Source organism: Peromyscus californicus, unplaced genomic scaffold (genome assembly GCF_007827085.1).
Source record: "Peromyscus californicus insignis strain IS unplaced genomic scaffold, ASM782708v3 Scaffold_10__1_contigs__length_136768540, whole genome shotgun sequence".
NCBI classification, from domain to species: Eukaryota; Metazoa; Chordata; class Mammalia; order Rodentia; family Cricetidae; genus Peromyscus; species Peromyscus californicus.
This window is the reverse complement of record NW_026294391.1, coordinates 134,503,845-134,642,508: the sequence shown is the minus strand read 5'-3', so window position 1 is coordinate 134,642,508 and position 138,664 is coordinate 134,503,845. Positions and strand designations below refer to the sequence as shown.

The 138,664-nt window shown below is 48.2% G+C and overlaps 6 protein-coding genes across 23 annotated transcripts; 5 read left to right on the top strand and 1 right to left on the bottom strand.

Moving 5' to 3' along the window:
- The first annotated feature begins 26,665 nt into the window (after nt 1-26,665).
- Hcfc1 (host cell factor C1) lies at nt 26,666-51,589 on the top strand. Of its 5 annotated transcripts, none has more exons than XM_052742243.1 (26): nt 26,666-28,090; nt 34,059-34,207; nt 34,527-34,687; nt 35,507-35,715; nt 36,502-36,586; nt 37,107-37,213; nt 38,222-38,401; nt 38,482-38,841; nt 39,134-39,294; nt 40,621-40,818; nt 41,126-41,350; nt 41,512-41,616; nt 41,840-42,059; nt 42,164-42,306; nt 42,440-42,578; nt 42,805-43,025; nt 43,575-45,078; nt 45,215-45,378; nt 45,819-46,395; nt 46,744-47,067; nt 47,214-47,332; nt 47,422-47,559; nt 47,996-48,181; nt 48,859-49,159; nt 49,651-49,714; nt 49,877-51,589. In XM_052742243.1, exons 1-26 carry the CDS (start codon nt 27,898-27,900, stop codon nt 49,914-49,916), a joined length of 6,273 nt encoding a protein of 2,090 aa, XP_052598203.1. In that variant the 5' UTR covers nt 26,666-27,897; the 3' UTR covers nt 49,917-51,589. The 5 variants fall into 5 exon arrangements, with proteins under 5 accessions (XP_052598203.1, XP_052598194.1, XP_052598217.1 ...); XM_052742234.1 differs by having other exon boundaries at nt 46,741-47,067; XM_052742257.1 differs by having other exon boundaries at nt 26,667-28,090; nt 45,951-46,395.
- Nucleotides 51,590-55,339: 3,750 nt separating this feature from the next.
- Renbp (renin binding protein) lies at nt 55,340-62,690 on the top strand. 3 transcript variants are annotated; one of them, XM_052742180.1, is made up of 11 exons: nt 55,340-55,466; nt 55,657-55,766; nt 55,926-56,001; nt 56,103-56,178; nt 56,331-56,503; nt 56,932-57,156; nt 57,954-58,035; nt 58,359-58,534; nt 59,444-59,575; nt 62,378-62,465; nt 62,550-62,690. In XM_052742180.1, exons 2-11 carry the CDS (start codon nt 55,660-55,662, stop codon nt 62,672-62,674), a joined length of 1,260 nt encoding a protein of 419 aa, XP_052598140.1. In that variant the 5' UTR covers nt 55,340-55,466; nt 55,657-55,659; the 3' UTR covers nt 62,675-62,690. The 3 variants fall into 3 exon arrangements, with proteins under 3 accessions (XP_052598140.1, XP_052598134.1, XP_052598125.1); XM_052742174.1 differs by having other exon boundaries at nt 55,341-55,441; XM_052742165.1 differs by having other exon boundaries at nt 55,382-55,558.
- A 185-nt stretch (nt 62,691-62,875) lies between these two features.
- On the top strand, nt 62,876-68,276 carry Naa10 (N-alpha-acetyltransferase 10, NatA catalytic subunit). 6 transcript variants are annotated; one of them, XM_052742192.1, is made up of 8 exons: nt 62,876-63,057; nt 63,457-63,555; nt 63,945-64,003; nt 65,024-65,069; nt 65,134-65,276; nt 65,487-65,531; nt 67,203-67,287; nt 67,963-68,276. In XM_052742192.1, exons 1-8 carry the CDS (start codon nt 63,037-63,039, stop codon nt 68,194-68,196), a joined length of 732 nt encoding a protein of 243 aa, XP_052598152.1. In that variant the 5' UTR covers nt 62,876-63,036; the 3' UTR covers nt 68,197-68,276. The 6 variants fall into 6 exon arrangements, with proteins under 6 accessions (XP_052598152.1, XP_052598164.1, XP_052598162.1 ...); XM_052742204.1 differs by having other exon boundaries at nt 62,877-63,057; nt 67,875-68,276; XM_052742202.1 differs by having other exon boundaries at nt 62,878-63,057; nt 65,161-65,276.
- A 119-nt stretch (nt 68,277-68,395) lies between these two features.
- Nucleotides 68,396-88,552, top strand: Arhgap4 (Rho GTPase activating protein 4). 5 transcript variants are annotated; one of them, XM_052742126.1, is made up of 22 exons: nt 68,396-74,255; nt 78,719-78,926; nt 79,004-79,166; nt 79,367-79,429; nt 79,714-79,926; nt 80,837-80,965; nt 81,074-81,295; nt 82,611-82,712; nt 82,884-83,075; nt 83,173-83,257; nt 83,510-83,537; nt 83,701-83,803; nt 84,970-85,030; nt 85,116-85,193; nt 85,274-85,408; nt 85,504-85,609; nt 85,700-85,933; nt 86,009-86,076; nt 86,164-86,347; nt 86,673-86,759; nt 87,072-87,171; nt 88,121-88,552. In XM_052742126.1, exons 1-22 carry the CDS (start codon nt 74,189-74,191, stop codon nt 88,352-88,354), a joined length of 2,862 nt encoding a protein of 953 aa, XP_052598086.1. In that variant the 5' UTR covers nt 68,396-74,188; the 3' UTR covers nt 88,355-88,552. The 5 variants fall into 5 exon arrangements, with proteins under 5 accessions (XP_052598086.1, XP_052598109.1, XP_052598101.1 ...); XM_052742149.1 differs by lacking the exon at nt 88,121-88,552 and adding an exon at nt 87,916-88,087; XM_052742141.1 differs by lacking the exon at nt 82,611-82,712.
- A 331-nt stretch (nt 88,553-88,883) lies between these two features.
- Avpr2 (arginine vasopressin receptor 2) lies at nt 88,884-106,393 on the bottom strand. Its single transcript, XM_052750309.1, has 4 exons — nt 106,350-106,393; nt 105,763-105,874; nt 89,646-90,561; nt 88,884-89,464 (listed from the first exon to the last, which is right to left on the bottom strand). Exons 1-4 carry the CDS (start codon nt 106,391-106,393, stop codon nt 89,259-89,261), a joined length of 1,278 nt encoding a protein of 425 aa, XP_052606269.1. The 3' UTR covers nt 88,884-89,258.
- L1cam (L1 cell adhesion molecule) lies at nt 106,320-132,906 on the top strand. Of its 3 annotated transcripts, XM_052742115.1 has the most exons (29): nt 106,320-106,464; nt 116,715-116,908; nt 119,809-119,823; nt 120,843-120,948; nt 121,180-121,379; nt 122,427-122,549; nt 122,653-122,823; nt 123,384-123,495; nt 123,619-123,803; nt 123,956-124,087; nt 124,226-124,369; nt 124,971-125,082; nt 125,192-125,358; nt 125,465-125,621; nt 125,831-125,955; nt 126,122-126,232; nt 126,460-126,657; nt 126,917-126,987; nt 127,164-127,386; nt 128,517-128,632; nt 128,831-129,032; nt 129,123-129,245; nt 129,331-129,504; nt 129,650-129,769; nt 129,881-130,042; nt 130,402-130,539; nt 130,863-130,935; nt 131,034-131,045; nt 131,399-132,906. In XM_052742115.1, exons 2-29 carry the CDS (start codon nt 116,833-116,835, stop codon nt 131,628-131,630), a joined length of 3,780 nt encoding a protein of 1,259 aa, XP_052598075.1. In that variant the 5' UTR covers nt 106,320-106,464; nt 116,715-116,832; the 3' UTR covers nt 131,631-132,906. The 3 variants fall into 3 exon arrangements, 1 of the variants encoding a protein (XP_052598075.1); XR_008219157.1 differs by lacking the exon at nt 130,402-130,539 and having other exon boundaries at nt 106,321-106,464; nt 130,863-131,045; XR_008219156.1 differs by lacking the exon at nt 119,809-119,823 and having other exon boundaries at nt 106,322-106,464; nt 130,863-131,045.
- Nucleotides 132,907-138,664: the final 5,758 nt, after the last annotated feature.

Genomic DNA, 138,664 nt, shown 5'->3' with positions numbered 1-138,664 from the left:
TTTATGTAAAGGTTTGTTGCTTTTGTTTATGCTGCATTTGTTTAACTATATAAAGATGTGTTGCTGTTTCACCTTGCCTTCCTAAGGCACCTTATTGGTCTAATAAAAAGCTGAATGGCCAATAGCCAGGCAGAGAAGGGATAGGTGGAGCTGGTGGGAAGAGAGGAAAAAGGGATCCAGCCAGCCAGCTAGGGTCCAGTGAGTCAGGCAGTCGCCAGCCAGCCAGACACAGAATAAGACATACAGAATGAAAGAAAGGTAAAAGGCCCTAAGGCAAAATGTAGATGAAGAGAAATGGGTTATAAGAGCTAGTGAGACAAGCATAAAATAAGGCCGAGCATTCATAATTAATAAAAAGTGTTCATATCATGACTTGGGAGCTGGTTGGTGGCCCAAAAGAAAGCCTGCTACACACACCAGACTTCTTCCACCTTTTATTATTGTTTTTGTGTTCATGATGTGTGGCATGTGAATAAGGGTGTTCAAGTACCAAGTGCCATGGTGAGCTGAGGACAACTTTCAGGAATCAGTTCTTTCTTTCCACTATGTTAAGTTTCTCTCTCTGTCTCTGTCTCTGTCTCTGTCTCTGTCTCTGTCTGTCTCTCTCTCTCTGTCTCTCTGTCTCTCTGTCTCTCTCTCTGTCTCTGTCTCTCTCTCTGTCTCTGTCTCTCTCTCTCTCTCTCTCTCTCTCTCTCTCTCTCTGTGTGTGTGTGTGTGTGTGTGTGTGTGTGTGTGTGTGTGTGTGTGTGTGTGTATTTGCTTGTATACCTGGTGCCCAAAGACCAGAAAAGGGCGTGGAATCCCTTGGAACTGAAGTTACATACAGTTGTGAGCCACCATGTGGGTGCTGGGACCTGAACTTGAATCCTCTGCAAAAATAGCAGGTGTTCTTAAATGAGCCATCCCTCTAGTCCTCTTGATGTTTTGTGGCCCGCAAGCTTCCAGGAGATTATCCTGTCTCTTCCTCCCATCTCACCATAGGAGTGCTGGGATTACAGATACACACTACCTCATCTGGCCTCTAAAAAGTATTTGTAAATCTGGGGATGGTGGCACACACCAGTAATCCCAGCACTAGGGAAGCAGAAGCAGGCAAATCTCTAAATTTGAGGCCAGCCTGGTCTAGATAACAAGTCCCAGACCAGCTAGGGCTACATAGTGAGACCCTGTCTCTAGATAATTATTATGTAATTAATTAATTAAATCATCCCTCTTTTAAGCTGTCTTTTTTCCCCAATATTTTGTCACAGAGATAAAAATAAACTGAATAATACAATGTCTACTGCTGCTATGAACAGGCTATACGAAAATCATGATTTAGTCCTGCTTTCAACTCTTACACATTTATATCTAGAAGTGCAGTGGCTTCAGATATCATTGACAATCTACTGATATCATTTTCCTCCTTTTTGACATTAATATTGTTGTTTACAATAATGACTTTACTAGCTGAGCCATCTGCATTCTTTCTTGGTGCACATTTGGAGGTCAAAGAACAACTTTGGGGAGGCTAGAGAGGTGGCTCAGAGGTTAAGAAGTACTTGTTACTCTTCAGAGAATCTGGGTTTGGCTCCCAACATTCACATGGCAGCTCATAATCATTTCTAACTCCAGTACTAGGGGGTCTCATACCCTCTTCTGTTCTCCACAGGCACTAAGCACACATGTGATACTTATACATGCAAACACTCATCACACAAAATAAAAATTAATCCTTTTTTTTTAAGCAAAAGATGTGGCGGACCAGCCCCCACACTTATTTACCCCAGGAACTCCTGAGGAATGAGGGATAAGAGACTTAGTTAGAAATAGAAGAAAAACAGAGAGAAAACACAGAATAGACTCGGGTGGGCCTGGATCCTTATCCACCGGCCCAGAACTTTATTCCAAAGGTCTATTTATAACAATGCCAAGGGGTGGAGCAGAAGACCTCCCCCTTGCTAGTTAGACCCTTACAAACACCTGGTACCCAGGCCTGTGGTCCATTCAACCTCTTATGCAGTCCTACTAGGTACAGCCACTAGGAAACCTGATAAAGTTTAAGCAACTTTCAGGAGTCGTTTCTTTCCACAATGTGGATCCCAGGGATCAAGCTCAAGCCATTAGGTTTGAAAGCAAGCACCTTTATCCACTAATCCATCTTATCAGCTCTGTTTTTGATGCAGGATCTTCTGCAGCCCAGGCTAGTCTTGAACTTGCTGTGTAATTTACACTAGCCTTGAACTCCTGATCCTTCTGCCTCCATCTCTCATGTGCTGGGAATATAAGTGTACACTGCTGTACCCAAGACCTCATGCTTACAAGCACTCTAACCATGAGATCTACACCTAACATTTTTATGAACTTTTGAGACAGGGTCTCATTAAATTTCTGTCTGGTCTTGAATGCATTCTGTAGTCCCAGGTGGCCTGGTACCTGTGACTTCCTGCTTTACACTTCTAGGTAGCTGTGATTACAGTACTATGCCATTAGGTCATACTTTACCTGTCACTTTATTTTTTTCAAGACAGTTTCTCTGTGTAGCCTTGGCTATCCTGGCAACCAGGCTGGCCTCAAACTCACAGAGGTTCACCTGCCTGTGCCTCCCAAGGGCTGGCATTAGAGGTATGTGCCACTACCCAGCTATCTGTCACTTTAAAGTCTGAAAATAATTCATATGAGAATTTACTTGGCCTGTCTTTTGCCACTTTTGTCTCCCCCTCACTATGGGAACAAGTATATTACTTAAGTCCCAAAGTTCATGGTGGTATACTCTTAACAGCCACACCTGGTCTGCAGTCCCTTCTTCATTCTTTGTTTCCTCTCTGCCATGAGATGAGCAGCAGCAGCCTTCCTTGCTCTCACCACTTCGACAGAATCAACAAAGCCAAGGACTACTCAGACTGAAATAAGCTAAAATAATATTCTCTTCTTAAAATTCTTCTCATAGCTATGCAAAGGTACTAACACAAGCCAGGAACTAGAAACAGACTGTGGTGGTTTGAATGAGATGTCCCCTACATTCTTGGGCATTTGAATCTTGGTTCCCAGTTTGGGGAGGCTTAGAATGTGTAGACTTGCTGGAGGAAGTATGTCACTAAGGGTGGGCTTTGATGTGTGATATTTTGATCACATTCTGACAACAAAGTTTGCTTTGAGTTCAGAGGGCAGAGCTAGCCACCAGCTGACCAAAAAATTAACCATAGAGATCTTGTAGGACTGAGGATAGAAGACAAAAAGTACTAAGGCAGGGCTGAGAGAGGATCTCAACCCTTTTGGATTGAGGAATGGAAGAGATAGGAGGTCACTGGTGGCTTTTCTGTTACTTCTCCTATCATTCAAGTTCTTACCCCAATATCTGACTCCCGATTTTTTTATTGCCAAAGAATAATTAGATAAACACTTCACCTTGAGGTTTCAAAGCAACACACCATTTCTGGTTCACTCTCTGCTTGGTACTTGCAGTTCAACAGGTGCTCCTGCCACCATACCTGGTGCTTGTTGCCACACTTCCCCACCATAAATGGTAATGTATTCTTATCCATATGGAAGCATAAGCCCAAATAAAACCTTCGATAAGTTGCCTTGATCATAATATTTTATTACAATAGACACAGACTGAATGGCTGGCAACAAAGGAACTGAAGCCAGGAATGATAGCACATGGAAACCAGATACACACACACCTGCAATTCCAGCACTCAGGAGGCAGAAGCAGGTGGTTCTCTGTATGAGTTCCAGCTTAGCTACATAGTGAAACCTTGTCTCAAAAAAGAACAAATAAGCAAAAATATGACTCCTTAATACATGGGATATTGCTCAGACATGAAAAAAAATATGAGCATGAGCTGAATCACAAAACAAGATAGTGAATGAGTGATATCAGACCTGAGAGATGCATGTCATACACAATGGTTTCTATGAAGTTCTACAACATGCAAAACCAATCTGCAGTGAAAGATCATTTGGGAAAGATTGTCTTAGCACTCATCTTTAGGGGCTGGGTTTGTACCACCATGTGTATATATGTAGCTCGAATGTTAAATGGTCTTTTAATAAAAAAAAAAAAAACAGAACCAGATATCAGGGTGAAAGCTGAAAGATCAGAGAAGCAGAACAAGCCATAGCCACCACCTCTTACCTCACCAACTTCTCAGCCTGAAAGAGCTTCAGCCAATAGGCCTTTAGCTGAATGAGTTTCCTCAGCTGAAAAGCCTTAGTTCTTGTCTCCTCACGCCTTATATACCTTTCTCCGCCCACCATATCACTTCCTTCTTACTGCTGGGATTAAAGGCATGTGTGCTTCCAAGCAAAGGCATGAGATCTCAAGTGCTGGGATTAAAGGTGTGTGACTCCCAAGTACTGGGATTAAAGATGTGTGCCACCACAGCCTGGCTCTGTTTCTCTCATAGACTGAATCAATCTCATGTACTCCAGGGTGGCCTTGAACTCACAGAGATCCAGACAGATCTTTGCCTCCCGAGTGCTAGGATTAAAGATGTGTGCCACCATTGTGTGACCTCTATGTTTAATCTAGTGGCTGTTCTGTTCTCTGATCTTCAGTCAAAGTTATTAGGGTACATAATATATCACCACATATATGGCAAATTTAAATTATATACTTAATATGTGAACACTTTGCTGGACCATATTTTATAAAAGAATAAAAATTTCATCTATGGAATTTTTTTAAAATATGAATTTCATTGAAAGACCTCTTTTTACTGTTATTCATATATTTTTCAAGTATATATTTTATTAATGTACTTCTGGGGTTTTTTAACTTGGGGAGGAAAGGGTTTATTTGGCTTACTTGTCCCCAGTCACAATCCATCGAGGGAAGCCAAAGCTGACATTCGAGCAGGGTAGGAACCTGGAGGCAGGAACTGAAGCAGACCTTGGAGGAGCGCTGCTTACTGAGTTTGTTTACTTGGTTAGTTTGTTTGTAGTATTGGGGGTTGAACCTAGGATGCTAGGTATGTCAGGCAAGACCTCTACCACTGAGCCCCAGCCCCTGAACCTGAGAGTATTTTAATTATTATTTTTTTATTTTTTTGTGATGTATGGAGAAGGTATTACAGACTCTAGCTGAGTGACCGTGTGCTTTCTGTTACCACACTCAGGAGGGAGGCTGGCCTTGAACTTCAGACCCTCCTGCATCCACCTTCCAAGTGCTGGGGTCACAGGAATATGCTCTCATGCCCTACAGTTGCAGGGGGTAGTCTTTTTTCACTTTGCAGCTTTAGATGCTGCCATTGTGTGTAGGCACAACCCATGGATGTGAGAGGTGAACTCTGTACCTGCCTGGCAGAAACCTCTAGTCAGAGCAGTTGTCTGCTTCACCAGATATTCTTGAAGGGAAGCTTGTAGCTAACATTCTGCTTCTACCAGGCCAGATTTGTCTCTTTCTTCCTGGCAGCCAGTCAGTTTTTGCTTGAGCTTTTCGTTTGTTTGTTTGGTTGGTTGGTTGGTTGGTTGGTTGGTTGGTTGGTTGGTTTGATTTTGGTTTTTCGATATAGGGTTTCTCTGTATAACAGTCCTAGCTGTCCTGGAACTCTTTTGTAGACCAAGATGGCCTTGAACTCACAGAGCTGCTTCTGTCTCCAAAGTGCTGGAATTAAAGACATACCACCACATCCAGCTTTGCTTGAGCTATTTTGAGTTTAACAATCCCTAAGACGGTTTTGTTTTGTCTCAGCATCCATTCTATCTGATGTTAATACAGATAGCTGAGCCAGGTTTCTTTCTTTGGTTACCTGTTGCCTATCATGTCTTTTTTTTTCTCCTTTTTTCCAGACAGCATCTCATGTATCCCAAGTTAGCCACAAACTCAAAAGCCAAGGATGACCTTGTACTTCTGATCCTCCTGTCTCCATCTCTCAAAAGTGGGAATTACATTACAGACAGCAACCACCATGTCGATTCTTCTCTTATTTTTCTGATGCATTTTGTCACAGTGATGAAGTTTTTGTTTTTGTTTTGTTTTGTATAGTTGGACTTTCTTTGGACTGCCAGCCCCCGAATAATGACATGGAGACTTATTATGAAAACTTGGCCTTTAGCTTAGGCTTGTTCCCAATTAGCTTTTTCTTTAAAGATTTATTTATTTATTATGTATACAGTATTCTGCCTGCATGTACACCTGCAGGCAAGAAGAGGGCACCAGATCTCATTATAGATGGTTGTGAGCCACCATATGGGTGCTGGAAATTGAACATGGGTCCTCTGTTGGAGCAGCCAATGCTCTTAACCTTTGAGCCATCACTCCAGTCCCCCAAGTAGCACTTATAACTTAAATTAACCTGTTTCTATTAATCTATGTTCTGCCACATGGCTCTTTACTTTTCCTCCATTCTGAATGTCCGACTTCCTCTGTGTCCCACTGGTGAAATTCCTTTCTTCCTCCCCAACGTTCTTCTCTCTACCCAGAAATCCCACCTATTCCCTCCTGCATAGCTATTGCCCATTCAGCTCTATATTAAACCAATCACAGTGACACATCTTTATACAATGTAAACAAATATCCCGAAACAGTTTTGTTTTGTTTTCTGAGACAGGGTCTCACTGTGCTGCCCTAGCTGTCCTGGAACTTGGCTCTGTAGACCAGGCTGGCCTTGAACACAAAGATCCATCTGCCTCTGCCTCCCAAGTGCTAGAATCAAAGGTGTGCACCACCACCACTCAGCTTTGAAGTTGTTTTATGTTTTTGTTTTGTTTTCTGTTTTGGTTTTTTTTTTTTTTTTCGAGACAGGGTTTCTCTGTTTAGTCCAGGTTGTCCTGAAACTCACTTTGCAGACCAGGCTGGCCTGGAACTCAGAGATTCACCTGCCTCTGCCTCCTAAATTCTGGGATTAAAGATGTGCGCCACCACCACCTGGCTAGCTTTGAAGTTTTATGTTGTGTGTATTTTATTTTGAAAATGTATTTTCTAGGCCTAGGGGTATAGCAATTACCTAACATTCATGAGGCACCAAGTTCAATTCCCAGCACTGAAAAAAAAATTTTCAAGTGAAATTTAAACCCAAGGATATTGTGACAAGCACTCTCTGGGATATAATGAAAAACAAAAGTGAAAGATGGAAGTCCAAAGCCCCAAGGTGAACCTCATTCTGGCCTCTTCCTACCTCTATGAACTTAAAGGTTACTCAGCTTCTCTAAACTTATTTTCTTTGATTTTTAAGTCCACAATCACTGTAAGCTGCTACCAGCATGACTTGGGTCCCCTCATCAGTCATATAGCCAACAAAAGTGGAATGGCCTTCCTTCTCACAAGAGGCAGAAGTGGGATAGGAAGGACTGCCTTAGTGTCAAATTTTGTTTGTTTGAGACAAGGTCTCACTATATAGGCCTGGCTGTTCTGGATCTCACTCTGTAGACCAGGGTAGCCTTGAACTCAGAGACCCACTTGCCTCTGCCTCCCGAATGCTGGAATTAAAGGTGTGTGCCACCCCACCCAGCTTAGTGTGCACTTTTATTAAACTATCTACACACTTCTAGATGGTACCCCACAAAAAGAGGAAAGTGAGGCTCTGAGTTCTCAGGAAGCTCACCTAACACCTCTTATTACTGAATAGCAGAGATTAGTCTCAATTGTTTCATTACATTTATTGGGCCGGGCGGTGGTGGCGCACGCCTTTAATCCCAGCACTCGGGAGGCAGAGCCAGGTGGATCTCTGTGAGTTCGAGGCCAGCCTGGGCTACCAAGTAAATTCCAGGAAAGGCGCAAAGCTACACAGAGAAACCCTGTCTCGAAAAACAAAAACAAAAACAAACAAACAAAAAAAACATTTATTGGAGTGGCACTTACATTCCATGGTACATTTGTGGAGGTCAGAAAACAAATTGGTGTCAGTTTTCTCCTACTGCATGAATCTCAGGGACTGAACTCATGTTGTCAGCCTTGGCAGTAAGCCCCTTTACCTACCAGGCCACCTCACTAGCCCAAATCTCAACTTCTGTAAAAAGATAGTTAATGGGACTAGGGATGTTAACTCAGTGATAGAATGTGTTTAGCATTCGAAACCTCCTAGGTTCAACATCCAGTGCTGTGGCTAAATACACATAGCATGAATTTGCCATCCTAACCCTTGGAAGTATGCATATAGTTTGATGGCATGAATTATATTCACAGTATTGTGCAGTTATCACCACCATCTAGAGAGCTTTTTCATCTTCCTTTTCTTTTTTTAGGTTTTTGAGACAGGACCTTACTCTGTAGTTCAGTTTGGCCTCAAACTCACTATGAAATCCAGTCTGGCCTTAAACTCATGGCAATCCTCCTATCTCAGCCTCCTGAGGACTGAGATGTTACAGAATATTATTTTAAGATGTGTTACATTAGTGTATGCTGTGGAACATTTGTTAATGATATAAAGATGTGTTGTATTCTTTTATGTTGCATTTGTTTAACTCTGTGAAGCTGTGTTACTTTGTCTCCCTAAAACACTGATTTGTCTAATGAAGAGCTGAATGGCCAATAGCTAGGTAGGAAAGGGGGATAGGTGAGGCTGCCAGGCAGAGAGAATAAAATAGGAGGAGAACTCTGGGGAGAGGGAGATCAAGATGCAAGAGAAGGAGGAGGACTCCAGGGGCCAGCCACCCAGCTACACAGCAAGCCATAGAGTAAGAAGTAAAGAAAGGTATACAGAAATAAAGATAAAAGCCCAGAGGCAAAAGATAGATGGGATTGTAGCAGGAGTCTTAAAAGTTCTTATTAATAAAATCAAACCTGAGGCCAGTTACTGGGGTGAATGCTGGAAGATCAGAGAGACAGAACAAGCCACAGCTATCTCACCTTGCCAGTTCCTCAGTTGGTCCTGTTTCCTCAGACTGGAAGCTTCTGTGTCCTGCTGAGACCCTGCTGGAAGTCAGGTGCACCATAGAAAGAAGCAGCAAAGTAAAACTTGAAGTCAGGTGCAGGCAGAGATTTCCTGTCTCACAGATGCTCTTAAATAATCACTCAGATTCTTAATATTAATTATGAATGTTTGGTCAACAGCTCAGGCTTGTTACTAACTAACTCTTTTACTTAAATTAACCTATATTTCTATTTATGCTTTGCCAAGTGGCTCATGGCTTGTTGTCTCATTTTCTACACATCCTACTTTCTCGGTGACTGGCTGGCATCTCCCCTGACTCCACCCTTCTTCTTCCCAGAGTCCTCTGTGTCTGGCTGTCCTGCCTATACTTCCTGCCTGGCTACTGGCCTGTCAGCTTTTTATTAACCAATGAGAGTAATATATATTCACAGTGTACAGAAGGGTTATTCCACAGCAGTCAGGCTCTGGAGAGAAACAGAGAGCAAAAATCAAAAGAGAAGGTGGCAATAGAAGAAACTACCAGAAAAATACAAGAAGATTAAAAAGACTAGCCATGTCAGGTGGTTGTGGCACAAACCTTTAATCTCAGCACTTTGAAGGCATAGGCAGAGGCAGGCAGATTTCTGAGTCTGAGGCCAGCCTGGTCTACAGAGCAAGTTCCAGGACAGCCAGGGCTACACAGGGAAAACCTATCTCAAATTTAAAAAAAAATGACTAGGCTTGCCACCACACCCACCAGGCCCCTGATTCTTCAGACCTACAGAGGTCTAGTACTGGCATCAAGATGGCCACAAGCATACTAGCTACAGAGTCACTTAGCAGAGACATGCCACCCAGAATAGAGGATGCTTACCAGCACAGAATGCCAGGAATGTAAAAATAGATCAAGGCTGAGGAGACACCTGGGCTGAAACCTGTGGTGACAGGAAAGAAGTGTTCCCCAAACACACAACTATTTAGAGACTTGCTTGAGGGCAGAAACTGCCTTGTTTATATTATCTGGGGTTTCTACCATTAGAGACCTTCAAAGGGAGGGCAAGGCCTTACATACCTGGTTGATGTGCCTGGCTTTAAGGGCAGAAACACCTCCCTTGTCCTCTCAGGCTGTGATGTAGTGTGTACCTATCTCCTTTTTCCTGTGAAACACGATCTCAAGATGACAGTGACTCCTTTGGAACAATTACTGTTTGAGAAAAATTGTTTCAGTGCTGAGATGGAACACAGGGCCTCCTGAGGAGTATACTCGAACAGAGCTCAGCCCTGAGAATAACTATATTTTTAAAAAGATTTATTTCTACTATTATCTTTAGATTTCTTTATTTACTTACTTATTTTTGTTTTTCGAGACAGGGTTTTTCTGTGTAACAGCCCTGGCTGTCCTGGAACTTGCTTTGTAGACCAGGCTGGCCTCGAACTCACAGAGATCCACTTGCCTCTGCCTCCCAAGTGCTGAGATTAAAGGCATGCACTACCACTGCCTGGTGGGTTTATTTTCACTTAATGTGTATGAGTGTTTTGTCTACATGTATGTATGTGTAACATGTGTGTGCCTGGCACCCAAAGAGGTCAGAAGGTGGCATTGGGTCTTATGGAACTGGAGTTATAGATGGTTGTGAGCTATCATATGGGTGCTGGAAACTAAACCCAGGTCCTCTGGAATAGCAGCAAGTATTCTTAACTACTGAAAATTCTCTCTAGCCCTCTGTTTTTATTATTTTAAATTATGTGTAGGGATGTGTGATGTGGTGATATTTTATCTGTGTCCCCCAATAAAGTTTATCTGAGGATCAGAGGAAAAAGCCAGCCACTATATTAGACGTAGAAGTCAGGCAGTAGTAGCACATGCCCTTAATCCTATCACTTGGCAGTGATCTGTCTGGATCTTTGTGAGTTCAAGGCCACACTGGGAACAAAGCCAGGTGTGGTCCACATGCCTTAAATTCCAACACTAGTTAACCATAAAGGTCTGGAGGTCTGAACATACAGGAAGTGATGTAGCTGGGCAGAACAGAAAGGCATATAGGCGTGGGTATACAGGAAGTAGGTCTCTTTGGAGACTGAAGGTCGGTGAGGTGAGGCTGACTTGTGGCTTCTACTATTTCTCTGATCTCTCAGCTTTAACCCCAATTTCTGGCTCCGTGTTTTTATTAAGACCATTTAGCAATTTGTCCACAGTGTGACTATATGTAGGTATGTACACATGAGTGCAGGTGCCCTTGGATGTTAGAGGCCTCTGATCCCCTAAAGCTAGAGTTACATGTTTGAGAGCTACCTGATAGGGGTGAACCAAACTCTGGTCCTCTGGAAGAGCAGAAAATACTTTCCAACTCCTGAGGCATCTCACCAGCCCCAAGAATAACTTTATACTTAACACTTATGCTGAAAAGTATTAGGCAACTGGTAGAGGACATGCTGATTTTAACAAAAGTAGCTGAGGTGTAGGCAAGTACCACCTAACCACCCAACAAACTAAACCAAGGCTGGTGCACACCTTTAATCCCAGCACTTGGGAGGCAGAGGCAGGTGGATCTCAGTGAGTTTGAGGCCAGCCTGGTCTACAAAGCAAGTTCCAGGACAGCCAGGACTGTTACAAAGAGAAACCCTGTCTCAAAAAACAAAAAGAAAGAAAGAAAGAAAGAAAGAAAGAAAGAAAGAAAGAAAGAAAGAAAGAAAGAAAGAAAGAAAGAAAGAAAGAAGGAAGGAAGGAAGGAAACTAAGCAAGGCTAGTCACCTACAAATTATAATGAAAAAGGTAAACATGAGGATGTAAAGTTTCAACCACTTTGCTTTAAGATACTCACAGCTGAACATGATGTCACACACCTGTAATCAGTCAGGAAGCTGATCCAGAAAGATCAGTAGTTCAAGGCCTGCTAGTGCCTCACAGTGAGCTCCAGGCCAGCATGGGTAACTTAGTGAGACCGTATCTCAAAAACAAACAGAGATGCCTACAAAGCCAAATAACAAGCAATAGATTTTTAAAACACATTTGGGCTGGAAAGATGGCTCCAAAGTTAAGAGCACATACTGCTCTTCCAGAGGACCCAAGTTCAAATCCCCAGCATCTATGTTGGTGGTTCAACTACCTATAACTACACTCCAGAGAATCTAAAACTTCTTGCCTCTGTGGGCCAACACTCATGTGCACATACCCACACAGTCTCATACACATAATTAAAATTAAAATAGATATTATCATATAGGAGATAAGAGCTTAATGTCTATAATATAAAAAGAGTTCCTGGGGCTCAGAACATACATCAGTTGGTAGGAAAGGGATAGGAAAGGATTCATCATGAGTGGTTTGCCCAGCATGCATGGAGTCCTGTGTTCCATTCCCAGCACCAAAAGACAGAGGTGTGGTGGACACCCATAATCTCAGCATACAAGAAATGGAGGCAAGAAGACAAGAAGTCCAAGGTCATCCTCAGCTATATACTGAGTTCTGTGCCAGCCTGGATTACATGGGACCCTGCCTCAATACAAACAAAAAGAATGCCTGCAAATTGATAACAGAAGAAAAACAAAAACAAACAAACAAAAACTCCCCACTAAGAACTTTTCCAGAAAAACAAACTGGAAACAGGCAAATGTACACACACCAGTGTAAATGGATTTTTCTTTGGGCCACCAGCTCACAAAAAAAAAAATATGACACAGAGACTTATGATTAACTATAAAAGCTCAGATAATAGTTTAGGCTTGTCCCACTAGCTCTTATAACTTACTTAAATTAACCCATATCTTTTAATCTATGATCTTTTATATGGCTCAGTTACCTTTACTCTGTATTGCCCATCCTGCTTACTCAACGTCTGGCTGGGGACTCCCCCTTTTTTCTTCCCAGAGCTCTCTCCATCCAGAAGTCCTGCCTATACCTCCTGCCTAGCTATTGACTGCCTAGCTTTTTATTGAACCAATCATAGTGACACATTGTAAAGGCATATTCCACAACATTCATGTGTGGGCTATTAGTCACAATCAAATCAAACTCCCTGAGATTGGCATAGCATGAAAAGAGCCTCAAACCTTTGCGATTGGGTAAGAGCCAGAAGTAGTGCCTGAAGTTGCTGGTAGAAATGTGAATTGTGAAAGTCCCTGGGAAAAGTGATACATGGATCAGAAACATAATTACTTGTCCACCCACCTGCAATCTGCCTCCTTGTACTCAAGGAAGTGGTACTACATACAGAATACAGAGGTGATACACGCAGTTTCTAGCACCATGTGTCTTTAAGGCAAATTGAGATTAGAGGCACAGTTGCAAGGCAATGTGGGATCCTTTGAGTGACAAAGACCCTGTATGCTCCTTAAGACTGCATGCATACCAGTCAACTGTGAATGATGTGTGTGAAGAAGTGGCCAGAATCCTGGAAGTAATTTTAGGTGGTTGTGGGTAATGTTTAAATTCTATGTTGTTCACTTCCTTGCCCTATGAGCCTGTATCACCTGGCCCCTAGCATCCCCATCTCCTTGTTCTCATGCTCTTTTTTCTTTTCCTCCCAGATTTCTCCTTCTATCAATTCTCTCTGCCTTCCAGCCCCACCTATCCTTTCTCCTGCCTCTCTATTGGCCATTCAGCTCTGCATTAGACCATCAGGTGTTTTAGACAGACACAGTAACACAGCTTCATAGAGTTAAACAAATGCAACATAAAGGAATGCAACACATCTTTGCATCATTAAATAAACGTTCCACAGCATAAACAAATGTAACACATCTTAAAATAATATACTACAACAATCATCCACACAATTAGAGCAGAAACAATACAATTTGGTTTGTTTTTCTTAAGACAGGGTTTTGCTATGTGGTCCTGACTGGATTCAAATCCTCTAGCCTCAGCCTCCTGAGGGCTAGGATTCCAAGCATGTGTGCCACCATGCCTAGTCAAGAAAACATTTCTTTCCACTAGGGAGAAAATATTCAGCAATAACACAAAAGCACTTTTTCAGGCAGAGATTGTTGGCCCTGATGGTAGACACCTGGCCTTCGGATAGTCTGGGCTGTGTTTTTCAAGCACTCCAGTTTCAGTTTCTTATTCTGTGAAGTAAGAAATTTTTGCAGATGTCTTCTGAGATGTCCCCCCACTAGCTTAGGAACCTCTATACTGTCAGGTCAAAGATGGGAGAGGCCCTATCTGGCAACCAACCATTGGCTCCCCAGCTGTATAGGGGGCACATGAAACAGCAAGACTGAAATCAATAGTCACGAGGACTCAGCAACAGCCCCTTCCTACAGCAAAGATGAGCCCGGTGGAGGTACTATGGATGGAGGGCTGAAGACAGGCCAAGGGAGGCTTAGTCAGAAGCTCTCTTTCTCCAGCTCTTTGGGACCTACTGGTCCCAGGCCAGGGCAAGAGAACCTAAGTCTTTGTGAATTAAGTAAGCTCTTCCTCTAGGATCTAGGAACACCCGCCCCCCCAATCAGAAGCTGTCAGGGGGTGAGTCTGCTGAGAACTGTGAGGCCTTATTCATTCCACACCTTTGAGCTGCAAGGATGAAGAACAAGTACCACTATTTCATTCTAGTTTTCATTGTTACTAATATATATTCAATAATTCTGAGAAACTTCTGGTTTTCATTTAGCTCCTGTGTCAGGCAGAGTCCTCATCAGAAACAGGTGGCATGCTGAGATTTGGATGACTCAAGGCAGGCAGTTCCACAGAGAACTACTGGGTAGACACACACATACACATATGGGAACCACATGGGGCCTTAACTACTCTAGGACCCTAAGGGGTGTGTAGCCACAAAAGGAGGGAAGGTCTGAGATGGGGTGATTTCCTGGGGGTGCCCACAAGCCTTCTTTTTCTAGGGCACGACTTTTTTAAAACTGTGGGTCATGACCCCATATGGAATTAATTAACCAAATGTGGCGGTCTCAAAAATTTGGCAACAGTAAAAGGTTTCTCAATATTCAGTGACCAAGCACAGTGGCATACATCCATAATCCCAGTACTTGGAAGGTGGAAGAAGAAGATCAGAAGTTTAATGTCATCCTCAGCTACATAGTACATTTGAGACCAGCCTGGGATACATGAGGCCCTGTCTCAAAAAATCAAAAGAAAAAGAAGGGAGGCTAGGGAGATAGTTCAGTCAGTAAAGTACTTACTGTGAGAGCATGGAGGACCCGAGTAAAAGGCCAGGTGTGGTGCTGTGCACTTGTAATCCCAGGGCTGGGGAGGCAGAGACAGGAGGATTCCTTCAGTTTGCTGGACAGCCAGCCTAGCCCAATCAGCATGCCCCAGGCCAGTTTGAGACTCTGTCTCAAAAAACAAGGTAAGGGCTTGTGGGCAAATGAAATGAGAACATGACTGCTCCAAGATATGGTTGAGGAGTTTTGGGGGTTGGGGGGAGTTGTTTGTTTGTTTGTTTTGTTTTTTAGATATGAGGGAAGAGTACAGCCAAAGACATCTGGAAGAGTCCAGAGCCAGGAGAGAGGAGAATAGTAGACTAAACATGATCAGTAGACTATAACATGAATCTTAATTGGTCTTAATAGTAAAAACCCGGAGCCAGATATCAGGGTAAATGCTGAAAGATCAGAGAAGCAGAGCAGCCAGCCACTAGAAAGATTTCTTCCTGCCAGGCGTTGGTGGCGCATGCCTTTAATCCCAGCACTCGGGAGGCAGAGCCAGGCGGATCTCTGTGAGTTCGAGGTCAGCCTGGACTACCAAGCGAGCTCCAGGAAAGGCGCAAAAGAAAGACTTCTTCCCTCTAGGAATCCTCAGACTGAAAGGGGGCTGACTCCAGTCTCTGCCCGCCTCATCACTTCCTGTTTCCTCCTCCCAAGTGCTGGGATTAAAGATGTGTGCCACCACTGCCTGGCCTCTATGGCTAACTAGTGGCTTGCGCCATACTCTGATCTCCAGGCAAGCTTTATTTGTTAGAGCACAAAATATCACCACAAATAATCATCTATATGATTGGTTATACATAATCTCTAACGACAAAGAGAATCACAACTGATGACACTTCCACTTTAACCAAGAGAAACAATTGGAGGAAGAGGAGTCAAACTCTCATCAATCTGGAATATTCTCTATGAATTCATGAATAAATCTTAGAAATAAACAATAGCGATAAAAATCCTGACACTTGCATACTCTAGGTCTCTACAATGGTGACAGACTCATGACCCTTAGGTGGCCTAAGCCTCTAAGGACATTAAACCACACCTGATGGTAGACCTACATGCAACTTTCCATTAAGAATATAGCTTTTGAGTCCAGTGGTAGTAGTGCCTTTAATCCCAGCATCCCAAGTGCTGGGATTAAAGGCATTGTGCCACTGCTGCCCTGCATGTTGCATTTTTGTTGTTGTTGTTTCAAGACAGGGTTTCTCTGTGTAGCTTTGCGCCTTTCCTGGATCTCGCTCTGTAGACCAGACTGGCCTCGAACTCACAGAGATCCACCTGCCTCTGCATCCCAAGTGCTGGGATTAAAGGTGTGTGCCACCACCGCCCAGCCGCGTGTTGCATTCTTTCATGCTGCATTTGTTTAACTCTGAAGCTGTGTTACTTTGCCTATCTAAAACACCTGATAGTCTAATAAAGAACTGAACGGCCGATAGCTGAGCACAGAAAGGATTGACGGGACTGGCAGGCAGAGAGAATAATAGGAGAAAAAGAGGAGTCAGGAAGCAAGAGAGATCAAGGAACAAGAAAAGGAGAGGAGGATGCTAGGGGCCAACCACCCAGCCACACAGCCAGACATGGAATAAAAAGGAGAGCAAAAATATACAGAAATAGAGAAAGGTAAAAACCTAGAGGCATAATAAAGGTAATAACTCAGATGGAATAATTTGTGAAAAGCTGACTAGAAACAAGACAAGCTGTAGCACGAATCTTAAAAGTTCTTATTAATAAAATCAAACCTGAAGCCAGGTGTTGGGTTAATGCTGGAAGATCAGAGAAGCAGAATAAGCCACAGCCTCCTCACCTCGCCAGTTCCTCAGGTGATCCTGTTTCCTCAGACTGGAAGTCTCTGAGTCCTCATCCAAATAAATCTCAGCTGAACTGCTGCTAAAAGCCTAAAAGCTTAACCAGGCTAGTTCCTGGTCCTCACATCTTATATACCTTTCTGCTTTTTGCCATCACTTCCTGGGATTAAAGGCGTGAGTCACCATGGCTGGCTGTTTCCAGTGTGGCTTTAAACTCACAGAGATCTGGATGGATCTCTGCCTCCCAAGTGATAGGATTAAAGGTGTGAGTGCCACCATTTTCTGGCCTCTCTGTCTATCTAGTGGCTGTTCTGTCCTTTGACCCCAGATAAGTTTATTAGGATGCACAACATATTGGGGGACACAATATATCACCACACCAAGCTAAAGTCAGGCATTCATAAGAAAGAATAAGTCTCTGTGTGTGATTTATTTAGGAGCTGGGTGGCAGGCCCCCAAAGAACCAAAAGAGTAAGAAAAAAAACCAACAACAATGGGGTCTTTCAATAGATCCCCGAACAGAGAACCCTCAGACTGTCAATGTATCTCCCCTGAGAAAGCACAGCAGGTGAACTGGAGCAGAGCAGGGGGAACTGGTGGTATTTGGAACCTCTAGTTTATAGACAAGCAAAGAGGTTAGAGCAATTGAATGTCACAGATTCTAAGCCAGCACCCTTTCCAGATGATAGACTCCAAACCAGGCAGAGCACTGACAAAGGTGGGTAAGGACTAGCCAGGCCCAGGCAGCAGTCAAGGAGGGGGACCAGAGCCTCTAGCAATGACACCAGAGCAGCCTGTCCTTCCTGCCTGAAAGTAGTAGAACAGGATTCATAAAGAGATTAGCAAGAGAAAGGTAGCAAAAGTGAACTCCCAGGCAAAAAGTTTGTAAGGAAAACAGGGAAGGAAACAATTGAGTTGGATGGGGTCAGGAAAGCTGGACTTCTTCAAATCTATCTTGTATTCTAGATTTTCCTTTGGAACATTATTATTATTTTGGTTTTTTGAGACAGATCTATAGAGCCCTGGATGGTGATGGAACTTGCTACACAGACCAGGCTGGCCTCACACTCACAGAGATCCACTGTTGCACGAATCCTAAATGGTCTTATAATGAAAACCTGGAGCCAGATATCAGGGTGAAAGCTGAAAGACCAGAGAAGCAGAGCAAGCCACAACCACCACCTCTTACCTCACCAACTCCTCAACCTGAAAGAGCCTTAGTTCCCGCCTCCTCCCACCTTATATTCCTTTCTCTGCCCAGCCATATCACTTCCTGTCTCAACTTTCCTAGTGCTGGGATTAAAGTCGTGTGTGCCACCACTGCCTGGCTCTGTTTCTCTTTTAGACTGGATTAATCTCGTGTAGCCCAATGGGGCCTTGAACTCACAGAATTACAGACGGATCTCTGCCTCTGCCTCCTGAACACTAGGATTAAAGGTGTGTGCCACCACTGCCTGACCTCTATGGCTAACTCTGTGTCGAGCTCTGCCCTCTGATCTTCAGGTAAGTTTTATTACAAGCAATATGTCACCACAATCCTCCTGCCTCTGACTTCTGAGAACTGGGATCAAAGGCATGCACCACCACACTCAGCAAAGGCATACTTTTTTAATTTAAAAAAAATATTAAATTTACATGTGTGTTTATATTATCATGTATACACACACACATTTAGAGCCAGAGAATCAACATGCAAAAGTCAGTTTTCTCCTTCCATTGAGTGGGTCTCATAGAGCTACTTAATTCAGGTCATCAGGCTTGGTGGCAAGCGCTTGTTGTTAGTTTTTTTTTTTTTGGGGGGGGGGTGTTGTTTACTTTTTATACTTACTGTTTTGGCTCTTTGCTCTTTGATGGGGGGGCTGCCTCCCAGCTCCCAAATAAACACATGGAGGCTTATTCTATCTTATGAATGCCCTGCCTTGGCTTAGCTTATTTCTAGCCAGCTTTTCTTAAATTAAATTATCCCATCTATCTTTTGCCTTTGGGCTTTTATCTTTCTCTGTTCTATATACCTTTCTTTCTTTCTTTCTTACTTTGTTGCTGGTTGTGTAGCTGGGTGACTGGTCCCTGAGGTCCTCCTCTCCTCCTTTTCTTGCTCCTCAATCTTTTTTCCCTGATTCTCCAACTATTTATTTTCTCTGCCTTCCAGCTCCACCTATCCTTTCTCCTGCCTAGCTATTGGCTATTCAGCTCTTTATTAGACCATCAGGTGTACTAGGCAGGCAAAGTAACACAGCTTCACAGAGTTAAACAAAAGCAACATAAAGGAATGCAACATATCTTTGCATCATTAAACAAATGTTCCACAGCATAAACGAATGTAACACATCTCAAAATAATATTCCACAACAAGCACTTTTACTTCCTAATCATAAATTATCTCATGAGTCTTTTTTTTTTGTGATAAGATTTCACTGTGTATCCTTGATTGTCCTGAAACTAGCTATGTAGACCAGACTGGCCTCAAAGTCACAGAAGTCCACCTGCCTTTCCTTCAGAGAGCTGAGATTAAAGAGGTATACCATCACACCCTGATAGATCCTTGTTTGTAAACAGACGTTTCCTGTCCCGATTGTCTGGTCCCAAATTACCACACAGAGGCTTAATATTACTTATAAATGCTTGGTCAATAGCTCAGGCTCATTACTAGCTAATGCTTACACTTAAATTATCCCATATTTCTATTTATGCTTGCTACGTGGCTCATGGTTTGTTACTTCATTTTTTTTTTACACATCCTGCTTGCTCAGCACCTGACTGGGTGGCATCTCTCCTAACTCTGCCCTCCTTCTTCCCATCATTCTCAGTTTGGCTTTCCCACCTAACTTCCTGCCCAGCTACCTACCTGTCAGCTTATTAACCAATAAGAGTAATATATATTCATAGTGTAGAAAAGGATTGTTCCACAGCACTTGGGTTTTTTTTAATCTTTTATTATTCTTTGATACTTTCAATATATGTATACAGTTACAGTATATCTCAATCAAATCCACAGGTCCTTGCTTTCTTGGGGGGGGGGGCAGGAGGGGACAGTCTCACATTATAGCCCAGGCTGACTTAATAAACTTACTCCTGCCTCTACCTGTCAAGTGCTGGGATTAGAGGCATGTCCCACCACTCCCCGTGAGAAATGCTCTGAAAGTGACACACAGCCAATCACAGCCAAGAGATGGTAGAGATGAGGGAGAAAACACAAGGAGAGGCCTCAAGCTCTCTGTACTCTAATGCCAAGCTATGTGCCTCCCAGCCCTGGCTTTTCCTCAGCAATATGACCTTGGACCAGAACCAGTTTGCTTACCCATAAAATGTGGAAATTGGCAGCTCTTTCTTGAAGCCTGCACCCATGTCTTCGGTGCATAGTATTCTCTTTTTCTCTTGAAATAGGGCTTCTTTCTATAGTCCAGGCTGCTCTAGAACTCAATTTATAATCCAGGCTGGCCTCAAACAGGTGATAATCTGCCTGCTCCATCCTCTGGCCTCCTGCAATTACAGGCATAAGTCACCACACCCAGGTTTTTGAATTTTTAAAAAATATATGTTTATCCGGGTGGCAGTAACACACTCCTTCAATCCCAGCGCTCGGGAGGCAGAGGCAGGTGGATCTCTCTGAGTTTGAGACCAGCCTGGTCTACAGAGTGAGATCCAGGACAGGCACCAAAACTACACGGAGAAACCTTGTCTCGAAAAACCTTTATACTTATTTTCTTTGAGACAGAATCTCACTACATAGCCCAGGCTGCTGGCTTCAAACTCGCAGCAGTCCTCCTCCTCTCTCAGCTTCCTGAGTGCTGGAATTCACTTATGCTATACTCAGTTTATTACTGTCCTTTTCCTAACAGTTACAAGTGTAACCTCCTCTGCCCTGGCCCTCAACTCTGCAATTCAGGGCTATGTCTTATCTATTTAACAAACTCTCAACTTAGGCTGGAGAGATGCCTCAGCAGTTAAGAGCACTGACTGCTCTTCCAGAGGATCGGAGTTTGAGTCTCAGCATCCACAAAGCAGCTCACAACCAGCTATAACCACAATTCCAGGGGATCCGATGCCCTCTTCTGGCCTCCATGTGTGCCATGCACAGGCATACATGCAGGTTAAACAGCCATACATATAAATTAAAAATAAATGTTTTAAAACAAACAAAAACTCTCAACTTGAAGAAAAAATGTTGTGGAATATTACTTTAACTATATAAAGATGTGTTCCATTTGTTAATGTTGCGGGATATTACTTTAACTGTGTAAAGGTATGTTGCACTTGTTTAACTATGTAGCGATGTGTTACATTTGTTTATGGTGTGGAATATTACTTTAACTGTGTAAAGATGTGTTGCATTTGTTCAATTATGTAAAGATGTGTTGCTGTTTTACCTTGTCTGCCTAAAGCACGTTATTGGTCTAATAAAAAGCAGAATTGCCAATAGTTAGGCAGATGAGAGGATGGGCAGGGCTGGTGGGCAGAGAAAATAAGTAAGAGGAGGAAGATGGGGAAAGGGGGAGATGCCAGGGGCCAGCCATCCAGGCAGCCGCCAGCCAGCCAGACACAGAGGAAATAGGAAAGTAGAACACACAGAATGAAAGAAAGGTAAAAGGCCCCAAGGCAAAACAGAGATGAAGAGAAATGGGATAATTGAAAAAGGTAGCTAGAAACAAGCTAAGCTAAGGCTGAGCATTCATAACTAATAATAAGTCTCCATGTCATGATTTGGGGCTAGCAGTCTGAAAAAGCCTGCTACCAAAAAAAAAAAAGTGTGGCTTCATGGCTCATATCTGTAATCCTAGCTGATAGGGAGGCTGAGGCAGGAGGATTAAAAGTTTAAGGGAAACCTGCTTGAATGAAATCCTGACTCAAAAAAGTTAAAAATGGATGAGGATATAGCTCACTGATAGGATACTTGCCTAGAATATATGAGGCCCTGGATAATATCCCCAGTGGTATAAAAATAAAAATAAACAATAAAACGTGGAAGCCACAGAATTATTTATATAGAACTGGTTCTGTTTCTGCTTCTCCTGCTGTTTTGGGGTGTGGTTTTTTTTGGGGGGGGGTTTTGTTTGTTTGTTTGTTTTTTGTTTTTGTTTTGTACTACTGAGGATGAAACCCAGGGCCTTATGCATGACTGCTAGGTAAGCAAGGGCTCTACAACAGAACTTCACTTTCAGCCCAAGAATGGGCTGTTGTACACCAGACTACTTACCAACATTATATATTTGTTGTTTGTTTCTACAACAGACTCTCCTACTGTAGTTCAGCCTGTCTTGCTTACCATTCCCATCCTCTTGCCTCAACCACCCAAGTCCTGGAATTACAGGCACGAGAAAGTATTGTTTAGTTTCAAGGCCAAATATCCAACTCCCTTCCTGAAGTTTAATGTAGGGCACAGTTGGCTTCTACTCTCTTCCCTTACCCTCTCACCAGACCCATTTCCTCTTTGTCTTCTCAGATATGCCCTGGAGTCACCTGGATTCTGGGCTGCTGGGCTTAATTATGAGGCTTGCTTGCCTTCAGTATCTGTTGCTAAGAAGGACCACCAGGTCTAGTATGTGGGTCCCACTGTTCTCCCAAACTCATTACCACCACCAGGGAACTGAAGCTTTCATCTTGAATTTGTCTCCATGTCTGGGGGCCACCTCTGCTCTGGGATTCTTACCTCCAAGCCAGGGTTAACATGGTCTGTATTCTAAGGCCCTGAATCTTCCTTAAGTACACTTGGATCTCATTGTATTCCTTCTAGCCAACCTTTTGGCTGGACTCAAAGTGCCGTCCACATGTATCCCTGAAAAGGCTTCAGCTGGGACACAAGCTGAAGCCCTACCTGGTGTCTCTGCATCCTTCCCTGTACTCATATGGAGCTCAATGACACCCATATTAGACTGACTCTTCTTTTTTTTTTTTTTTTTTTTTTTTTTTTGGTTTTTCGAGACAGGGTTTCTCTGTAGCTTTGGAGCCTGTCCTGGATCTCTCTCTGTAGCCCAGGCTGGCCTCAAACTCACAGAGATCCACCTGCCTCTGCCTCATGAGTGCTGGGATTACAGGCATGCACCACAACCGCCCAGCTTAGACTGACTCTTCTATCTTCCAGCAAGCATAATGGTGAACTTGGGACATGAGTCAGATTCTATCAACGGAATAAAGGGGATGGGGAGTAGGTGGGTATGGTGATATATTGTGTACCCTAATAAAATTTGCCTGAAGATCAATGAAGCAGAGCCAGCCACAGCCACCACCTCTTACCTCACCAACTCCTCAGCCTGAAAAAGCCTCATACAATGAAACCAATTGTCCAAGTTTGCCAGGAAAACCAGGCTGGTTACATTGTAGCTTAACTCCCCTCTACTCTTGAACTGCTATGACCCTTGTTCCAGGATCTTAAACAGTCTTATAATAAAAAACCCAGAGCCAGATATCAGGGTGAAAGCTGAAAGATCAGAGAAGCAGAACAGCCAGCAACTAGTTCTTACCTCTACAAAATCCTCAGCCTAAAGAGAGTGAGTTCCTGTTTCTTCACACCATATATACCTTTATTTGCCCTATCATATTACTTCCTGGGATTAAAGGTGTGTGCCACCACTGCCTGACCTCTGTGTCTAATCTAGTGGCTGGCTCTGTCCTCTGATCCTCAGGCAAGTTTATTAGGTTACACAATATATCACCACAGTCGACATCCAGGAAGGGTATAGATAAAGCAACTCTTCCTGCAATGGGATCAAAGTCTACCTGGGTCTAATATGAAAGTCACATACAATGAAACCAATTGTCCAAGTTTGCCAGGAAAACCAGGCTGGTTACATTGTAGCTTAACTCCCCTCTACTCTTGAACTGCTATGACCCTTGTTCCAGGTCGAATAGATCTTCAGAGCTTGCCCCTAGCAACTGACAGGGAAGGCTCACAGCATTGGCTCTTAGGTCTTGGGTCTTTTGGAGACATCCTGCAAAGCATGACAATGTATTTTGCCTCTCCCTCCCTCTACTTTTCTACAGAACTATCTATGTAGCAGGCATTAGCTTCATATTTCCACCACTATGTCCATATAAGTGTAACAATTTCCAAGCTAAGGAGCTTCCTTCAAAAATTCATGTTCCTACCATTAAGGAGGAGGGGATGGGGAGTAGGTGGGTATGGTGATATATTGTGTACCCTAATAAAATTTGCCTGAAGATCAACGAAGCAGAGCCAGCCACAGCCACCACCTCTTACCTCACCAACTCCTCAGCCTGAAAAAGCCTCAGCTAATAGGCCTCTAGCCGAATGAGCTTCCTAAGCCAAAAATCCTTAGTTCCTGTCTCCTCATGCCTTATATACCTTTCTCTACCCAGACATCACTTCCTTCCTAGTGCTGGGATTAATTGCGTGTGTGCCTCCCAAATACTGGGATTAAAGGTATGAATCTCAAGTACTGGGATTAAAGATGTGTGCCACCACTGCCTGGCTCTGTTTCTCTCCTAGACTGAGTCAGTCTCATGTAGTCCAGGTGGCTTTGAACTCACAGTGATCCAGATGGATCTCTGTTTCCTGAGTGCTAGGATTAAAGGTGTGTGCCATCACTGCCTGGCTTCTGTGTTTAATCTAGTGGCTTGTTCTGTTCTCTGATCTTCAGTCAAATTTTATTAGGGTACACAATATATCACCACAGGTTGGGGGCATGGGGAAGCAGGAGGAGGGATGAGAGGGGGATGTGTGGTTGGTATGTAAAATGAATTTAAAAATTTTTTAAATAAAAAAAGAAAGAAAAAAAACTTGTTTTCCTTACACTTGCTTTTTTCCTGTGGCTGTATGGATTTAAGCAGCAGCCACTGTCACCTCCAGACAGTGGAACAGAGGTGGTATTTTGGCCTGCAGCATTAATGAGAACATTCTGTTGGGCCCCAGGACTGTCATCTGTGATCTTTCTGCAGATATGAAGGCATAGCATGAGACACTTACCAAATATTTGAATGACCTTAGCCACTCATAAGCCCACAAACCCCAGAGGAACCAAATAGTTTCTGAATTTGAGAGCAAAACGTGCTAAATTCAGTCAAGCCCCTGGGAGACCAGCAGGTCAGCTCCCTTATTTTACAGGGAGGACCTGGGGCTATAAAAGAGATTGGTCAAGGTCACATAGCTATCGGTGGTACAGCCATATAAGCAGGGGCTCATCTCTGGCCTTTGCCAAATGAGTACTTGCAACTGGATAACTTAAAACCGAGAATTAATAAATATTTAATACATGAAAACAGGATTATTACACACATTGTTTATAAAGTGACAAGGTAATTTGCATGCTTTATTGCTAACAAATTACAAGATCTACTGGCAGGCTCAATACAGTAACATCAAAGTTAAAATTATTCAGTGTGGTGATATATGTCCCCCAATATATTTTGCATACTAATAAACTTATCTGGGGTCAGAGGACAGAACAACCACTAGATAGACATAGAGGCCAGAAAATGGTGGCACACACGCCTTTTATCCTATCATTTAATCCTATCATTAGGATCTCTGTGAGTTCAAAGCCACACTGGAAACAGCCAGCCATGGTGACTCACGCCTTTAATCCCAGGAAGTGATGGCAAAAAGCAGAAAGGTATATAAGGTGTGAAAACCAGGAACTAGGCCTGGTTAAGCTTTTAGGCTTTTAGCAGCAGTTCAGCTGAGATTCATTTGGATGAGGACTCAGAGGCTTCCAGTCTGAGGAAACAGGATCAGCTGAGGAATTGGTGAGGTGAGGAGGCTGTGGCTTGTTCTGCTTCTCTGATCTTCCAGCGTTGACCCCAGTACCTGACTCCAGGTTTGTTTTTATTAATAAGACCCTTTAGAGATTCGTGCCACAATTCAGACTGCCGGTAGAGCTTGTAATTTAATTTTTAGATCTGTACAAAGCAGCTACAGGACTTGTAATGATCTGTACATGTCCTTTGATGACAAAGTCACAGGTGTGTGATACTCTATGTTCTGCTTTGTATATTTGTAATTACTGGAAGTGCCAAATATCCACCATAAGATAGTTAAAATAAGGATGAAATTAAGGGAGACTAACGTGGAGAAATAATCTGTTCTTGGTCTAGGCTCTGGGACATCAGCTTAGGACCATTGTGCTTGCCTATGATAATGATGACATTGCAGTGCCTAACTGGCCTGCTGGGAGACTTAGAACGTAGAAATAAAGAGGTAACGCTCCCTTGTCAAAGTTGTTGTGTGAATTTACTATATTGGCGCGAAAAGGACGAGCTCACATCCGGGTATTTTGCTTCTCTGGGTTTGCTAGGGAAAATTCAAATCTCGAAAAAGGGCGGACCCGTAAAGCTGCTATACGCCTGCGCAAGGGCGGGGCGAGGAGCCCTGGGAAGCAGGCGGGGCGGATGACGCGAAGTGACGCGAGTGGCGCGCTGCACCCGCGCTGGCTTGACTCCGGTGCTGTGCCGTTGGGCCGCTGTGGGAGGGTGGCCTGGCGCGTTGCGAATCGGAGCGCGCACCTGGGCTCGTTCCGGAGGCCCGGCGGAGGCGGCAACGCCCCGGGGTGGTGCTGGCGGGCCTGGGAGCGGGCAGTAGCTCCGCCCCTGTGCGCTCATGGCGTCACCTTCGGCTTCGCCCCGCCTCCAGCTCCCCACTGTGGCGGGGCTCTGGCTGTCTGCTGAGTATTCGGGGCGGGAAAACAGCTGCTTCTCACCCAGGGGTGCAATCTCAGTGTCTCCTCTCTACCACCCTTAACTACCATGTGCCCTATCTCCACAGCTAGTTTAAGGCCATTTTTCGGGTTTCAGTCCCTTCAGCGACCCGGGAGACCGTTCCCAGGGGGGCGTGGCCAAACGAGTCTAGGGAGAGTTACATATTCATCCGGGCATTCCCAGATGCTGCGGCCATCTTTGTTTTGTGCTGAAAGTCGCTATTGACGCCTGCAGACAGCCGGCGTGGGGAAGTGGCAAGATGGCGGCTCCCAGGGAGGAGGCGTGGAGGAGAGCTAAGGGGGGACGCAGGGCGGGGCGCTACTGCACCTGACCCGAGTTCTGCTCTTTCTTTAGACTACTGCGCAGCAGCACCAACTCGCCCGCAGCCAGACAGCACATTGCACTTTTAAGAAGCTTTAATTCTTTATGAGCCTTGGGTCATTTAAGAGGCTTGGGCCCAGAGGTGAAGACGTGCGAGAGCTGTGGAGCGGTGACGTCTCCTGACTCCGCCCCCTCGCCCGACCGCCGCCATGTTTAGTTGTTACTTCTTCACACAAGATGGCGGCTCCCAGGGAGGAGGCATGAGCGCCCTGCCGTTACCCGCTTCTTCTGCCGTACAGTTGTCACTTCAGGGCCTAACTCCTGCTCTTTCGAGCAGCTCCTGTGGGAAAGTCATAAGAAAGGAAGCGAGGATTGGACGCTGCCTTGCTTTTGGTTTGCTGTGGAAGAACTGTCCAGGAAGAAGAGAGTAGGGGGGAAGGGGAAGCTAGTCTCAAGATGGCGGCTCCCAGAGCGGCAGGCACAGCCTGAACAGCAGAGGCGGACTCAAGGGAGAGGTGCGAAACCTCACGAGCGGTCCGGCGCGGGGCCCCCAACAGTTCGAGCCGGTTTTGCTAGCCTTTGACGCGCCTTTTTAAGGAACGTTGGGGTTGTTCTGCGATCGGCTGCTGTACTAAGTGCTGGGTGGTGAAGCAGGACGGGCTCAAGATGGCGGCTTCCACATTTGTGGTCTGACTGCCGACGGGGTTGAGACAACCGCGGCATTTGTGGCTCTTTTCCACCCGCCCCGGAAGCCAGCCAGTGCTGAGGACTGGGGGGTGTGGGAACCGGGCCGGGTCTCCGCCATTTCCGGCGGGGGAGGGCTACGACTGAGGAAGGGAGGAGAGAGAGGCGTCTCAAGATGGCGGCTCCCAGAGCCTCCTGCCCGAGGTTCTAAGCGGGAGCACCCGGGCAAATAGTTAGAGCGGCAGCGCTCAGTGGCCTCCAGCTTCTCGGGAGTAAGTGCTCTACAGTTTTGAGAAGCTTTAAAGGAGACGAGCCGAGTGAGAAGGGGGGAAGAGCCAAAGGGAAGGAGGATAGTTAAGATGGCGGCCTCCATGGAGTCGTCCACCGCTGTGTAAGGAGCCGCTTCTCCGTGAGAGCTGCCTTAGACGAAAAGGGGTGTGTGAAGAATTAAGGGTCTCCCTCCCGCTCAGTGACTTCTTCCCACTGCATCCTTAACCGGAACTATGGCTTCGGCTGTGTCCCCTGCCAACTTGCCAGCGGTGCTTTTGCAGCCCCGCTGGAAGCGAGTGGTGGGTTGGTCGGGTCCCGTGCCCCGACCCCGCCACGGCCACCGTGCCGTGGCTATCAAGGAGCTCATAGTGGTGTTTGGCGGCGGCAACGAAGGGATAGTGGACGAACTACACGTGTACAACACTGGTGAGTGTAAGCCCGCTGGGTTCTCAAAGCCTTCGCTTCATCTTCTCTTACTCTCCTTCACTCTTCACAATCTTCTCCCCTCTTTCCATCCCTTTCTCACTCCCCTGGTGTCCTTTCCTCCTTCCTTGCTCTGTTTGCCATCTTTGCTTTTCCCTGGTTTTTCAACCCCCGTTCTACACCCCCGGACTCTCCTCTGTTTAAAGGTTGCATTTGGTACTTAGAGGAAACCCTCTAGTCTGACTTGTGAGGGGGAGGGGATGTCGCCTGCGATGGTGACTTCAGACGTACACCGTTACCCGGCGGGCTGGGGCTGGCGCGGCAGCGGATGTGTTCTTTTGGCGCAGGCGGAATCCTCCCCCATTCTGCGCTCGTCCTCATCTCCAGCGCCCATGCTTGTTCAGGAGAAAAGACAATTTCTAGATCACAGATCCGTTCTATGCACCCAGAAAGAGGGAAGCACCCTTAAGGGGCAGACTTTTAATAGTTTAATGCGACCCTGTGGCAAGTGCCGATGGCAGGATGGCTATGCTGTCTCCCCCTCACCCCCGCCCCACACACACAGTTGGAGGTATTTACTTGTACGAGTTGTGGATTTTTGTGGGTTTTTTTTCCTTCAAATTGTTTCTTTTCCTAATGTGGTGCCTTAACAGCTGAGGTTCTTCTAACCCCCCCCCCCCTCTCCGCCATAGCACAGGCCGGAGAGCTCAGTGCCTCCTTTCCTGTGAAGTTGAAGGGGTTAACCAGTCCCTTCTAATGCCTCCCTCCCCAAAACCTTTGCAAATTGGGAGGAGCCTCTCTGTCTACAGGTATGGCTGATCTGCAGGCTGGCCTCTGCCCCCTCCCTTATGGAAGCCACATGTTGTTCCTTGCTTGGTTCCCTTGCTCTGCCTCTAGGGCAAAAAGCTTTGTCGAATCCTTCCCCTGTGGTAGCACTTTCTGCACATCTAGTACAGGGGATTGTCCTGAGTTGTCGGTTGACTGCCCAAAGGCCTCTAAGACCTTTGCCTTGCCCTAAGGGAGAGTACTGGGACTTGGTAAGGCCAGAAATATGTACCATTTATGTCTAGGTGAGAGCCTGGAATACTAGTGTAGCCAGACAGAGCCAGCCCCCTTGCCTGTGGTAGACTGGAAGCTTCCCTCTTTTGCAGGAGGTGCAGCCTGCAATGCTTCCTCCCTTGTCAGCTCCTTAGCCTCTTCCATATACCTTCATCTTTTCTGGGCCCCTGCCATCCCAGGCATCTTCTCTTCATGTGAGGGCGGGACCAAGTGTGCAGCAAGGCCATTCTATTGACAACCCATCCCTACCCCCTTGCCTCCTTGGTCTGATAAGGTAGGAAGCAGGAGGAGATCGTGGTCTGGGGTAGTTCATGGAGTGGGGGTTGAAGCCAGACTCTTCTGGCAGCTCCCCAGCTCCTCCCCCACCAGGCTGTGTGTGCAGGCCTGCCTCAGCACCTCTGAATTATTCCCCCTTCCAAGTTGATGGGTGAGTGGTTCATGACGCTGCGAGTTCCTTGCCTCTCTGCACCTGTTGCCTCTAGGGAGCAGGGCTTTTCTCAGGGCCCCCTCAGAAAGGGGGGGGGGGATTGGTGATGTTTGTGCCAGCCCAGACAGCTGTGGTAGCAAGAATTAGCCCAGTAAGGTAAGGACAAGGGCAGAGATGCAACTTGTGGAGCTGTTTTTAGAGATGCCCTCTACAGGAGCAGCAGCACCTTCTCCCTACCCTGGAACGCCTTTCTTCTACTAAGGCCTGGAGCAGACTTTCTGGCAGGAAAATACAATTTTAGAAAGTAGGGCAGGGGCCTAATTACAGTCAGCACCAAAGTCCATTGCGGGCCTCTGTCATGGCTTCCTGGGATCTCTACATATTCATTAGTTTATTGAAACCAATTGACTACTTTGGTATTAATTTGTTACCATTTTGCAAAGAGGTTGGATGTTAGGAGGTAACCAGCCTTCTAAAAGTCAGCTTACAGCAAAGGCCTGGAATCCTCCAAGAGTAACAGTTTTCAAATTGTCCTGATCATTTTTAGGTGACTTGAGAAAGCATCTAGCTGACCCCGCTACCCTGTTCTTCACCTTAAGAGGTGTACCCCTTGTTTTGATGGGCTCTGGGTGTGTCATGTATTTGGCAAGCTCCCAAGTTCTAGCAGTCCTGATGCTACCCTTGCTGCTCATCCTTCCCAACAGATGCCTCTTCTTACCGTGGTTTTGTTTCCAAAGAGGCCTGAGTTCATAATGTGTTCATGCCTCTGCCTGTATCCCTTTGCTTTTGTGGGATTGGTCTTTACCCCTTTATAGAGTAGGCTGATCTGGAAACATTTCTCTTTTCCATGGTGTATGTGTACTTGGCTGTCTTGTTCAACTTCAGTTTGCGGGGGATGGAGTATAATTCACCCAGGGATTACCCAGTGGAATAATCGGGTTTGTGTGTTCTAGAGAGTGCACTCATGCATGGGTTTCCCCATTTAGTGGCAGTCACCACAGGCTGAGAGACCCTTTACTGTCTTTTTGGTTTTTCGAGACAGGGTTTCTCTGTGTAGCTTTGTGCCTTTCCTGGAACTCGTTTGGTAGCCCAGGCTGGCCTCGAACTCACAGAGATCCGCCTGCCTCTGCCTCCCGAGTGCTAGGATTAAAGGCGTGTGCCACCACCGCCCGGTCCTCCTTTACTGTCTTTTGATAGGTCTTATGGTTGCAATTGTCCATGGAGGAATTTTATTTCCATGAGGCAATTCAGATTATTCAAGAAGCCTCAAGCTCAAGGATCCAGGGTCTGGGGTGGATTGTGTTGTGCTGAAGCTGGGTGTGTGATTGTTCCCTCTCCCAGGCTGCTTTTGCCTCAGTGGATATTGGATGTCACTAACCTTCCCCCCACCCCCCCAAGGTTGAGTGTGGAACATTGCTTTGAGCAAGTGCTATACCACTGAGCCACATCTCCAGTCCTACAATAGACTCTTGAGAGTTAGTGGTAGAAAATATTTAAAGGGACTTCCTACACATAAGGAAATTAGAATCCAAGAGGGGAAGTGTCAAATCCAGGGGCACTGCACTAACTAGTGGTAGAAGTGGGCCAGAGTGTGAACCTTTATGGGGACTGCTGTACCACTTATTTCTTTTCTCGTGTGTGTGTGTGTGTGTGTGTGTGTGTGTGTGTGTGTGTGTGTGTGTGTGTTTTCAAGACAAGGTTTCTCTGTGTAACCATCCTAGCTGTCCTGTGACTTGCTCTGTAGACCAGGCTGGCCTCGAACTTACAGAGATACAGCAGCCTCTGCCTCCTGAGTGCTGGGATTAAACATGTGCACCACCACCACCCGGCTGTACCACTTACTTCTTAATTCAGTTCATAGGCTGAAAACCATCATCTTAGAAACACATCCCTTTTTCCTCTGTCCCTATACCTAAATTTCACTAAGTCAGATGGGTATTATTTCTGTTCTCCCATCTTTTTCAGGCCCTCTTTACTTCTTAGCAGGCTCACTTCCTGATTGGCCTGTTAGTTTTTCTAATTAGGAAATAGCCAGGGACATGCCAGGGCATATCAAGAATGAGGGACCCGGGGATTAGGTTACATGATACCCCACTGGATGTTTGAGGGCAAGGGAGAACAGCTGTTAGATTTGTAAGATGGAGAGAGGAATTCACATATTTGCACACTAAAACAGGGATTCGTAGAAGAGATAAGGAGAGGCGATGTTAATCTTCATACCAGGAACTTTGCTCCCTGACATACTCCTGGTGGGAGTTGGGAAGGGCTTCTGCCTTGCCAAAAGAAACATTCTAGAACCAAATTAGTACCTCTTAGGTCTCAGGAGAAGCTGGTGATCTGGGAGGCCAGGAACATCCTAGCTAACATCTGCCTGGCCAGTTGGGTCACTGAATCAGCATGATGGGAAAGCTGTAGGTCAATCCCATTTGCCATTTAGCTTTCACCTAAGCCTTGTCTCATGACTCACTACCTATATGCCATCAACACAAGGGTTCTCAGCTAAGTGAGAGACATGAGACAGACAGTGAATCAGGTTCATGTCCCTGTTGGGTTTTACTCTGACTTCAGGTGAGTTTCCTTTCCTGGGCTCTGGAGTCTTTTGTTCGTGACTGTTCTTGTTTTGAGACAAGATCTCTTATAGCCCAGGCTAACCCTGACTGATCCTCCTACTTCCATCTTTGAAGTGCTGGAATTACAGGCATGCTCTGGGCTCTTTTCTTTAACTGAGAGCTGGATTGGTTCTTCCTCAAAGGTTCCTGTTGGCTTTACCTTTGTAACTTGGATGAAAAACTCCTTCCACAGATTGTTTAACGCTATCTCTTTCAATTTATGTAAGGTTGATTTGCCTCAGTATTGAAAACTCCTACATTTCTTGGTTCGTGTTTGCACTAGGAATGAGAAATGAGGTCAAGAGCCAACATTTGGGTATGTGGACACGTGAATGCATGTGCACAAGCAATTCATCGCTCCAGCAGGAAAATGGCAGAGAGGATGGGGCCTAGGCAACCTATTTCAGTGACTCATCTAAACCACCGAGGAGTCCAATAGCTATGCTGGGGGCACCTGGGAAGACTTCCCCCCTCTAAGGCAAAGCAGGGTGCAGTTGTTGCTTATAGAGCCTTAAAATTGAGAACACAGGAATTTATAAATGGGGGGGGGGGGCTTTTTCCCAAATGCATCTGAATAAAGGCTAAGGGAGCAAAATAAGCATTTTCCCTCTTTTTCTCAGACATTGGTCTCCAAATCAAACATCTATTTCTTAACTTGTATGCCTGCCTCCCTGTGTGAACAGTATGGCTAAGAAGCAGATGAACAGCCTAGACTGGTCCACAAATGCCTCCTGTGTCACCTCCTCCAAAACATAACCTGACCTCCCATCAGCTCCCAGGAGGGAGACTGGTCTTGACTTTGAAGTCCTTCCCTACAGCAGCTACAGCCCTCTCAGATCTCATCTGACTGACATGTACATGTGGCAGGTCTGCCTCTGGGTCCCCAGTCTTGGAGATTTTGGAGAGAAAGTGGCTTATCCTTTAAATATATGACATGGCAGAAAAACATACTTGCCTGTAACATTCCCAGAACCCTTGCCACTGCTGATGTGAAGGATACAGGAGCCTAGGTGAAAGAACAAACTGCCAGACAAGCTAGGGAAGGCTCTGTCCCAGCTGAAGGTTTAACCATCATCTTGTATCATCCTAAGGGAACAAGGAGGTGCCCTTTCTTGGTGACTTTCCCACCTCACCCCCTGTTAGAAGTATGAGGGGCTCCTGAGAAGTTTCTGTCACAGAAGCTCTACGGCAGTTGCCACCTCAGCCTTGAGAATATTCTGGACTTGTGTGGGCATGGGGGAGGGGGGACACTGCCATGGAGCCTGTAGACCATCACTTAGGAAACAAGCCAGTAGGGAAGTCAAAGCAGAGATAGTTAGGCCTGGGAGGTCAGCAGAGACTGATTCTTGCCTCATGCTCTTCTGAGCCAGTAAGCAATGGCCTCTGTTCCCTGTTAACTGCCTACATGGAGGGAAGGCATCAGCCCATAACAGTTGATGTTTCTAGGACCACCTAAAACTGCAGCTATGGGCTCTGAAGAGGAGAACATAAGCCCTAGAGGGCATTTGGGGTATAGAAGTTTGTGATAATCATGTGAGCAGTAGGGGAAGGAAGTCAACGACTAGATTCCCAGAGGCTGATGAATTATCTTGGTTGGTGACTTAACTGTCTTCTGAGGTGACCTTGATGAGAAGCATGCAGTGGTGCAGCAGTTTGAAAGCCAGGGCTCTGCAGATGACTTAGCTAGAGTGACTAGAGATTTGGGGTGATGGTGTTCTTAAGGGACAGTAAACCGGCCTAGCCTCTCCTCTCTTGGTTACATTTGAAGACTAGGAGTTGGAGAGTACAAGACTTAAAGAATAAGAAGAAGCGGGGAGGGGCTCAGGTTCTAGGAAGCTCCTGGATGTTTTGACTACTGTTTCCTTTTGTTCTTCAGCGACCAACCAGTGGTTTATCCCAGCTGTGAGAGGGGATATCCCTCCAGGGTGTGCAGCCTATGGCTTTGTGTGTGATGGTACTCGTCTACTGGTGTTTGGTGGGATGGTGGAGTATGGAAAATACAGCAACGACCTCTATGAACTTCAGGTAATAACATAGAGCCCCTTTGGGCCTGGGTTAATATACTACCTCAGCCCTCATGGGACTCTCCATAGTGTTCCTTATAGTGTTTGAGGGTTAAGACAGGAGAGGCAGTGGAAGGGATTATTTAAGAGTCTGCCAAGACTGTTCTCATCTTGAACAGTATCAGAGGAGAGAACAGGACCAAATTCCTTAGGACTTGCATGTTCCAGCAATATGCCCCCTCACTCAAGACCACCTTCTCCTTATGCCACAAATTGCCCTAGGCCCCCTACCAGTGGCCTTCTCATCTTGGGAGTCATTCTCTTAAGTCTTGATTTTGCAGGCCAGTCGCTGGGAATGGAAGAGACTGAAAGCAAAAACTCCCAAAAATGGACCTCCTCCATGTCCTCGACTTGGACACAGCTTCTCCCTTGTGGGCAACAAATGCTACCTATTTGGAGGTCTGGCCAATGATAGTGAGGACCCCAAGAACAACATTCCGAGGTGAGACTTTGTCCTTTTTTTGGAGAACATCACCAGGGTGGGTCTACTTGCTCCAGGTCCAGAGCCATGTTTCTCTCCTTTGCTGGGTTGTCAATGAGAGAATGCATTCAGTGCCCTTTTAAGAAGTTCCCAGCGTTGAATCTGAACCCCTGGGTAGGTCTTGTAGGAAAAAGCTAGGCAAGAGGTAGAAGCCTGCTTTACCTTGGACTGGTCCCTATCCCTCAGACCAAAATTAGACCTGGATGCTTCCTTTGCAGCTTCTGCTGCTTATACATTTCCTGTATGGGCATTTTCTAATGCCTTTAGCCAAAGGCCTTACTGTCTGGAGGTAGTTCTAAGCTTGACATCCTCTTGCTCTAGAGAGGCCCAGGTATAATGTCTGACATTGTATACATCCTGAAGGGACCTGCCACTGAGTCTGAACTTAAGGCTGCCATCATAGCTTCACACATACACTCCTTCCATTGCTCCAATTGTACTTACCTGGTAAGCTTCTGGTAGTCAGTCCCCTCTTCAGGAACAAAGGTTCCATGGTCTTTGCTCCATTTGTTTGTTTTGTTTTGTTTTTCAAGACAGGGTTTCTCTGTGTAACAGCTCTGGCTCTCCTGGAACTCACTTTGTAGACCAGGCTGGCCTCAAACTCAACAGAGTTCCACCTGCCTCTGCCTCCTGGGTGCTGGGATTAAAGGCGTGCACCACTTCCACGCCTGGTCCTGGCCTTTGCTCTTATGTTCTAACGAATATACTGCTTACTGAGATACCCAGTAAAAAAGCCTGTGGTGCATATGCTCAAGGCTTGCTATAAATTATCTTCCTCAGGTACCTGAATGACTTATATATCCTCGAACTACGGCCAGGCTCTGGAGTGGTAGCTTGGGACATCCCCATCACTTACGGAGTCCTGCCTCCACCTCGGGAGTCACATACTGCCGTGGTCTACACTGAAAAAGATAACAAGAAATCCAAGCTGGTGATCTATGGAGGGATGAGTGGCTGCAGGCTAGGGGACCTTTGGACTCTAGACATCGGTAAGAAGCTGCTACAGTTCCAGTAGCTTCAGAACAAAGCCAGTTTTCTGGGTAGCTGGCCTTGAGTGACTGGTGAGGTGGGGCTCATGGGGAGCTAGTGTCCTTCTTGACCTTGTCAGTTAATAGGAAACAGTAAGGCTCAGTTGGGCTTGTCTGGAGAATAGGGAGAGAGTACAATCTTTTTAGAATGGAATTCTCTCAATTTGGGCAGAGTCCCTACTAACTCTTCAGTGGACAGTCTGTTTGTGGATTGGGGTATTCTGATATGTCTAACACAGTAAAATTGGTTACCCATAGACCAATTAATTATACCTTTGTCTGTGAAGTGGGTGATGGATTGGGGGGGGGGGGGTTGATCTTGGTTATATTGTCCCGTGGATCAGAGCACCCAAGTATTTGAACATAAGCAAAACTTGAGTACCAATGTTTCCTAAAGTGTGGTCCTGTCCACTACTAAGATGGCATGGGGGTAAATGTGTTCTGCAGGGAGTAGAAGTGTAAAGGAGAAGCTGGGGTGAGCTTGACACCCCTGTGCCATCCCTGAGAGCTCTACTGCCTTATAGCAGGTGCCCAGTACATTTGGGAAGAAACCTTGCCCAAATCATACAAACAGCTTTAGAAATGCTGAAACCTATCTGTTAGGACAATAAATTGGAGGGCCTGCTGAGGGATTTAGGGCAACAGGAATGCAATTCTTACGTTGGCTTAGGCTCCATTTGGCCCAATGAACTATGAACTATGGTGTTTGATCCAGCATAGGTAATCCCTTTCTCTCCATCTCTGCAGAGACACTGACATGGAATAAGCCCAGCCTTAGTGGGGTGGCACCCCTTCCTCGAAGCCTCCATTCTGCAACCACTATAGGAAACAAGTAAGTATCTGCTCTTTTCTTCCCTGACCTGAACTGCCCCTGGCGTCTGAAGAGTTCTCAAGTCAGTTTTGTCAACTTTCCTTCAATCCCAAGGAGACTTCTTTCTGGCAGGTCTGGCATTCGGCTGCCCCATACCCACCTTATTATAACATAGAGAAGGCAGATTTAGGGTGGAAAGGACTGCATGTAACTCAACCTGAGGCCATTTCTTGGCCAGTAAGACTGCTGTAGCTCTTCGCACAAACAGCATTGTTTGTGAATGCCAAGGTCTAGGGTCCATAGAGATTCAGGTACACCTTAGATGAACCAAACAATACTCTCCTGCTATACAAATGACAGTTCTTTGTAAGAGTTGAACCATTAGGTAGGAAGTGCAATATTAAACTGCTTCATGAATCTTCAGGGACTCCTGGGGCCTTCTAGAGAACTGAGCATATTCAGAACTTTCTGGATAAAAGAGGTAGCCTCTAGCTTGGTACTTCTTCTTCAATCCTCTCTTGCTTTTCCTTCACCCTCCCAGAATGTATGTATTTGGTGGCTGGGTACCTCTTGTCATGGACGATGTCAAAGTGGCCACACACGAGAAGGAGTGGAAGTGTACCAACACGCTGGCTTGTCTCAACCTAGGTATGACCTCCTCTAGCTTAGAGTGGCCAGGGGTGGTGTGGGAGTGGTCCTGGGAGATTTTCACGGTGTATAGGAGCAAACCTGGGCTCATGAATCTTTCTAGAATTCACCCAGAAGTATCCGATAGGTAGAGAACTCTCAGGCAGCACTCCTTTTAGTTTGGATAGGTTCTTCATATGTGCCTGACATCCACAAGTGCAAAAGCACATACAGTGAAGAGGATATGTTTCTTGTACCCCATTGCAGGGACTCTTCTATACAGGCAGTAGCTCTAGGACCTTAGCCTACCATACACAGGGCCAAGTGGCCCTTTTCCCTTACTATATCTTGGAGATCATTTCATATCCCTGAACAATGAGTATCACATTTTTTTACTATGGCGTACGACTTTAATCCTAGCACTCATGAGGCAGAGGCAGATGGATCTCTTGAGTTTGAGACTAGTCAGGTCTTTCATAGTGAAACCCCCATATCAAAAACAAAAAACAAAAATTTTGAGTTGCTCTTATTTTAACTGAAGATGCATGCATTTTCTTAAGATCTTTACTTCATTTTTCCATATATTGTTTCTCTTTTCCTGTCTCTTAGGATTGTAATACTTTATGTGCAAGGAGTTAAACCTTTGGCTATATCTTCAGAATACTTTCCAAGTTTATGGCTTAATTTTTTCCTTCCTTACTTTCTTTTTTTTTTCTTCTCTCAAGACAGGGTTTCTCTGTGTAGCCCTGGCTGTCCTGGGACTCACTCTGTAGCCCATGCTGGCCTCGAACTCAGAGATCCATCTGCCTCTGCCTCCTAATTTTCCCACCATAATTTTTATGTTGTTTTTGCCTTATTTTTGTTTACTTTTAATTTGTTACTCCAATAACTTTACCATCCCCAACAGTGAAAGAAGAATAGAGGGAAAACTTGGGAATTGGGGGTGGGGGCATTTGTATGGGGATTGGGGGGGGTTGTTGGTTGGTTGGTTTTTGTCTTGTGTGACCTCCAGCACTTGTGTACCTCTAGATACCATGGCCTGGGAAACCATCCTAATGGATACACTGGAAGACAACATTCCTCGAGCTCGAGCCGGTCACTGTGCTGTTGCCATCAATACTCGCTTGTATATTTGGAGTGGCCGTGATGGCTACCGCAAGGCCTGGAACAACCAGGTCTGCTGCAAGGACCTGTGGTATCTGGAGACAGGTAAGTGCTAGGCCACTGCCAGTTCCACATGCTGAAGCCTTTTCACTCCCTATCTTAACAGTTGTATTATTGTATTACAGAAAAGCCACCACCCCCAGCCCGAGTACAACTAGTACGAGCCAACACCAATTCACTGGAGGTTAGCTGGGGTGCAGTGGCAACAGCCGACAGTTACCTTCTGCAGCTCCAGAAATATGACATTCCTGCCACGGCTGCTACGGCTACCTCCCCCACTCCCAATCCAGTCCCATCTGTGCCTGCCAACCCTCCCAAGAGCCCTGCGCCTGCAGCAGCTGCACCTGCTGTACAGCCACTGACCCAAGTAGGCATCACACTTGTGCCCCAGGCTGCCACTGCACCCCCAAGCACTACCACCATCCAGGTCTTGCCGACAGTGCCAGGCAGCTCCATTTCTGTGCCCACCGCAGCCAGGACTCAAGGTAAGCCACAAGGGCTAAAGGTATTTGGAGTAGGGCCTAGTCACTGGAGACAATCATTTCTTGAGTCTTAGCTGCTGCTTTGTTGATTGGTAGATTTTAGCTTTAGGCTTATTGAGGATTAGAGGATAAGAGTGCGCTCTCTTGCTGGCAGGGACTGTGTTGAGGACACAGAAGAGCCACACATAAAGAATAGGCAGGTCAAGGAGTATCTCAAGTCTGCCTTAAACTTGGCAGAGTGGCAGGATAACTGTGGAAGAGGACCTCCTGATGATCAACCTTCTTTTCTTATCAGGTGTTCCTGCTGTTCTCAAAGTGACTGGTCCTCAGGCTACAACAGGAACCCCACTGGTCACCATGAGACCTGCCAGCCAGTCTGGAAAAGCCCCTGTCACTGTGACCTCTCTGCCTGCTAGTGTGCGAATGGTTGTACCCACACAGAGTGCCCAGGGGACGGTGAGGATCTGTTACTGAGTGGGGTTTTGTGGTAACCCAGTAGCATAAACAGAGTTCTTGTTTGATCTTTAAAAAAAATATAACTGCTCTGGGACTAGGGATGTAACTTAGTTGATAGAATGCTTGACTAGCATGCATGAAGTCCACCATTTCCCACACTGTACATCATATGCCTTTGTTGTTTGTAAGGTGCTGTTGCATTGAAAATAATGCCTCAAGGGGGCCTAATGCTCCATGTATTCCTTGGCGTTTTCAGTGTGAACTTCCTGATTTGGAAGGCCAAGGGGAAAATCTGTTTAGCTGAGTTTGACCCAGGCCTATAAGAATGAGTTTTATCTAACTCAGGGGTTGTGTTTGTTTCGTTTTGGGTTTTGACAGAGTAATTCTGTAGCCCAAGCTATCTACCACTTAGAGAGATTATCATGCCTCAGCCTTCCAAGTGTTGGAGTTATAAGTATATGAACCATCACACCCAGCAGCGGCAGTGGTAGTATTGATGGGTGTTGTATGTGAAACTCATTACTGCCTGTGTGCTAAGCATGTGTTCTTGTACTGAGATACATCCACAGTTTTGGCTCTGGTCTTTATCTCTACAGTACTGGAGACAGAACCCTGTTAGGGAAGTATTTCAAATACTGACTACACTCTTACTTTTGAATCAGGTCTCACTAAGCTGTGATCTTTCTGCTTCAGCTTCCTGAGTAGCTGGTACTACAAGCATTATGCCCCAGGGCTAGCTTGACTATGCTGTTTGATTAAAAATTTTCTCTGGGGGGACTGGAGAGATGGCTCAGAGGTTAAGAGCACTGACTGCTCTTCCAGAGGTCCTGAGTTCAACTCCCAGCAACCACATGGTGGCTCACAACCATCTGTAATGAGATCTGGCACCCTCTTCTGTATACATAATAAATAAATCTTAAAAAAAAAATTTTCTCTGGGACTGTAGGGGTATAGCTCAATTGGTGGAGTGCTTGCCTAGTATGCACGAAGCTCTAGATTCAGTTACTGCATAAGCCAAGTGTGTGGTATTACATGTCAGTAATCCTAACATTTGAGAGGTGGAAGTAAGATAAGAAGTTGAAGGTCATCTTCATGAGTTTGGGAACAGTCTGAGCTACAATGAGACCCTTTCTCAAAAAAAAAAAAAGGCACTTGGCAAGCACCTGCCTACTTGTTGTTTGCACTAGGAGAGAGGATCCAACATTAGAAAAAACCAAGGGATGTTACTGAGGCCCCCCTCCCCCGCAGATTCTGAAAGGGTCATGGAGTTGGGAGGCAGGTAGCAGATAGAACCCTTGTAGCTCACATGCTCTGTGCCTACCACAGGTGATTGGCAGCAACCCGCAGATGAGTGGAATGGCTGCATTGGCTGCTGCTGCCGCTGCCACACAGAAAATCCCTCCTTCCTCAGCACCCACAGTGCTGAGTGTCCCAGCAGGCACCACCATTGTCAAGACAGTGGCTGTGACACCTGGCACAACCACTCTTCCAGCCACTGTGAAGGTGGCCTCCTCCCCTGTCATGGTGAGCATTTATCTTCTGGGTCTGGTTCTGAGCCTGTAGCCCTGAGGCTGGTGACTTCTGATTGAACAAGCAGTGGCCATGTGTTCCAGGCTTTGGACCAACCCTTCAGGCCGTTGGTTTATAATTGGTATTGGCGTGGGTTATGGAATATGTAGTTACTTTAATCGTGTGCAGCCTTGGGTTAGGCCTGTGGGGAGTTCAGGCTGCTCTTTTGCTGCTCAGCCAACCAAGTTAGGTAGACAGGTGGTCATCAGAGATATAGCCATTATGTTGCCACTATTCTCATCATTTATCTCTGCTTCTCCAGGTGAGCAACCCAGCCACTCGCATGCTAAAGACTGCAGCTGCCCAAGTGGGGACATCTGTGTCCTCTGCTGCCAACACATCTACCCGCCCTATCATCACGGTACACAAATCGGGCACTGTGACAGTGGCCCAGCAAGCCCAGGTGGTGACCACAGTGGTAGGCGGAGTCACCAAAACCATCACCCTAGTGAAGAGCCCCATCTCTGTCCCAGGAGGCAGTGCTCTGGTGAGTGACAGGCACCATCTGGCTTTGTTTGACAGCTGCCCTAGGCTATGGTGAATGCCACTGGTGACTTACTGTCGTGGGCTAACTCCAGTATAGTCCTAGCCCAGGCCATGCCCTTGTTTGGTTCCAGATCACTGCCTGCTCCATTCTTTCCTTTTTAGATTTCCAATCTGGGAAAAGTGATGTCAGTGGTCCAGACCAAACCAGTTCAGACTTCAGCAGTCACAGGCCAAGCCTCTACAGGCCCTGTGACTCAGATCATCCAGGTGAGCTCTCACTGTCTCCCCAGAAGTCATCTCTAAACTCCAGGCCTACAGGGATGAATGGGCACTGGGAAATAAGGACAGAAGGTCCCATAAGCACAAGTAGCTCCAAGGCCTGCTGATATCATAGCACCCATAGTAATCAGAATATTCTGAGTTAGAATAGCTACACCTATTGTTGCTTTTTGGCAGTAGTTCCTGTTCACTCACAGCTTTTCCCTTTCAGACCAAAGGGCCTCTGCCAGCGGGGACTATCCTGAAGCTGGTAACATCAGCAGATGGCAAGCCCACAACCATCATCACCACCACACAGGCTAGTGGAGCAGGGACCAAGCCTACGATCCTGGGCATCAGTAGTGTCTCTCCCAGCACCACCAAACCTGGCACGACTACCATTATCAAGACCATTCCCATGTCAGCCATTATCACTCAGGCAGGCGCCACAGGTAAACATACAGCTTTCAAAAGGCCCTTGCTGGTGAGTGTAATTCAGGAAGAAGATGGGAAGCTTTCACAGAGCTTATTTTCTCTGGACCCTTCCCCAATGCAGGTGTTACCAGCAGTCCTGGCATTAAGTCCCCCATCACAATTATCACCACCAAGGTGATGACTTCTGGAACAGGAGCACCTGCCAAAATCATCACTGCTGTCCCCAAGATTGCTACTGGCCATGGACAGCAAGGAGTGACCCAGGTGAGGCACAAGTGGCTCCTTTTCACCTCAGTCTAGTGCAGACCACATGTGTCCTCCTAACAGGCCTGAGAGGGGCAGCATAGTCCAGTCAGCCTGAAAGTGACATTGGTGGCACTTTGCTCTGGTGTTCCAGGTGGTGCTAAAGGGGGCCCCTGGACAGCCAGGCACCATCCTCCGCACAGTGCCCATGGGCGGCGTTCGCCTGGTCACCCCTGTCACCGTCTCCGCTGTCAAGCCAGCTGTCACCACATTGGTTGTGAAGGGCACCACAGGTGTGTAGCCCACAGGCCAGGTCCTTGGCAGTGACTGGGCTCTCCCTCCAGTCTTCTTCTGGACATAACCTCTAGTCTGGCTGGGGGAGGATGACAGGTGCTCTCTCCAGAGCCTTCTGTCCTTGGTGGCAAAGCTCCCATTCCCCAGCCCTTTCCAGAGACATGCTGCTATATAGAAAGTGGTAGCAATAAGCTTCATTCTACTTCTGCCTCTTCCTCCTGTTAGGTGTCACAACCCTAGGCACAGTGACAGGCACTGTCTCTACTAGCCTTGCAGGAGCTGGGGCCCATAGCACCAGTGCCTCCCTGGCCACACCTATCACCACCTTGGGCACCATTGCCACTCTCTCAAGCCAGGTGATCAACCCTACTGCCATCACAGTATCAGCTGCACAGACCACACTGACAGCTGCTGGTGGGCTTACTACACCCACAATCACAATGCAGGTAAGTGGGTTCCAAGGATGTACCACCATACAGCAGCACTCCCACATGAAAGTAGGGGGCATTTCGTCTTTTTGCCCCTTTCCAGGTGCTGTTCTGCAGCCCTGTGCAGCTGTGAGTTTTTCCACATGTGGTGTGTATGATCTCTGTTTTAGTCTTTTCCAGTGACATATCTTATTTGAGCTATTTAGTTTGCAGACACTAGGATCTCATACATAATGTATTGTGTGTGCATATAGTATTTGTCCTCCTGACGTTTTTTTTTTTTCCTCTCAAACTAGACAAGAAGTGCTAAGAGATCTAATGCTGGCCTTTGTACCAGCAAATAGACCAACCCCCTCTCCTGCCCCAGCTCTGCCTCATAGCCCCTCCATCTTAGTCTGAATAAGTCATTGTTTTGAGATCATGGGGCAAGTGAGTCTTAGATTTGCCTGGGCTCGTTAGCGGAGTTGGTGGTCCCAGCCAGCATGGACAAGCATAGACTAGTAGGACAGTCAAATGAAAAATCACATACTTCAGACACTAACTCCTCTGTTCTACTGTGTCCCCCAGCCTGTCTCCCAGCCTACCCAGGTTACTCTGATCACAGCACCCAGTGGGGTTGAGGCCCAGCCTGTACATGACCTTCCTGTGTCCATTTTGGCCTCACCTACTACAGAGCAGCCCACGGCAACAGTCACCATCGCTGACTCGGGCCAGGGCGATGTACAGCCTGGCACTGTGACACTGGTGTGCTCCAACCCACCCTGTGAAACCCATGAAACAGGCACCACCAACACAGCCACCACCACTGTTGTGGCTAACCTTGGGGGACATCCTCAGCCTACCCAGGTGCAGTTTGTTTGTGACAGACAGGAGGCAGCTGCTTCTCTTGTGTCCTCAGCTGTGGGACAACAGAATGGTAATGTGGTCCGTGTCTGTTCAAACCCCCCCTGTGAGACCCATGAGACAGGCACCACCAACACCGCCACAACAGCCACATCCAACATGGCTGGGCAGCATGGCTGCTCAAACCCCCCTTGTGAGACTCATGAGACAGGTACCACCAGCACTGCTACTACAGCAATGTCCAGCATAGGCACTGGGCAGCAGCGAGACACTCGTCATGCCTCTAGCACCCCCACTGTAGTGCGGATCACTGTGGCTCCTGGGGCATTGGAGAGAGCCCAGAGTACTATGAAGCCTCAGTGCCAAACACAGCAGACCAACATGACCAGCACCACCATGACTGTGCAGGCCACCGGAGCTCCATGCCCAGCTGACCCACTGCTCAGGCCAAGTGTGGCACTGGAGGCTGGGAGCCACAGCCCTGCCTTTGTGCAGCTAGCCCTTCCAAGTGTTAGAGTTGGGCTAAGTGGCCCTAGCAACAAGGACATGCCCACAGGGCACCAGCTGGAGACATATCATACTTATACAACCAATACCCCAACCACAGCCCTCTCTATCATGGGTGCTGGGGAGCTTGGTGCAACTCGGGTGGTCCCCACATCTACATATGAGAGCCTCCAGGCAAGCTCTCCCAGCAGCACCATGACTATGACAGCCCTAGAGGCACTATTGTGCCCTTCAGCTACCGTGACCCAAGTCTGCTCCAACCCACCGTGTGAGACCCACGAGACGGGCACCACCAACACTGCCACTACCTCTAATTCGGGCAGTGCCCAGAGGGTATGCTCCAACCCACCTTGTGAGACTCATGAGACTGGAACCACACACACAGCCACTACTGCCACATCAAATGGAAGTGCAGGCCAGCCTGAGGGTGGACAACAGCCTGCCGGTGGCCGTCCCTGTGAGACACACCAGACCACTTCCACTGGCACCACTATGTCAGTCAGTGTGGATGCCCTGCTTCCTGATGCTACTCCTGCTCGTGGAACCCTGGAGTCTGGCTTAGAGGTGGTAGCAGTGCCCACCGTCACCTCCCAGGCTGGTGCCACATTGCTGGCTTCTTTCTCAACACAGAGGGTATGCTCCAACCCTCCTTGCGAGACCCACGAGACAGGCACCACACATACAGCTACCACTGTCACCTCTAACATGAGCTCAAACCAAGGTGAGTGAAAAGTGTCCAATATAGTAGGGTACAGATATTCTGGCTATATTAGCTATAGTGGAGGGGGCAATTTCTAGGAAACCTGTGGTGGTAAAAGCAAGTGGAAGTCAACTGGTTCCCCCTTTGACACCCACAGACCCTCCACCAGCTGCCAGTGACCAGGGAGAGGTGGTGAGCACTCAAGGTGACAGCACAAACATCACCAGCGCCAGTGGTATCACAACAACAGTGTCCTCCACACTGCCACGAGCAGTGACCACTGTGACACAGTCTACACCAGTCCCAGGTCCCTCTGTGCCGGTAAGCTTCCCAGCGGGTCCCTTCTGTGGCCTTTTGCCCACTACGCCTTTTATTTGTGCTGTTCCGGAAATGGACACCAGATGTCGCTATTATACCAGACATGGCATTGCTCCTTGGTTCTTCCAGACCATAAAAGGGCAGTCTTGGTATCTGGGTACTTTGTCTCTGATGCTGATTTCCATCTTGGCTGTTTTCTATAATTTGTCTCTACAGTGAAACCTCTCTGAGCATGAGTTGAAACTTGACACCCTTCATGCTGCTCCTTGACCCACCTTCCCCATCTACATTTAGCATGGGGTTAAAGGTAGCCAGCCTGTCATGGTTGATACCATAGGCTTACAGGAAAAAATAAAGGCCATCTTGTTTTTCATCCCCACTGCCTAGTACTAGCCTCCGTCTCCTCCCCTCTTCCTCTGACGGGGGCTTCTCTCCCTTTCTAGAACATCTCATCACTGACTGAGACTACCCCAGGGGCTCTGACTTCCGAAGTCCCCATCCCAGCCACGATAACAGTGACCATAGCCAACACAGAAACTTCTGACATGCCCTTCTCTGCTGTTGACATCCTGCAGCCCCCAGAGGAACTCCAGGTCTCACCAGGGCCTCGCCAGCAGCTGCCACCACGGCAACTCCTTCAGTCTGCCTCTACCCCTCTGATGGGGGAGTCCACTGAGGTCCTGTCAGCCTCCCAGACCCCTGAACTCCAGGCCGCCGTGGATCTGAGCAGCACTGGGGACCCATCTTCAGTCCAGGAGCCTGCCAGCTCTGCTGTTGTGGCCACTGTAGTGGTCCAGCCACCTCCACCTGCACAGTCTGAAGTAGACCAGTTATCACTTCCCCAAGAACTGATGGCTGAAGCCCAGGCAGGCACCACCACCCTTATGGTAACAGGGCTCACCCCAGAGGAGCTAGCTGTGACTGCTGCTGCTGAAGCAGCTGCCCAAGCTGCAGCCACTGAAGAAGCTCAAGCCTTGGCCATCCAGGCTGTGCTTCAGGCTGCACAGCAAGCTGTCATGGGTAAGTATCAACTGAGAGCTTTGAGGGATAGGCACCTTAGGATGAGTGACAGCCTAATAGGGAGGGCTAAGGCACTATATGGGGACAACTTGAGATGAGAAGACATGCTTCCTATGAGAGTACATAGTGTGCTTCAAGGGAGGCCTGTGTAGGACAGGTGGTCCTAGAAAGGAGACACAGGGCCCAGTGGTGAGGGTATAGTAAGGTGTGAGCAGGATAAAAGCTAAGGAAAACAAGATCTCAGGAACACCATCGCTGTCTGTTGGGCCAGACACATTAGTATTCTTTTGAATAGTAGTTTTTTTTTTTGTTTTTTGTGTTTTTGTTTTTTTTTCGGTCCTGGAGCAGGCACTGGGGAGCCCATGGATACATCTGAAGCAGCAGCAGCAGTGACACAAGCAGAGCTGGGTCACCTTTCAGCTGAGGGCCAAGAAGGTCAGGCCACCACCATACCCATTGTGCTGACACAGCAGGAGCTTGCAGCCCTGGTGCAGCAGCAGCAGCAGCTCCAGGAGGCTCAAGCTCAAGCCCAGCAGCAGCACCATCTCCCTACTGAGGCTCTGGCCCCAGCTGACAGTCTCAATGATCCATCCATCGAGAGCAACTGCCTCAACGAGCTAGCTAGTGCCGTCCCTAGCACTGTGGCCTTGCTACCCTCAACAGCCACTGAGAGTAAGCTGGGCTGCTTTTTGTCAGGGGTAAATTGTTGATAGAGTTGAACTGGTGGGAGATGGACACTGTGACAAGGGTGGCATGAAGGTTCCGGGAGGTTCTGGCTCAACACAACTTGTCCCGACTTATACTTTCTTTCTTCCCAGGCCTGGCTCCATCCAACACATTTGTGGCTCCCCAGCCTGTTGTTGTAGCCAGCCCAGCAAAGATGCAGGCTGCAGCTACCCTAACTGAAGTGGCCAATGGCATCGAGTCACTGGGTGTGGTGAGTCCAGTGCAGTGGGCCCCAGGGGATAGGAACAGCACTGCCTTTGGGCCCCAAGGACTTGATGTCATCTCATTTCTGTTCTCCAGAAACCAGACTTGCCACCCCCACCCAGCAAAGCCCCTGTGAAAAAGGAGAACCAATGGTTTGATGTAGGGGTCATTAAGGGTACCAGTGTAATGGTGACACACTATTTTCTGCCACCAGATGATGCTGTTCAGTCAGATGTAAGTATACCCAGTAATTGGCACTTTTGGGTGGTGGGGTGGATCCTGCCCTGCCTGTGAGACAACTATCATAGAAATAAACTTAGCTTTACAACTTTGCAAGGGGGCTCACAGGAGAATCCCACCTTTGTGCCACTTTTGAACAATTAAGAAATGGGAGGACAGCCAGATGGAGACCTTCTTCTCGGAGAGTAAGAAAGTAAAAACTTGATTCTTTCCTGATAGCACCAAGTTAACCTCACCATGTCCCTAGGGCCTTGCTATAAGGACAACCATCACTGAACAAAAGTCTTGGTTCCATGGTCCCCCTAGGACATTGGCCATTCTAGACAAGCACTGTAGCCCGGAACTGCCCCTAGTTTCTATAGCATTCTTTTTGACTGCAGGCTTTGTGCCATTTTCTTCTTCTTTCCTGGTATTCCACTTCTTGCCCTAGGATGACTCAGGCATGGTCCCAGACTATAACCAGCTGAAGAAGCAGGAGCTACAGCCAGGCACTGCCTATAAATTTCGTGTTGCTGGAATCAATGCTTGTGGCCGGGGGCCCTTTAGTGAGATCTCAGCCTTTAAGACCTGTTTGCCTGGTTTCCCAGGGGCTCCTTGTGCCATTAAAATCAGCAAGGTGAGTCTTCTATAGGCTGCCTCTCTGTTCCCTATTGGTCTGCTGTCTCTGCTCTAAGGAGGTACATATGAACAGAGCCAGGGGGTGGCTGGACTGAGAGTGTACCAGATAAGTAAGGGCAAAGTAGCCACACTCACCCTTAGTAGACAGAGGTCATGTGCCAGGCTCTTCACTGATAAATCTTTTGTCTAATCCTGAAAATTTCAAGGAGGTCTGGGTTCTGTTAGTCGTATTCTCAAATGCTGAAACTGAAGCACCAAGAAGCTAAGTGACAGTTATGAGTTAGGTGATGAGTTAGGGGTGTTAAAAGGCTCTTTTAAAGTCCTTTGAAATTTGATGTGGACTATCTAGGTTGTTTTGGTTAATTTTGTATTAATTTTTTTTTTTTGTGTGTGTGTGTGTGTGTGTGTGTGTGTGTTGCTCATGTGAAGGTCAAAGGAGGTCATGTGGGTAGGGGAGATCAACTCAGTCATCAGGCTTGGCAGCAGGCACCTTTACCATACTGCTGAGCCATCTCACCGGCCCCTGGATTATCTATTGTGTTGGGGGAGGTTGTTTATGGGGGTAATTAGCAGTTCTTAGAAACTTCTAGCCCTCTTGCTCTGGGCACAGGCAGGGTGGGCTGAATCCACAGTGGCTGAAGAAGACAAGGCTTGACTTTATGTCCTGGATTCTAGAGCCCAGATGGTGCTCACCTCACCTGGGAGCCACCGTCTGTGACCTCCGGCAAGATCATCGAGTACTCTGTGTACCTGGCCATCCAGAGCTCACAGGCTGGTGGTGAGCCCAAGAGCTCCACCCCAGCCCAGCTAGCCTTCATGCGAGTGTACTGTGGGCCTAGCCCTTCTTGCCTCGTGCAGTCCTCCAGCCTCTCCAATGCCCACATTGACTACACCACCAAGCCTGCCATCATCTTCCGCATTGCTGCCCGCAATGAAAAAGGCTATGGCCCTGCTACACAAGTGAGGTGGTTGCAAGGTAAGTATTCATAAGCCTCTTGGGGCAATTTTTAGGGAAGGCACGGGAGAACAGAGATACCTAACCTAGCTAGACTAGGAGGGCTTCAGATGGGATATAAGGGTGTAGGATGCTATAGAGACAGGAGCCTCTTGTGCTCTTGGGTGCACAGAAGATACCCTGGGGTGTCTAAAAGCTCTTGGGTGCACAGAAGATACCCTGGGGTGTCTAAAAGTAAGAAAGAGGGCTAGAGAAAGGAAAAGCTGTTAGGCCCAAGCATATCCCAGGGCCATTAAGATGGGGAGCCTAAGCTGAGGCCAGCTTCTAGGAAGCATCTGTCTCAGGAGGGGCATTGAGGGCAGGAGCTGGGCCAAAAGGATTTCTGACTCCTATCCTGCAAAGATCAGAGACCTGAAGGATGACATGGGCAATCAGGACCATGACAAGTAGGGTAAACCCAAGTGTTCCCTGCCTTTTGTTGGGTTGCTCACCATCTATCCCATTCCTTTCAGAAACCAGTAAAGACAACTCGGGCACCAAGCCAGCCAGCAAGAGGCCCATGTCGTCTCCAGAAATGTAAGCAGCGAGTCTCTTTCAGGAATCTTCTGGGGGGTACTTAGAGTAGAAATAGGCTTCACCTCTCATCAGCTGCTTGGAACTATATTTACATAGGGTCCTGAATCAGTGTGATGCTCTTGGGATCCTCTGTAACTGTTCCTCCTCTCTTTCTTACATAAGGAAATCTGCTCCAAAGAAGTCTAAGGCTGATGGTCAGTGAGGAAGCTGGCCAGCATCTGGATCCTCCAGACCCCTCTGCTTCAGGAACGCCCTATAGGGCCCACCCTCCCACCCTGCCTACCCAGCCTTTGCACTTCACCCTCACCAGCCACTGGCTACCATTCAGTCTCCCCCTTTCCCTCTGTTTTTACAATAAAGAAAGCACACTTTACCATTGCTGTTGGGAGGAAGCAGAAGGCAGATTGGAAAGACCGGCGAGTAAACAAATGAGCACAAGTTGTGCTCTTTTCTTTTCCCTACCTGGTGACCTCCCTGAGCTGAGTACAACTGGACAGTTCAGAGACTTTGGGAAGAGAAATAAAAGCTAAAAACAAAGGAGATAGCACCCACACTTAAGCCTGCACTTGTTTGTAGTTCATCACCCTTGGCCTGAGAGGCAGCCAAGGGCTGGAGCAGGGAGGGGTGTCCCCCAAGTTCCTTCAGAGGCTTTCCCCAGCAGGTACCCCATCCTGGGTGTCTGTCTGGTTCTATTGTTTTGTTTCCAGCCACCTTTTATTTCCAGCCACCTCCCATCCCTTCTTCAGGCTTTGTAGAATCTGTCTCGTCCAGCAAACACACCGGAAGCAGAACACATCTCAGAGGCCTTTGTGCTACCACTTAACACCTCTCCCTTCCTCTTTACAAAAAAGATGAAGGAAAAGGAGCCTTGGGTGGTCTGAGCAGTGGCTGTGAAATCCTCCTATTGGGCACAGAGTGGCCCCCAGTGATCCTGGCTTTGGCCCACCTTGCTTGAGCCTGGGGGACACATCACCAACTGCTGCATTTGTTGTATTTTTTAAGTTGAAATTAATGAAGTATAACATTTTTATTGTAATTTTAGCCTTAGCGTGTGGGGGTTTATTCCTTTTTGTTAGCTGTGTACAGAATGTGTATCGTATTTTTTTTTCTTCCATTTTCCCCCCTCTTGGCTAATCATTGGCAAGGATCTTTCTGGGGAAAAGCTGAGAGAGCAGCTAGGGCAGGAGAGAGAGTGTCCTGGGTAGGACCTGATAGACACTGCCTATCTAATTTCCTGTTGCTAGCCCCTACCTGCTTTTGGAACAGTGTGAGACATTGACCTTTATTCCCTGTGGGTTAGCACTTAACATGTAGAGGTTTGGGCTTCTACATCTTCATTAGCATCACTTGCAGAGGACTGACCCTGAACAAAACAGCAGGGGCAGGGAACAGGTGGGACCTGGACACCTTGAAGGCAGCCCCAAGTGTGTGGTGTATGCTATATATCCCACAGAGGCTGGGAGTAGGTACATGACACAAACTCAGTAATTAATTTCATAGCATTGTCCCCAAGCTCTGGATTTTTGTCTCCGGGACCCAAGTTTTAAGCGGTGAGTAATACTTGCAAGAAAGTTACTGAAGGATTTAAAAATGGACAGCCAATGTGTTCAGCCGCTCAGGCCCATACCCCCTGGAGCCTCTAGTGTATTGTATCATATTTCTCTGTGGAAAACTGTCATGTTTAGTCAAGTTGGAGCCCACTCACGTGGTCCCTTTGTTTTCCCTATCCCTTCTCCCAAGCACCCTTTGATTTTTCTTCTGAGAACAGTACTACCCCGTTCATCTATTGTAGAGTAACCCTGTGACTCAATATTACCATAGTGCGATGTTGTTTTGTGCTATTTTGAACAATTAAAAGACTTTTTTTGAAATAACCATCTGGTGTGTCTACTCATGTCAAGAGTGTCTTGCGACCTTTGGAAAGGGGAAGCTGGGACCTGCCCAAGGTTCACTTGAGCCACTGGAGGCCTTTTGTTACCAGGAACCATAGGTGAGCGATTCTCAATTGCCCTTCTAAGGCTTCAGAGCAAGGTACACCACTGGGGCCTCTAGAGCCATGCTACCTTATAGGCCCAAGGCTGAGGGGCCTCTTGAGTACTTGCTGTTTGTTGATTCTGCATTTGGAAGCCAGATCACCTGTTCTCCCACTAAGGGACAGACCAAGCCTGGCTGGCCATTGGCAGACATGTGAGTAAACCACAGCCTCTATATTCTTCCCAACATAAGCTCAGGAGGCTCCAGGGTATCAGCTCAGGCAGGACAGGTGTGTCTGACATGTGATGGATACTCAATGTGGCAGGACCAAATCCTCTATCTTTGTGTACAAGCCAAGCCTCCAAACAGAGAGAGGCAGAATTACTGACCTTGGCAGTCTAACAGCCGGTTGAGTGGTACAGCTATGATTTGGTTGAGTAGTGCTATCTGGGCAGAAAGCTAAAGACATCCTAGATATAAGGCAGTCCTGGCCTATAGTCAGAGCTCAGTGATGGCAGGTCTAGGTGCCAGCAGGCTGAGAGTAGCAAGCATACCACCTCCATGCATCTCCAGGCCCCTGGTGCTTGAGCTAGAGAAAGAAGGGGTGTGGGTATGTGTTTCCTTAGCATCTCCTTTCTGACATCTCCGCTGCTACTACCTTTATTTAGATTTGTTTTTTGAGATAGTCTGTGTATCCCTGGTACTCACTGTGTAGACCAGGCAGGCCTCAAACTCAGAAATCTGCCTCTGCTTCCCAAGTGCTGCATTACAGGCTACCATACCCAACTTTTTATTATTTTTAATTATGTGTAGGTGGGTGGGTGGATAAGTATGTGCAGGCTCCCTCAGACACCAAAGACATGGTCCTCTGGAGCTGGAGTTAAAGGCAGCTGTGACCTGACCAACTTGGGTGCTCTGTAAGAGCAGTACACACTCTTAACCACTGGGCTATCTCTCCAGCCCCCTGTATTCCTCTCAGTCATTTTGGTACCAAAAGTGGCCTCCTATGAAGCCAGTGCTGATGTGCACCTAGATGTGTGCACTCAGTGCATGCTGATACCTGAGTGCAGGCCCAGTGTAGAGGGCCTCTGAGAAGCCATTTTCTTGGTGCTCACACCACCATTCGGCTCCAAAGCAGCACCTCCTAGCATGTGACATCCTTATGTCTTCCCACCCAGACTGTTCCCTGCCCCAGATGGAGCCCAGCCCAGGCCAGCTAAAGGACAACTTGGGACAGGGAGCACAGCCTCACTGGGTCCACAACCTCCAAGGCTTCTGGTTTGTTGAGGGTATCCTGTCAATAAAGAGAGCAAGTGAAAGTTCCACTAGCAGCCGGGCGGTGGTGGCACCCGTCTTTAATCCCAGCACTCGGGAGGCAGAAGCAGGCTGATCTCAGTGAGTTCAAGGCCAGCCTGGTCTACATAGTGAGTTCCAGGACAGCCAGGGCTACACAGAGAAACCCTGTCTCAAAAAAACAACAACAACAAAAAAAAACACTAGCATGCCTCAAGCCCAGGAGAGGAACAATAAATTGTCCTTCAGATAGCAGCTGTGGGAGCAATGTCCAGGGATAGGAAGACATGGATCAGCAGAGGTGAATTGTCCAGTGGAGAGGTTTGTGAAGATTTGTTAACATGTGGACACTTAGCCTGGCAGAAGTGCAAAGGTTCTTCCCACACTATTCTTACAGCCATTACCTATGGGGCTACCCTCCCTCCTCCCCTGTACTGAGCTTCTCATACCACTCTGGAACTCAAGGAATATACAGGGCTGGAAAAATAGCTCAGTGGTTAAGAGTATACTGCTCTTAGAAAGGACTAGAGTTTAGTTTCTAGCATCTTTGCTGAGCAGACTTCCATGGTCACCTCACTCACACAGACACACACATAATTAAAAGTTAATCCTTTTTTTTTTAAGGATTTATACCAGAAGTGCTTTGGCACAGATCTCAAAATACCGAGCTTGAGCTGGGTGGTGGTGGCATGTGCCTTTAATCCCAGCGCTGGGGAGGCAGAGGCAGGCAGATCTCTGTGAGTTCAAGGCCAGCCTGGTCTACAGAGTGAGTTCCAGGACAGTAGGAACTACACAGTGAAAACAAAAACAAACGAATACTGAGCTTGAAGCTGGGTGTGATACAACACACCTGTAGTCCCAGTTCTTGAAAAGTGGAGGCAATAAGATCAGGAGTTCAAAACCATTCTTGGCTACTAGTGAGAGTACAAGGCTAGCCTGGGATACATGAGACTCTGTTGCAAACAAGCAAACTGAGCTTGAGGGCAGAAAGAGGCATTACAGCCTTGCCTAACGTTCCTCCCATGAGATCCAGGGCCAGGGAATCACCTATAGTTTCATACCAAGGCTTGTCCTTGGCTGAGCTTGAGGGAGATGGTATGTGTGCAAGGGAGGCAGGGGAGAAGACGGACATGGATAAATACAGTTTAAATAATGGCACACAAGCCTTCCTGGATACAGGTCCAGGGTCCCCTGGGTATGAGCTAAGCTGAGGATAGATTTGAACACAGAGCAGCTGTAGTAGACACCTACCTAACATACATGGGGACAAGGCTTACTCCAAGCACCACAAAGGTGAAGTGTTTCAGGCTAAAAGAACCACTCCAACCTGCAGAGCTAGCCAGCAGCCATAGCCTGGAAGGTAGCAGTCATTGTGGAATCAAAGGTCAGAACACAGCTGGGGGATAGGGTGGTACAAGAACATCACCATGCCCAGGAACTGGATTCTTTTTACTAACCAACTCCCAGAGCAGCATTGATGGGGCAGAAGGTCTAGTTACTTTACACTCCTGGGTTGCAGTCTATCCTTAAGGACATGTTCAAAGAACTAGAGTGATGACTCAGCAGTTAAGTGCACTATCTTTTCTTCCAGAGGGTCCAGGTTCGATTTCCAGCACCCACATGGAGACTCACAACCATCTGTAACTCCAGTCCCAGAGGATCCCAGTGCCCTTTTCTGACCTCTGAGGATACTAAATGCATGTGGTGTACAGACATACACAGGCAAAAAACGCCAATACACATAAAATAAAATGGGGAAAAAAAGATTCAGAACATATTCAAGCTCCCAAAAGTACCTCAGAAATTCTGGCTGCAACTCTCCCTCCACAGAATTCTGCTGATCAATGAGGGTGCCCAGTGGGTAACAAGAATAGGGGGAACAGATCAACCAGCCTGTCCCAGAGCCAACCAATACTGGATAGCTAGAAGGCAGGCCCAGAGATCTAGAGGATGCCCACTCTGCTTTGCATGGTTACCACCTGTTTTCCCAGAAGCAGCCTTTGGTGTGAAGTATCCAGGAACTGGCAACCAAGGCCAGTGGTTGTAAATTACTGGATACTGACAGCTTACCAAATTGGCAGAGAAGACTTGCCCACTATATGGTCTCAGGATTCAGGCATTTCCAGGGGGGCACCCCAACCCCACACATCTGTTGGGATCACCAACCTCAGCTGCCAGACACAATTCAGTCTCCTCCCTACTCCCTCTCCATGTGACAAGACTGTCCTCACCCACTTCCCACCAGGAGAATCTAGAGCAAGAGTGCTCACCCTGGGCCTTGATGGGCAGGAGGTGGGGTTTCAAACCCCGCCTTCTGCCCCGCCTCCACCTCGGGGCCCATCGGAACCCTGAAGAGGATCAGGTGGGTGGGGCACTGCTCGGTCAGCTGAGTGACGGTCACGGGATTTGACCAACTCCGGTTTCCTGGAGGAGAGCTAATAAATGGACCGAGTGTTAAAAGTCAGTGGTCTCATTGGCAGGAGAGGTGCTGTTCTGGAGGGTCCCAGCAAAGGGTGGGGTCAGAAGCCCGTCGCAAAGGCGAGAGGGATCCTTGGCTCAAGGCCCTATGGGGATGAGGTGCGAACAAACAGCTCTGGGGCCCACTTGAGCTGGTTCAGGAAGTCCCTGTGAAGAGCTGTGCCTCCATGCATGCCCTGACCTGAATCACTTCACAGGATATGGAGAAGGAACGAGAGACACTGCAGATCTGGAAGGAACGTGTGGGACAGGAGCTCGATAACGTGGTCGCTTTCTGGATGGAGCATTCCCATGACCAGGAACACGGGTTAGCTACCCCTCGATGATCCTCCCAGGGCTTTTGCCCCTCCCAAACTCCTACTTCACTCTGTGGCGACTCACAGATCTACTGGCTTCAGGAGAATAGTGAAGCTATGGAGAAGGGTGCAAGTCTCCTCTTTTTCTAACAATACAACATGTCTCACAGGGGCTTCCTCACATGCCTTGGCCGCAATGGGCAGGTCTATGATCACCTCAAATATGTCTGGCTGCAGGGGAGGCAGGTCAGTTTGCACACTTAAGGCTGTCACACAATTGGATATACCCAGGGATACTTAAGATCCCCCCTACCCCAGCTGCTCCTCTTCAAACTCTTCCCTCACAGGTATGGATGTATTGTTACTTGTACCGCAGTTTTGAGCGCTTCCACCGTGCTGAGCTTCTGGATGCAGCAAAAGCAGGTACCCTCTCCTACCCCCATCTCCTCAGGAACTTCAGTGGGTCATTTATTCAGTGGATCTAAAGGGGTCTAGAAAAGAAAAGGGACTGGATATGTTCCAAGAGACAGTATATTACGAGCCCTTACCTAGCATGCATACTCCCTAACCACCAGGTGGTGAGTTTTTGCTGCATCATGCCCGTGTGGCACCACCTGCCAAGAAGTGTGCCTTTGTGCTGACTCGGGATGGCCATCCAGTGAAGGTGCAGCGGACCATTTTCAGCGAATGTTTCTACACCATGGCCATGAATGAGCTTTGGAAAGTAACAGGGGAAACACATTATCAGGTGTGTGGGAGGGATGGCCACAGGCTTTGGGTATGAATTCACTCTGAAGAGAGACCTGAGAGCCTGCCACAACTCCCATTCACTCCTGTCCTACCATTTTGTGACCACCTTCTCTCCTCAGCTCTCTCCCAATTCCTGTACCACCATAGGAACCCTGAGCAAACAGGGATCTATCAGTCAGTGCCCTGTGTCCATGTAGAAGAGGTCCTTTTTCCTCCCTGGGCCCTCCTTCCTGAATCTCAGAGCTTCCCCCTCACCCCACAAGCAATGTTGGGTGGATCCACTTGGCGTCTGGTACTTGGCTGTAGGGCTGGCCCTGGAGAGCTGCAGAAAGAGCAGGTATCCTTGGAGAACAAGCTGAATCCTAGGTCCTTCCTGGGGGAGAGAAATGGGACAAGGTATGCAGCCTCTGCCTGGTCTCCCCACAGAATGAAGCTGTGGAGATGATGGATCAGATCGTCCACTGGGTGCGGGTGGACTCATCTGAGCTAGGCCAGCCTCGGCTCTCAGGGACCCCTGCGGCAGAGGCCTTGGCAGTGCCCATGATGCTGCTCCACCTGGTGGAGCAGCTTGGAGAGGAAGATAAGGCACTGACCAGCAAGTATGCAGAACTAGGGGACTGGTGTGCCCACAGGATTCTGCAGCACGTCCAGGTAGGCACAGAGAGAGGAACAGAGTGAACCCTATTCTCCCACTCTGCAAGGGCCCCTCACCTGAAATATGTTCTTCAGCTTTCTAGACAGGTAGATCTAAGGAAGCACATTCATTTGAAATATAGCCCAGGGTCCTCAGGAAGGTGGAGCCTGGCATGCTGGGGCAGAGATGGGTGGGTCCTAAGGCAGAAAGAAGAGGCCAGAGCCCCAAGCATATCCTGAGACCTTGATCTATGTTCCTCCTCAGCCTCTGTGGACATCCAACTCTATCTTGCCTCCTCATTCAGTGTTTTACGCTCTCTGCTTGAGAGATCCAGATCTAAAACAAGGATCAGAACCTATAGGCCCATGGGAGACAATCAGCCATTCCAAAAATGTTCTTCTATAATTCCAGAACTCCAGAGGTAGAAGCAGGAAAATCTAGAGTTCAAGGTCAGCCTTGCATGTATACTAAGTTTGAGACTAGCCTGGGCTACCCAAGACTGTTTCAAAACACACAACAACCAAAAAAATGCCCCCTTTGGGCCTACTGAGTAGGTGGATGGCTGGTACCAAGGGTGGAGGAAGGAATTTTTTTTCCCGTTTTTTCAAGAAAGGTAACAGTCCTGGCTGTCCTGGAACTCACTATGTATACCAGGCTGGCCTTGAACTCACAGAGATCTGCCTGCCTCTGCCTCCCCAGTGCTGGGATTAAAGGCGTGAGCCACCATGCCCAGCAGGAGGGATTTTTGAAGTTAGATCTTTCTGGTTGGATGAGAGGGAATGGAAACATCTGTCTTTTGTTCCTTTCCTGGCAGAGGGATGGGAAAGCTGTGCTAGAGAATATATCAGAGGATGGCCAAGAAATTCCTGGTTGCCTTGGAAGACATCAGAACCCAGGTGTGCTGGGCCCATCAGGAAAAAGAACTCAGCTTTCAGTTTGGGGTCTCATATGGGAGGGGCTGCCCTCCTCCCTCCACCAAAGACCAGAGGAAGGGGAAAGTCTGCCCAGGACTGGGCATTGGCTGAAGGAACTTAAGTGTCTGTTTGGGGGGCCTCTGTTTTTTCAGGGAATGGAGTTCAGGCAGAAAGGCAGGGTATCCTGTGACAGAGTTCAAGCATCTTTCACCCTTGAGGAGGAAGGGAGGTTCCAGGAACTCAAGCCCTCAGATGCTTGGGAAGGGAATTAATTCCTGCCTTAACTTTCTTTCAACCCTCACTAGGCCACGCAATAGAAGCTGGCTGGTTCCTGCTCCAGTATGCCCGCAGGAAAGGTGACATCAAACTTCGAATGCATATCATTGACAAGTTTCTCTTGTTGCCTTTCTACTCTGGATGGGACCCTGAGCACGGAGGCCTCTTCTACTTCCAGGATGCTGATGGTTTCTGCCCCACCCAGGTGGGAATGCCCAGAGCAACTTGCTGGAAGCCTGGCATGTAATAGGGGAACTCAGAGCCAGGTGTAGTGGCACATGTCTTTAATCAGCACTTGGGGGCCAGATCAGAAGCATCTCTGTGAGCTCAAGGCCAGCCTGGTCTACATAGTGAAGTGCAGGACTGCCAGGACAAGTTAGAGAGACCCTGTCTCAAAATACAATAACAACAAAAACATTTGAACCCAGAGTCCAGTTTTCTCCATCATATATCCCGTGAAAGCCATTAGAGAAGAGTGGCATCAAATGCTGATACCAAGACACATGTCCCCTTCGTCTAGTGCCAGTGGCTTGAAGGGTTCTTGGGTGATTCTCACTTTCCCACTTGGTGGCAGACAGGAGTGAAATTGTTCTTCTGATGAGTTGTGTCCCTGATCCTGCTGGAGATCTGCTGAGGGTACTATACTAGCCATGGGTAACAGCAGTGTGCAAGAGGCTTAAAGATGACATGACAAGGCAGACAGCATTCCACCTTAAGGGATAAAGGGAGTCTGCCCCAGTACTTGTCCTTTTAAGGAGCTGCTTGGGGTACATTCAGGTCAGAAAGCTAGCCCTACTCTTTTTTTTTTTAAGATTTATTTATTGTGTATACAGTGTTCTGCCTGAATGCCAGAAGAGGGCACCAGATCTCATTGTGGATGGTTGTGAGCCACCATGTGGTTGCTAGGAATTGAAGTCAGGACCTCTGGAAGAACAGCCAGTGCTCTTAACCTCTGAGCCATCTCTCTAGCCCTACTCTTTAGGACTATTCTAACTCTATCCCCCATGTCTCATGATTGAGAACCAAGTCCTGAGCCAGACAGAGTCAGAACAGAGGATATGAGTGTCCTAAAGTCAACAAGGACCTTAGCTGCCTATCTCTGCTCTCTTCTCAGCTGGAGTGGGACATGAAGCTGTGGTGGCCACATTGTGAAGCCATGATTGCCTTCCTCATGGGTTACAGTGACACTGGGGACCCTACCTTGCTAAAGATCTTCAATCAGGTGGCTGAGTACACCTTCTGCCATGTAAGTGCTATCTCCTTATTTCCTGGAAGCCCAGTTCAGGTTTGAAGGATATGACAGACAGCGGGAAAGGAAGAAATGGGCTATATAAGAGGGTCCAGTAGGCTTTCCCTCAGCCACTCCTAGCCCATTCATCAGGTGTTACCCTCAGCTGCTCTGAGGGTACCAAGAGTGCCTTTTGTTTGGTAAACCAAGAAGCCCTGCCTCAATGAATTCACCTTTCTAGGTGGTCAGATTCTAATCAAGTAAACAAGCAGATGTAGAGACCAATGAGCTATGGGAAACAAAGCAGATGGCAAATGATATAGAACTTTCTTTTTTTTTTCACTTTGGTTTTTCAAGACAGAGTTTCTCTGTGGAAACAGTTCTGGCTGTCCTCTAACTCATTCTGTAGCTCAGGCTGGCCTCAAACTCACAGAGATCCACCTGCCTCTGCCTCCCACAAGTGCTGGGATTAAAGGCGTGCGCCATCACCGCCCGGCCAGAACTTTCTTATAGAGGGATCAGAGAAGACCTTGTGAGCAAGGATCCAAAGCAGTGGAGGGCAGGGTATGTCTGTTTCACAGAAGGGAAGCTAGGAGGGTCCAGCCAGGTGAGCTCCATGTAGCAGGAACATCCTTGATTTGCCAGGATCAGCAGCCTGAGCCTTGACAGGGAATCCAACAGGCTGGTGAATCAGCAGTTGGAACCTCCCGTGTGTGTGTGTGTGTGTGTGTGAGAGAGAGAGAGAGAGAGAGAGAGAGAGAGAGAGAGAGAGAGAGAGAGAGAGAGAGAGTATAGTATAGGTAGGTCAGAGGACAACTTTAGGTGGTGTTTCTCAGGTACTACATACCTTTTTGTTGAGACAGGGTCACTCACTAGCTATGTTAGCTAGTAGGCATACCCTTGGGATCATCTTATCTCTGTTTCTCCAGTGGTGGGAATACAAGCGTGCTATCCTTGTCTTTTTTTCATATGGGTTCTGGGACCAAACTCAGGCTCAGGTTCTCATGTTTGCAAGGCACTTTTTTTTTTTTTTTTTTTTGCTTTTTCAAGACAGGGCTTCTCTGTGTAGCAATGGTTGGGCTGTCCTGAAACTCACTCTGTAGATCAGGCTGGCTTCCAACTCAGAGATAAGCCTGCCTCTGCCTCCCGAGAGCTGGGCTTAAAGGTGTGCACCACCGCCAAACTAGTTTACAAGGTATTTTACTGACTCTTGGCCCAGCAGATGAGTTTCTGAGGCTGTTGTTGGTTGTTTTCGCGCTTTGCTCTTTTGGGGGCCTGCCACCCAGCTCCCAAATAAATCACATAGGTGCTTATTATTACACCTTTAATCCCAGCACTTGGGAAGCAGAGGGAAGTGAGTTCCAGGGCAGCCAAGGCTACACAGATAAATCTGTTTCAAAGAAACTTAAAAAAAAAAAAAAAGAATATGAGCCAGTTTTGGTGCATGCCTTTAGTTCCAGCACTGGGGAGGCAGAGGTAAGAAGATTTCAACTGAGTTCCAAGCCAGCCTGAGCCACATAGCAAGTTCTAGGGCAGTCAGGAATACAAGGTGAGACTCCTTCTCAAAAATAAATACATAATAAGGACAAGACTACTCAAAAGTTATGATTAGATACAGAACTGCTTATACCTCTCTTGAATACACCACCACCACTCTTTCTGAGACAGAATCTGGACTGGCTTTGAACTTGAGGTAATTCTCCTGCCTCAGCCTCCTGAGTGCTGGGATTACAGACATGAATCATTACACAGCTTAAAATTCACAACTCATATGTCACAATATTTTTTTTTGAGACAGGGTTTCTCAGTGTAGCCCTGCCTGTCCTGGAACTCACTCTGTAGACCAGGCTGGCCTCGATCTCAGAGATCCACCTGTCTCTGCCTCCCAAGTGCTGGGATCAAAGCCTTCGTCACCACTGCCTGGCTTCATATGTCACAATTTAAAGGGAGCATTTTGATGGTAAACTTGAATGCCTTCTAAGAAGGGGTTCTACTTAACTATTTTATCATTGAGAACAAAATAGGAAGGGCCTTGGATAAGGACCTGGGCTACATTTTGGGGAACTGAAAAAGCCTCAGTAAGACAGGTATGGGATGGGGTGTACAAAGGGTCTGTCCAGCAGCTCAGATGTTGTCCCCCATATCTTAAAGCATCAGATCCACTGGACAGGGTCAGAACCCATGATGAAGGCAGGCAGAAGACCAGGTTGGCCTGAAACTTACAGAAATGTGTCAGCCTCTACATCCTGAGGGCTGGGGCTAAAGGCATGCCCCACCACACAGGGTTAGAGGAAAGTCTGAGACCCTGTTATAAAAACCTCAGTATACAAGGACAGGAGTTATGTGTCTTCTGCTTGATAATCCAAAGATCTTTTGGACCAAATGCCTGTGAAGTAGAGACCATGAACTCCAGGGAAGTCACTTGTTGCAAAGTTTGCTGGCAAGATTCTTCCTTCCTTCCTTCCTTCCTTCCTTCCTTCCTTCCTTCCTTCCTTTCAACTTAAATGAGGTAAAATGTTTGTTTCTAAAGTAGTCAATTCAAAGTGTTAGGTAACACACCAATCAAATATAGAGCCCGTTCTCGCAGCGTTTCAGCACACCCCCCTGCAGCCCCTTCCCCACTGGGTTACAGGCTGAGAAGGCCTACTGCCTACCATCCTCAGCTTTCATCTTTTTCCAGGACGTGGTCCATTAAAAGTACTGAAATCATGCCATTTGAACTCTGACCACTGGTAGCACTGCAAAGGGGTGCCCCTTCCTCAGCCGGTGACATTCGGGTGGGTCCTGCCGATATTAGCTGTCATTGTATCCTTATTCTAGTTTCGTGATCCTGAGTTCGGGGAATGGTTTGGCTATCTGAACCGAGAGGGAAAGGTGGCCCTCACCATCAAGGGAGGTCCTTTTAAAGGTGAGCAGGGAACGGGCGAGACCAAGGGTTTGTGGCACTCGGCTCCCCGGACCTTCCCAACACCAGCATCCATTCTCCTCACAGGCTGCTTCCATGTGCCGCGGTGCCTGGCCATGTGTGAGCAGATTCTGGAAGCCCTGCTCCGCCGCCTCGGGCCCGCCCCCGTCGTGTGCTCGCCCTCCGTCCCCAGCCTTGGAGGCTCGAAATAAATCTGATCCTGCTCCACCTGCTTGTGTGCGCACCTCTGTGGGCCCTGTGGGAGGGAACAGCTATTCTCCACACTGTCCGGTTTGCCGGGCCTTCATGGCGGCCTCGAAGGCGCCACCTCACCGCCGTTCCACCGAGCCCATTGGCTCTGTGAGTGCTCACTAACTCTGTGGTTTGGAGGCGGATCCTGTAGCCGCGCACTTCCGCTGCAGACTAGTCGGAGCGGCTGGTCTCTTCCGCCACCGCCTCCTGGGAGTTTGGCCCTTGTCCCAGCCCCGGCCCCTAACGTCCGTGCGGTGCTTCTGAGTGGCCGCTGAGCGCGCGCGTTCACAACCCACGAGGACTTGCGAGCTCCGCCGCTGTGATGAACATCCGCAATGCTAGGGTGAGGTGATGGGGAGACAGCCTGTCCGCACCGAGTGGGCTCCTTGCCGGGTGACCACGTGTGCATGCTATTGAGGGACCTGGTGCTGTGGCCCCCGCACGTCTGCGGCTGCTGGACCTTAAGGTTGCTGCAACCTGTTTTAGACATCTTGGGATTATAGTATCCCGCGTTTGCCTGATGTCAGGGCTCCGCAACTTCCAGGCGCTGCTACTTGGTCCTGGAACTGGCGCGTTTTGCACGGCGCATTGAAACCAGGCTTGTGCAAAGTCAGATAGTCACAACCCTGCCCTGCCTGGGGGAAGGGGAGGTCCAGAGATAACAGAGAACAGAGGTCTCGCGTGCGTGAGGCCTTCTTAGTCACTGAAGTCCTGCACTAATCGTGTCCCCACTGTCACGCAGCCCGAGGACCTGATGAACATGCAGCACTGCAACCTGCTCTGCCTGCCGGAGAACTACCAGATGAAGTACTACTTCTACCACGGCCTGTCGTGGCCCCAGGTAGGCAGCTTTTGCGTTTTGTAGGGGTGTAAGGGACAACAGGAGGGAAACATGGATCTGAGTGGGCTAAAAGCAGTGGGCAGTGAGGTACAGTGCCTTGGTACAGTGAGGCCCGGGCTGATGGGGAAGCCTGGCAAATTGAAAAGTTGTATGTAGGAACTGTAAGCTAGACACAGGTTGGAGATGGGATTCCCACCTGTGCCTGTGCTCTTCCAAGAGGGGGCACAAGTGTGGAGTAGGGAAACTGGGCCCCTTGCATTCCAGGTCACCAGTTGTCACAACTCAACAATTTTTGCAGCTTCCTACTATCTTACACAAAACAGGAGGCTGGCAATGAGCTCTAGCCTGTTGCCTGCTCTACCTGACTTCCTTTTCTTGTCTGTTACCAGCTCTCTTACATCGCTGAGGATGAGAATGGGAAGATTGTGGGGTATGTCTTGGCCAAAATGTGAGTCACCAAGGAGGAAGAAAGGAGCCTAATGCTAAGACTGGGTGTTGAGGAGCTGGGGGAAAAGCTTTGGAGAAGGGATTGGGAAACCAATACCTCCCATGTCTGGTGAATGCTGCTATGGATTAGTTTTAAGAGGGGTTCTCATTCTTTTGTCCAGATTTGCCTCAAATTTACAGCAGACTTTGTGCTGAGCTTCCTGAATGCTGGGATTAACTATGCCCAGTTTGCTGTGGATTTTTTTTAAATTTTATTTTATTTTATTTTACAATACAATTCAGTTCTACATATCAGCCACGGATTCCTTTGTTCTCCCCCCTCCCGTCCCCCTCCTCTTCCCCCCAGCCTACCCCCTATTCCCACCTCCTCCAGGGCAAAGGATTTTTTTTTTAATTAACAGGTTGTTTGTAGGGTAGCTCTAAGTTGACAGAAAAATTGAGCAGAAGGTACTGAGTATTTCCATACACCCCTCCTCCATATCTGTTCCCTCACTACCATATATGGTGCACTTATTAGAAGTGAGAAACCAGCACAGATTTTGTTTAGACTCATGTTCTCATTGTTGTGCTTCTGTCTGTGTTGCATGCCCTCTGAGTCGGACAGTTGAAGAGTGTCTGTCCACCTTTAGGGTATTCCATACTTCCTACAACCTCTAACAACAAGGTCACTTTTTCAGAATGTTGCAGAGTTGGAATAGGAACTGATAGCTCTTTCAAACTGGATCCCTTCATTTAGTGCTTTGCATCATTCAGTACTACTCTTTTTGTGGCTTAACAGCTGACTTTTTTTCTTTTGGTCAATCATAGAGCAATGTTCTGTTGACACTGCACATATCTGGTGGGTGTATCATGGGGCTTTGAGGAGGGCGTGATTGGTTATTCTGATTCAGAATTTCCTAGTTCTCCTCTGCCTGGGTCTGGGGTGCTATAGGGTCCACCACAAAGTCTACACACTTGCTATGCACAGGTGTCCTAGATAGACTGCACCTGTACCAGGCTCCTTTCTAGCTTTCTCCTCTAGGGAAGAGGATCCAGATGATGTACCCCATGGACATATCACCTCACTGGTGAGTAGAGCTACTGAGGGTTTGGCAGAGGTGGACTGGAGGTAATTGAAGGTAGTCTCCCAAGGTTCTACTCTACCCATTCTTCTCTCAGGCTGTGAAGCGTTCCCACCGGCGCCTTGGCCTTGCTCAGAAGCTGATGGACCAGGCCTCTCGAGCCATGATAGAGAACTTCAACGCCAAATATGTCTCCCTGCATGTCAGAAAGAGGTGGAAGCCAAGCTGGGGGAAAGGGCAATGCTGGGGAGTGGGGAGGAAGAGGTACCCAATTGATAGGGGCTCTGGGGTTTACTACCTTTAGAGGAAGATGGGAAGTAGCATTAATGGGAAAGGAGGACTGGGAAAGGTAGGACCTGGATATGGCCTGCCAACCTGCCTGGCCAAGTTTGTGAAGCTCAGAAGTGCCTTATTCCCCTGCAGTAACCGGGCTGCCCTGCATCTCTATTCCAACACTCTCAACTTTCAGTAAGTAGATCAAGATTTTTTTTTTTAATTGGCATGATCCATCCATTTGACTGAGGTGGGCTGAGAAAGGAGTGGAGGGACTCCAGACATTGCTAGGAAGCCTTCTGTATACTCAGTGGCTGTTCACTGGCAAGCTGACATGGAGAAGGCACCTGCTTTCTGTGTGTGTGGTAGAGCAGGGGTCCAACACATCTTACTGGGTGGAGGAAAGATGGCTGGTGAAGGGCAGTGTGGTAAAGAACACACAAGGCTTCTTAGTGCTGGTCTAGGAGTAAAGAGAGATAGGCTAGGGGGCATGAGCAAAGGCTGAGAAGTGACTAGCACCAGGAAGCATCAGGTGAGAGCAGATGAAAGGGGATGGCAGAGAAAAGGGGCCTTGAGCAAAAGCAATGAGGGACCTATAGCTCTGGATGTCCTAATGGCAGGTCTACTCAAGACATGGGCATCTCCATGAGACTAGCATTGAAGAGAGGACCTGGCAGTACCTACTGCCACATAAAAGGGGGCTGGAATGAACTGATTGGAGGACCCACTGAGTCACACTAGGCTTTGAGGGGGTAGAGTGAATATGAGACCATTGGGACAGGGCAGTGGCTTTCAGGCTTTTCTGGATTCAATACTCAGATTCAGGGAGGGATCTTTGACCTAGTTAAGGATGCCTCTGGTGGGAACTGCTTCACATGCTAAGTCAGCAATTCCCACCACTAGGTGTGGTAGTATATGACTCTCAATCTCTGTACTCAGAAGGTATAGGACTGTGGGTTAGGAGCCTGGCATAGGGAGTTCCAGCTCAGTCTCAGCCACACAGCAAACCCCTATCTCAAGAGGGGGTGCCAAGGAAATAGCTTATTTGTGAGGACCTGAGTTTGATCCCTGGCACCCATGTATAAAAGCCACAGTGTCCTGCACCTGTTATCCTAGTGCTGAGAAGGTTAAGACAAGAGAATCCTTGGGTACACTAACCAACCAGCCCAGTTGAATGGGCAAGGTCCAGATTCAGTGAGAGATCCTATTTTGAAAAAAATAAGGTGGGAAGCAATTGAGGAAGATACCCAACATATACCTCTGGCTTCCACATGCACACATGAGCATGTGTACACACACACACACACACACACACACACACACACACACACACACACCAATTCTCATCTTTAATGTCTTAGGCTGACAAAGACCTTTCTAGGCCATCAGATGGCTTCCCTTCAAGTGTCAGGGCTACTCAAGTGTTCACACACATCTCCCTTCAGCAGTAGCCAGGTTGTCTGTGATGGCCATCTACATGCAGGTACAGTGTCCCTCTTCCCTAGCAGAGGAATTAGCTATATGTTCAGTAAATGACAGGGAGCAGGTCAGAGAGAGGAAGGAAGAGGCAAAATTAAGGGCTTCAATTCAAAAGACACAAGTCCTTGCTAGTCAGGCTATGGGCAGAGTGGTGGCAAGTCCAGGGATGAAAAGCGTCCTGGATGCTACATGCTGCTTGGCTTCACTGGAGAGAGCAGAGAAAGGTATCATGGCTGTTGGAAGAGTCCACTCAAATGAAAAACAAAAAAGGAATCCATTCAGCCTGGCCTTTTGCCTCACCCCCTGCAGGGGGAGATGACACCCACCCCAGTAGCCTAAGAACCAGGAGAATTTGCCCCCAGGCGTGTGTCTTCATCCTACCCCCAGGATCAGTGAAGTGGAGCCCAAATACTATGCAGATGGGGAAGATGCATATGCAATGAAGCGGGACCTTACACAGATGGCTGATGAGGTAAGAGTTCAGCCAGGTCAGGGCAGCAATTCCAGCAGTAGAGAGGATTCTGCATTTGGGAAAGGTGGCTACTTAAGAGCTGCAAGTTGGGGCAGTGGTGGCTGGAAGTAAGACCAAGGTTGAATGGCAGCCCTTGTAGCTATAGAGCTAGGAGTCAGAGTTCCTCTTTCCCTCACTTCCTCAGCCGACAAGTATAGGCATGGCCTTGGTTGACTATAGAGGAGGCCATGGGATGTTCTCTGGGGAAGAAGCCTGGAGGTGGAATAGGAGAGACAGTAGGAAGAGAATTTTCTACAGAGGGATTGGGACTACTAGGGTTGGGGCAGTCATGGCCAGCCTGCTCAGATCTAGGACCAAACTGGGCTGGGGAGAAAGGGTCCCTGACCAAGCCTCCTGGGGTAGGGCAATTTATGGGGCACTACTGTGTCTTGGGAGCTCCCCAGAAGCCCATTTGAGTGCAGCAGGAGCCTTGTCATTTTACAGATGAGGAAACAGGTTTAAGGGCAGAGCTAGGATTGAACTATATCTCTACCCAGTTCTATTTCCTGCCTTGGCCCTACCACTTCTCACTGTGTCCCTTCCCCCAGCCAGCCCCAGGGCCTGGCTCTTGTCTCCTGTCTGGAGACTTAGGCCCTGTCTCTTTCCACCCGCTTCCCTCTGGGCTCCCGGCGGCAGCTGAGACGGCACCTGGAGCTGAAGGAAAAGGGCAGGCACATGGTGCTGGCGGCCATGGAGAACAAGGCGGAGAGCAAAGGCAACATGCTTCTGAGCTCGGGAGAGGCCTGTCGTGAGAAGGGCCTGGCTGCTGAGGATAGTGGTGGGGACAGCAAGGACCTCAGCGAGGTCAGTGAGACCACAGAGAGCACAGATGTCAAAGACAGCTCAGAGGCCTCTGACTCTGCCTCCTAGACCCTGCCCCACCTGGTTCAAGCCTCACCCCGTATGCTTTTACAATAAATGTCACCCTGTGGCCTTGGGGAATTTGTGAATGTGCATAGTGGGGGTGTGCTTCTTTCCAGCTCCTTTATGGCAGGGATATCATCTTCACAAACCAGAGCCTACTCAGCTCACAAGTCAAACGGATTTGGAGAATCTGGCCACCTTCAGCAACTGAGTTGGGGTTGGCAGATAAACTGACTTGGGTGCCCTATTCTGCTGCAACCTTCCTGGCCTGTAGGCCTCATTGACTTCCTTAATAATTTTCTAGGGCTGAACTAAATGACTTCTTGGTTCTAGTCAGCCTCGAATTTCAGAGGCAACTTTCCCATCATGATACTCTTTGCTGCACTGTTTTGCCCTCTTAATGTCCCACTTTTAGCCCTTTCTCCTGGTCATACTTGCTCTCATCTGCAACAGCTCCAGTTCATACCTCCTGGACCCCAAATGCCTAAGTCTAAGTCCAACTTCTTATTTCACTTATCTGGAGATGTCCTAGCCGGATCATGGCCTATTTAGCTACCAGTTGCTCAGGCTTTTCCTTCTTCATTATCCATAATTCTTTCCTCCATACCATCCCAACAGTCATTAGGTCCTGTGGGTTCAATCACATTAATACTTTTTTTTTTTTTAAATTTTAGCTAGGCTGGGTCTTTGTGCCACCACACTCAGTTCATACAGTGCTGGAGATCTAACTCGGGGCCTCTTGGATGTTAGACAAGCACTCTACCAACTGAACCGCATTCCTAGCACTAATTGTTGGCCTCAAAGTCCTGATCCTCTAAGGTGTTCTTTGCATACTGACATTCACCATTACCAGCTTCATTTCCTTTATTTTGTTTATTCATCTTTTTTTAAAAATAATTTATTTAACTTTATTTTATGTGCATGAAGGAGTTAGATACCCTGGAACTGGAGTTACAGACAGCTGTGAGCTGCCATGTGGGTGCTGGGAATTGAACCCAGGTCCTCTGGAAGAGTAGCCAGTGCTCTTAACCACTAAGCCATCTCTCCAGCCCTTATTCATCTTTTTGAGTCAGGATCTCCTTAGCCCAAACCGGCCTGGAACTTATGTAGCCCAACTGGCCTCAAACTTGTGGTAATTCTCCTGCCTCAGGCTCCAAAGTACTGGGATTACAAGTGTGAGCCATCCCAGCCAGCTCCCCCATGAATATTCTGTATTTGTTGCTATGCTGAGACAGTTCTGGTAAGTGCATAAGACAGGGTTTCTCTGTGTAACAGTCCTTACTGTCCTGGAACTCGCTTTGTAGACTAGGCTGACCTTAAACTCACAGAGATCCTTCTGCCTCTGCCTCTGTCTCCCCAGTGCTGGGATTAAAGGTGTGCACCACCACCTGGCTCTTCCCTTCTTTTACAGGGTCTCAAGTATTTCAGGGTGGTCATGAACTAATTTACTATGTAGCCAAGTCTGGCCTTACATCCTAATCCTCTTGTTTTAGTCTTCCAAGTGCTGAGGTTTCAGGTGTGAGTCACCATTCCCAGCTTTTTTTTTTTTTTTTTAAGCAAAAAAGGGAAAAAGTGAGTCAACCTCACTCCTAAATGTGCTTTCTGGCTTTTAAACCATCACTGGTGACCCAAGAGCACCTAACATCTGAGCTGTCACTATACTAACAATTTCCCTGCTCCCGCAAGTGACACAGCGGTCTGTCGCTAGGTTGAATAATTTGTCCTGGAGCTTAGTTCTCTTTTTGGCTGTATAAATGATCCTTCAGAAACTGAGAAAGCTGGAGGGCAGAGCCTGGGAAGAAAAGTTGCGCCTGTGCAAGGCTTCCCCCCTCCCCTTTTCTGATTGTACTTCCTTTGAAAGAGTCTGAGGCTCGTTCCTTTCCGGTTCATAAACCGGTGACGTTCTTAGTTCCCAGGCTCTGATTGGTTTTACAACGCCAAAATAAAGGCCCGTTGAAGAACATGTAGATATGCGGGCGGGCTCGGCGGCGCCCCAGAGTTGGTGGGAGGGAACGCGCGAATTTTCCTAAGGCCCTTGCGGAGGCCCACCCTCTGCCCTGGGTGTCATTGGCGGCGGGTTGAAGTTCTGCTGTCCGCTCCGCCCCTAGTTGGTTAGGTTTCCTGGGCGGAGGTAGGAGCGGTGGAGGGGGAAACCGCAGGCCTGCTAGGCCTTGGGGGCCCAGCACTTCCTTTGTTTCATCCGTCTCTTGGAAGCACCGGCTTTAGGTGCCTTTGTGAGCTGAGGCTGGAAGGCAGAGGGTAGGGTGGCTGGGATTGACTCTAGGGATGCTGCTCCAGAATATACTCTCACTGCCTAATCATTTTTTTTCTCTCCGGAGCCCCACTGTCCTTAGGGTTCGTGTCATCTCCCTCTGTCCACAGTAGCCAAGCAGTCTGATTACATCAGCCGTGTGGTCATCCCTCAGGACCAAATGTACATTCTTCCACGTATTTAAAAAGGTCTTTTTTTTTTTTTTTAAGGTCTTGCGGAGCTGGAGAAATGGGTCAGTGGTTAAGAACACTTGTTGCTCTTCTGGATGACCTAGGTTCGATTCCCAGCACCCACGTGGCTGCTCACAACTGTCTGTAACTCCAGTTACAGTGGATCTGACACCGTCACTCACACAGACACATATATGCAGGCAAAATATCAATGCACATAAGATAAAAATTAAAAAAACAAAACAAAACAGAAAGGGCTCCCAGCACTCCAGGAGACAGAGGCAGACAGCTCTGAGTGGTTTGTGTTTTTGGGTTCTTTGTGATTTTGTTGTGTTTTGTTTTTTGAGACAGAGTGTTCTCTCTCTCTCTCTCTCTCTCTCTCTCTCTCTCTCTCTCTCTCTCTCTCTCTCTCTCTCTCTCTCTCTCTCTCTCTCTCTCAGCTACCGCCTGGCAGCTCTGGGTATTTTATTTCTTCTATAGGTTCTGATAAGTTGCGTAAAGTCAAATACGTTGACCATTATGGTTTCATGTTGAATATAAACAGTTGGATTTCTGACTGGCCTGCATAGTGACACCCTGCCAGAAATAATCCTGTAGATCTAGCTTTTTAAAAAATATTTAAGAGCTCTCTTTTTAAATATTTATTTTTATTTTTGTGTCTATGTATGTTTGTGTGTGTGGGTTCTTTCAGAGTACAGAAGAGGGCATTAGACCTCCTAGAAGTGAAGTATTACATAGTTGTGAGCTGCCTCTGGAATCTAAGAACTCTGTCCTCTGGAAGAGCTCTTAACTACTTTGGAACCATCTCCATTGCCTATCTTTTGGGGTTTTATTTTTGTTTGTTTGTTTGTTTTGACAGAGTCTCCATATATAACCCTGATCTCTGCCTCTAGGTGAGCATCACCTCACCCAGCTTATCTGATTTTTGAGATAGGGTCTCACTCTGTAGCATATAAGGGCTGGCCTGGAAGTCACCCTGCAACCCTGGCTTGCCTCTGAACCACCACTCACCAACTCTCACCCTGCCCTGCAGGTTTTGGAGTCTTAAAACAGGAGCTAGCCAGGTGAGGTGGTGGTGCACGCCTTTAGTCTCAGCACGGGGAGGCAGAAGCAAGCAGATCTCTATGAATTCAAGGCCAGTCTGGTCTACATAGCAAGCTCCAGTCTGACCAGAGCAACTGAATGAGACCCTGTCTCAAAAAGCCAAAAAGAAGGGAGCTGAGGAGAAGGTTCAGTGGTTAAGAGCACTTGTTCTTTCAGAGGGTCAATTCCCAGCACCCACTTGGAGGTTCACAATCATCTGTAATTCCAGTATCTAGTATCTGAGACCTTCTTCTGGTCTCCATGGGCACCAAGCACACACACACACACACACACACACACACACACACACACACACACACACACATTGCACATATAAAAGCAAAACACATAAAATTAAGTGACTATAAATCTAATAAGATTTTTTTAAAGCCAAAAAGGAATAGTCCAGGTGTGCTGGCACATGCCTTTAATCCCAGCACTCAGGAGGCAGAGGCTGGCTAATTCCTGTGAGTTCAAAGCCAGCCCGGTCTACATGGTGAGTTCCAGGACAGCCAGGGCTACAGAGTGAGACCCTGTCTCAAAAAAAAAAAAGGAACATGAGCTAAAGATACAAAAAGCAGTTTCACTCATAGCTTCAGATGCCAAACAAGTGTCCTAAGAGCTAGGGCAATCACTCAGCTTTTCTGTTTTGCCTTTCATTCAGTTTCATGCCAAGGGACTGAATGGGGCACCATTCAGATTCCTGGAGTAAGGACTGAGAACATTTGAAGGCCAGTTCAGTGGCCATTTCTTGTGTGCCTGATTTCTGAATCCTGCCCTGGCTGGGCTCTGCTGGGTGGATGAAGGACTTTTAGGATTAGTCAAGGCTCAGATAGAATGGAAGGCAGGTAGGGTGGGTTGCTTTGACAAATAAAGGGACTTGTGTGAGGCACTGTTAGAATGTGTCTCCTGACAAAGGAGCTCACATGGATGCATGCCCATTCATGTGTTGTGAGAAGACATACAAGCTTGCTTTACTTGATGGAGGATTCCAACATTGCTACTTCTGATACCAGCTTCTGGAAGTCGAAGACTTGGGCCTGTCAACTTCTAGCTAGCTTCCAGGCCTTTTCTTCAAGTCTCTGTGAGCACCTGGCAGCATCTTAGAGAAAGGCTTTGGTACTAAGCAAGTAGAGACCAAGAACTAAGGGAGTAAGTATTCTTTCTGGCCAAGAAAGTTGATTGCATACAATTGAAGAGCCAGAATAGTCTCCCCCTCCTGCCAGAACTCCAGGTCAGTGTCATATGTGTTCACATGCACTTTGATATCCATTCGTGCATGTACAGGTCTGGACTCCTTTTGTATTTTAGCACCTAAGTTCCTTGCCTTTCTCTTACTATCTGTATACCCCAGGACCTTCTCCATCGAACTGAAGACAGGTGGATTGTCATCTGCCTCCTGCCTTCCCAACTGAGTAGAAAAGCCTAGTGTGGTTGTACATACCTGTAATTCTTGTACTTGGCAGAGGCAGAAAGATTGCCTCAAGTTTGAAGCCAGCCTGGATTGTGTAAGGAGTACCAGGCCAACCAAGGCTACAGAGTGAAACCCTATGAACGAGACCCTATCTCTAAACTTGTAATACAAAACATCACAAATTGACCGATGAGTAGGTCTTGCCCTCTGGCTTAGAGTTGGTGGGGGTGGAGCAAATCCCCTTTATCCCTAGATAAAAGAGGCAATAGGAGTTGCTCCCAGGCTGTCTCAGAGTATAGGTCCCTACAGGTGCAAGATGCAAGGGAAAAGAGACAAAAAGAGTCTCTTTCCGGCAGCAGGAAGTGGTAACTACCTATGGGGAAATGAGGCTAGTTCTTTCCTTTGGTGCTGAGTAGAAGGGGAACTGTAGCTGAACACTATTCCTCCCCCTCGGGGCCCAGAAGGGACACAGGCCTGCAGTTCTCTGGGGAACTTCCCATTAGCTGTCAGGGCTCCCTTAGGCCTCACTCAGGCCTGTGACTCCAGGAAGGAGGATGGCATCTGATGTCCAGGGAGGCTGGGGGGAGGGAGGTCGTCTAGGGACTGGAGCAGCTATGGCGCCAATGTCCACTAGTATTGAGGGCCAGTGGGCACAGGGGTGTGGTCTGACTTTGGGGACCACAGATAGCTTTCTGCAGATGGTGAGGAACAGCAGCAGGTGGTCCCAGGCATGTTGGGGCTCTCTTGCATTGGCTGCTTGATGCTGAATCTTAGGGCTCAAGGTGATCTAAGTAGAGGAGCAGAGCAAGACAGCTTGCCTCAAGAGCCGTGTGCTGGGAAGGGGCGCCTTGTCCTTAAGAAGCCCACCCAAGCAGCAGGCAGCGCTTGGTCCTGGTCGCCCCGCCCCTCCCGGGGACCGTGCTGGGGGCGGGGCGAGGCGGGGCAGGGCGGAGCTGGCGGACTGTGCTGGCCTTGGAGCCCCTGGTCCCTGTGCTCCGCGGTCTCGCTTTGCCGCCGCGTGGGAGCATCGGGACTCGAAGGCACGCTCAGCCCTCGACTATGGCGGCGCACGGGAAGCTGCGGCGGGAGCGGGGGCCGCAGGCTGAGTATGAGGCACAAGTCAAAGGTGAGAGGGCGCTTCAGGCCTGGTTTACTGCGGAGACCCCCGAGTGTCCGCTGCTGAACCTCAGATATCCCCGGAACGGGGTGGAGGAGGGAGCCCAGCCCCTGCTTCTTGGAGCCTTTGGCCTCAACTGCCTGCTCATGCCCTTCCTCTCCCCTCTGTACTCAACTTGGCTCGCCTGCTGCTCACTCAGGCAGCAATGACTCTGGTAGCCTGAGGGAAGGGCAGACCGAGAGGGTGGCTTTCTAGATGGATGTAATGGGCCACCTTGACTTTTCTGATGGCCTGACACCTCACTCTTAACACCACTAGAATCCATGAAGCCTTAGCACCTTCGCCTCCCTTTGGCACTCAAATAGCTTGCTTAGGGTTGTTGGCCCTGGGTCAAGTTGAAAGACTGAATGTGAGTTAGAGAAATTCAACTGGACTGACTTTACAGCCTTGGGATATTAGACCTCTGGATTCTGACAAACAGGTCGATGCAAATCACATGCAAATAAGCTTTGTAAGTTCTTAGCTGGCAGCTTCATTTCTTCAGGGTGTGGTAGGTAACTCTTGCACAGGAAAGGAGGCAGCATCTAACTGCCCCTCCCCCAGTTTCTTGTTGCCTCCAGATATCTTGACTCCCATTACCACTCTATTTTTTTTTTTAACCTGTTGTGGATACAAGCTCAGAGAAGCAGTGTCACATAGCACAACAGCTCCCAAGAAGAGGAATAAAATGACCTTTGGATTTTTCCAACCTGTAGATGCAATTCCAATGTTCTTATTTGGTGCAAGCAACTTATACCAAAGTGTGTCTTAGTGATGGTTGCTGCTATAGTGGTGAGCATAGCTGCCTTTGAAAGTTTGACCTAGTCCTCATCTTGGTGTCCAGAGCCAGCTTGAGGTGACTGCAGAGGGTGAGCCAGCAGGTGGAGACAAAGATCCTATCCTACTTCCTCAAAATGTTGAGAAGCAGCTGGGAGGTGGTGGTGCATGCCTTATAATCTCAGCACTCTGGGAGACAGAGGCAGGTGGATCTCTGAGTTCAAAGCCAGCCTGGTCTAAAGAGTGAGTTCCAGGACAGCCAGGGCTACAGAGAAACCTTGTATCAAAAAAAAAAAAAAAACACACAACACAAACAAAAAAACAACAAACATTGTCATGAAGCCCAAGGACCTTGAAAAGTCTTCAATCACTTCAATCAGCAAACACAGGTCAGTTCTCACCAAGAAACTGAAGTTTGGCACAAGACTGTCTTTAAGATAGCCCTTGCTCATTCAGGGTGTCTAGCTTTTGTGGCTTTTATTTCTCATGGCTCTCCCTCAAAAAAAGGAAAAAAGGTCTTCCGACTATGCTGGAACAGGGGCACTGTCTTCAGACTTTAAATTCTGAAAGGTCAGCATAGTCGTGGTTTGGAGGCCATCTATTCTACTCCACTGGTCAGCAGAAGTGAGAGTGAATGCCTGGCTCACAGGAAGTGCTGGAGGGGCCTGGGTCCCAGCTTTGCAATGCAAATATGCAGGATTTCTCACTCCTTTTTGTCAGCAGTTCTTTTGTTTGTTTGTTTGGGTGGGTGGGACTGGAGCTTGGTTTGTAATTCAGGCTAGTCTTGAACTCATTATTTTACTCAAGCTGGTCTGTAACTCGCAGCATCCTCTGCCTCAACCTTCCAGGGCTGGGATAGCAAGCCTGTGCCACCACACTCAGCTGCCAGACCTTTTTTTTTTTTAAATACATCTGTTTTGCTCTAGACTCTGGGAATACTTTATTGTATAAAAGAGAAGCAGTCCTTCTTGGTGGTTCATAGGCCTGAGGAGAGAAAAATTGCACACAGTTGATTTCATGTATGATGATAACTACTGCAAAGGACAGCCAAGGTGCCAAGAGCACATGGGGGCTAGACAAGGGCCAGAGCTAGTTTGGTAGAGTTCTCTTTGAGCTGAGATCTGAAAGCTCTGCCATGGCACAGCCTGGAGTCTTGGGGCAGCAGTTTCCTGCCTTCTGTGGACCTCAGATGCAATTGGCTTGCAATCTATAGCTCTGTGACACCGGCTGGTGTGCATGTTCAGACCCGAAATGCTATTGCTACTGGTGGAGAACCCATACAATACTGTGGTCTGAGGGTGCACTTAGCATTGTGCAGCTATAATAGGTCCCTCCTTGGCAGCACATCCTTTTTGGAGGGCAGGGCAACCTACAAGGAAGGGCATGCTGGGGACTCTTGAGACCCTGCTTGGAATGAACTTAAATTGCCATTCTTCAAAACCTTTAGTCTCATTTAATAGAGATTCCCCTAATTGAAGTCAGCAGCATTAACACTCATCCTAATGAGTGGCTGGCTGGCATACACCACTTCAGCCACAGGAGGCTGGTGACAGTGACACTTGGTATTGTGGGCTTTGCTTTGGCTTCAGTGTTGGGGGTTTGCACACACATACACACACACACACACACACACACACACACACACACACACACACACACACAAGCTCCCTTCTGCCTGACTTGTCCCCATGGTAGAAATTTAGCAATCCAGTGACCAGGTTAAGAAGCCCACCCCAAGAGAGTCCAGTGTGTAGGGTAGAAGGCTGATGAGTAGGCCATGCAGGCAGCTGGATCTGGAGCACCTGGACTCAGGAAAAGAAGTAAGTCCCACCATAGAGTGGAGTCTGAGAGCAGGCAGGGGACATACTGAGAAAGGAAATTAGAAGGGGAGATGGGGAGGTCTGGGCAGGAGATACCTAAGGAGGCCTTTCATCTCATAGCCCTAGGAAAGTCACTGTCAAGACAAAAGTCCACCCATTCTGATCTCTTCACAGTGGATTTCTATTGAACTCTGGGGCTTGCCTTTCAGACTGGCTCCCAGTACCCACCATATTTTCCTTAGACAAGTGTAGTAGCTGCCCCTTGGGCTCTACACAGTAGCCAGAGGGACCCTGAAAATGAAATGAGTCCATAGGGCTCTACCCCCTGGCTTGCCTTTCCCTGGGCATTCAGCTGGAATCCTAGACCACAAGCTTTTGGTCATCTGCCCCCCTCCCCTCCTTCCAAATTCCTCCCCCTTGCTTTTTTTGTTTGTTTGTTTGTTTTTGAGACAGGGTTTTTCTGTTGTAACAGTCCTGACTGTCCTGGAACTCACTCTGTAGACCAGGCTGGCCTCCCGAGTGCTGGGATTAGAGGTGTATGTCACCACTGCCTGGCTCCCCCTTGCTTTTTGTATACTTTTTTTAGAATATATTTTATTTTTTTATGTGCATTTGTGGTCTTGCCATGGGTGTCGGGGTCCCCTGAAACTGGAGTTACAGACAGGTGTGAGCTGCCATGTGGTTGCTGGGAATTGAACTCGGGTCCTCTGGAAGAAGAGTCAGTGCTCTTAACCCCTGAGCCATCTCTCCAGCCCTTGTATACTTTTTTTTAAGGCAGTGTCTCCTGTAGCCCAGGCAAGCCTCAAAGATGTAGCCAAAGATGATCTTGAATTTTGGATATTCCTGCTTGTACTTTTTAAGTATTGCTATTACAGATGTGCACCACCACACTTGGCCTGTGTGTGCATCTTATAACCAATCATTGCTCCTGGCCATTCTACCATAGCTCTCTTCCCAATCTACCATGGCTCTTTTCCCATGCTATCCCTCCCCCACTATGGTCCCAACTCCAGTGGAGCAGGCACTGTGTCTAGAATATGCCTGGAATGAAATAGATACGAAGTCACCATTCTACTAAATGAAGAAATCAATTAGTGTTCTGCTCTGAGGATATGGCTGAAGACCTATCTGTGGACATCCTGCTTTCTAGAAGCCAAGACAGTGTGTCTTTTTGCTTAATGTATTGATACGTGGGTTGTGGTGCTCATCTGGGTCTTTGGTCTGGGTATGTGGGGCATCATGTTGCTAGCAGCTTGCAAGACAGGCAGCTTTTGCTTGAGATATGGGTGAGGGAAGAAGTATTGCTAAATCAAGCCAGAGATAAGATGTCAAAAGGCCTGTGGTGGTGTGGGGCCCTCAGCTATGACTCCCCTGTAGGATAGAGGGAAAAACTCTGGGGTGGGTAACTGCCAGTAGAAAACAACAAACAGAAAACTTAGGCCAGCTCCTCCGTCCCTTCACTTATCAACCTTGACCAGAACACTATGGGACCAGTTTGACCTGGTCTGAAGTCCCTGAAGACTTGGCAGAGTGCCACAGCAGTCCTGCCCCTGAGCAGCTTCTTGTATCTGTTTAGAAGCCACAGCACAGAGTTTTCTGCCTCAGGGCCCTTCCCAAGTGCACAGGGGCTGCTGAGCCTGGGTACCTTGCTTCAGGGCACCCTTCTTTGTTCTGCACTTACTTCCAGTTTTTAGCTCAGTCAGGTGCCAAGGAACCTTTGGTGTGGACAGGATGCCTGTCTGTCTGTCTGTCTGTCTTTGCCTCCCTTACCTCTTACTGGCCTGGTTGGTTCACGCCATGCATGTCGGCCAGGCCTGAACCAAGGTCCCCTTGCAGAGATGCGCTCGCAGTTGAGTGAGCAGCTCCGTTGCCTGGAGCTTCAGGGAGAGCTGCGGCGAGATTTGCTGCAGGAACTAGCTGAGTTCATGCGGCGCCGGGCAGAGGTGGAGCTGGAGTACTCTCGGGGCCTGGACAAGTTGGCTGAACGCTTTGCCAGCCGCAGTGGTCGTCTGGGGGGCAGCAGCCGGGAGCAGCAAAGCTTCCGGTAGGTATCACACTGGCAGCAGTACCTTGTAGGGCCTAAGACCTAGGCTCCCTGGTCTGAGTATTCCTCTGCTACAGGAAGGAGCCGACTCTCTTGTCACCCTTGCACTGCTGGTCTGTGTTGCTGGAGCACACACGGCAGCAGAGTCGAGAAAGTGCCGCCCTCAGCGAGGTGCTGGCTGGGCCCCTGGCTCAGCGCCTGAGTCATATTGCTGAGGATGTGGGACGCATAGTCAAAAAGGTAGGGTAACACAAGTTGTGGAGGGCCTCAGGATCTAACAAAGCCAATGGGGATCTATCTGGAGGTACTGTGGTTAAGAGGCATGGGGGGCCAGGTGGAAGTTGCAACTCAAGGTTGGCTTGTACCAATCTCAGGTGGGATGGGTTGTCACAGGATGGTGGGAGGCAATGCTATGGTCACACATACCCCTTCATCTCTAGAGTAAGGACCTGGTGCAGCAGCTGCAGGATGAGCTCCTGGAGGTGGTCTCAGAACTCCAGACAGTAAGCAGGACCCACTGTGTGCTGATCAGGGGGAAGCAGGAACAGTCTCATGCCATTGCATCTCCCAGTGAGGCTCAAGAGAATGGGTGCTCAGGGATGACCTAAGGGTGGGGGCGGGAGGGAACAGCAGGCATGGGCCTCTATGCTCTGGGGACAGAGTGGTTAGATGACAACATACTTAGGTAAAATGGCCCAACCCTCAGATCTGAATCCCAGGGGCGCTGAGGGGTACTGTTCCTGGTCATGACCTTCAGCAGGGCTTCCTTTCCTGGGCTTCCCTGTAGACCAAGAAGACATATCACGTGTACCACTTGGAGAGCATGAATGCTGAGACCAAACTCCGGGAAGCTGAGCGGCAGGAGGAGAAGCGGTCAGGCCGGAATGCCCTGCCCACCAGCACTGCTGCCTCTGCCAGCACCACGACTACTGTTACCACCACTGAGACAGGGCCCCTCCGAAAGAGCTCTCTCAAGAAAGGAGGGCGGCTAGTGGAGAAGGTGGGCCTGGAAAGCTGTGGGCCCCCTCTCTGTCCAGCTCTGATGGCTCTGGCCTTTGTCCAGGGGGCCTTTCTTCCTATAAGCTCTTGGCTGTCCCTGGGGCAAAAGTGTGGGGGAAGAACCATAGGCCTCTAGCAAGTTTTTTTTCTTCCTGGTCAGACCTGATAGCTCTGAGATTTCAACAGACCTGAAAGATAGGGAAAGACACAGTGAAAGATTGGTTCTATCACATTATGCTCCAAGCATGTTGCCCTGCTAGAGCACAGAGCTGTAGTACTCTAAGCCTGGATGACTTTTCCCTAGCTAGCTTTTAGGAGTTTTTAGGAGCACAAGAACTCAGGATGAGTGAGACTCGGTGCCATTCTGGGAGAAGCATTCAAGGGGACCCCATGGAAAGAATGGACAGGCTCCAAGCTAAGTGGGGCTGAGAGCAATGGCTTTTGTTTTGTGCCACCCCCATGTGGAGCCTAAGTGGCTTTCTCATACATTTTCCTAGTTCATACCTCTGTCACAGGGTGTGAATATGAATGCCTTTTATTTAGCCATCTGTTTCTATGTGTCCTACTTCCACTTCTTTGGAGAATGACGGTGAGGCATGTTGGGGACTCAAACCAAGGTAAGAGCGGGGGTGAGGGGATTAGCCCTTGCCAAGAGATCAAAAGTAGCCAGTTAAGAGCTAGGGAGTCAAGACAGGTTGTGGGAGTCGAGTAGGAGACTCTGTTCACAGTAGCACTGAGCACTGAGGGTGCACCAAGGGTTGGTGTGTGGCAGCATAAAGAAGTTCATGTCAAGTTAAGTATGAGGGACTGTGGCACATTGGGCATGCTTGTTGGTAGAGGGAATGTGAAAAAGTAGAGATAAGAGTGGTCTCCACATGGGTGACCCTGGTGTGCCTTGGTGTCTTGAGCAGCGTCAGGCCAAGTTCTTGGAGCATAAACTTAAGTGCACTAAGGCCCGAAACGAGTACCTGCTCAGCCTGGCCAGTGTCAATGCCGCCGTCAGCAACTACTACTTGCATGATATTTTGGACCTCATGGATGTAAGTCCTGTGTGGGCAGGCAAGTGGACTATGGTATTGGAGCTTAAATGCTTGGAGCCATTGGCTCTGGCTTCAGGCCCACAACAGTGTCTGCTTGCTTCTTCCCAGTGCTGTGACACAGGTTTCCACTTGGCCCTGGGGCAGGCCCTCCGGAGCTACACAGCTGCAGAGAACCGCACCCACGCCTCTCAGATGCAGGGATTGGGCAGCCTGGAAGAGGCTCTGGAGGCCCTAGATCCTCCAGGGGACAAGGCCAAGGTGCTTGAGGTTCATGCCAGGGCCTTCTGTCCCGATCCACGCTTTGACTACCAGCCCCATGAAGGTGATGAGGTGAGGGTTAGTTTATTGCACCCCCTACTCCTGCTACCCTTAAAGCCCAAGCATGATTTCAAAGGGCTTCACATTCTCTGGATTTCATGCTAATGTGGGTCAGTCACATAATTTACACTTTGCTAAAACAAAACAAACAAATTCCAGGATGCTGAAGGTCCTTATTTCTCAGCTCTTTAATCCATGGCCTCTGGCCCATTAGAACAGTTTGCTGTGGCAGTTCACTTAGGGGGCTGCCATCAAACACAATGCAACCACAGCATGTCCAGATGGCTGACCATACAGTATACGTTGAAAACTCTTTGTAGCCATATATGGTAGTGCATGCCAGTCATCCTAGCACTGGGGAAATGAAGACAAAAGGATTACCCTAAGTTTAAGGCTAGCCTGGACTACATAATGAAACCCACAGCTTGGGCTTCAGTGTAAAAACCTGTCAACAAACAGACAAACTGACAACACCACCAACAAATTTCATAATAAATACTTGGGAGGAAATATAGCATGCAGAATAATTTCTTCTTTCTTTCCTTCCTTCGGGTTTTTTTTTTTTTTTTTTTTTTTTTTGGTTTTTCGAGACAGGGTTTCTCTGTGTAGCTTTGCGCCTTTCCTGGATCTCGCTGTGTAGACCAGGCTGGCCTCGAACTCACAAAGATCCACCTGCCTCTGCCTCCTGAGTGTTGGGATTAAAGGTGTGCACCACCACTGCCCAGCAGGGTTTCTTTACGTAACAGCCTGGCTGTCCTGGAACTTGCTTTGTAGCCCAGGCTGGCCTCGAACTCAGAAATCCACCTGCCTCTGCTTTCCCAGTGCTGGGGTTAAGGGCATGTACCACCACCACCTGGCATACGGCATCATTTCTTTCTTTCTCTTTCTTTCTTTCTTTCTTTTCTTTTCTTTCTTTCTTTTTTTTTTTTTTCCAAGACAGGGTTTCTCTGTGTAGCCCTGGCTGTTCTGGAACTCTCTCTGTAGATCAGGCTGGCCTTGAACTCACAGAGATCTGCCTGCATCTGCCTCCTGACTGCTGAGATTAAAGGTGTGCACCACCATATCAGGCATACAGCATCATTTCTAACCTGACATCTGTCCTCATCTCATAAACTTTTAGAGTAGAGTGCTTACCTAACATGCATGAAGAAGCCCTTGGTTCTATTCCCAGCACCCCATAAACCTGGCATGGTGGTGAATGCCTGTCATCCTAGCACTCAGGAGTTGGAGGCAAGCAACAGAGATGTACCATGTTTCCTCAGGCCTATCCTTAATGCCTTGTCTGAATTCTGTGCCCTGGCCTAGTCCCTGGTACTACCCTCTGCAGGTGGCTAAGATCCAGGTTGAGATGGAACTTCGGGATGAGATTTTGCCCAGAGCCCAAAACATCCAGAGTCGCCTGGACCAAAAGACCATCGAGACAGAAGAGGCATGAATGGCCAAGCCTGGGGTGGGAACAGGCCTTAGAGCTTTCTTCAGCTTCAGCTGCCCAGACAGTTCCTTCCTAGTTGGCAGTAGCTTTCCTTTCCTCTTTCTGCAGATTTAGGCTTCTTTGCTCCCACTCTGTCCTCTACTCACTGCCCTGGCACTGTCCCCTCAGGTGAATAAGACACTGAAGGCAACACTTCAGGCTCTGCTAGAGGTGGTGGCATCAGAGGATGGGGACATGCTGGACCCTTTGCAGGCCAGCCCCTCCACTGAGTCCCTCAAGTCCACAAACTCAGACCCAGGCACCCGACAGACAGGCCGAAGACGGAGCCAGCAGCAGGAGACAGAGACCTTCTACATTACGGTGGGGCTGGACTGGCGGAACAAGGCCACAAAGGGCAGCAGAGGGAAAGGAGGCTGAGTTGAGGTTCAAACTAGGGACTCTTCTTTGGGTTTTCCAGAAGCTGCAGGAGTATCTGAGTGGCCGGAGCATTCTTGCCAAGCTGCAGGCCAAGCATGAAAAGCTGCAGGAGGCCATACAACGAGGTGGGTCCTGCTCCAGGTACACCCTCTCTAGGGCCCAAAGCTGCCCCTGTCCTCCTCCCTCTGATCTGATCCATGCTCCTCCTTGACCAGAGAGGTTGTTTGGCATGCAGGGACTAACCGAGCATAGGTACTGACTTCTCTTCTACCCCTTGATCCTTTTACTATCCTGAGCTTTCAGTCCAAGCCTCCTCTCTCTGGGGTTAATTGAAGATCCCTAGCCTGAGAGACAGACCAATATTTTCTCCTTTCCAGGTAACAAGGAAGAGCGAAAAACATCTTGGTGAGTCCTTGATGAGGTACTGGCATATTTAGAGGTCCCCATCTCCCTATTCTTACTATCTAGCTCTAGCTCTACTGCCAGCACCCTGTGGCCTGGCTGGCTTAGGGATGGGAAGGCTTCTCCATGGCTTGTTCCCCTAAGAGGAAGTTCCCATTCTTTTCAGGACCCAGTGCACAGAGAGAAAATTCCACAAGAGCCACCATACCCTTCCTAACTCCCAGTGTAACCAGAGACTCTTTGGAGGTGACCTGGAGAAGTTTATCCGGGTATTTGCTTTGCCCCACACTCCAACTCATTGGAGGCCATCCCTGTCCCTTCTGGTCTTTCTCCAGCTTTGGTGGCCCAAGCAACTGCCTAATCCCAGTGCTCTCTAGTCCCAACCTTCCTGGGTGGAGCTCAAGTGCCTCTTCCTATGCAAGCCATTTGCCAGTGCTGCTGAGGTCTCCCTGGGCTTCCCAGTGTCCTGTACACAATTAAAGGGAACTATTTTTTTTGTTACTGTTGTTTGCTTTTTGTTTTTTGAGACAGATTCTCACTCTGTAGACCAGGCTGGCCCCAAACTCACAGAGACCTGCCTGCCTCTGCCTCCCAAGTGCTGGGAATAAAGACATGTGCCACCACCACCCAGCTTTAAAGGGAACTCTTAAACTCAGAAAACCTGGAGCTCCAGGAGCTGGGTTCAATTCCCAGTACTCACATGGCAGCTCATAACTGTCTGTACCTCCAGTTCCAGGGGATCCGACACCTTCACACAGACATGAATGCAGGCAAAACACCAATGCACATAAAATCTTTAAAAATTAATACTTGAAAAGAAAAAAGAAAAGAAAACCTGGGGCGGCAACATTTTTAGGGATAAGGTGTTCAGAGTTCCCCCCATGTGATTAGGATCAGCACAAGATGCTTATAGGCCATACTTCTAGCCCGTATGGCCTTGACAATTCTAAACAGCAAAAAAAGGAATGCAGTGGAGATCTGAAAGAGCCAGGTGTGGCGGTGTAGCCTTTAATCTAGCACTTAATGGTTGGAGGCAGGAGGATCAGGAGATCAAGGCTAGCCTCAGCTACATAGCAAGTTTTAGGCCAACCTGGGGTTAATGAGGTGCTGTCTCAGACAGAAGGGAGGAAAAAATAACAGTATCATTTGCAATTGTACCATTATGTACCTAGAGTATTCATAAGAATCAAACCATCCCTAAAAATGAGCAGATATAAGTTTTGCAGTGTTTTGACTGAAAGTCAACACCTGGATTTTGATTGCCTTGTTACAGTTGCAACAATTTACAAATAAAAGGTAAAGTGATGGCACCAGCAAATCAGTTTCTTCATGGAGATTCCAATAAACTACACTATAACACTATTAGGAGAAAAGCGATAGAATGACCAGAGGACATGCTGTGTCCTAGTGAAATAAATGTGTTCTCTGTCTCCAGAGCTCAGGCCAACCTGTGCCCCCTGTGGTGGAGAGCTGTATCCGTTTCATTAACCTCAATGGTAAGTGTAGCCTATTTTCTGCCACCCTGGCACTGGGTATTTGTGAGAGAAGGGATTCTGCCTATCAGCTCCTTGTCTTCCATAGGCCTGCAGCATGAAGGCATCTTCCGGGTATCAGGTGCCCAGGCCCGGATCTCTGAGATCCGAGATGCCTTTGAAAGAGGTGAGGACCAATGGATAAGTGTGGCAGTGGCTTCAGTAGGCACGGGTAACCTCTTCATTTTATCATGTTATCCTCCACAGGGGAGGATCCTCTGGTGGAAGGTTGTACTGCTCATGACCTAGACTCAGTGGCTGGGGTACTGAAGCTGTACTTCCGGAGCCTGGAGCCCCCACTCTTCCCCTTGGACATGTTTAATGAGCTGCTGGCCTCAGCAGGTGAGGCCCGAGGCCAGCTGGGTAGGAGGACCACCCACTAATGCTAGTGGTTACAACTTTACTCAGTCTGCTCTCTTGGGCTGCCTTGACCACAGAACTGGAGGCTGTGGGTGAGCGGGTGGAGCCTGTGAGCCATCTGCTGTCCAGACTACCCAGACCCGTGCTAGTAGTCCTGCGATATCTTTTCACCTTCCTCAACCAGTGAGTACTTTTGGGGAGCCAGTTGGCTGTTGGGGGTGAAGGGGTCACTAGTGCTGTAGCTCCCTGCCTGTGACTTGTGTATTTCTCCAGCCTGACCCAGTACAGCGATGAGAACATGATGGACTCCTACAACCTGGCTGTATGCTTCGGGCCCACACTGTTGCCTGTGCCTGCTGGGCAGGACCCTGTAGCCTTGCAGGGCCGGGTGAACCAGCTGGTGCAGACTCTTATCCTTCAACCAGCTCGAGTTTTCCCATCCCTGACTATGTTGCCAGGCCCCATCTATGAGAAATGCATGGCACCACCTTCTGCCAGCTGCCTGGGGTATGCTTTGGGGGCTTCTTGGGGGAGAGGGAATTTAGTGGAGGAAAGCTTGCCTTACTCTGCTTGAAACATCAGGGATGGCCAGTTGGAGAACCTTGTTGGGGAGCTGGAGTTGGAAGCTGGGACCACAGCTCAGGAGGATGGTGAGGAGGGATCAAGCAGGGAGGCTCTACCCCATCCTTTACCTGTGTACCCACTCTACCCTCAGCCTGACCCTCTTTTCCTGACAGACCAGGAAGGAGTTGTGGAGGCTGTGGCCTGCTTTGCCTACACTGGCCGGACAGCCCAGGAGCTGACATTCCAGCGAGGTGATGTGCTACGGCTGTATGCTCGGGCATCAAGTGACTGGTGGCGAGGGGAGCATGCTGGTGTGCAGGGACTCATTCCCCATAAGTACATCACACTGCCTGAGGGGTGAGTGAGCTGTAGCCCTGGGGAGGGTCCCATTGTATCTGCCTTGGATCCCCTGGCCTGTGATGTTCATGGTTGCTTTTTAGCCCATACTGAGCATAGAGTCTCCCGGCCTTCTTTCTGGAAGTAGCCACTGTCATTCTGACATGCTCAATAGGACTTGTTCTAACCAAGGTTGCTGCCCTCCCCAACCCTAAAACAGAGTCTATAGGCCTGGGTTGCACCCAAGAACAACTATTCCCAACTCCTTTGATCGAGGAAGGGGACATTGACCTCCAAGCTCCAGCCAGGAAGGATTCCAAAGCAAGCCAGTCTTTTTCCTTCCCAGGGATGAGAAGCAGACAGCTGGTCTGCAGGCCACAGCGGAATCTGTGAGCCATCCAGAGAGCTTCCTGACCTTGGAGTTTACCAATCGGTGAGCCAGGAGAAGACAGGCCTTTAGAAAGACCCCTCAGCCCATGGGTCAGAGGCTACCTGCACTGTTAAGCTTGAGGATGTGGGTGGGCTCAGGCTTTGGCCACATGTGATTGGGGGAGTTGTTGCATAAAGGACACTAAGTGTGGACAGAACAGAGTCATCCTTATTTGTGGCTGGGAGAGGTTCTAAAGGAATTTGGGGACCATGGAGGCTCACCTCTTTCCTTGGCCATACCTAAAAGATGGGCACTGCCAGCTTAGGTCAAGGATTTCCCAGGGCCATTGCCAATCTTCCTATTTATGCCTTGTAGGCTGGAACTAGGCACCCCACCTGAGGCTGTGAGCCCCTCTGGGCACAGACGACACTGTTTGGTCCCCACCTCCCCTGAGCAACATGTGGAGATGGATAAGGTAAGAGCCAGGACTGACTATGGGGCCAGGAAGGGGTGCCTCTTCTACATGGTCTCTGACCTCCCCAAGGTGAGGCTCATTGTTATTGTCCTTGGTCCCAGTCCAGGGGCACCTGGTGCCAGCAAGTCAAGTCACAATCTAGGGAGGGGCATGGGGACAAGGGGGAAGAGACAGAGTGGGTGGGACAGGGATAGGGGCACAGAAGCAGAGATGAGAGAGCAGTAGATCATCAGCCCAGCTGTGGTATGGGACTCACAACACTCTTGAGCTAGAGAGAAGCCAGACTGTTTAGGTTGGTGTGGGCTAGAGGCTCCAGGATAGACTTCAAGGCTGGCACTTAGAGCTAGGCTTAGTTGCTTAGCAAGCCAGGGAGAGTGAAAGAACAGCTGACTGAGGAAGGAAAATAGTCTCAGAACAAGGCTCTGATGAGTGCCACAACTTGGGGAGTCCCTTTTATACAGTGGATCCTTTGAGTCCCTATGAACTAAGCAGGGAATCCTTGAAGACAGTTGCTAAGTCTTAGGAAGAGTGTCCCCACTCCTAGGCCTAGGGAGCCTAGGGAAGGCTGGTAAACACACAGGAACTAAAGCCTGGCAGCTGGGAGACCCAGGGGAAGACACTGACCCAGGAGTCCCCAGCATGTTGACAGCCCCAGAGACCATGATGGAAGCTGTGATGTCAGCCAGAGAAAGAGTAGGGGTGAGAAGAGGGGGGACCCAGGGCTCAGAGGGGCCTCCTCTTCAGAGCCAGACTAAGAAGTTACTGTCTGACAAGCAACACTGAAAGTGACTGGAGGAAGATAGCTGGAATGGAGTCGGGGAGGTGGCCTGGAGGCTCAAGCAGTCTCCCATGTCCCCTGGAGAAGAGAGCCTGGCTGCTGCTGTGATGTGGTAACCAAGGTCTCGGGTTGGGGAAACTCACTGTGCCCTCCATTTTTCCTTTCTGCTAGGCTGTGGCCCAGAACATGGACTCTGTATTTAAGGAGCTCTTGGGAAAAGCTGCTGTCCGCCAGGGACATGGGCTAGCATCTACAGCCACCCCCAGTCTAGGAACCCGAAATCTGAAGCCCCTGGCCTGCAGCAGCTTCGGCAAAAACAAAGTTTTCTCCCGGGGACCAGGGGCTCCAGTTTCCCCCTCAGTCTCCCATCCCCAGGGTCCAGACTCAACTCGCAAGCCACTCTGAGGCAGCTTACCTCCAGCAGTCACCAGACCACATTCCCCCTAGGCCTGTTGCCTCTCCACAGCCCTGCTCTAGGCCTCTTTGAGAAGTAACAAAGGAAGGAGGCTAGAGTTAAGCCCTTCTGTGCCTTTGCTGGGAAATCTTAGGCTGTGGCTGTGGAAGATGGAAGTTGCAGCAATTCATAAAGACCCATGCACTGGTTGCTGTTGTAATAACCTACACTCTGTTTCGTGGGGCTAAACAGGTCAGGTGCAGTACAGCTCTGAGAGCCTACATTGCTATAGGCCAGATGCCAAGACAGAAGATTGAACAGCTTCAGCACCTTCTCTTGGGAAAGAGGGTCCTCTGACATGGCTCTGCCTGTTGTCATTTAGGGACTGCTCACAAAAGTGCAATCTTGGTTGCTCATATCACAGGTTTCTGACCATGTGTATATCTATAGTTGTAGGGGTCCTTGTCTTTATCCCAGCCTCTGTACCCACCATTTACCTGGTCTGAGGAAACCTTTTCCATGTGGAAAATGAATTGCAACTTTTATTAGGAAGATAGGCAGAAGGAAGGAATAACAGGAAGTTCTACTAGCCCCATCCTGGTCCTTCCTTCAGCTCCCTGGGACTCCTCTTCACCCGCAGGGTACTTGCCAGGGTAAGAAGCACAAGCACCTCTGTTACCTGTTCCCCTCCTAGATCTTGAGGCCTCTGCCCCAGTTGCTTCCCATGTCTGGCACAAAGGAGCCAACTTAAGGGTTTCCTTGCAGTCCTGGAACATTCCTTCTTGCATACCTGGGGACAATGAGACCTAGGGAGGACCAAGAATGGCCAAGGTACCCCTCTCTTGGTGCCCCCAGGGCCAACTCCAGTCAGGTGAGCTACAGGAAGCCTTTGGATGGAAAGAGCCCAGTGAATGCTCAGAAGGGTGTATCCTTGGTCAGAGAAGAGCTGGCAGTGGCACAGGACTCATCTTGAGGTCCCAGGCTGGGTGTGATGTGCCTCTGAGCACAGCAAAGCAGGCTACGTAGCTCTGAGGAGACGCTGCTACTGAAGGAAGCATAGATCCAGGGGTTGGTACAGCTGTTAAGGCTAGCCAGCAGCATGAGCAGCACAAAGGGAGGTCCTATGAAGGAGAGAAGAGTCCAGGTTGGAGCTCAGGGTGTCCCTTGCTCACGCTAGCAAGCCATGGGGGCACCACATGTGAACCCACTAGTTGGGCATAAAGGTAGCAAGTGGAGTACTTGGATGTGTATGGCCAAGCCCTTACCTCCCTCACCCCCAGCCTTAGCCACACCCACACCCACTTTCCAGTGGAGCCTCTGGGTCCCACGCTGCCCACAGCTGCACAAGGAAGAAGGGTGCCCAGCACAGCACGTAGACAATCACAATCACCAGTGTCATCCTCACAGTCTTGGCCATGGCTGCTGACACATGGGCTCCCTCGGTGGGACTGCCTGTCCGGTGCCCTCTGCGGCGCCTCCCTGCTCTCTCAGATGGCCCTGGCACCAGACTGGCATGAATCTCTCGGAAGATAAGAACCTGGCAGGCAGCAATGCCCAGGGCAGGTGCTATAAACACCATCAAGGCAATCCAGGTGACGTAGGCACGAAGGCCCCAGGGCTCTGCAAATCGGGCCCAGCAATCAAACACTCCACTGCCATTTCCCACATCTCGTTGAGCAAAAATGAAGAGCTGAGGCAGGCTGAGAAGGAGTGAGAAGGCCCAGGCCACCAGCACTGGCCGGTTCCAGCGAGCCCCACCTCCATGGCGATATGCCAGCATAGGGCGGCAGATGGCGCGGTGGCGGTCTAGCGTCATGGCCAGGATCATATAAGAGGAGGCATACATGCCTACCATCTGCAGGTACTTGACGGCCCGACACAGGGCATCAGGACCATGGAAGCGGTCAGTGGCATCCCAGGCCAGCTGGGGCAGCACTTGAAACAGAGCCACAGCCAGGTCAGCTAGGCACAAATGACTGATGAAGACATGCATGGGTGCCCAGCGTCCACGCCGGCCCCGTCGTATTAGGGCTCCCAGCACCAAGCCATTGCTCAAGGCCACAGCCACAAAGACAGTAGAAAGCAGGGCCAGTTCAGCCCGGACTAGCAGTGGGTCTCGGTCATCCAGTAGCTCCTCCTGGCTGCTGTTGCTGGGAGAGCTAGGGGTCGAAAGAGGCCCAGGCACAGCTAGGCAAGGGTGAGAGGGACAAGGGACAAATTAGTGGGGTGCTGTGTATGCTCCCTAGAATGAGGAAGTTCCAATGCTAGGGATGGTGGGCTGTGCAGCTGGTACCTTTAACCCCTTGTTGGTCTTATTGCCCATTTCCTGGCTCCCAGCAAAAGGGACTTCTAAGGAAGTGTGTGGTTTGGAAGACAGGTAGTGCTTGCCTTTCAACCCCTCCTGACAGCCTACCCATTCACAAGAAGGAAAAGAGGTTTTAGAAAAAGGGCCTTCTCGGCTTCATCAAACCCACCTAGCCCACCTGGCTCATCCAAGCAAGGGGTAGCAGAAACCCAGTGGCTGTAACCTTACCAGATATGGTGGACACGAGGAGCATGGTGGGGGTGGCTGTACACCTGTCCCGGGAGCCAACTCAGCCTCCACTCCAGGTGCCAGCCCCACTCTCCAGGGTCACTGTACAGGATAGAGGTGCCAGGAGGCAGGTACCTCTCTGAAGGTGCGTTCACAGGATGGAGATCCAGGCTGTATTTAGGCCTGGGCAGGGAATATAAAGAACAGTCAGACAGAACAATACACAAAACCCAGGTTCCATCTAGGCAGTTGTGAGCCTGTGGTGATTAGGCATCAGAGGTAAACACTAAGATCCCCCTGCCCAAACAGCAGCTTGGGTAGAACCACCATTGGAGGGCTAAGGACTGGACAAGAGAAACCAAGTGTGCTTCTCAGGACCCTTTTACAGCCCCTTACCTGCTTCAGCTCCTGGGCTTCTGGGCACCTGGGCAGCAGCGTGAAGGTGGCCCAGTGTTCACACTGCTCTCCATTGTTGGCCCCGCCCCAACCCAGCCTCAGGGAATGACCTGAACAGGAGACTTCCCCCTCCTCTCCCTCATGCGCCTCCCCTAGCCTCCCGCCTCCCCTGGCCTCCTTCCTCCATCTACCAGGAAGTAAGTTCCTGCCCTCCAATTTCCTTTTCTGCCCCAGGCTTCTTAGGTCAGTCCCCAGGACCACCCTTCTCAAGCCCAGTCCCCATCTTGGTTCAGCAGCAACCTCCATCCTGTCTGCCCCTACCCCACAGGTCCATCTTTCTAGAACATCTGGTATGGCAGTGCTGTGAGAAACTATTTAGTGCAGCACCTCATCTACTAAGTGGGAAACTGAGGCTGGAGATGGCTGGACCTGATCCAGAATCACTACTTTTTCATGGCAAATCCTTACCTTCTTTGCCTAAGCCAGACACCGTATTTTGTCTTCATTTCCTGGTGACAAAGGGCTAAAAGCCTGGGGATGGGAGAACCTCTAAGGACCATTCAAGCCCCTCCTCCTCAATTCGAGTTGGCTGCCCAGAGATGAGGGACAGAAAGGGAAGGGGTGGGGCTAGGGGTAAACCAGGGCTAAATGTGCCCCTATGTGATCCAGCTTCCTCCCCAGGGGCCTGTAGGAGCAACCACCCTCTTCCTCATGCCCCACCTGCAACCACCTGTCCCAGGAGGAAGGCCTTTCAGACTGATCTCCAGTATACTTACCCATTTCTCTCTCTCTTCATACACACACCCTCAAATACATGCTTCACACAACATGAAGACTCATACATTTGTGCACAAACAGCAGGCTCAGGGATCCAAGTTCCCATGTGAAAGAACCTGAGGAGAGAACTTAGGGACACAGATGTTTAGGGCCTTCTATCACCCACATACCTGACTCCTGCCACCTGTAACTCACCAGCTCCCCTCCTTCTATGGCTCCCTGTCTGTTCAAGTTAGCTTGGTTTAGTCCCAGGCTGTTGCCTGCTCACCCACCCAAGGCCAAGCTCCTTTTTTGCCTGTTTCTCGGTTTTCTTCCCTTGACCTACAAGGCTGGCAACCGAAACAGCAAGGCCCAGGGACCTTACCAATGGTCAAGGTTTCCTCTTCCTGCCCAGAGAGTCTGGTGGGGCTCTAGCACCTCCCTGCCCCTTGAGGTAGAGGAGACATGAAGTGGATGCCTTCCTAAGAGACAGAGATGCACACCCCACCTCCATTCCTTGTGCATACATGCTATGCAGTTCAGACTTCCACATTCCACATATACTACACAGGGACACACATCATCCAACACACACTGCACATATATACACTATCACACACATATATATTGAATGTTTATCATGCTTTTGGGGGTCCTTTGGGTTTTGCTATTTTGAGACAGGATCTTCTGGTAAGCCTGGAGCTCCCTAAGTAAATTAGGTGGGCCTGAAACTTGCATGGATCCTCTGTTCTCTGCTTCCTAAGTGCAGATTATAGACATACAGCACCATATTTTGCTTGTTTGTTCCTTTGTTTTTGGAGACAGGGTCGCTCTAAGTAGATTAGGCTGTCCTAGAACTTACTATATAGACCAGACTGACTTCAAACTCACAGAGATCCACCTGCCTCTGCCTCCCAAGTGCTGGGATTACAGGCATGTGACACCATTCTTTACATATTTTTGTTGTTGATTTGTTTGCTTTTTGTTTTTCGAGATAGAGTCTCTCTACATAGACCTGGCTGTCCTGAACTCAGAGATCCGTCTGTGTTTGTCTTCTGAGTGTGGGAATTAAAGATGTGCACTACCATGCCATGCTTCACTGTAGATTTCTTTTTAAATTTATTGTATTACATTTATTTATGTGAGGGGGGGTGTACACCACAGTGTGTATAGGTCAGAGGAAAACTTATGGGAGTCATTTTTCTCCTTCCACCATGTAGGTCCTGGGACTCAAACTCTGGTTACCAGGTTTGGTGATAGGCATCTTTACCCACTAAGCCATCTTGCCAGCCCATCATTATTACTCTTTAATTCACGTTAATGTTGAATTCTTTAATTCAACTTCACAGTGGAGAGATATCTACATCCATCCTTTGTACTTTATTGGTGTTTGTTGATGTTGCTGAATTTTTCATCTGCACTAAAGAAAAGTGGTTTATCCTGCTTGGAGATGTAGTGCTCTCTAAATATCAATTAGCTTAATTTGCTTGATAATACTGTTCAAATCTATATTCTGACATTTTTTTCTTTCTTATTTGAACAGTTCCTGAAAAACACATGTTATAGTGTCAAACTGTGTTGGGAGATTTGTTTATTTCTAGAGCCCTTTAGAGGGAACAATTTTTACTTTGTGTATTTGAGAGATTTGGTATTAAGTCTTGTTATTTGTCCCTTTTTCAGTGTCCCTCCTACGTCTGGTTACACTTTATGCTGAATTCTACTTTATCTGGTGTTTGTAAAGCCACACCAGCTTTCCTGTGCTCCATGCTTGCTTGGTATATCTTTTTCCATACTTTGACTTTCAACATGTATTTATGCTTAAAAGTGCTTCTTGGAAATACCATATAGCTACTTTGTTTAAGGTTGACATTCTCTGCCTTTTAACTGGTGTGTGGCAGATTGTGGCTTTCCAAGGTAGCCCCAACAATTTCTCCATCCCACATGTTCTCCTGGAGCCTTGCCACCTCCCATCAAGAGGTGAAATTTAACACTCACTGTACAATCCAAGTAGGTTTGCATGTTGAATGTGATTAAGATAATCTGCTAAAAGTGCTGCTTGCTTTCTGAGGCTGGGTCAGAAAATTCAAGACATGGCTTCTGCCTTATTAGCTGTGTACTCACCCATCACAACCATGTTAGCTGCCTAACTTCCCTACCACTCCATGAGAAGACCTGAGCAGTCATCATGGAGAGAGTACAGAGAAGGGCTCACAGAGAGCATAAAGGAGACAGGCCCAGGCAGCTTCAGCTTGCTTCATCTGCAGCCCTGGTTGGACAGCAAGCTCGTGAAAAACCCAGAACTAGAATGACTTGGGTGAACCTCTCCCAAATTCTTTTTTAAAATATTATGGTCTGCTGGGCAGTGGTTGGCACACACCTTTAATCCCAGCACTCAGGAGGCAGAGGCAGGCAGATCCCTGTGAGTTCAAGGCCAGCCTGGTCTACAGAGTGAGTTCCAGGACAGCCAGAGCTACACAGAGAGACTGTCTTGAAAAACTAGAAAAAAATTATGGTTTATCTATTTATTTACCTGGTATAATGAGGGTAATTACAGATATAGTTTGACATTTTAACTATTTAAAATGTTCAGTTCTGCAGTATTAATTGTTTTTGGCTTTGGGGTGTGTGTGTGTGTGTGTGTGTGTGTGTGTGTGTGTGTGTGTGTGTGTGTTTAAATGTTTTGCCTGCATGCCTACTTTTGCAGCATGTGCATATCTAGTTCCTACAAAAGTCAGAAGAGGGCATCTGATCCCCCTGAAACTGGAGGTACATATGGTTGTGAGCCACTGTGGGTGCTAGGAACTGAACCTGGGTCCTCTGCAAGAGAGTGCTTTTAACTGCTGAACCATTTTTCCAGCCTGCATTCACGGTGCTTACAGCCATCACTACTGTCATACTAGTCAGAAGCTGATGACCCCGAACTTCTAATCCCCCTGCCTCTACCTGAGATTATAGGAGTGCACTATCACACAGGGTTTGTGCAGTACTGGGAATGGAACTCAGGACTTTGTACATGATAGGCAAGTACTCCACCAACTGAGTTCCATCCCCAGCTGGCATTTTTATGGCTGAGTACTATTTTGTTGGATTTATCTACTTGGCTGCTGATAGCGGCTTAGTTGCTTCCACTTTTTGGCTGTTGACATTTGCTCTCAGGTGAGCTCTATCCCAGCACCTGATGCTGACTGTATAGCAAGTTCCTCTGAATTGAAACATTCCTTCTGGAGGAGGGATGTGGTGGTATTGTGTTCCCCAAAATACTGTGCACCCTAATAAACTTATCTGGGGTCAGAGACAGAACAGCCACTAGATACAAAGGCTAGAAAATGGTGGCACTCACACGTTTAATCCTAGCATTCCAGAGGCAGAAATCTGTCTGGATCTCTGTGAGTTTAAAGCCACATTGGAAGCAGCCAAGCATGGTGACTCACACCTTTAATCCCAGAAAGCGAGCCTTTAATCCCAGGGAGTGAGGCAGAAAGCAGAAAGGTATATAAGGCTTGAGGACCAGAAACTAGAAACATTTGGCTGGTTAAGCTTTCAGGCTTTGGAGCAGCACAGTTCAACTGAGATTCATTCTGGATGAGGACACAGAAGCTTCCAGTCTGAGGAAACAGGACCAGCTGAGGAACTGGCCAGGTGAGGTGGCTGTGGCTTGTTCTGTCTCTCTGATCTTCCAGCTTCACCCCAATACCTGGCTGCAGGTTTGATTTTATTAACAAGAACTTTTAAGATTCATGCTACAGAGGGATGCTCATAAGACAAAACTAAGTAAACTTAGGAGGTTTAGAGCTCAGACAGTGACAAGATTCACAAGACGCTCCTCCAGGATAATGGAAGCTGTAATCAAGTGATGGGGACATTTTTTTTCTTTTCTTAAGCTGCCTTGGAATTGTGCAGGAAGCCTCAGGGTTGCAGCTTTCCTTAATCTCACCCATGTTGAAGTGGGCTTTTCAGGTGCCTTCAAGTCACCCAAGCTCTCATAAATAAATAATTAAACTCATTGGTTCATCATGCTAGACTTGAATGGACTCATTGCTTTGGTTTGTCATTGGCACCCTATCTGGGGTGAATAAATGTTTGTTTACATCCCCCAGCAAAAGTCAAACAGTCTGATCTCTGTTTGCTCCATTTTTATCTCTCTTTTTCTCCTTTTTTGGCTTTTGGGGGGACACTTTGAGTCTTTAGGAGTGTTTTCTGTTTATTGAATTTCTGTTTATTTATTCATTTATTTATCTTGCAGTGCTGAGGATTGAACCCAGGTCTTTATGCACAGTAGGCAAATGCTCTATCTCTGAGCAACATCCTCAGCCCCTATTGACATTTTAGTTATCATTTGAATTTGTGTATGCTATGCAAATGTCCTATCACTAAGTCATAGTACCCCCCACCCAAGAAAATTTTTTTCTTTTCTTTTCTTTTTGAAACAGTCTCATGTAGCACTGGAGTGGTGGTTTGAATAAGATTGGCCCCCATAGGGTCATATATTTGAATGCTTGGTCCCTAGTAGGTGGAATTGTTTGGGAAGGATTAGAAGGTGTGGCCTTGTTGGAGAGGGTATGTCACTGGGAGTGGGCTTTGAGGTTTCAAAAGCTGGTGCCATTTCCTAGTTAGCATCTCTCTCTGCCTCTCTTTCTCTGTCTTGTGCTTGTGGATCAGATGTAAGTTCTCAGTTACTGCTTCAGGGCTATGCCTGTCTGTCTGCCTATTGCCATCCTCCCTGCCATGATGGCCATGAGCCCACCCTCTTAAACTGTAAGCCCCCATTAAACACTTTCTTCTATAAGTTGCCTTAGTCATAGTGTCTTGTCACAGCAATTGAAAAGAAACTGAGATATCAGGCTAACTTCAGACTTGCTAAGTAGCAGAGGCTAACCTTAAACACCTTATCTGCTTGCCTTCATGTCTTACTTTTCTATTGCTGTGATAAAATGCCATGACTATGGAAATTTTTAAAAGAAAGAGTGTAATTGGGTTTATGGTTCCAGAGGGATAGAATTTATTATGTCAGAGCAAGGTCACATAGGTATGTGGCTGGAGCAACAGCTAAAAGCTCATATCATGATCTGCAAGCAGGAGTCAGAGAGTATACTGGAAATCCCATGAATCTTTTGGAACCTCAGAGCCTGTCCCTAGAAACACATCTCCTTCAACTGGTCCAGACTTGTAGTGGTAACGGCCCATGCTACCACCACCCGTTCACCATGTCCAAGCGAGGGGCTGTGGATCAAAAAACAGGGACAAGAGACAGCGGGTCATTCGCCTCAGCAGAATGCCGAATGCCATTTATTGAAAGAGGGAGGAGGACCTTAAATACAGGCTTACAGCACAATGGAGGAACCCAGGAGGGCTGAAGTTCCCGTTCTACGTTCTTGCATCTAAGCTGTTTACACCAAATGCAGGATACTCGAACAAAGAACCTCTGGTGAGCCTTCAGTAAGACGGAAACCAGCAGGGAATCAGCATAGGGAGGACATCTGGTCAAGGTCAGCAAGCAAGGCAACAGCTACCCAAAATGGGGGACCAGGGCCCTACACAGACTCAGGAGTAGAAGGAATGGAAAGGAACAGCATGAGGCTAACGACAGAGGGTAAGCATTTGAGATGAACAGGTTAGAGCAATTGAAGCAGAAGGAGGAGGAAGCTGAGGTGAGGTTAGCATAGTTTGGGGATGCTGGGCATGGTGGGCACATCTGTAATCCCTATACTTGTGAGGCTGAGTCAGAAGAATGATGAGTTCAAGGCTAGTCTGGGCTACACGAGACCCTGCCTCAAAATGAAACAACAAGCAAGAGATAAAAGAAAACAAAAGAAAGATTGTGCCAACAGACAGACAGACACGGGGAGTGGGGGAGCTGGGCACAGACAGCAGGCAGAGGCAGGCAAATCTGTGAGTTTGAGCTCAGCCTAGTCTACATAGTAAGTTCCAAGCTAGCCAGGGCTATGTAGTGAAACCCTGTCTCAAAAACAAAACAAAACAAAAGCCAAAGAAAGGGGCTAGAGAGATTGCTTAGGGGTTAAGAGCATTGGCTGCTCTTGCAGAGGACCCATGTTCAATTCTCAGCATCCACAACCATCCTAATTCCAGTTCTAGGGGATTTGATGTCCTTTTCTGACTTATTCAGGAACTGCACACCATCACCTGGCTGGACTTATTCTTACTTATAAATGCCTGGCCTTAGCTTGGCTTGTTTCTAGCCAGTTTTTCTAACTTAAATGATCCTGTTTCTCTTTAACTACATTTTGCTTCTGGGCTTTTTACCTTTCCTTATTCTATATATCTTTCTTTCCTTACTCCATGGCTGGCTGTGTGGCTTGGTGGCTGGCCCCTGGAGTCCTCTCTCCTTTTCTCGATCCTTCCTCCCTTCCCTAGGTTTCTCCTCCTATTTATTCTGTCTGCCTGCCAGCCCTGCTTATCCTTTCTCCTTCCTTGCTATTGGCCATTCAGCTCTTTATTAGACCATCAGGTGTTTTAGACAGGCACAGTAACACAGCTTTACAGAGTTAAACAAATGCAACATAAAGGAATGCAACACATCTTTGCATCATTAAACTAATATTTCACAACAATCCCTGGCCCTGGAGAAGTGTTCAGGATAGTGGCTTCAGGCTTCACTTAACATTCCAAGGAAAGGTTGGATTTGTCTGAAGAACTTTGTGTAGAAGTTTGCAATGGTTGAAGCAGTAGTATTTAAGACCAAGGGCAGGGAAACCTAGCACAGTATGAAGGCAGGACAGAGGCTATGTACTGTGGGATGTTCTATATGTCAAATATGTTGCTGATTGGTTAATAAATAAAACACTGATTGGCCATTGGCTAGGCAGGAAGTATAGGCGGGACAAGGAGGAGAATAAAGCTGGGAAGTGAAAGGCTGAGTCAGAGAGACACTGCCCACCGCCATGATGAGAAACAGCATGTGAAGATGCCGGTAAGCCACGAGCCATGTGGCAAGGTATAGATTAATGGAAATGGATTAATTTAAGCTGTAAGAACAGTTAGCAAGAAGCCTGCCACGGCCATACAGTTTGTAACCAATATAAGTCTCTGTGTTTACTTGTTTGGGTCTGACGGCTGTGGGACTGGCAAGTGAGAGAGATTTGTCCTGACTGTGGGCCAGGCAGGAAAACTGTAGCTACAAATGGCGTCCAACGTGGTGGCAAGAGTTTTCACCTAAAAACTGAGAAAAAAAAGATTCTAAAACGGAGCTAAAAACAGCTTCCTAATAATTGTCTCTCTCAAATGAGCGGCAGCTGCCGGTTTGAGCTACTTGTGGGTTCCTAGAGTGCATGCTCAACCTGTAGTATGGCAGGAATGAGGCCTCTGCAAGTGGCACATTAAGCTGCGTGGTGGATTTAGCCTTTTCTAGTACAAAACAACAAAAAAAGAGGTTTCTGGGCTACACGCTGCTTGGATAAAAGCATAGACCCACGATAGCTCCCAGAGCTGGTGGTAAACCACCACCAATTTGGGAAGCTGAGGTGGGCAGAACCAGCAGCCATAGTGCCAGTTTCAGTCTTACAAATGCTGCAGTTTAAAGCAATAGATTCACAATAAGACAGATTCAGATATAATAGTTTAAATGTGTGTAAAATATACGTAGGCTTGAAAGAGACAAAAAAGGTGATATATACAGTTATAGAAACAAATACATAGTTTTAAAAAATAAAGTCTTTAAAGAGCCAGTAAAATTAATTTAAAAATAAGCCACGTAAAGATGAATATTACACAGAGAATCTGGATTGTGTTGTCTTTGGGATTTTTAACTGCAGAAAAACATTTGATTGTAAAAGCTGTTGAGTTATGCCAAAATGTATATTTTAAAGGTACCTTGACTTCAAAATTTGGATGTAAGGATGTGTTGCTTTGGAAAGGAGACTCTGCTTTTGTTCCCACAGAAAGCCAAAGGCTATGGATTTGTTCCAGATTAAGATACATCAGGTTTGACCAGCCAAGACCCCCTGAAAGGTCTCTGATGACACCATGGCCCAGATGATCCAACATCCAGAACGGTTTGAAGGCAACTGGCTCAGACATTACAGCCTCATGGACTATTCCATAATCCTAAAATTTTCTTTGCATCCCCATAAGATACAGCGCCCCCCTCCAGCAGGAAGTAGTAAGAGAAGCTATGCCCGAATTCCCAAATTATATGTAATTTTACTTTGTTAAGGTTAAAACCTTCCTTTTTGAAAAATTTAAAAAAAAGGGGGAAGTGCTGTGGGATGTTCTATATGTCAAATATGTTGCTGATTGGTTAATAAATAAAACACTGATTGGCCATTGGCTAGGCAGGAAGTATAGGCGGGACAAGGAGGAGAATAAAGCTGGGAAGTGAAAGGCTGAGTCAGAGAGACACTGCCCACCGCCATGATGAGAAACAGCATGTGAAGATGCCGGTAAGCCACGAGCCACGTGGCAAGGTATAGATTAATGGAAATGGATTAATTTAAGCTGTAAGAACAGTTAGCAAGAAGCCTGCCACGGCCATACAGTCTGTAACCAATATAAGTCTCTGTGTTTACTTGTTTGGGTCTGACGGCTGTGGGACTGGCAGGTGATAGAGATTTGTCCTGACTGTGGGCCAGGCAGGAAAACTCTAGCTACAGCTATGTGGAAGGCAATAACCAGGAACAGCTCTGAGGAGAGGTCAGGAAAGGGAGATTCTAAGATAGCAGAAGGGTTGACCAGCGCTTCATGATCCTCCTAGCTTTCTTTCTTTCTTTTTTTTTTTTTTTTTTTGGTTTTTCGAGACAGGGTTTCTCTGTGTAGCTTTGCACCTTTCCTGGAACTCACTTGGTAGCCCAGGCTGGCCTCAAACTCACAGAGATCCGCTGGCCTCTGCCTCCCGAGTGCTGGGATTAAAGGCGTGTGCCACCACCGCCCGGCTCCTCCTAGCTTTCTGACTGTGTAACAAATTAGAAACCTAGAAAGCCTTCTTCACACATCTATACAAAACAAGTCTCTAGAGATACATACTATGTATGTACACATGTACAAATGCATGCATGCACACACACACATTAATGCATAAACCTGCGCGTGCACACACACACACACACACACACACACACACACACACACACACACACCTCTTTCTTTGGTCTCTTTTGTCTTTTGAAAGAGTCTCGCCGGGCAGTGGTGGCACACGCCTTTAATCCCAGCACTCGGGAGGCAGAGCCAGGCGGATCTCTGTGAGTTCGAGGCCAGCCTGGGCTACAGAGTGAGTTCCAGGAAAGGCGCAAAGCTACACAGAAAAACCCTGTCTCGAAAAACCAAAAAAAAAAAAAAAAAAAAAAAAAAAGAGTCTCATATATCCAGTTGGCCTTGAACTTAACCTAGAACTTCTGATCCTCTTGTCTTCATACCCTGAGTTCTAGGATTATAAGCATGCCCCCACAATACCAGGTTCATGAAGTACTGGGGCTTGAACCTAGGGCTTTATGTAGAATAGGCAAGCACTCTACTAACAAAGCCACATCACCACTTCTCACATCACCACTTCTCTTTGTTTTTCCAGACAGGGTCTCCTTATGCAGCCTAAGCTGGCCTCAAATTTGTAATTTACCTGTCCCAGCCTCCAGAGTGCTGGAATTACAGGCATATGCTGCCACACTTGAGGTGCCACCTTGTGAGAGAAGAGTAACAAGGATTTTGTAGACCTACATTGTAACCACCAGAGCTGAGATATTGATTAACTTTACACTTTGTTAAGAGTGCATGCTACAAGCTGGAGAGCTGGCTCAGCAGTTAAGAGCACTGGCTACTCTTCCAGAGCACCCAGATTCTACCCCCAGCACCCACATGGCAGCTCACAACTATCTGTAACTCCAAGATCTGACACCTTCACACAGACATACATGCAGGCAAAACACCAATGCACATAAAATAAAAAAAAAAAATTTTTAAAAGAATGCATGTTTATAACAAGTCTTTCTCTGTCCCACCAGCCAGCTCCCAAATAATGACACAGAGACTTATTATTATTAACTATGAAAGCTCAGGCTCAGCTTAGGCTTGTCTCACTAGCTCTTATAAATTAAATTAACCCATATTTTTATTAATCTATGTTCTACCACGTGGTTTTTACCTCTCTTCCATTCTGTTTGTCCAACTTGTTCTGTGTCTCCATGGCATCTTATGCACCTAGATTTATCTCCTACTTCCTCTCTCTCTGTCCGAAGATCCCGTTGATACCTCCTGCATAGCTGTTGGCCATTCAGCTCTTTATTAAACCAATCACAGCAATATATCTTCACACAGTGTTCAAATATCTCATAATATATGTTATAAGCTGGGTTTTGGTGGTGCACACCTCTAATGCTAGCACTTGGAAGCCAGAGGTAAGTGGATCTCTGTGAGTTCAAGGTCAGCACATAATTAAAAATAATAAAAATAGCTGGGTGTTGGTGGTACACACTGTTGTGGAATATTCCTTTACACTGTGTGAAGATGTGTCACTGTGACTGGTTCAATAAAAAGCTAAATGGCCAATAGCTAGGAAAAAGAAAGGAAGAATCACAGGCCTTTTATGCAGGAGGAGAGGTAAAAGCCACGAGTCACATGGCAACAAGCAGATGAATAGAAATGGGTTAATTTAAATTACAAGAGCTAGTGAGACAAGCCAAAGCTATCGGCTGAGCTTTCATAATTAACAATAAGCTTCCATGTCATTTTTGTGAGCTGGTGGCCCAAAGAAAAATCTGTTTACAGCACACCTTTAATCTCAGCACTTGGGAGGCAGAGGCAGGCAGATCTCCTTGTGTTAGAGGCCAACCTGGTCTACAAAGCAAGTTCCAGGACAGCCAGAGCTGTTACACAGACAAACCCTGTCTTGAAAAACCATAAATAAATAAATAAATAAATGAAAGAGTGCATGGTAGTAGCTTCAGTAACTACTATAAAATTTATACAGTGCTTCAAAGCAAGGAGATAACAAATTTAATCCAAGATGACCAAGAAGGTGTACTTGGGTCTCCTCTTGGTCTTCATTCTCACCTCTTTATTTACTTATTTAAATATTTTATTTAAAATTTTAATTACGTGTGTGTGTGTGTGTGTGTGTGTGTTTGTGCGCGCGCATGCGCGCGTGTACGTATGTGTATGTATGATGTCAGTGTAGATGTCTGCAGAGACCAGAAGAAATTATATGGTCTCTTAGAGCTGATGTTACAGACAGTTGTGAGCTGCCTGATGTGTGGTGCAGGAAACTGAACTTATCCTTTGCAAGAGGAGTAAGTGCTCTTAACTGCTAAGCCATCTCTCTCTCAGCTTTGGTTTTAGACAAGGTCTCATCTAGGCCAGGCTGGGCTCAATCATTTTATGTACCTGAGACTGCCCTTGAATTCCTGAGTGCTGAGATTAAAGGCTAAAAATCTTTTTTAAAAGGTTAAAAATCCCAAGTGCTGGGATTAAAACTTTTTTTTAAAAAAATCAGAAAACAAACAACTCCTCCAAAAAAAAAAAGCCAGTCATGGTGGCGAATGCCTTTAAACCCAGCACTTGGGAAGCAGAGGTAAGCAGGTATCTGTGAATTCGAGAACAACTAAGGCTGTTACACAAAGAAACCCTGTCTCCAAAAAAAAAAAAAAAAAAAAAAAAAAAAAAAAAAAACACCACAACCAGCCAGGCAGCAGTGGTGGCACACACCTTTAATCCCAGCACTCGGGAGGCAGAGCCAGGAGGATCTCTGTGAGTTCGAGGCCAGCCTGGTCTACAGAGCAAGATCCAGGACAGGCACCAAAACTACACAGAGAAACCCTGTCTCAAAAAACCAACCAAACAAACAAAACAAACAAACAAAAAAACCCCACCACTACCACACACACACACACACACACACACACACACACACACACACACAAACCGGAATCAAAACAAAACAAAAAACAAAAACAATAAAAACCCCAAATAATCAAAAAACCTTCCTGAAACTATATGCCTCAAAAGGATCAACTTTACTATAAGTTATATTTTAACATGGCTAGTTTTTATGTTTTTTTTTCTTTCTGTTTTATGGAAGAACTGAGAAAAAAAAACTGAAGGCCTCACACATGTTAAGCAATTACTCTCCCAGTAAGCCACAGCCCTAGCCCTAAAGCTGATTTTTATTTAATGTAATTTTTGTTTTTTTAAGTGGAGTCTTGCAATCATCCCAGGCTGTCCTTGAACTCACTAAATAGCCCAATCTGCTATCAAATTTAAGATATTCCTGTTTCACCTCCCAGTGCCACGATTATAGGCATGTGCTATCATGTCTAGCAAGCAGATTTTTATTTTATTTTATTTTAATTAATTTTTTTGGGGGGTTTTTCAAGACAGGGTTTGGTGCCTGTCCTGGATCTTGCTCTGTAGACCAGGCTGGCCTCGAACTCACAGAGATCCGCCTGGCTCTGCCTCCCGAGTGCTGAGATTAAAGGCGTACGCCGCCGCCACCACCCAGCTAGATTTTTATTTTTTAATTGATTATTTTTTGAGACAGGCTCTCACCATATAGCATTGGTTGATCAGGAACTTGCTGTGTTAATCAGGCTGGCCTCAAACTCATAAGATACTTAACTGCCTCTGCCTCCCAAGTGCTGATATTTAAATGACAAAGTTTTTTGAGAGGTGAAACAAAACCAACGTCTAGGTTTTGCATGCAACCCTGGGTGTGGTGAACCACCACCTGTAATCCCAGCAGGCTGCGGCAGGGGGATGTAGGTTTAAAATGAACCTGGGCTATAGAGTGAGTTCCAGGACAGCATCAACCCTAGATTAGGTCGAGCTGGGACTTGGGTGCAGGCTAGGAGTAGGGCAGAGGAGGAAGCAGCTGGAGAGGAGTGGCCAATTTTGTGGCCTATCACTCTTATATCAGTGCAGTCAGGAAGCTGACTGATTTCAGCTCAGTGCCTCATGGAAAATACCCTTCTCTGCCCAGCTCAAGAGGCCTCTGGCTTCATGACCCAGGCAGGCTCAGTCTCTTCTGTCTCCTGAAGACTTAAACCAGTGGCACTTTGTGAGTACACTGGCAGCTTCATTGTGAATCTGTCTGAGCCAAGTGGCAGGTCTGTAGAAGGGGCGGTACCCTCTGAGCTCTCTGCCTAGGCATCCACCTTCACTCAGCTGCTTCTTCCTAAAGACTCAATCGATCGCGGCATCCAGACAGAGAGCTGGTGGGCACCCCCAAGTTTTTTTTTCTTTCATGAGAAAGGAAGCTGGCAGGAGGTGGTCCTATGAGGAAGGAGACCAGGCCAGAGTGCCAAAAGTGATTTCATGGGAACAGGGCACTGCACCACTAGGGGAGTGTTGGCAGGCTGAGCAGAGGGCCTAGGGAATGCTTCACTGAGTAACAGGCATGCCCATAAAAATACCGTAGCTACCAGGGCAGCTGCAATCTGCCATCTGGGCCCTAGGCCTTCCTTGCCCTGAGGCTTCAGCTAGCTGACTTAGTTTGGAATTCCAGCCCCCTCCACTTCGTCTCGCTTGGGAGGTCACAGCCGTGAGCCTGGGAGGGGGCACCATTGGGAAGAGCTCCTTCTTTCCAGAAGCTTTCCCCAAAGGGTTGTAAGTGGGAGTGAGGAGGGCAGGAAAGGTCAGGAAGCGGCCAATCCCGAGGACAAAGAAATTAGGCACTGAGCAGGGTGGAAGTGGGAGTAGGGGGTTGCAGGTCTAAGAACGCCCTCTCTGCGACCTTTTGCTTCTGAGCTAGGTTGGGTAGCAACTGTGGGGAGTGCAGGAGCCCATGTCCCGCCATACCTCCTTTACAGGCTGGGGACTCAGGTTCATGGGCACATCCTTGAAGGACTCTGGCCTAGCGTCCTGGATAGGCAGGGGTTCGAAGAGGAGCCCGAGGATATGGGGTTCTTCCCTGAGGGCACGGAGACGTTCAAATGCATGACAACGGCGCAGTACGGACCTAATTGTGTATGAGTACCCATTACTGGCCAGCGCCCTCGAAGGCCAAGTGGAGGTGGGGCAATCTGGTTCATAGCCTGGATCCTTTCCACACTGCCCAGCCGCGGGATCCCAAGAATACTCCTGCCAACGATTCCCAATCCAAGTCTCCAGGGCGGCGAGAATTCCCGATGGTGAGGTTGGGGTCACTCTGGACTTGGGGGTTCCAGGACTGCAGAGCTCCTGGAGAGGGCTCCCGAGGGGTCCCTATCACACGCGGGGCTCTGCGGCTGGGTTCCAATGAAACAAGGAGAGAGGGTGTGGCGAGGCGGGGCCTGCTGCGGGGGAGGTGATCTCACTCCCCCTCCTCCTTCTTCCTCCCCCCTCCCCCCCACGCACTCCTCTTCCCCAACCCTCCCTTCCACGCACGCCGCCCCGCCCGCCGCTGCCTCCGCAGCAGCAGCAGCAGCAGCAGCAGCATCGGCAGCGGCATCACGGAGGTGCTGGGTGTCGGGTCCGAGAAAGGCGTACATAGAGGCTAGGCTGGCAACCTGAGCAGCGAAGGTAAGGCCGGCTGATTTGTCCCCTTGGCCAAAGTAGCGACCATTCTGTGTTCCAGACCCAGCCCTGCCTCGGGCAGAGGGACGAGCAGCTTTCGTGCTGGCCTCGGTAGAGGGCAGGGAGACTGGAGCCCCACCCATACTAGGGCACTTGACTCTGAGCACTGCGGTCTGGAGTAGGATAGGGGAAAGTGGCTAGGTCCCAGAGCCCGACAGGTGAGGGGTAACTGGGTGGCACCCCAAAAGCACGCTTAGGGAGGGGCACAGGGGTGGTCAGACAGGTTCTGTGTGGGCAGGTGGGGCTGAAGTTGGCATATCCCTATGGGTGTGTGCGTGTGAGGAAAGAAATGTGAACCCAGCAGAATGTCCCTCTAACCTAGTCGACCGTCGTGGGGTGTGGCTCTGGGCGTGGCTGCTCCTCATCCCCATTCTAAGGTCCTATTTGCTGGAAAAACCCAGTGTCTAGAATGGTGTGGGAGAGATTGAGCAAAGCTCCTCCGGCAGTGGGGGAAGGATAGGGAACAGGGCGGGGCGCTGCCTGCCCCTCTGCCCCAAAGTGGGGAGGGGGCTTTGTTCTTCACCTCCTCCTTTCCAAATTCCTGCCGGGAATCCTCTCAAACGATCTGCAAAGCCAGTCTCCTCTCAGGCGCAGCAGGGAACCTCTTCCCTTAGGTTCTTTAGCCAATAAAGATTAGGAGAGACGTGCCTCTGGGTACACATGGGTGTTGACCATGGGTCCATCAGGTAGGAATAAGGGAAGAAGGGCCTCATTGGCTCAGGATCAGGGACTTCTAGAAGCAAAGTTCCTGGGACCCTTTCTGTAGAGACTGCAGCAGTTTTGGCCATTGCCATATCTTACAATCTCTGTTTAATTATAGAAGGGGAGGGCTTTCCATACCCTATTCCCTTCTGTCTGGTTCAGAGTTTTAGGGTATCGGTTGACAGGGATTGCAAAGAACAGCAGGTATAACCCACTGCCCCTGACTATGTAGAACCCCTGCCCATCACTGTCTGTCTCAGGGAGGCAGGACCACCATATGTCTGAGGGCCAACACCCCTTTTTCAGGTAGATGCCTTGATCCTGGTTAGTGCAACTCCAGTGGTAGGGTTTGCTGGCAGCCCAATGTTATCTCTGCTGACTCACATAGCCCTTATGGTGAATAAGATTCAACAGCCTTTCTTCCCTCCTTTATGGTCCTTTAGTAGGGTGGCTAGGGTGGAGCCTGCCCAGGGCCTCTCACCTCTGGTGGGTTCCTTGCTGCAGGTGGTGGGACTTGCCAAACCTAGCCTCTCACCTGCCTGGACATCTATGCAGCACTGTATACATGCTTACTGTTAGGCACCAAGCCTTCAGTCACCCTCAAGTATCTGTCATCTAGCACATGATGAGTTGATGCTAAGGCTGCAACTGGGAACTCCTCACCTCTCTGCTTCCTTGCCATATCTCAATGTCTCCCATTCTCTATTTATTTGTTTGTGCATACGATCCCCAAAGCAATACACCTTGTTACAGTATACTTGAAATATACAAGAACAACTTATTGAAATACATTTGAAATAGACAGAGAAGAACAAAAGAAATTAGGAATTGCTGGTGATCTGAGGAGAGGGAAACATTCAGTATTCAGCACAGCTCAGCCCTCCTGGATTGCTACTACCTACTCCCAAGATGCTCCTTCTCCAGTGCCCAGCCCCTAGCCTTCTTCAGAGTACCATGACACAAGGTAGCCAGGCATGGGGTTTATTTACAGAATGACTGCCCAGGAACTGAGCAACTATGGGTGGGTAGCCATTTGCTAGACAGATTCTCACTGCTGAGTGCCTGCTTGGGCCAGACTGAACGTGTAAGTAACCAGTCATCAATACCATCCTTGTCTCTATGAAATACAGGTTTACTTTCTTTTCTTTCCTTCTCTTCTATTTTCTTTTCTTTTCTTTTTGTTCCATGATAATTTGAAGAGAAAAAGGAAGACAATGTGAAGGAAAGCCAGCAGACAGGGGAGCCCTGCTATGCTCCCCATTTGGCCTCCCCCAAGTCTGTACTCTTTCTATCACTGAAGGATAGGCACTTTCCATGAGAAGCACTTGACCATGATTGACTAGGAATGGTGAAGGGGACAGATGAGTGTGCCATATTGACTGTTGCCCAGATCAACAACTTGAGACAATCAGGCCCTTACCTATTTTGAGCTTCAGCCCTCACCCCTTTCATTCTTTTAAATTTTTAAATTTTTATTTGTGTTTTGGGTTTTTGTTTGGTTTGGTTTGGTTTGGTTTTTGGTTTTTTGAGACAGGGTTTCTGTGTGTAACAGCCCTGGCTGTCCTGGAACTCTCTCTGTAGCCCAGGCTGGCCTCTAACTCAGAGATCTCCTTGCCTCTGTCACCTGATTTCTTTCTGATTTTTGAGACAGGATTTCACTCTGTAATTCTGGCTGATGTAGTACTCAATATGTAGCTAAGGCTGATCTCAAGCTCAAAGCAATCCTCCTACCTCAGCCTTCCTGAATGCTGGGATGATAGGCCTGTGCCACCACACTGAACTTGAGCTTCAGCTTTGTTGGCTATCATATGAGGGGGGGGGTTTACTGATATATTCAAGGTCTCTTTCAAGGCAAATGATCCCTAGTACCACCCAAAATGGCAACAACTAGGTGCTCCTCTGGACTGTGAGGATGACATGACCTTGCAGAATGACCTAGTCTAATGATCGTATCACTGCCAGTCGTTCCAAGACCACATGTGTCCAGGCTGTGAAATAGAATTGAGGTCCCATGCAGAGATCTGTCAGGCCTCCCTTTGTGGACAAGGTGTGAGGGGGTACCCTGTAGTTCAGGCACTGGGAATGGGTCTGAATTCCAGGACATATCAAGCTGGCAGCATCTTTGCCCTATCACCTGCTCTCATGATGGGGGAAGGCAGGGCTTGGGCCCCTGTGTGGGGTCAACTAGAATGGACCCTCAGTGGCCCCATCCCTTAGACCCTGTAACCTTTCTGTCTGTCACTTGCTCTAATCTGGTCATCTTTTCTGCTCTCCCAGGCTCCTTGCTGCCGCCTTGTCATCCTCTCACTAGGCCATTCTCTTTCTTCCTCATTTGCCCATGGAGGGTGGAGATGCAGGCCTCTCCTTCTCCCCTCTAATCTGTCTTCACTCCTCCCTGCTTCTGCCTGCCCACTTCCCCTTCCAGTTGGTTCCCCTTGCTCTATCTGATTGCCATTTTACTGATCTTTTATTTCTTTGCTTCACCTCCTACTTCCCCTAAAGTGTTGCCCTCTCTCAGGAGCTCCTGATGGCTGTGAGCTTGGCCCCAAGTTGCCAGTCCCAGTATTAGGGGTGACCCTTAGTGTACCTTAATTGTCTCCATGCCCCCGAATTGGGCCTAGACACCCCCTTATGACCTTGTCTGAACTGGAGGTTAGAGAGGAGCATCTGGTGGCCACCCTGCTTGCTTCCCTAATATCAACAGGGTCTTTGTGGCTTCCTGAAAGCTGTGGTTGGAGGGAGAAGGAGGAGTCAGAGGAGGGCGGGGAGTTCTTTCACCAGGAGAAGGATCTGCTCTGCTGGCCTTTCTGGAAGCTTTTCTTTGTCCACTATCCTCCATCCAAGGCCCCAGGAGCTTGCCACAGCTTTTCGAGGTTGAAAAGCTGCAAGGCCACTCAGTCTCCATTCAGCAGCTTGTGCTAGTCCCTGGCATACTATACCCAGCAGGGGCAGCTGCAGAAGCCAGGGATTGGGTGGGGCAGGAAGGCAGCAGAATATGTACTTGTCCATAGGGAACTTTGGAGCCAGTCTGTCTCAATTTTGGTCTGAAGATGGCCTTTGAAGGATAAGAACTGTCTCTTTAGGAGCCCCCTCCCTCCTCAGAACTCCAGTCTAAAGCATCCAGTGCCAGAGGGTGGGGGAAGGGTAGCCCTAGTGTGGAGGTTTGCATGGGAGAGTTTGGTTGCTGGGAAGCTTTGGGCCTGTGTGTACGTGTTCTAGTATTTTTATTTGCATTTGTGAGACTCATGTATCTGGTCACATGTGTGTATTTCTTGTTTGCCTACACTGGGCTCCTATTTGGCTATCTGTGCACATTTGTTTATTTGTATGTATGTTCTTCAGAGATAGTGTGCACACATACACATCCTCCTGTGTCTACCTGGGCCCCTTCAGTGTCCCTAACAAGGCTTACATTGGGAGGGTGGGATGGGGTGGTGGCTGACAGATGCAACACTGGTCCTTGTTTGGGGGTAAAGCCTCTGACCAGGCTAGGCTTTGGTCTCAGTGGAAGGGGCTATTCCCTTGGGCTCTTCCCCAGATGGCTTCGTTCATGCCTTAGGAATGCTCAGGCTATAGGGAGCACAGAAGCACCATTGTCCACTCCCAGGCTTCTTGTGCCTCTTCTGCCCTTTAACCCTTTGGGAATAGAAGCCCCAAGGGTCTGCTGGGGCCTGGTAATGTCTGAGCCATTTCCAGGAGTCATTTTGGAACTGGAGATAAGTCAGCTGTTGCTCTGTTCACACTTACTCACAACCTCCTCTACCTCACATGGATTGCCACTTGTTTGGTGGCCCCTCACCCAAGGAATGGATCCATATTGTCTCCTCTGGCCTAGCCCCTGAAGCCCCTCAGTGTGTCTCATCCTATCTGACCCATGAAACCCAGGGCCAGGAGAGCCTTGATACCTTCTGTTGCTTCATAGTTCTGCCTTTAGGGCTCTGGAAGGCTGGATCTTGGTCTCTATCACCCCTTAGTACAGAAACAGAGCCATTGCTATCTCTGAGCTCTGACTGGAGAGAGGGACCTTTGTGAGCCTTTGGTTGCAAGACAGGTAAAAGCAGGCTGAGATTCTGGCTATCAGGAAGAGGATAAGGAAACCCAGCCTGCCCTTGAGTCCAACAAGAAAAGCAGTTGGCCTTCTCTTAAATGGAGTACTTGGATGAAGGGTGTCATATGAGTTCCATGGGGCTTCAGGATGAGGGGAACCCAAGTAGAGGGACAGGTAGGTTGTTTGGGAGTCAGGCCTGCTCCATGAAGACATACTGTTGCTTTCATGGCACTTCCTCATGTCTACCCTCCCAAGACTCCACTCTCCACCTCTTACATTTGTCTAGCAAATAGGTCCTTCCCCATGAGACAGAATGTCTGGGAGGCCATCCTTGACTAGGCCTCTGGTTCTCTAGGAATCAAGCAGAAATAAATTAGGATGCTAGAAGAGCTTTTGACATCTTCAGGGGCCTCTACACTGTTTAAAACTCCACCCTTCCTGAGTACCTATGGCAGTTCTGCACACAGTTCAGCTCTGGGTCTGTTTTGTTGCATGTCAAATGGAGCTAATGAGGATGAAATGAGTCTGTAGAAAAGTACTTAGAAGAGTCCCTGATAGGTGGTAAGTGTTATGAGTTTACTTAAAATGGAGCTGATAGAGATCATGGTTGAGGGAATGTAGGGTGGGACCAGTCAATTATGATGACCCTCCCTCCCTTCCTCACAAAGGGTTAACCTCCATCTGCTCCCTTCCCATCATTTAAGGAGAATGGTCTTAACAGGTGAACCTTAGTTACCTTGGAGACAGGAGCCTCAGGCAGGATGAGGGGACTGGGATTAGGGAGGCTGAGGCTGGATGGGGTGTACTCTCTCCAGTCTCCCCTTAGGGAGGATATAGGGAAGAGTCTAAGACTTCTGGGCTTCTAGGTATCTGTGGAGGCTCCCTCAAGCAACCCTCTTTATGTATTATCTAAATAACCCAAAGGCTACAACAAGGCTTCCCCCATCTTTGCTGTCAGGCTCCATCACCATAGAAACCCACAGCCACAGCCTATGGGGTGGGGGAACTTAAAGGGGCATAGTGCATAGGGTTTAGGTGACACCTATACCCTCATGTCCATATTGACAAGGTACCAAAAAATCTCCTACTTACTCCCAGGACTGAGGGACAGGGACTTGCCACCCATTCTGACTCTGTCATAATACCCAGAGCACTGAGCCCCCAGTACTGCTCCCATTCTGGCCTGCTGCTATTCCTCTAGAAACTGAGTAGGAAGCTTGGAGATTATTTGCTCCACCTTTGAAGGACCCTCTTGTTTCTTCTCCTTTGGGAAAGACTGGCAATGACAGTCCAAGAGTGGTTAGGCATGTATTTCAAGTGCATTTGCAGGCATCCTTGGAGTGTGTGTGTGTGTGTGTGTGTGTGTGTGTGTGTGTGTGTGTGTGTGTGTGTGTGTTCAGGATTGAAGCAATGACCCCCAGGTTTCAGCCAGGTTCCATGACCTCACAGGTCCCTCCCTGGCAACTGGCTTTGCCAGCAGTACAGTACTGATGACAATGACTTGGTGTGATGTAGACAAGTGGACTCCCCATGGGACTCAGGGCACAGAGTGGCCAAGGTGAGGGCAGAGGTGAGGCTCCTCAGGAGCTGTTACTGGGCCCTGCCCTGTACACCTGTGGTCTTGACCCTCACCTCTTGGGCTTGCCCCTCCCAATGCTTGCCACATTCTTTCTCCTCCTTGCTCATGAGATTTGTCACAAGGTGGATAGGATGATTCAGGGCTGGCTTCACTTAGGAGCATACTCACCTTTGTCTTACACTTCACAACATGGTGGTATGTGTACATGGTGATAGATATATATGATTGGTACACACACACACACACAAACACACACACACACACACACACACACACACACACACACACACACACACACACACTGTTGTGCCTATGATTTTGTGTGCACCTTTCCCAGCCAGGTGGCTGCCTATTCTGCACTGGCGTGCACTCAGCGGCAATCTTGGAAGAATCTGCTGAGCTCCTCTGGGGGCTTCTCTCTCTCATATCCCTCCTCTCTGTTGGAACCTCCACCTGTTCTCTGGCACATGTGCATTAGCCAACAGTGGACCACTTATCTTGTCTTACAACTGTCCTCCTGCCCCAGTGCCACAAGTGGGCAGGGGCTTACCATTGTCACTGTGGTGCTTTGTTGTTTCTCTGGCCTCAGTGCTCAGCATCTCTACTCTCCCAGCCCTCCTCCTACACTCAGCTTGACCCCTAAGCAGAGAAGCCCCCCTCCACTGACCCAGACTTATTGTCATTCCTTCCCTGGCCCTTGACTGCCCCCCTACCCGCCAGGGACTGGGACTGCTGCAGAGGGGGGCAGCAGTGGCCTGCACACATGTACACACACCTATCCCTCTCCTCTCTCTGCCATTTCTCAGCAGTGATTTTTGTACCTGTCTGATACCCTTTGTATTCCTTTTTCCTCTTTTTTTCCTGTCCTCACTGCCCAGGTCTCTGTTTCTATATTTCTCTATCTTCTTATATCTTTTGGCTATCTAATCTTCTAACAGCTGTCTTTGTCATCTGTTCCCAGCCCCCTAACCTTGCTTCTCAGATTCTCCTGCTCCCTCCTGCCTGTTTCTCACTCTGTCTGTCACCCTTGGAAGACTGGGCCTTAGCTCCATCTGTGGAACACTTACCATTCCCTTTGCCCTCCATTGTGCTGATGGGGGATCAGGGCCTGCTGAGCTAACAACCTTAGCTCTCTCTGTAATTGCCTGAAGAATGGTGAGAGATCAGAGACCCGGCAGTAGTAGGAAGGGAGACAGGAGAGCCCCCTCCCATCTGTCAAGGGCTTCTCAATCTTCTGGCTCCTTCCTGCCTGTCTCTGAGTGCTCAGCACAGTGGCAAGAGAGATGACAAATACTAGGAGACATGAAAATAAATTGAATGTGTGGTTATTAAGATGAATCCAGGATGGGACACATGCAAGGGTAACACAATATTCCCACCCCTGCTTCTCATTTTGCAAGTATACCAAACTCCATTCTGGGATTATAGGTTTGGAAGAAAAATGAGGAAATGGTTTGGTAGAAATCACCAGTTCAACATACAGAGCATCAAAGCATCCTCCAAGACAGGACAATCCTTCTTTGAGCTTCCCTTGCTCCAGTCCCCAAGCCCCCCACCAACACACACACACACACGCACACACACACACACACACACACACACACACACACCCCTCAGACCAGGGCTTATAGCTCCCAAAGCTGTTGTTTGATCCCTTGCTCTCTGATCTGAGTCTCCTACTGCTTCCTACAGGCCTTGAAGTCAACACTAAGGCTTCCTGGGGCTGCCTAGCTCTGCTAGCACTGGCTTTGTTGGGGGAGGTGTTGGTAAAACAAAACCACTGTTCTCTTCCATTCTGGGCCCCAGCTCAGCTCTTTCAGGTTTGGACTGATAATCCATTTTCCACTTCCTAGTATTTAAGTCATTCCCTTGGCCTCCACGACAGTCATGTTAACCCACTCCGGTGCTCTGCCATCCTCACTAGCTTTGGAGGGCAAAGCTACAAGCTGACTGCTACTCTCAGATCACCCCCTTGTGTGAAATTGATTTGTGACTACTGCCTGTCCTGATGTAGTTCAGATGCCTTAACATGGCATTCCAGAACTCTTGACCTATCTTCTGGGTGTTCTAAATTTTCTTTTATGTTTATTAATTTATGTGTGTTTATGCCATGATGCTTACTTGAAAATCAGAGAACAGTTTGTTGGAATCAATACTCTCCTTCCACTATATGGGTTCTAGGGATCAAAATCATGTTATCAGGCTTTACCTGACAAGCATCTTTACTCACAGAACCATCTTATCAGCCCCACTTACTTGCTTGCTTTTTACATTTGGGTGTTCTAGATGAGGCTCTCTACTTTGACAAGATCCTGATTAGATGGATTTATTGAGGGCATCCAGATTGGGGTTCAGGGCCTCTAACTCAGTCATCCAACACCAGCTCTTCCTTTGTCTGCATGTTCATTTGTTCAACACCCTTGCCTCTTTCATGCCTTTTATTATGTCAGTCAAAGTGACCTGTTTTTTTGGAAGTTTATTTCCTCTCCTGATCCTTGTCTTGGACTCCCAGTCTCTGGGCCCCACTGCATCTAGGGAAACACACTTGGAATGACTTTGTCTTGAAGTGGATGCATCTAGCAGTTGAACTCTGAAGACTCAAAAAAAAAAAAAAACCCAACAACAACAAAAACAAAAACAACCAAAAAATAAAACAAAACAAAACAAAAAAACAACCTGATGCTGAGACTACCAGACATGAGAGATGTCAGAAACACTGTCTTAGAAATGTCCCAAAGCTTTCTATGACCCTGCCTTGACCCTGGCCTGGAGCATGTAGCAGTAGGGAGGCCATAGTCCCCATTATTGCCCTCTGGGGGCTGATGAGTAACAAGGTAGTTGTTTCTTCTCTTTCTCCAAGTTCTTGAAAGCGGGCTTCATCCCTCATCCTCTCTTCTTTTTCTTGAGTCTATTCTATGAAATACAGCTATCTTGGGCCCATTTCCTCTTCTCCTATCCTGTTCCCCAAGTCTCCAGCTTGTAGGTGCAAATAGCTCTTAGGGGTCAGTCAGCTCTTGTTTTGTTTTCTATAAAATGACATCAATAGGATAATACATGCACATCATCCTTTATAATATTTTTTACCATGAGGAGTTGACTTTATTATTATTTTGTTTGTTTTGGTTTGTTGGTTGGTTTTTCGAGACAGGGTTTCTCTGTGTAACCCTGGATGTCCTGGAACGTACTTGGTAGCCCAGGCTGGCCTCGAACTCACAGAGATCCAACTGCCTCTGCCTCCCGAGGGCTGGGATTAAAGGTGTGTGCCACCACTGGCCAGCTCAGTCAGCTCTTGGAAAGATAACAATGAAACTACAAGCAAAGTTCTTTACACACATGTGTGTGAGCTAGATAGGAGTCATGGGGATTCATCCTCCACAGGCACTTTCAGACACACAAAAAGCTAGTAGCTACACATGGATTCCTCCAGACACACACCAACAACATATGCTTGTGCATGCACATGCATAGCCACATAAATACTCCCCACATGCAGATCTGCATCCACACACATGCCCTTGGACACCTGTTCACAAGTATATTAAGACACACATGGCTGTGGTACCCACAGGGGAGTTAATTGGGGCAACAAGTTGGTGCTGGAGAGGCAGCTGGCAGGAAAGCACAGACCAAGAGAAAGAATGAGAGGGAATCTGGAGTCCCAACCGAGGTGGTTTCTTACAGATTTTTCCTTCCAAGGTGGACTTGCTTGTGTAAAGAGGGGAGAGGAGGAAAAATGGGGGAAGGTTGCCAGCTGGGGGCAGGACTGAGGATGGGGCCAAAATCTGGGCCTTGCCTAGACGTTAGTCACTAATGGCTGTTCCATGCACTCTCTTCCTCTCTCCCACCTTCCCTCCTCCCTTCTCTCAGTGACCCCCACTGTCAGCAGCTACCGCTGTAAGCCAACTACTAGCCCCCTTCCCTCCAGTGGGAGGGTGAGTGGAATCCGACCAGTTGTGCCGCACCGAGTCATTGTCCTACCAGGAAGATGGTTGTGGTGCTGTGGTACGTGTGGCCTCTCCTCTTCTGCAGCCCCTGCCTGCTCATACAGATTCCTGACGAATGTGAGTAGCTGGAGGGAGTTTCAGCACCTCCTACCACTGCTGTGCTGAGCCCTTCTTTATCTTCTGCCTCTTCACTTTCTCCCCATTTTTATCCCTCACTCTTAGCACAAGTTCCTTTAGAATGACCAGGAAGAAAGCGTGGGGCGTGTCAGTACCGTGGACAGGGATGTGCATGCTTTTAGCACCACGGACAGCAGACAGTGCAAAAGATCTTTCTATAACTTTAACCCTGCTGTCCTCTACCATGCACACCCCTTTCTAGCCTACTCTTTTCTCTCCTTCCATTCTCTCCAAACACACCCCAGGGATGCGGCAGCCAAGAGAGTGGGTAGGTAGTCCTAAGATCTCATCTCTTTCCCATCTTGAGCCCTGGGTAACCTTATCTCTTAACTGAGACAAGAAAAGACACCTTGAAAACAACAGGTCCCAACTCAACTGCCTTCTGGATTCTTTTTGGTGTGTAATTATTTGGAGGCAATGGGCAAGGGCTGGAACGTGTGTCTGTGATGCTTGGGGGACATCACAGGTAAGTGTGTGGCTATTATGGAGTGTAACTGTAGAGTGGGGCTAAGCTTTTGAGTTGGGTTGTGCGTTTGTGCGTGTATAATTTTGACTGACTAGATGACTGTTGCTGGATATGATTTTAATTTCCTATTTAAGTTTGTGAGTCACTCTAACTTATTTAGATGTCAAGTTTGTGGAAATGTGGAGGTATTTGCCTATAACGTTTCATTGTAGTGGGCTAGGTATACGGGTGTATGGGTGACTAGAGTATGTTTGCATATGAGGAGTATTTTTACTGTGATGGGATTTCCTCTAAAGTTTTAGCAAGAGTTGTGGGCACACTGCTCTAAGTAGTTGTCATCCTGTAGGAAAGAACATTTCAGAGAGTACCATATATGGCGGTGTTTATGCATATTGAGTTGCCAGGCTTTAATCCCTGTCCACTTTGTCATCTTTGTCTCTGAGTCTGGACATAAAGAGAGACAAGCTCCGGAGCAGGGGTAGGGAAGACTGTGCCAAGAATGGGATAGGAGCCAAGAGAGGTGAGCTTTGGAGGAAATGAAGAGAGACTGGTGGCACAGAGATTGAGGCTACTCCCTTAGACACTCACTTAGAGGTCCTTACACCCATTCCTTATCCACCAGAGTTGCTTAAGGACTTACAAGTGTAGTTGGAAATATGAGCCAGACACTTGTTCCAACTAGGCACAGAGATGTGAATGTAATGGGACATGTCAACAAAAACACACACAGGTGAAGATTTACACTTAAAGGAGCAGTTATCTACACAGACATAAAGGAACAGTCGTGTACACAGACATGGGGGCTATATACACAGCACTGTGAATTGAGATGTAAGCACACCAGACAAGTCTGCATGTGTGCTCTGTTAAGGCCTTAATACATACACCAGCAGACACTGGACATGCACATTCCAGGGCATCCATATATGTGCCAGACCCCAACTTCTGCACATTCACAGACATGTAGTGGTCCTTCTTCCCTCTCTGCCTTTCACTTGCTTTTCAAGGTCTGCCTCCTAATCTGAAATGCCAAGGCCTTATGCTGGATATCAGCCTTCTCTGCTGCCAGACAGGCTGGTCCTTCTTGCCTGGGTGTATCTCTGTGTGGTGGGGGCAGGGAGAATTTAGAAAAAAAAGGGAGGCAGTGAGGACAGATAACTAGGCTAGAGACCACAGCAGCTGTCCTGGGCTGTCCTGGGCAATGACCAGCCCTTGGTACTAACTCTGATATAACACAGCAGGCAGCCATATTGCCTCCCTATTGAGACCTGACCTCCATCTCTCCTTCCCCAGCCTCTCCAGCCCCTTTGTCTCTCTTCTTGTTTCTTCCACTTAGTTGATTCCCCTCATCCTGTCACTGCTGCCATTCTCTTGCTCTCAAAATGGCTCCTCCCCAGCTCATAGACCTCTGTGGTGTTCCTAGGGAGATCCTTTTTCTCTTCTGGTAGCTTTATACTGAAGCTGAAGTCTTTTGTAGAGACAAAGCTTTCAGAGACAACCCAGTGTTCCTGTTCCCTCCTCTCCCCTCCCTCCATCCCTCTTGTGCTTGGTTGAATCCTGGGGTTGGGGAAGTTCCTCTGCTCCAGCGAGCTTGGTGGCCTCCTGGGAGGAAGGAAGGAGAGAAAGAGGGTTGGCACAGGTCCTGCGGGCTATGGAGACTCAGATGCTGGCAGGGCCTTTGGGGAGGGCTTGAGAAGGAGGGGTGCCATGTTCTGAAGGCTGGGCCTTCCTAATTGAAAATACTGAGCTGCACTAATTGGATTAGGAGGGAAGTGGGCTGGAGTAGGGGAGGGTGCTAGTTTCCAGGCTGTCTGCCTCCAAACCTTCCAAGGCATCTTGGGAGAAGAGGTTAGTTGTGTGGGACTTACCCAACCTTGACAGAGATTAAAATATCACTCTCTTGTTTGTTTGTTTGTTTGGTTGGTTGGTTGGTGAGTGGGTGGGTGGGTTTTTTGAGATAGGGTTTGTTTGTATAACAGTCCTGGCTGGCCTGGAACTCACTTTGTAGACCAGGCTGGCCTCCTGAGTGCTGGAGTGCTGGGATTAAAGGCGTGTGCCACCACTGCCTGAGCACTCTTTACTAAAAGCAAAAGTTCTATATTTCTGGACCTACAAATACTGGGGCTCTATCTGGTGGACTCTTTCTTCTTAGACATTGTGCCATCCAGAGATTCTGTCCAGTGCCCCCTGAGTTTGACCTGCCATTGCTCAGTCCAGCATGTGCCCTCTTATTACCACCAACAACCATGTAACTCTTCCACTTCTCTTCTCCATGGGAGTCTGCTCCAGCTTGCTTCTCCTCCTGCCATCAGGCCCTATTGGGACTGCTCTCAGCATTTCTCTCCCTTCTCTCCCTTGCTGTCTGGATTCTCAGATAAAGGACACCATGGTAAGTTGGAGGAATGGGAGCATATGCTTAAAGGCCACAAACAGGGAGGAGGAGGGGCCTTGGGCTGAGCCAGCACATCTCTGTTCTGCATATTGGAGGACACTTAGCTTTCTTTTAGTGCTGTAAGTGGGTGTGGTTGGGGGCTTTTTGTAGCTCAGATCTCTTGCCCCTTAACTCAATCCAGAGGCTCCTCTTGGCTTCTCTCACCTGAGCTTAGCATCTTTGCTCTGTCTCTGCTTTTGCTGGAATTTGTGCCATTCTCACACTGCTTCTGTTTATTTGTTTATTGCTGTCTCTCTGGTGCCATGTCTTCCCACTAGGAATTGCTGGGTTTTTGTTTTGTGTGTGTGTGTGTGTGTGTGTGTGTGTGTGTGTGTGTGTGTGTGTGTGTGTGTGTTGGGAAGGTTAAAGACAGGGTTCCTCTGTGTAGCCCTGGCTGTCCTGGAATTCTCTCTGTAGACCAGACTGGGCTCAAACTCAGAGATCTGCCTGCTTCTTCCTCCTGAGTACTGGGATTAATTATTTGCACCACTACAGATGGACTGGAGTTGTCCTTAGTTGCTTGTATGCTTGCTTGCTTGCTTTCTCTCTCTCTCTCTCTCTCTCTCTCTCTCTCTCTCTCTCTCTCTCTCTCTCTCTCTCTGCCTCTCTTAACTTTTTGTTCTTTCTGTCTCCTCATCTAAGCACTAACCAGGCCTACTTAGCTTCCGAGAGCATTTGAGGTGACATGGTCATAGATTATTCTCTCTGTCTCTCTCTTTCTGTCTTTGTGTCTGTCTTTGTGTCTGTCTGTCTGTCTCTCAGTCTCTTCTTTCGCCGTTTCTCTAACTTCTGTTGCTATCTTTTCTCTGTCCCTCATGTGTGTATTTCTGACTCCTTGTGTCTCTTAGCTTCTTCTTATCCCCATATCCTCACTGGCCATGGGGTTTTTAAGGGACCTACTATCCTCAGAATGAGACGGATTGAGGCCATAGACCAACCAGACATAAATTTCCCCATTTTTCTTATTTTGTTTCCAGTGATGGAGCCACCTGTCATCACAGAACAGTCTCCACAGCGCCTGGTTGTCTTCCCAACAGATGACATAAGCCTCAAATGTGAGGCCAGAGGCAGACCCCAAGTGGAGTAAGTGGCCCTCACCCTCTGAGCCTCTGTTGCTGACTGCTGACATCAGCCTCTAGCCCACAGGCCTCCCTAACTTCCAAGTCTAGAAGCCTCAGATTTGAATTGTAACCCTGAGTCCCTGCCCACTCTGGCCCCACCCCCCTGGGGTTCCCTGGCTTCATGAACCTTCAGCCCTATCCTATTGCAGCATGTTTTGGGTGCCAGGACTTCTCATCCATGCTCTGCCCACAGGTTCCGCTGGACGAAAGATGGCATCCACTTCAAACCCAAGGAAGAACTGGGTGTGGTGGTGCATGAGGCACCCTATTCTGGCTCATTCACCATCGAAGGAAACAACAGCTTTGCCCAGAGGTTTCAGGGCATCTATCGCTGCTATGCCAGCAATAAGCTAGGAACTGCCATGTCCCATGAGATCCAGCTCGTGGCTGAGGGTGCGAGGCACTGCAGGGTCAGGGAGGGCTTGGGGTACCTGAGAGAAGGGCCATTAGATCCTGGGGGTTGGGTGGGGGCCTAGCAGGCAACCACTGTCATCTCAGCTGGTTGTGTGGTGATTGAAGTTCCTGTTACCCTGATAGCCCTCACCCCACCCCAGCTGTTCCTATTGCCCCTTCCTCTTTTCTCTAGTAGTCTACTCCATCTTCTCACTCTCTCTTTTTCTACTGAACTTTTGGTCACCTCACTGCCCCTCCCTTCTCTCAGTCTTTCTCAGTGCCTACCTTGTGATTGATGCTGGTGACTGGGGGCTGTGGACTAGTTGAATGAGTGTGTGGCTTAGCCTCAGGGTCTAGTTTGACCTTCTGTCTGCCCACCTGTCTCTGTCTGAGTCACTCCTTGGCTTGGCATTTGTGGCTGTTGTTTCTGCCTAGGTTCCCCTTCCACTTCTTAGCTTTCCCACTTTGGTCTCTGCTGCCATCCACTCCTTCTCTTCCACTGCATCTCTAACTCGCTTCTCCATCCGTCTCGTTCCTGATTCCTGCTCTAGGGCTTTGTCTTTATCTGTGTCGCCCTTTCCCTGGGGTTTTCTCTCTACATTCCATCCTCTCTGAGCTTTCTGCCTCCTGAGCACTTTCCTCTCTCTTCCCTGCCCCTTCAGTTACCTTGGGAACCGTTGCCATGGTTTCCCGTGTCAAGATGATGGAAGGGTCTGTGACTCCCGCATCCCTTCACAGCTCCCCTCCCCCACTGCTGCACCTCAGCCTCCCCTACCATTCTTGTCCTTTCTCAAGATGGGTGAGAGAGCTGAGAATTGTGGATTAACCATTCTTTGCCACTTGGCCTCCTGCTCACCATCTCTTTGTCGTGGGGTTCCTATCTCCACTGTGAGCCTCAGAGGCATCCAGAATTTTTACTTCCCTTTATGTGAACTTCCATCTGGCCCTTTCACACCCTGTGAATCACCAAGACAGTTCTCCCTCCTCCTTATTCCTGTCTTCAACTGTTTTGACAAGGATGAGAGTGCCAGCCTATGTCCTTTCTAGGTGCCCCCAAGTGGCCGAAGGAGACTGTAAAACCTGTGGAAGTAGAGGAAGGGGAGTCAGTAGTTCTGCCTTGCAACCCTCCACCCAGTGCAGCCCCACTTAGGATCTACTGGATGAACAGCAGTGCGTGCCAGAAGGAGCTGTTGCCTGGGACATGGGGGCTGGGGGCTGGGGAGTCTTCTCTGACAGATTCTCACCTCTTATGTCCTTGTCCCTTCTTCTGCAGAGATTTTGCACATCAAACAAGATGAGCGGGTGTCCATGGGCCAGAACGGAGACCTGTATTTTGCCAATGTGCTTACCTCAGACAATCACTCAGACTACATCTGCAATGCCCACTTCCCTGGGACCCGGACCATTATTCAGAAGGAACCTATTGATCTCCGAGTCAAGCCCAGTGAGTCCCAGAAGCTTTGACAACCCTATCCCACTCTTTTCTTGACTTCCAGCCTGGCCCCCAAGAAAAGGGTCACACAACCCCAAATATCATCAAAGGCAGCATGGCTCTCAACTTTATGCACTGAGACCCCCTTCCTAGGTGGTGAAGGCAGGGATGGACATGCTGGCCTGGAACTTGCTATGTCGATCAGAATGGCCTCATGGAAATCTGCCTGCTTCTGCTTCCCAGGTGCTGGGATTGCAGTCATGTGTTACCATATGCTGGTAAGACACACTTAAAAAAATAGTTTCACTCTATAGCCCAAGCTGGCCTTCAACTCATGATTCCTCTGCCTCAAATTCATGAATGATGTTGATATTACAGGTATGGCCACCACACCCATTGGGAATCCTTTTTTTTTTTCTGGAACCTAGGGCCTCTTGAACATTAGGCAAACTTTTTACCACTGAGCCATATTGCAGCCATTCTTTTTAACATAGGAGCAAACGAAGGCCTAGGGGCCCACTGAGATGTCCGAGTTCTCCAAGTCTGGTGACTCATTCCCTTTCTCCTGTTAGCCAACAGCATGATTGACCGGAAGCCACGCCTGCTGTTCCCCACAAACTCCAGCAGCCACCTAGTAGCCTTGCAGGGGCAACCATTGATCCTGGAGTGCATTGCTGAGGGATTGTGAGTGTGGGCTTCTAGGGTGGAGGGCTGGGGCTGGGTGGCCCCAGCAGACTTAGGCCTCAGGACTGAGTGGCTTGGTTGTCTTTCCCTTCTTTTCTCCTTTGGCATTGTGACCCTGGGCAGCCCTACACCCACCATCAAGTGGCTGCACCCTAGTGACCCTATGCCAACACATCGTGTTATCTACCAAAACCACAACAAGACCCTACAGCTACTCAATGTGGGTGAGGAGGATGATGGCGAGTATACCTGCCTTGCTGAGAACTCACTGGGCAGTGCACGGCATGCCTACTATGTCACTGTGGAAGGTACGGGCCTGGTACACCCTTTCCCAGCCACCACAGGCTCCCCAGCATGGCTTTCAGATGGCCTGCAATGTCTACTGTCACAGGAGAGGGCAGAGCCTGCACTTAGAGCCAGAGCAGGCTTCAGGCTCAGGCGGCTCTCTCCTTTCACTCAGCTGCCCCATACTGGCTGCAGAAGCCCCAGAGCCATTTGTATGGGCCAGGAGAGACTGCCCGCCTAGACTGCCAAGTCCAGGGCAGGCCCCAGCCAGAGGTCACCTGGAGTATCAACGGAATGTCTATGGAGAGTAAGCAGGGTCTCAGCAGTGGTCGGGTGTGTGGGGAGTACAGGAAAACATCAAGGGGAGGAAGAGGAGGGTGACAAGGGGTCTCAGCACAGCTCAATGTTCTGACCTGGGCCTGTGGGCCCTGCCTGTTGCATATAGAGGTGAACAAGGACCAGAAGTACCGGATTGAGCAGGGGTCTCTGATCCTGAGTAACGTGCAACCAAGTGACACAATGGTGACCCAGTGTGAGGCCCGCAACCAGCACGGGCTCCTGCTAGCCAATGCCTACATCTATGTTGTCCGTGAGTGCAGTGCCAGCAGGCTGTGTAGCCTATCTTCTGCCTGCCTTTCCTCCCTCTGTCCCTTCTTCCCTCCCACCCACCTGCCTATCTTTGTCTCATAGCTCCCAGTCTGTCCCTTCAGTCCACCAAAACTACTCAGCTAGCAACTGATGGGGCCATCGCTTCTTGGGGCTGCCTTGCTCCTTGATAAGGCCTTTGCCCCATTTCTCCTCCATCCTCACAATAGTTGGGAGTGGGAGTTGTAGTATGGACAGGGTCTTGTCATCATGACTGAGCAGAGATGTACCCTGGACAAGATGTAACCCAGGATAGTCTGATGACTTCTGTCACAGAGACTCAGAGAGATTGTGGGCTGATTAGGGATGCTTTGGACAAGACACTGACTTCTCTGAGTCTCCAATAATTGATAGAATCCTAGTGGCTGGAGTGCATGCAAGGATAAAGAGACCATGTACCCAAGGCTGAGAGGGATACCCTGGAATGGGGAAGCCAATGAGCATGGCTCCCAAGGGTCTGTGTGTGTCATCTGGGGAGTCACTGGCTTCTCCCATACTTGGGACCTCTAGACCTACCCTGTCTCCTGAGACTATTCTTCTCCTAGAGCTGCCAGCCAGGATCCTAACAAAAGACAATCAGACATACATGGCAGTTGAGGGCAGCACTGCTTACTTGCTGTGCAAGGCCTTTGGAGCTCCTGTTCCCAGTGTCCAATGGTGAGTACCCATCCTATAGAAGCTTCTAAGCTATCTTCTCATCTAAGGATCCCAGGAGGGCATGGAGGCCAGGCTGGTTAGTTCAAGACAGGCCCTCTGCTTATTCTAGGCTGGATGAGGAAGGAACCACAGTGCTTCAGGACGAACGGTTTTTCCCCTATGCCAATGGAACCCTGGGTATCAGAGACCTCCAGACCAATGACACTGGACGCTATTTCTGCCAGGCTGCCAATGACCAGAACAATGTGACCATTTTAGCTAACCTTCAGGTTAAAGGTTAGATGATGCCCACACATGACTGTTAGACCTCCTGAGAGGTAAGGTCAAAACAAAGTCTGTGGAGAACATCAAAGTGACCTCCCCTCACTTTTGTTCCCTTCAGAAGCAACCCAGATCACACAGAGGCCCAGGAGTGCAATTGAGAAGAAAGGAGCAAGGGTGATGTTCACGTGTCAGGCCTCCTTTGACCCCTCTTTGCAGGCCAGCATCACTTGGCGTGGAGATGGGAGAGACCTCCAGGAACATGGGGACAGTGACAAGTGAGGGCCCCAGCCCCAAACTGGGCTAGGTAGAAGGGAGCAGAATGAGAAAAACTAGGAGTCGGAGATCCTGGCCTTGTCCAGGCAGGAGGCACTCCTGCTCAGACGGAGAACATGGTGGGAGATGGTGGGACAGGAAAAGGGTCAGGAATGACAGGAAAAGTGGTGTATTTGCCACTAACCAAGGGGCATGTGTGCCCCCTCTGCAGGTATTTCATAGAAGATGGGCAACTGGTCATCCAGAGCCTGGACTACAGTGACCAGGGAAACTATAGCTGTGTGGTCAGCACTGAACTGGACGAGGTAGAGAGCAAGGCACAGCTCTTAGTGGTGGGTAAGTCCTAATACAGTGTTAGGTTCAAAGGGTACCTACCTTCTGGCCTACCATAGCCAGGCTCCTGTTGCTGGACGTTCTGAGTTGGGGGTGGGGGCATGTGGATGGTTCTTGAGAAGGCCAGAGAATCCACCCTCCATGAAAATCCACCTTCTATGGCCCTCAGGGAGCCCTGGGCCAGTGCCTCGCCTGGAGCTATCTGACCGTCACCTGCTGAAGCAGAGCCAGGTGCACTTATCTTGGAGCCCCGCTGAAGACCACAACTCTCCCATTGAGAGTAAGAGACCTGAGTGTGGTATCCCCTGAACTGTCCCTGACAACTCTCCCTCTTCCTGGGACCCTCCTCTCTTTCAGAACCATAGCCACAGGATGTCCTGCCTCACTGAGGCATATGCTTGTTTTCCAGGGGGTTTGTGTTCCTTTACAGCACCTACCTCCCTATTCCCCTCCTCACTAAGCTACATTATATGCTCATTACCCCACTGTGGATTTGTTTCTTGGCAGAGTATGACATTGAATTTGAGGACAAAGAAATGGCTCCTGAGAAATGGTACAGTCTGGGCAAAGTGCCAGGAAATCAAACCTCTACCACCCTCAAGCTGTCCCCCTATGTCCACTACACCTTTCGGGTCACTGCCATCAACAAATATGGCCCCGGGGAACCCAGCCCTGTCTCTGAGACTGTGGTTACACCTGAAGCAGGTAAGCCAAGGAAGCACCCTGGATGCTTCCTGGATGACCAGATGACCTGGAAGGGGTACCAGTCACTGGTCTCCAGGTTCTGTGGGGGAAGGCCTAGAGAGGTGCTGTGTCCGTGCCCTCTTCTTCCAGAGTTTCGGGGGCAACAGGGAGGGTTGTGCTGCACTCTTGGGACTGCTGTGTTATTGCTTCAGGGGCCAGAGTGGACCATTTGTTCCTTGTCCTTGCTGCAGCACTGATAGTTTAACACATTACTTTCCAGCCCCAGAGAAGAACCCTGTGGATGTGAAAGGGGAAGGGAATGAGACCAACAATATGGTTATCACATGGAAGGTGAGGGTCCCTACCCTGATTTACATTATGGACATGAACCTAGGACCCAGCTCTTTGCTGTCCCTTGACTATGCTAAAGAGAAAGCCAATGCATGGGGAATATCTGGCCTGGAGGACAAGGCACAGAAGTTGGGAGCTCTTGGCCAATGGACTTCTTTTCTGCTGGCCTTCTCCAGCCCCTCTGGTGGATGGATTGGAATGCTCCCCAGATTCAGTACCGTGTGCAGTGGCGCCCACAGGGCAAGCAGGAGACCTGGAAGGAACAAACTGTGAGCGACCCCTTCCTGGTGGTGTCCAACACTTCCACCTTTGTGCCTTATGAGATCAAAGTCCAGGCAGTGAACAACCAGGGCAAGGGCCCTGAGCCCCAGGTCACCATTGGCTACTCGGGGGAAGACTGTGAGTACTAGAGTGGGCCTGGCCCACATTCTGGTGGCCAGAATCCTCATGCATGTCAGCCTGTGCACATGTGTATTTCACTCCCCGCTTGCCATTGCCAGCCCCCACCTCTCAGTGCTTCAGTGTGTAATTCCTACCAGCAAGGGCATACATTCCCAAAGCCATTGCAATGTTATAAAATTCTGCACAACTCAAATTGCTGCATTTATGCCATTAGCAGAAATAGCAGCCACTATTCCAGCTGAGTGAACCAGCATTGTCTTTGACAGCACTTCCTCTCTCTGGTCCAGGGAGTATTTGGTATAGGCTGAGCATCCCTCATCAGAAAATCCCAACTCTGAGATTGGAGCTGAAATATGGCACCCTAAGTGGGAAATTCCACACTTGACTTTTTGTGTTGGATCAGTGAGAACACAGGCTTGCTAAAAATAGTGTAGTATATATATACAGCTGGGATGCAGTTCATTTGGTAAAGTGCTTGCCTAGCGTACATGAAGGCTGGATTGGATCCCCAACACCATATAAAGCAAGCATAGAGGTGCACACCTATAATCCTTAGCTACATATAGAATTTGAGGCCAGCCTGGGCTCCAGGAGACTGTCTCAAGTGTGTGTGTGTGTGTGTGTGTGTGTGTGTGTGTGTGTGTGTGTGTGTGCATAAAGTTAAAAGTGTCACCCCAGAATTTCAGAAGCTGAGGCAGGAATTAGATGATGCTCTGGGATACATAGTAAGTTCCAGGACAGCCCTAACTACAGAGAGAAACCTTGTGGATTTAGACTTAGAACCTACCCTCACAACATCTCATTATGTATATGCAAATATTCCAAAATATAAAAGAATCCAACTCACTTCAGTCCCAGCATGTCAGCTAAGAGCTAGTTACCAGAGCAAGTTCCCATGCCTTGTGGGTTTCCTTGAGTCTGGAGCATCACTAAACAGTAATTTTGAGCTCCCACTTAGGTCTTTTTGTGTGATTTCTCTGTGTAAGTTACTGCTTTCTTCTTGAAGAGCTCCATTCCTCACTGAATAGTCCCTTGTGTAGCATGCAGCCTACTTTCCTGTGAGAAGGTGTCTGGCCTGCTGGCTCAGGTGAGGGCCTGTGTCTCTCCAAATAACTGGCTGTTTTCAGACCCCCAGGTGAGCCCTGAGCTGGAAGACATCACAATCTTCAACTCAAGCACTGTACTGGTCAGGTGGAGGCCTGTGGACTTGGCCCAGGTTAAGGGCCACCTCAGGGGATATAATGTAAGGACTCAGGATATGGGGAAAGCTAAAGAGGGATATGATAGGATTGAGGGTGGGGAGTCTGTCATCTGTGAACAGTTCTCCTGAAAGTTCTTGGGATGGGGGAAAAGGGTCTAGGACAAGAGTGGTGAGGATCATGTGTTGGAGGTTCTGTTGGATGACTTCTGTCCTTATGAGGTCTGTTGGCCATCTGTACAGGTAACATACTGGTGGAAAGGCAGTCAAAGAAAGCACAGCAAGAGGCATGTCCACAAAAACCACATGGTGGTACCTGCCAACACCACCAGTGCCATCCTCAGTGGCTTGCGTCCTTACAGCTCTTATCACGTGGAGGTGCAGGCCTTTAACGGGCGGGGCTTGGGACCTGCAAGTGAATGGACCTTCAGCACCCCAGAGGGAGGTGAGTCTGACACCTCACCCTATACCTACATCCCCTGCCCCTTCTCCTTGGACTCAGGTGAGAACCTGCTACCCTTCTGTGTTTCCACAGTGCCCGGCCACCCTGAGGCATTACACCTGGAGTGCCAGTCGGACACTAGCCTGCTTCTGCACTGGCAGCCACCACTCAGCCACAATGGAGTGCTCACTGGCTACCTGCTCTCTTATCACCCCTGTACGTGCACTGTACCTGGTGTGGAGGCTAAGAGACTCAGAAAGGCTCTTGAGCTGGTAAGACAGCCCCTTGCTTCTTTCCACAGTGGATGGGGAAAGCAAGGAGCAGTTGTTCTTCAACCTTTCGGACCCAGAGCTCCGGACTCATAATCTCACCAACCTCAGCCCCGATCTGCAGTACCGCTTCCAGCTTCAGGCCACCACCCAGCAGGGCCCTGGTGAGGCCATTGTGCGTGAAGGAGGCACCATGGCACTGTTTGGTGAGCTGGAACAAGGGTTTGAGGGATGTTAGTCTTGAGGGTTTCCCTGTGCTTGATCCAGGGAGGAGGTTGACTGGGAGGCTAAGCTCAGGAGAGTGGGACTTTGAAGGGCCTTGTGGTCCCCCTCTGCTCCTACATTCTCCAGGCAAGCCAGATTTTGGCAACATCTCAGCTACAGCAGGTGAAAACTACAGTGTGGTCTCCTGGGTCCCTCGGGAGGGCCAGTGCAATTTCAGGTTCCACATCTGGTTCAAAGCCTTGCCAGGTGAGTGTAGAGAGCTATCCCTGGGGCAGGGAGCCAAGGCTCTGTTCCTGACCTCAAGGTGTCCCCAATCTTCCAACTAAGTCCCCCTGCCACTGTATCTGATCTTTGCAGAAGGAAAAGTGAGCCCTGATCGCCAACCTCAGCCTCAGTATGTAAGCTACAATCAGAGCTCCTACACACAGTGGGATCTACAGCCTGACACCAAGTATGAGATCCACCTGATGAAAGAAAAGGTGGTCCTGCACCATCTGGCTGTGAAGACTAATGGCACTGGTGAGGCACTGGGGCCCATCTAATGCCAAGAAGCCTTGGGCACCACTGCTGGGTTTGTTGCATGCAGCCCTTAGCAGCCATGACCCATTGCACAGCTCTTGCCTCCCCCAAATCTGGGTGTGCTTTGGCCAGCATGCCTTTCCCTACACCATCTACAGAGGGTTCTCTTCCCTGTCTCCTTCTGATCTGCTACTGTGGCACCTTCTGGCCCCAGAGGGCCCCCTATAGCTTCAAGTGAGTCTTGAGTACCAGGCCCTAACTCAGAGGCTGCTGCTCAGGCTTAGGAATGTAGTATGCCCTTGGCAGCATAGCTCATTCCAGGGTCTGGGCTTTGTCTCCTTCCCACACTGTGCCTTCAGGCCCCGTGCGAGTTTCTACTACAGGTAGCTTCGCCTCTGAGGGCTGGTTCATCGCTTTTGTCAGTGCTATCATTCTCTTGCTCCTCATCCTGCTCATCTTCTGCTTCATCAAGCGCAGCAAGGGCGGCAAGTACTCAGGTAACTCTGGAAAATGTACAGCCTTGGGTAGGGTGCTACAGCTGAGGGTAGAGGAAAAACCACCTTGCCCCAAGGGCCCAAGCTTGGGAATGGCAGGACAAGCATAGTCATAGAGGTGGGGTTCAGGCCAGAGGCCAAGGCTGCCTTCTTCCCAGGCTGGGGCCATAGAGGCCTATGCCAGTGGCAGCTGGACCCACATGGGTTGGGTAGGTCACTCTGAAGGCTTCTAAGTGCTGTCAAGACAGTGCTGGGGGCTCTCAGCACAAAGGGACCCAGAAACTGGGAGTGTGGGCAGGAGAAGTTGACTACTGTTATGTCTGTAGTGAAAGACAAGGAGGACACTCAGGTGGATTCTGAGGCACGGCCCATGAAAGACGAGACCTTTGGCGAGTACAGGTGAGCAGGGGAAGGAGCAGGGGTTGGCCCAGCTCTGCTTGACCTTTGCTTCTTACCCAACTCCTCTCTCTCTTTTCTGTGCTTCGGGGTGACTTCAGGTCCCTGGAGAGGTAAGGTGGGACAGTGGGAATGTCCAGTTAGAGCCCAGGGACTGGGAGGGACCCCCATTTTTACCCTTTTGGGGAGAAGCCAATATGCCTAGCTATTCTCATGCTAAGATCCTACTTGTTGGGCTGCCTGTCACCCTCCTGGCTGCCTTTAACCTCAAGAGAAGCCCCAGGAGTAGGCACAAGCCCTGTGGCATCATGCATACAGTCTGATTTCCCAGAAGTGTGTCAAGATGAGTCTCAGAATTTCCTGCAGGGTCAGGCAAATAAAAGAGGGCAAGAACCTACAGGGTGCTGGGGTCTCCTGTCAGAGCCCTGCAACACATCTGCTTACACCCCACCCTCTATCCCTGCAGTGACAATGAAGAGAAGGCCTTTGGCAGTAGCCAGCCATCTCTCAATGGAGACATCAAACCCCTAGGCAGTGATGACAGCCTGGCTGATTATGGGGGCAGTGTGGATGTCCAGTTCAATGAGGATGGTTCCTTCATTGGCCAGTACAGTGGCAAGAAAGAGAAGGAGGCAGCAGGAGGCAATGACAGCTCTGGGGCCACCTCTCCTATCAACCCTGCAGTATCCCTAGAATAGTGAGGTCCAGCCAGGTGAGGCAGGCCAAGCTGGGCCCGGGGCCAGAGGTGCAGGAGAGCCCAGGGGCCAAGATACCTGGCCAATGTACCATGCCACTGACCTGCTGACCTTGGGATCGAGGCCCCTTCCTCTTTCTACAGCCCATGGAAGACTTGACTGGAACAGAGGAGAGGAACTGTGGCTTCGAGTCTCCTTATCACTCACTACCCTCTTTATTGCCAAAACCCAGCTGCACCCTTTCCTGGGCATACACTGCTTTGCCCCAGCTTGGGGCAGTTCACTCCCATATCAGGGATCTTCAGGTGCTGCCTTGCCGACCCATTTAGGCAGAGAGGCCACAGTTTGGGGGAGAGGACAAAAGTGTGTCCTCTGAAGCATCTCTGAGATGCTGTCCTTCTCACTCTCTGACTGGGAACAGGCATGGTGGGGTCTCCTCAGGACTAGATTGGCACCTCTTCTTTCTCCAGCCACTCCTTGGCTAGCCTGACTGGGGACAGAACTCTGTCTCCACCATCTGCTCCCTTTTCTTTGCCATTTTTGCTCCAATCAGGATGGGGACCTGAGTAACTGGCCACCTGCGTAGAAGAGGCCATCTGGAAAGTGCAGAGTCCCTCCCCCACCTTAGCACACTGGGTTTACACCCTCCTCCCATTGCTGTTCCACCTTTCAGGACACAGACACACACACACACACACACACACACACACACACACACACACACACACACATACACACACACACACTCACATTGCCTTCAGTACCCACCAGACAACATCAAAGTGGCCTCTGTCACTGCCAGAGATAGGCACACCTCTTCCTACTGGAACTGGCTGGGCTTCTTCCTTCCTGCCACCATCATACCCCAGGACCCCTTCGCAGCCCTGCCTGCCCCCAGTTCTTGTTCTCAGCCCCTTCCCCTGTCCCCAATGTTGGGAATGTAAATACACCATGACTTTGAAAGTTTGTGCCCTTGCCCTTTCCCCATATGCCGCTAGTGTGTAGGCAGATGTCTGAGTCTCTAGGTGGTTTCTCTGTTTTATAGCAGTTAGCTTTGATGATCCCACTCCAGGAAAAATAAAAGCAGACAAAAAAGGGGGGAAAAAAAGCAAAGATTGGTTCTCCCAGCACTGCTGTGCTCCTGCCCAGCAGCTGTGGCCTCCCTGTATGCCTTTGCTTGGTCTGTTGATGATCCCTCTACAAAAAACAAAAGTATATATATATATGTACATAATATCAGAATTATAGCAGACAAATAAAAACCTGGAAATGAAGAAGCTCTTTCATTATTTTATTGAGTGACCACTTACTCTCCTATACCTGTCCCATGATGTGAAAGCTCCATCCCTGGGCAGGGGATGCCCTGAGGTCTGTGCTCAGCTCTGTCCCACAGCCCCAATTCCTTCCCTATTTTTTCCCAGAGTTTGGGCATTCTACCCCACTGCCAGGCCTTGTTATCTGCCCCCTTGGGTGTTACTGTTACACTGTGGGCCTTTCTGCTGATGTCTTCTTGATATCAAGTTTTATCTCTAATTGTTAGGACTAACCCCCATTCCTAAAGGAGGTAAACAGGGGCAGAGTGTAGCTGAGGTTCTTGAAGTCTTGGAACCCCCAGTCTGCAACCTCCTGGCCCATACCTGGGAGCCTCTTTCTTACCCAATAGGACACAGCCAATAAAGCTACTGGCAAATGTCCACTTGGAACCTGGGGTTCAGGCAAACAAGCATGTTGTACCTGGTGTAGTCATCCCATCCTTGGAGTGTCCTGCCACCTAAACCAATGGAGAGCTAACAAAAAGCTCACCTCCAACACACAGGATTTTATTTAGTGCAGACTGGCCTGGAACTCACTATGTAACCAAGGCTGCCCTTGAATTCCTGATCTTGACTTTACCTCCTGAGTGTTGGGATTACAGGCATTCACTTTTCCCCCAGTACTGGTTATTAGAGCATTGCTAGATGTCTTAGTTAGGGTTTCTGTTGCTGTGAGGAGACACCATGAGCACAGCAACTCTTATAAAGAAAACATTTAACAGGGTGGTTGTGGCACATGCCTTTAATCCCAGCACTCAGGAGGTAGAGCCAGGCAGATCTCTGTGAGTTTGAGGCCAGCCTGGTCTACAGAGCAAGATCCAGGACAGCTGGGGCTACAGAGAAACCCTGTCTAGAAAGAACCAAAAGAAAAAAAAGAAAAGAAAACATTTAATTTGGGTGGCGGCTTACAGTTTCAGAGGTTCAATCCATTGTCATCATGATGGGGATCATGGCAGTGTGCAGGCAGACATGGTGCTGGAGCTGAGAGTGCTACATCCTGCAGGGACCAGAAAGTCGACTGACAGTCACATTGAGGGAAGTTTGAGCAAAAGAGACCCCAAAGCCTACCCCCATAGTGACACACTTCCTTCAACAAGGCCACAACCTCCTAATAGTGCCACTCCCTTTTGGGGCCATTTTCTTTCAAACCATCACACTGGAAAAACAATACTCAGCCACTGAGTTACCTTCCCAGGTGTCTTTTCACTTTTTATTCAATATAAGGTCTCACTAAATTACCCAGACTGGTCCTGAGGTCACTTTGTAATCCAGGCAGGCCTTGAACTTGTTAGTCTTCTACTTTGGCCTTTCAAGTAGCTGGGATTAGAGGCCTGTGCTAACAAGGTTCTCTCTCTATGTCTCTGTCTCTGTCTCTGTCTCTCTCTGAAACAGAATCTTACTCTATAGCCCAAGCAGCCTTGGTGCAATCCTCCCACCTTTATGAATTCAAGGCCAGTCTGGTCTACAGAGTGAGTTCCAGGACAGCCAGGGCTACACAGAGGAACCCCGTCTAGAACCCCTCCTCAAAAAAAAAAAAAAAAAAGAAAGAAAGAAAGAAAGAAAGAAAGAAAAAGAAAAAGAAAAAAGAGCTGGGCGGTGGTGGCACACGTCTTTAATCCCAGCACTTGGGAGGCAGAGGCAGGTGGATCTCTGTGAGTTCGAGGCCAGCCTGGTCTCCAAAGTGAGTTCCAGGAAAGGCGCAAAGCTACACAGAGAAACCCTGTCTTGAAAAACCAAAAAAAAAGAAAAAAAGAAAAAACAATGTCTTCCTTATGGTTCCCACCACCAGCCCAGCCCCAGATTCTTTCACTGAGGCATCAAGTCCCCTCCATACCCTGTGAATCACTACAAAGTCTTGACTTTGCTTTTCTGTAACTCTTGTTTTGCTGTCCCCATTGCATCAGTCCTGTCAGCAGACAAACCCTACTATAACAGCCTCTATTGTCAAAAGCCCCCACTCCTAATGCTGTGTGCTTCCCAGCTCTTGGCTCCTATTCACAGAGAACCCCCTCAAATTTGGCTGTCCTCTTTGTTCCCACTATCTCTACCTATAACAGCATCAGCCTGCTGTGTACCACTCCCAATCTGTTTTCTGGCTCTCCCATAATAATAGTCTTTTGGTTCAGGCACAAGGCAGCTCAACTAAAGATACATTCCCCAACCTCTGTACTTGCCAGGTAGATGGGAAGGAGGCAGAGGTGAGTTGTGACATGGGAATGTGGGAGCAGCCACTGGCTGCTTACAGAAGTAGAACACAGATGTGACAGTCAGATCAGAAGGAGCTTCAGGGAGTGCCAAATAGAAGTCACATATTCAGGATAATGAACCTATACCTCTATTCAGAGAGCTTCTAGGTCTGGCTGCCTCTCAGGCTAGTTTTTAAAAAACGACACTTTTTTTTATGTGTACATGTTCATACATGTGAAAAATGCACATGCACATGTATGGAGGCCAGGGGTCTATGCCAAGTATAGAGTAGCAATCTTCCTCAAATACTCTCAACCTTAAAAAAATCTATCTATCTATCTATCTATCTATCTATCTATCTATCTATCTATCTATCTTTATTTATTTATTATTTAGTGTAAGTGTATGGCATACACCAATGTGTGTATGACATTACAAGAGCTTATGTGCACAGGCAGAGGCTAGAGGAAGAGATCTGGTATCCTGCTCTATCACTGTCCCCCTTATTCCCTTGAGACAGTGTCTCTCACTGAATCTAGACTGGCAACCAGCAAACCCCAGCAATCTCACAGTACTAGGATTATAGGAGTGTGTGACTGTGGTCAGCATTTTTTATGTAGATGCTAGAGATTTGAATTCAGGCCCTCATGTTTTTGCAGCAAGTGTCTTACCCACCCAGTCATCTCTCTCAATCCACGTTACTGTTTAAGACAGAGTCTCTCACTGAACCCAGAACTTACCAATTCAGCTAGATTGGCTGACTGACAAGCTCCAGGGATCCAACTGTCTCTAATTCCTCAACACTGAGACTGCAGATGTTACAGACATGTTATATTTAAAATTTTTTTAATTTTGGTTTTTCTTTTCTTTTCTTTCTTTCTTTTTTTTTTTTTTTTTTTTTGGATTTTCGAGACAGGGTTTCTCTGTATAGTTTTGGTGCCTGTCCTGGAACTCACTCTGTAGCCCAGGCTGGCCTCGAACTCAGAGAGATTCACCTGCCTCAGCCTCCTGAGTGCTGGGATTAAAGGTGTGCACCACTACCACACCGGGTTTTATTTTTATTTTTGAAGTGCTGGATATGGAACCCAGATCCTTGTGCATATTCACTCAGTGATGTTTCCAAGCAGGTGACTTTTAGAGCAATTTTAGCTTTACAGAAAATTTGAGGGGAATGTGGAGAGTGCCTATGTGCCCCTTACTCCATCTTCAAAAATTTCCCTATCTTTCATCTGTCACAGTTGATGAGCTCACAATGAGATTCTCTTGATAACTAAGTCCATACTTGATATTAATTAAGGTTCATGACCCTAATGGTGCATAACCAATAATGACATCCAGTCACCATTGCAGGATTATATAGAACAGATAATCTGAACACTCACTGACCACATTTTTGGTTTCTTCTGAAACAGGGTCTCAAATAGTCTAGATTGGCCTTGAACTTTCTGTATCTGAGGATGACATTGAACTCCAGATCCTTCCACATTTCACTTGAGTGCTAACATTACCGGTGTGTCTCATCATGCCTGTCCACTAAACACATCCTTGTTGAGGGTTAGAGCAAATAAAATATACACCTGAGGTTTTTAACTTGTGTATATCCATTCATGAAACCATCATTTCATTAAACTATTGAACATTTGAAAACATTTTGTGGGGCCACCTTCACTACAGAACTTGACCCCTTTTCTACCACCTTAAGTTGTAGGTGGGTTTCACTGATTGTTGGCATGTTCACCAATAAAATTTTGACTTTTTTTTTTTGAGCTGAGGATCGAACCCAGGGCCTTGCGCTTGCTAGGCAAGCGCTCTACCACTGAGCTAAATCCCCAACCCATTCACCAATAAAATTATGCATCTTTCATTCTTGTCATGTCTGTGAGGCTCATCCATGTTACTGACTGTATCTCTTCTCTCCTTTGCATCGCTGAGCAGCAGCCATTGTATGGACACACTGTAATTTACTCAGCCATGGTCCCATCAGTAGACATGAGTTGTTCCTTGTCTCCACCATTGTGAATATAGCAGGTACATGTGAGTCTTTCTCTGGGATCTATTCATATATCCTAGGAGGGGAATTGCTGACTTGTGGCCATGCCAAACCAGTTTGTGTCTCTGGCCAGAGATGTATATGCTTTGCCATCTAGACCTCCCTGAGTCTCTTCTAGTAAGGAGTATTCCAAAGAGACCACAAGGCTAGAGGGAGAAGGTGCTTGCTCCAGCACTTGACAACCTGGCTACATTGCATGAACCTCTGAGACACCTGGAAGAGGTGTTGACACTGCTGCCCAGAGCTCTGAGTTCCTTGGAGCTCAGACATGGCAGTCAGCCATCACCTAACCTTTCCTCTCACAGCCCCAAGGATACCACTTATTTGTTTTGAGACAAGGTGTTATGTAACGTAGGCTAGCCTCAAATTCATTCATCACATAACCAAAGATGATCTCATGTCTGACTTTTTCTTTTTTGTTTTTTTCGAGACAGGGTTTCTCTGTGTAGCTTTGGAGCCTGTCCTGGATCTCACTCTGTAGCCCAGGCTGGCCTCGAACTCACAGAGATCTGCCTGGCTCTGCCTCCTGAGTGCTGGGATTAAAGGCCTGTGCCACCGCTGCCCAGCCTGACCTTTTCTTTTTGAGGCAGGATCTCATTCTGCAGCCCAGGCTTACCACTAACTCATTATGCAGCTTAGGCAGACCTCAAACTTATGGCCATCCTTCTGCCTTAGCCTCCTGAATGCTGAGATTACTGGTCCATACTACCATGCTTAGCTCAGTGACCCCAGCACTAGCTAGGCACTACCTGTTGTGGAATATCTGTACACTGTATGAATACGTGTTGCTGTGATTGGTGTAATAAAAGGCTGAATGGCCAATAGCTAGGAGAGATAGGCGGAACTTCTGGGCAGAGAGAGATAATTGTGGTCTGCATCAGATGCCAATGAGACATGGAGGGAGTCGGACATACAGAGTGAAAGAAAAGTAAAAAGCCATGAGGCAAAATGTAGATTAATATAAATGGGTTAATTTATGTTAAAAGAGCTAATGGGACAAGCTTAAGCCAAGGCCAAGCTTTCATAATTAATAAGAAGTCTCTGTGTCATTATTTGTGAGCTGACAGCCAACAACAAAGCTTGCTACAACTACCACTACTTCAGACACTGAGATATAGGTCTGGGTCTCCATACTTAGTTTTTTCTTTGTTTTTGGAGACAGGCTCTCTCTATGTAGCTCTAGTTGTCCTGGAATTGGTTATATAGACCGCACTGGCCTTAAACTCACACAGAGATCTGCCTACTTCTGTATCCCAAGTGCTAGGAATAAAGGCATGCTCCATCATGCCTGACCCCACACTCTGTTTCTAAATTTGAGGAGTTGCAGACAAATCAGAAGGCTCAGCAGGTAAAGGCACTTGCTACCAGATGATTTGGTTCCCAGGCCCCACATAAAGGTTGAAGGAGGTAACTGACTCCATAAAGTTGTCTTCTGACCTCAACACATACATTGTGACACTTGTACACCTTACTGCATTATACACACA

Bases quoted from the DNA above. Each gene is read 5' to 3' on its own strand.
- Naa10 (XM_052742192.1), top strand. From the start codon at position 63,037: ATGAACATCCGCAATGCTAGG. The intron at 65,277-65,486 runs GTGGAAGCCAAG...ATTCCCCTGCAG, and splicing joins TCCCTGCATGTCAGAAAGAG to TAACCGGGCTGCCCTGCATC. The intron at 65,532-67,202 runs GTAAGTAGATCA...TCCTACCCCCAG, and splicing joins TCCAACACTCTCAACTTTCA to GATCAGTGAAGTGGAGCCCA.
- Avpr2 (XM_052750309.1), bottom strand. From the start codon at position 106,393: ATGCCGCTGCCGATGCTGCTGCTGCTGCTGCTGCTGCTGCGGAG. The intron at 105,875-106,349 runs GCAGCGGCGGGC...CCGTGCCCTCAG, and splicing joins CTGCTGCTGCTGCTGCGGAG to GGAAGAACCCCATATCCTCG. The intron at 89,465-89,645 runs GTGGGTGTGGGT...TCTCCTTCATAG, and splicing joins CCCAGAGGCTCCACTGGAAA to GACCTCCCTTTGTGCTGCTC.
- Renbp (XM_052742165.1), top strand. From the start codon at position 55,424: ATGGACCGAGTGTTAAAAGTCAGTGGTCTCATTGGCAGGAGAGGTGCT. The intron at 55,767-55,925 runs GTTAGCTACCCC...CATGTCTCACAG, and splicing joins TCCCATGACCAGGAACACGG to GGGCTTCCTCACATGCCTTG. The intron at 59,576-62,377 runs GTAAGTGCTATC...TCCTTATTCTAG, and splicing joins CTGAGTACACCTTCTGCCAT to TTTCGTGATCCTGAGTTCGG.
- Hcfc1 (XM_052742234.1), top strand. From the start codon at position 27,898: ATGGCTTCGGCTGTGTCCCCTGCCAACTTGCCAGCGGTGCTTTTGCAG. The intron at 34,208-34,526 runs GTAATAACATAG...TTGATTTTGCAG, and splicing joins ACGACCTCTATGAACTTCAG to GCCAGTCGCTGGGAATGGAA. The intron at 38,402-38,481 runs GTAAGTGCTAGG...ATTGTATTACAG, and splicing joins CCTGTGGTATCTGGAGACAG to AAAAGCCACCACCCCCAGCC.
- L1cam (XM_052742115.1), top strand. From the start codon at position 116,833: ATGGTTGTGGTGCTGTGGTACGTGTGGCCTCTCCTCTTCTGCAGCCCC. The intron at 124,088-124,225 runs GTAAGCAGGGTC...TGTTGCATATAG, and splicing joins CAACGGAATGTCTATGGAGA to AGGTGAACAAGGACCAGAAG. The intron at 129,246-129,330 runs GTACGTGCACTG...TTCTTTCCACAG, and splicing joins CCTGCTCTCTTATCACCCCT to TGGATGGGGAAAGCAAGGAG.
- Arhgap4 (XM_052742126.1), top strand. From the start codon at position 74,189: ATGGCGGCGCACGGGAAGCTGCGGCGGGAGCGGGGGCCGCAGGCTGAG. The intron at 81,296-82,610 runs GTGAGGGTTAGT...TACCCTCTGCAG, and splicing joins AGCCCCATGAAGGTGATGAG to GTGGCTAAGATCCAGGTTGA. The intron at 85,610-85,699 runs GTGAGTACTTTT...GTATTTCTCCAG, and splicing joins CTTTTCACCTTCCTCAACCA to CCTGACCCAGTACAGCGATG.